At 40.1% G+C, this 144,179-nt stretch overlaps 1 protein-coding gene across 2 annotated transcripts; it reads right to left on the reverse strand.

Annotated features, from left to right (window-relative positions):
- Positions 1–19,309: 19,309 nt before the first annotated feature.
- Positions 19,310–121,033, reverse strand: fibcd1b (fibrinogen C domain containing 1b). Of its 2 annotated transcripts, XM_078271452.1 has the most exons (8): positions 120,962–121,033; positions 94,056–94,139; positions 88,687–89,166; positions 80,787–80,946; positions 74,904–75,040; positions 55,219–55,315; positions 24,855–25,034; positions 19,310–19,751 (listed from the first exon to the last, which is right to left on the reverse strand). In XM_078271452.1, the coding sequence occupies exons 1-8, from the start codon at positions 121,031–121,033 to the stop codon at positions 19,486–19,488; spliced, it is 1,476 nt and encodes a 491-aa protein (XP_078127578.1). In that variant the 3' UTR covers positions 19,310–19,485. The 2 variants fall into 2 exon arrangements, with proteins under 2 accessions (XP_078127578.1, XP_078127579.1); XM_078271453.1 differs by lacking the exon at positions 94,056–94,139.
- Between the last annotated feature and the right edge of the window lie 23,146 nt (positions 121,034–144,179).

Raw genomic sequence — 144,179 nt, forward strand, 5'->3', positions numbered from 1 at the left:
ATCAAATCAAGAAAACGTAATTATGTCGGGGAAACTGCAGCTATTTTATCAGAATGACAGTTTCGTTTCTAGATAGACATTTCTAAACGTAACAAGGATAAAACTGTAATGGATAAACCTATCCGTGAACAGATCTATTTTAATCGGAAATTGTATTAAACTACAACTCCCATAATGCCACTACACAACGTCGTCAAAAGTCTGTGTTTACATCCATTGTCTTGATTAAGAGACCCCTAGCGGCAGAAAATTACATATTGTACGTTTAAGCACTCTGTGCTGTACAGTGGACAGTATAGGATGATTTTATCACTATTAAATTTCCCTTACCAGTAAATATCACTCCTTATGGAAAGGACTTAGTCTTCTTCAAGAGTGCGGATTCATAACTTTAACAAAATATTTGCTCACATATGTATGTAGTGCCAAATAACCTGAAAAAACCGTTGGCATGGCAACTCATCTGGACTTTTCCAAACCCATGTAGGTCTTTGACAGTGGAAACTGTCGGAGATCTGACAGAGAACTGACTCACTTAAAGTATTATCACACTTAATTTAAATAAGCTTTGACTGCATGTCCTCCTGAAATCCAACAGAGAAAGGGTTTGAGAACAGGCTAATCTGTTGGACACAGCAAGTGTCAGAGACAGGCCGTCTCAGACTGTTGTTCTGAAGGTTCAGTTGGATGTTTAGTAGTCTCGCATTGCCAGACCTTCCTCCACAGCTCTGCGAAAGAGGGTCTGCCTAGTCCACACAGCATTCCGGGATGGGAAAGAAATGTGCTCTGGTTTATTGGCATGGCTTTAAACCAAACACAATCATCATGGGCGGTGCTAAGCGCTGGACGGAGCCCCAGTACAGCTGCACAACAGCCTTGGGAAGGAACTTGTGTTGGTGGAACATGTGTACGTTAAAAAATTGGTTTTAGTCATGCAAGAGAGAAAAGAGGGACATCCGGCGGAATTTCCGGCGGTAACGGAGCAATATATACTAGATAGACTAGATGTTTAGCAACTGGGTCAGGACCAATAGAATAGACACAGGTGTAATGCATTCTTTGCAGAAAAAAACTTTATAATTTGGTCTTTCACAGTGGCAACTACTGAACTTACTTTAGGATAACCTTAGCTTTGTGCAAAGAACCTACCAGCGCACAACCCAGTCATTACCTGAACATGTTATAATATGTCACAAATATGAAGCTGAATAAACTTCTGCCAGTTTTACATGTACCAGATTCTAAGACAATAAAAAACCCCACAAGAACACCTTATCGTGGTGGAGAGGTTTGTGTGTCCCTATGAACCTGAGGGCTGTGTTGTCTGGAGCTTTGTGCTCCTGGTAGGGTCTCCCAAGGCAAAGTGGTCTCAGGTGAGGGGCCAGACAAAGAATGGTTCAAAAATCCTGTGAAAAATCGAGGAAGGGATGAAGTGACCCTGCCCGGAGGAAGCCCGGGGCCCCCGTCTGGAGCCAGGCCCAGATGGAGGGCTCGTCAGCGAGCGTCTGGTGGCCGGGTTTGCCACGGAGCCCGGCCGGGCACAGCCCGAAAAAGCTACGTGGCGGACATCTCTCCATCCCATGGCCCACCACCTGTGGGAGGAACCGCTGGGGTCGGGTGTGCTGCCACATGGGTGGCAGTGAAGGTCAGGGGCCTCGACGGACCAGACCCGGGCAGCAGAGGCTGGCTCTGGGGACGTGGAATGTCACCTCTCTGTGAGGGAAGGAGCCGGAACTTGTGCGGGAGGTGGAGCGCTACCGGTTAGATCTGGTGGGGCTTACCTCTATGGTTCTGGAACCATACTCCTGGATAGGGGTTGGACTCTTTTCTTCTCTGGAGTTGCCCAGGGTGTGAGGCGCCGGGCGGGTGTGGGGATACTCACAAGCCCCCGGCTGGCGCCGCTACGTTGGAGTTTAACCCGGTGGGCGAGAGGGTCGCCTCCCTACGCCTGCGGGTTGTGGGGGAAAACTCTGACTGTTGTTTGTGCATATGCACCAAACAAGAGTTCAGAGTATTCGGCCTTCTTGGAGACCTTGAGTGGAGTCCTGCATGGGGCTCCAGTCGGGGACTCCATAGTTCTGCTGGGGGGACTTCAACGCGCACGTGGGTAATGATGGAGACACATGGAGAGGCGTGATTGGGAGGAACGGCCTCCCTGATCTAAACCAGAGTGGTTGTTTGTTGTTGGACTTCTGTGCTAGTCATGGATTGTCTATAACGAACACCATGTTCGAACATAGGGATGCTCATAAGTGTACTTGGTACCAGAGCACCCTAGGCCAAAGGTCAATGATCGATTTTATAATCGTTTCATCTGATCTGAGGCCATATGTTTTGGACACTCGGGTGAAGAGAGGGGCGGAGCTGTCAACCGATCACCATCTGGTGGTGAGTTGGGTCAGGGGGTGAGGGGAAGACTCTGGACAGACCTGGTAAGCCCAAGCGGGTGAGTGCGGGTAAATTGGGAACGTCTGGAGGAGGCCCCTGTCCGACAGACTTTCAACTCACACCTCCGGCGGAGCTTTTCGTGCATCCCTGTGGAGGCTGGGGGGCATTGAACCCGAGTGGACAATGTTCAAAGTTTCCATTGCTGAAGCTGCGGTGAGGAGCTGTGGTCTTAGGGTCTTAGGTGCCTCAAGGGGCGGTAACCCACGAACACCGTGGTGGACACCGGTGGTCAGGAAGCCGTCCGACTGAAGAAGAGTCTTTCGGGATATGTTATCCCAGGCGACTCCGGAGGCAGTTGCAAGGTACCGAAGGGCCCGAAGGGCTGCAGCCTCTGCCGTGAAAGAGGCAAAGCAGCGTGTGTGGGAGAAGTTCGGAGAAGACATGGAGAAGGACTTTCGGTCGGCACCAAGGTACTTCTGGAAAACCGTTCGCCACCTCAGGAGGGGGAAGCGGGGAACCATCAAGCTGTGTACAGTAAGGATGGGGACGCTGTTGACCTCAACTGAGGAGGTAATAGAGGCGGTGGAAGGAGCACTTTGAGGAACTCCTAAATCCGACTATCGCCCTCTATGGTAGAGGCAGAGCTGGAGGATGAGGGAGTTGGCATCAATTTCCCTGGTGGAGGTTGCTGAGGTAGTTAAACAACTCCACAGTGGCAAAGCCCCAGGAATTGATGAGATCCGTCCAGAAATGCTTAAAGCTCTGGGTGTGGAGGGGTTGTCTTGGTTGACACGCCTCTTCAACATTGCGTGGAAGTCTGGGGACGGTGCCTAAGGAGTGGCAGACCGGGGTGGTGGTTCCCCCTTTTTTTAAAAGGGGACCAGAGGGTGTGTGCCAATTACAGGGTATCACACTTCTCAGCCTCCCGGTAAAGTCTACTCCAGGTGCTGGAAAGGAGGGTTCGGTCGATAGTCGAATCTCAGGTTGAAGAGGAACAATGCGGATTCCGTCCTGGTCGTGGAACAACGGACCAGATCTTTACTCTCGCAAGGATCCTGGAGGGAGCCTGGGAGTATGCCCAACCAGTCTACATGTGTTTTGTGGATCTGGAGAAGGCGTATGACCGGGTGCCCCGGGAGATACTGTGGGAGGTGCTGCGGGAGTGCGAGGGTGAGGGGTCCCTTCTCAGGGCCATCCAATCTCTGTACGACCAAGCGAGCTGTGTCCGGGTTCTCGGCAGTAAGTCGGACTCGTTTCAGGTGAGAGTTGGCCTCCGCCAGGGCTGCAGCTTTGTCACCAATCCTGTTTGTAGTATTTATGGACAGGATATCGAGGCGTAGTCGGGGGTGGAGAGGGGTTGCAGTTCGGTGGGCTGGGGATCTCATCGCTGCTTTTTGCAGATGATGTGGTCCTGATGGCATCATCGGCCTGTGACCTTCAGCACTCACTGGATCGGTTTCGCAGCCGAGTGTGAAGCGGCTGGGATGAGGATCAGCACCTCTAAATCGGAGGCCATGGTTCTCAGCAGGAAACCGATGGAGTGCCTTCTCCAGGTAGGGAATGAGTCCTTACCCCAAGTGAAGGAGTTCAAGTACCTTGGGGTCTTGTTCGCGAGTGAGGGGACAATGGAGCGGGAGATTGGTCGGAGAATCGGCACAGCAGGTGCGGTATTACATTCAATTTATCGCACCGTTGTGACGAAAAGAGAGCTGAGCCAGAAGGCAAAGCTCTCCAATCTACCGGTCAGTTTTGTTCCTACCCTCACCTATGGTCATGAAGGCTGGGTCATGACCGAAAGAACAAGATCCAGGGTACAAGCAGCCGAAATGGGTTTCCTCAGGAGGGTAGCTGTCATCTCCCTTAGAGATAGGGTGAGAAGCTCAGTTATCCGTGAGGAGCTCAAAGTAGAGCCGCTGCTCCTTTGCGTCGAAAGGAGCCAGTTGAGGTGGTTCGGGCATCTGGTAAGGATGCCCCCTGGGCGCCTCCCTAGGGAGGTGTTCCAGGCACGTCCAGCTGGGAGGAGGCCTCGGGGGAGACCCAGGACTAGGTGGAGGGATTATATCTCTAACCTGGCCTGGGAACGCCTCGGGATCCCCCAGTCGGAGCTGGTTAATGTGGCCCGGGAAAGGGAAGTTTGGGGTCCCCTGCTGGAGCTGCTACCCCCGCGACCCGACCCCGGATAAGCGGATGAAGATGGATGGATGGACAAGAACATAAATAATATTTAAAAGAACAAAAATAAAGATTGACATACAGAGGGTCAAGACAACAATTATTTGAATTAGGCCAGTTAAACACTGTAGTGGTCCTGCTTACTGATTATAATCAATATGAATTTCAGTGATTTCCATTTTTTCAATTATATCTGCCTTCATTAATTCAACATAAAATTACAGATGTGAGGAAATTTCTGAAGTTCCAATTTTCTCACAAAAAAATTTGAAGCACTGCTTTAAAGTTGTCAAGAGATGATATAGGCAGTTAGAGCAAGACTTCACAGATCATGCTTTTATGATTCTGATTTATAAAGAAAGATGACTGTCAGGTAAGACTGAGTAAAACAGCCACCCTCACTATTGCCTCAGTATTTCCTCATCTATTCCTGTTCTTTCCCTGTATTTTTATTCTAATTAAGGTCTTGACGTGTCAGGAGCTGGCAACAGCCACAGTACAGTACAATACAAGGTGTAATACTATCTGTAAGCTTTCTCCCTGACATTTCTAGTCTGATATGACACCCCTGCAGGGTGTTAGAAGAAAAAAAAGCAAATTATTGTCTAAAAAAAATAAAATAAATAAAAGCCTTGCCAAAACACAAGGTAAATTCTGCAAAAGAAAAAAAAGAGCCCTATTTATAAACCTAAAAAGCTCAACAGAGCCAACCACAGGAACATCAAGGCAGTGTGAAGAGGGCAAGGAGCGGCTGCTGCTCTCAAGCTAATCAGGACAATGAGGCCCTTCGCTGCTCTAGCTATCACGCCCAGTACTGAGACTCTTCATGTGATAATAGGCTCAAAGGAACCGACCTGCAGCATGATGCAATATCTCTGCACTCACTAAGAAAGTTCTTGGATTTCTTGTTTATGCTCTGTGGGAATTTGAAAAAGATGTTGCTGTTTTACTTTTGTTTTACTTTTTACATTCAGATTCATGAATGTAAGAGGGTGAAATAATGAAACAGTGGTGCAACTACCCAGTGTCAGAGGGGTATGCAGCGATTTTGGCACCCCCCTCCCCAAAAAAAAGAAGAAAAAAAAGAAAGAAAAAGAAGTGCTGGACATCATCATGTATGGGCTTTAAATAATAAAGGTTTATTTTAAAGTATATCAGCGACGTTAACGGTTGCACGGTTGCCCTTGGCAACCAAATTGTGACAATTGGCAACCTGATCATCACCCCTGGTTGATGTGATTTGAGTGGTGGTGGCTTTCCATCCCTGTCTGCACTATTTCTTCCCCCAAAAAGGACACAGTGAATAGGTTGGTCAACAGAACTTCAAACCATACTGGACATTTAGTTTTGTGTGGTCTAATAGAACTCCTACCTGATGTCATCACTGGTCTCATCTCTACGTGATGCCATCGCCGACCTCATGTCTGTCTTATTCACTCCTTGCCTGTGTTCTTCTCCACTAAGACATTGTGTCAAACAAACATTATGTAATAGATTTTTCATTAGCTTTTCCATATTAATAATATTAAGAAATGAATCTGTTGGTATCAAGTGGCTTCCCCTACACTTCCACCTAATGTTAGACCTACCTGTTGCCTCCCCCTGTCTTTCCTGACCCACCATCCTCACACCTGAATGAAATGAACTCACTGTTAAATATAGCAGCCTAAATTCAATTCTTAAATCAGCCTAGTGATGGCATCAGATAAGACAGCTAGTATGCAGTAAGGTTGTGCTGCTGTTGAAATTACATTCACATTTTGTATTTTAAATATGTATATCTTTTTTTCATATTTTTTTTTTCTTCTTGTCATTTATTGTGCATGCTACCTTATATTTACCAGTTGTTATTTGACCTTAATAAAATTGAGATATGTCATGCATGGGATTGGTACCATGGTTTAACCAAAATCTAAATGTAGCTATCAGCAACATTGGTTTGCATTATTAGCAAACACTAGCCAGTCTGTTAACATAAATATTTGCAAGCCTCCAAGTTTGGTAGCAAATCTATGCATGATTCCATGGTAAAGAGTTATAGCATTAGTTATGTTTTCCAGATTATTGTCATTTATTGCACATGCTACCTTATATTTATCAGTTTTCAGCTCAGCAACCTTGGTTTTACATATTGTAAGCTAGCTGTAAACCCCCATTTGGCTGCTACATTCCCAGTGTTAGCAAACGCTAGCTAGTCTGTTAACATGAATATTTGCAAGCCTCCAAGCACAGACGTCACACTTTAAATCCTACCTGTTGCCTCTCACCATCCACTTATTTAACTGCTGTTGCATCCCTGGACATGCCATCTCCTTTTCCCTGTTTCTTTTTCTATTTTTAGCCCCAACAGCTGTTTTGCTTTGCTCTTTTTGCATAGACGGCAACTCACTACTAGTACGCTCGTACCTGCTCACTCAGCGCTCACGGCGCCCACCCGCTCCCTGCTCCCTCCTCTCCCCCTCCCTCTTCTATATCAACATTCTATGATGGAATCTTATGAGACAGAGTGCCTAATCTAGCCTTTTAGTCCTCTCAAATGTTATATAATAACATTGAGGAAATGCAGAAATGATTTAGAAATGCACAACAGCAGCTACATATTGAAAATAACCCAAAAAAATATTATTCTTTTTTTTTTTTTTTTTTAACCATCGCTTTGGCGCCCCCCATGGTGCTGCGCCCCTATGCGCCGCATATAGTGCATACCCACTTTTTGCGCCACTGTAATGAAATAACTTAAACTGTCCAACTTGCTTTACACATGCTCTGAGGTGTACATTTTGCTCTGGTAAACAAAAGATTCAGATGTATAAAAACGGATAAATCCCAATTTCTGTCGTGTTGTGTCATTGATTTCATAAAATTTTGTAATTAGTTGCTTCATAAATAAGGCCTGTTGAGTGAACGTTAGTTGGTGTTATTGCGACAGACTAGACATTTCTTCAGACAGCATCACTGCACCATAATTGTCAAGCCCTTTGAGGGGATCACAAATCCCTGTGTGTGCTCACGACAGATCCTATCTTTTCCTAACACTATCAGCTGTCCAAGCAACGGCAGTGACATGGAACAAAGGTGAATACTAAAGAGAGGTCTCTGTGGCTCGAACGGCAAAGAACTGTTATTCCATATAAAGTAGATATGCAATATTTAAAGAACAAAGATTACAAGGAAAGGTTCAAGTCTCGTAGACACATAGCTTTGTATGCAAATATGTAATGCATAAATGCATATGGGGTTAATGTAGATGGTGGGATGATCTGGTGGTAGGCAGGTTTGGAAATATTTGCACTGATATATTGTGGATAAGAACATACATAGAAAACGTTAGCTTGTGTAGTGTGTTTGGGTGCTCTCTGAGGACTGGGGTAAAATTCTCAACCAGACAGGAAGGTGTAAAGAAGGACAAGAACAGAAGTACGAAAGATGATGTGCATGGATCGATTCTCAGAGAAGAGAGAAATGGAAGATTAGGTCATTTGTTGCATTTGTTATCACAGGGGAAGTCACAGGTAAACCCTTACATATATGGGATTTATAGCAACAGTATACAGCTACCAGTACAGTTTGGCATATAAAGTATGAAATAGTCATCCACCGTAGGCTTGTGAAGTGTCTACAAAGATGTTGTACTTTATAGGGCTGCATCTGCAAACGATAATTTTCATTATTGATTATCAATTACTGTTCGGTCTATAAAATGGCAGAGAAAAGTTCAAGCCCAAACAAATATATTTAATTTACTATCATATGTTGTTGCAAAGTAAAACAGAAGATTTTCACATATAATTGGCTTGTGGTTAGCTTGAATTCAGGATGTGTACAATAAAACCCAATGGGGATGAAATTTCACAGCAGAAAAGTGTAACATTTAGAGAGCAATTTCTTAAACCACTCCTGCAGCATAATCCACTTCTTCGCTCTCCATCTGTACGCTCAATATGTTCCACTTCTGCTGAAACATGGCTAAATACACTTTTGTAGCTTGCATGTTAAACTGCCTACAGTGATGGTCGCTCGCAACAGTGTTTGCACACATTTGGCTGAAAGAAAAAAAGAGAAAGCAGAAAACTAGCAGAAGTTAGTAATGTAAGCTATGAGCACCACCACAGTGAAAACATAAAGACGTGACTTTAAAGGGACAAAAAAAACTAGTCGTTATCTTGCTTGAATATGACCGTACTGCTGCTGTCACCAACATGAAGGAAGCACTGATGCAGGTGGAAATGGATTACTTTCATGCATAAAGGAGAGTGTGATTAAATCAACTAATTTAATTAATGTCAAATTTACATTAAAGAACAGAGAAATGCAATTAATTGAGATTGGCCCAGACTGCAGGGAAAGCAGAAAGCTGTCAGGTCCACACAAAAATACACAAACACACACACAGAGCTTCTCTTCTCTGCTTCTGAAGTTCTCCACTAACCTATTAATTGTCGTTTGTCAAAAAATCTGCATGCTCTCTTTGCAAGGTCTTCCAATAGCACTAAGGCAGCCATTCATTACTCATTGTGTTGGCAATTCAGTGTCTGATCCCACATGAAGAAAATAATCAGAGCTGGCATAATTATCTGTTTACACTACAAACACATAGTAAAAGAACATTAGTTCACCAGACAGCGCAACAGCAATCACCTTTCTAATTCTAATAGCTAAAATAGTTGGCAAACAAAATAAGTAGGGCTGTCAATCGATTAAAAAATGTAATCTAATTAATTACATACTCTGTGATTAATTAATCGAAATTAATTGCATACATAATTAACGGTGCCTGAACCAATACTTTTTAAGAAAGTAAAAAAAGAAAAGAAAAAAAAAGGGTACTAAACAACAGTTGGTGACATTGAAGAACGGCTTGTTTATTGCTAAGGCCATATGGTCAAAATTAAATGATTTAATAATAATGTATAACAATAACAATAACTTATTTCACTAGTAAGTTGCTGTTGAACGACAAAAACAACAACCAGATAGGAAAAGGACATTTACAATAACTTCAAAGCACCACGAGGCTGTAGTTTATCATTGAACGCGCCGGCTGTGTTTTTTTTTTTTTTTTCACCGTCTGTGTTGTTTCTCCGACGGCAGCTGCAGATTGTTACATACCGGTGTTGAATCCTCTACAGTAAAACACAGTCAAACTTTACACTGTTTAGCGTTAGCTGTCAGCATTTTAACCGTGTTTAATCCAGCTACTAGCTAGCGGTAGGCTAACGTTAGCTGCTGTTGTAGTAAAGTGTTAACTAGCGTCACATGCAGCGGGGTTTGTGTTTCCTGTAACATCTGTTTCAAGGCATCAGAGAGAAGCGCAGACATATCAGTGGCACCAGATTTTCGTCTGTATGCAAACGTTAATATGGAATGGATTAATCTGCGTTAATTTCTTTAACGCGTTATTTTTTCTCAGATTAATTAATCGAAATTAACGCATTATTTTGACAGCCCTAAAAATAGGCATTTAATTCTGCCTGAAAATCTTATCGTTAATGGCACAATGAGAAGGATCTTTCCTAAAAACAATGTATAGACTAATAAAAAGATATTCCCTCTCAATCATCACTAATGACCCACTAGAAGTGCGACCTGTATTTTATTATTTTACTGTTTTTAAGGTTACGTTTATGACGTCAACCTTTATAAAACGTAGTGACCAGGTGCCACATCGCAAGCACATATTCCAAGAGGAAGCTACAAAAATGGCTGACGCAGTGCCGAAAAAATGCAAATATAGTGAAGTAAACAAAGCTCATTCCAAAACGAGAGTTAATCTGGGGTTGGCTTCACCGTATCCCTCGTTGAGCCTGGAAGGAGAAGCCAACTTTGAATATTGTCTTTACAAACTGCAACCAACAAATTCTCCTCATTCTGTCTTCAAGTATTGATGACCTCGCAGCTTTAAATATTTTTCATATAAGTGGAAGTGTGCAGTTATTTTCTAAAAAACCACTTGAAAATCACCTCCCTGGGCACCTGAGTAGCTCACCTGGTAGAGCGAGTGCCTATTTATAGAGGTGTACTCCTCGATGCTGCGGGTTCAACTCTGACCTGTGGCCCTTTGCTGCATGTCGTTCCCCCTCTCCTTCCCCCTTATATCTTCAGCTGTCCTACACAAATAAAGGCCTAAAATGCCCAAAAACAATCTTAAGAAAAGAGAATCACCTCCCTGTACGCACCAAGGGCTAATTATGTGTCTTTTTCACACGCATGTCTTACTTTTTAACATGCGTGCCAATTGCTGGGCCATTTGCAGACTGTGGGATCAACAGTGTTCGTGGTGAATAAATCAAAGTGCATCCAACGTTATACAAAACTGAGAGCAACATGGATTTAATCCAGTCGGAAACACACCAGTCAAAAGATAAAAATCCTCTACAGCAACAAACAGTAACACAGTTCCATTCGATATTTCATGTCTCTGCAGTAAGCTGCCCCCTGCCTTCCCAGCAAGCATGCTGGGGATATAGTCAGACTGTAATGCAAATCTCCCCATGGGTGTTCACAGAGTAAAGCCAGGGCAACAACAGTACTGTGTTATCGGTGTCAGAGCCACTGGATAGACTACTGTATATCAGATAGAAGGGTTGGGGATGTAGTGGCAAATCTTTACCTTGCAGCAAAATGGGGTTACAGCAGTTTATATAGCAACAATTAGTGTACAGCAAGTGGTATAAATAGACTGATGGAGATAGGTGTGTGTAGCGATAAGCTGATAGACTAGCAAAGCATGACATTTGTGCCCTGCCTGAACTAATTCAATGCTCTCTTTCAGGCAGGTGCTCATGTGTTTAGTTGGTTTTCACGGCTTGTGTACTATGTATGCGTACCCTGCTGGCATGCTGAAAAGAGATGCAGGAAAGGAATGCTTATACCCCCAAACCCAGAACTATGTGGCAAAGGTGGAGCAGGTGATTCTTAGTAAGCAACCAACAAGTCTTCATACCTAACGACAAAAAAGAGGCAAGCCTACAATCTCTTTGTACTTTCTTGTATTAAGGTTGGGGCTGCACACTTTTATTGATTCGTTCAGTTTCATTTTTTTGCTTATTGAATGCTCAATAAAATCTGACATTTTGGGGAAGGACACTTATTCACTTTCTTGCTGAGCGTTCGATGAGGAGATCCATAACCTTATGCCTGTGCATGGAGCTGGAGCTGAGAGTTGGTTAGCTTAGTATCTCAGGGAGTTAACAGGAAATTATCACGGATGAGTTAAAGGACAAATACGGCGCAAAATGAACCTAGGGGTTAATTACATATGTGTACCGAGTCGACCGTTCTCTGGGATATGTTTTCATGCTAATCGAATGTGACCAGTTTCATCCCAGACGAACGACGAACGCTGTGCAACCAGTAACTAGTAACATAGCTCAAGCACGGCGTTCGTCGTTCGACTGGTCGTGACTGCTTTCCCAAGATGGCGCCCGTCTGTATACATGAACGGTACTGTCTTTATAATCTATCTTTTTTATAAACTGTCTGTACACTTACAAAGTTGTCAATGCTTCAGTTTACATGTAGGGACCCTCATTATGCTACCGTGGAAGTGTGGTGCTATTTTGAGCCTTGTTAGTGGTATAGAAATAGCGATTTCTTTTTACTTTACCCACTGCCCCGACAACTAGCGTTATAAGCTAACAAGCGGTTTGCGATGAAACTGGACACATTCGATTAGCATGAAAACATATCCCAGAGAACAGTCGACTCAGTACACATATATAATTAACCCCTAGGTTCATTGTGAGCCAGATTTATCCTTTAAGAAGAAGATGATATGTTCCAAGATGGTGACCCATACATTTCTATAACAGTTGGTCACTGTCACAGTTACTACAGAAAAAAAATAGTTGTTCTGGCTGCGTTTTTGGGCCTATAGAGCTGAATCATTAAACAATTCCTCTGGCTGACACATAAATGGCATAAACTTTACAAACTTTATTGAACTAAATGGATCAAAATCTGATCATTATGGAGAATCATTTGAAGTGTTTGTGACACCTCACACAACATTTGATTCAGGATTTTACAACAGCTCCTTTTCTCATCATTGAGTATGTCATGTGTCCACTATGCCACAATCCCCTCACAGTCCGGCGCTGTTCCCGGGGGCTTGGGTGTTATGTGCTGGAACTATTTCTCTCCTCATGCAGTGCCTTCCTGTTGTCATTGTGTACAACTAGTCCTTTAATACTGATAGGGACAAACATATGCTCAGGAAAGCGTAACCTTGTTAAAGGACAATTCCATCGCAAAACGAACCTAGGGGTTAATAACAGATGTGTACCCACTTGATCGCTCTCTGGGACATGTTTTTATGTTAATCAAATGTGTTTGTAGTTTGAAACAAGCTAGCGCGGACCGCTGATTAGCTTACAACGCTAGTATTTGGGGCACAGGGAAAGTAAAAGCAAATTGCTTATTATACCACTAAAAAGGTTCAAAATATCACCACACTTCAACGGTAGCATAATGAGGGTCCCTAAATGTTAACCAAAGCATTGAGAACATTGTAAGTGTACAGACAGTTTATTAAAAAGATAGATTATAAAGACAGTCGCGTTCTCTTATACAGGCGACCGCCGTCTTGGGAGCTACTGTCTTTCTAAACTATCGTTTTAATAAACTGTCTGTACACTTACAATGTTCTCAATGCTTGGGTTAAAATTTAGGGACCCTCATTATGCTACCGTTGAAGTGTGGTGATATTTTGAACCTTTTTAGTGGTATAATAAGCTATTTGTTTTTACTTTCCCTGTGCCCCAAATACTAGCGTTGTAAGCTAATCAGCGGTCCGCACTAGCTTGTTTCAAGCTACAAACCCATTCGATTAGCATGAAAACATGTCCTGGGCTGAGTAGATGGCACTGCCAGGCTATACAGAGTGTCAAGACCAGACTTTAATGCTTAGTACATCTAGGAACTCACACGGATCACACGGCTGGTATCCCTCCTCGGCGCTACTGCTTCAACTTGCACCCTTTCTATCATGACTCACACTACTTCAAGGCAATTAGTAGATGCACCATATTGGCTTGGCTTTTGGCCCAATTAAAATTTGATCAGTGACAAGTTGAATTGTGTTGCCAGATTTCAAAACACCAGGGAGTCTTAGCAAGGATGTTCAGCATTCTGAATAATTTGAGTTACCCTTCCAGAGTGGACCTAACACTGATGACCCTGGATAGTCAATCATGAAGCATGCTCTGAGAACTCAACTGATAGCCAGACTGTCCAACAGACAGAAGTGCATTTTACATGAAATAAGATGGAACTGCTCATCCATGTTGATGTAATATGTTTCAAAACTAAAAATCTAACAACAGTACAACGAAATTATAAAAGACAAAAGTAAACATAGGCAAAGAAACAATAAAATCAGTCAAGCAAGACTGTCCTCCGAAAAACATTCCCATAAGTTGTTTGTTCAAGCAGCAATTACGACTCATCTCTACGTCTATTGTGTCGGCGCCCTCAAGTGGCCTTAGTAAATATGACGGGAGCAAAGCAGAAAGTAATGTGACAAAGTATAAGAGCGCCAAGTTCCACATAAGGACGGATGGGTCAAACAAACAAAGGATTTTCACCCAGGAGATCGAGGTGTGTGTCCCGTTTGAAAATAAAAGGAAACAAAAACTGTAGTTTCTTTTTAAACTTTACGGAACAAACTGAGTTATGTCAAGTCCAGCATCACATGTGTAACTGGAAGTGAAGCACCATGTTATTTTTACCCAAAACACAATGTTTTTCTGAACTGAAAAAAGTACTGTAGTCTTGGCACCTAAACATAACCAAGTAGTTTTTGTGCCTAAACATAACCAAACTGCGACCGTTTCAAAAGACGTGCTTAAAACTGCAACCGTTACATTCAAAACCACGACTGTTACATTCTCTGGTTTCAGATACGAGGACAGAAATCCATTAATGGCATGTTCAAGTGGCTACCTGCTATTTGTTAGGAACCCTGTTTTGACCCAGAATGCAGCAGAGAAAGAATTAAAATGTGTATTACCTTTTAGATGTCAAAATATGGAATAGAAAGAGCTTCAATCACTCTAAAAATGTCCCCCAGGCCTTCTTACGGTTATTTCAGTTGTAGATAATTGTTCTTAAATACCATGTATGCTACGAATCCTTTATTCTGATTGGCTGGTATATTATTGTAATGGACAAGGTAACCGGACACCTCCGACACAGATTTACTGGCCATTCTATTTTATAGCCCTAGCATTAAAGCTGTATTAACATATATCAAATTATGTTTAATGCGAGAGGGTTCGGTTGTAACGAAGAACCAAAAGAGAAATGCAATTACAGATGAATGCAATGTCATTTAATGTCTGCTTAGGTGTAATTAGGCAATTGTTTGCTAATATGTTAGCCATAAAATCTCAGTACATAATGTATGTTATTGTAGTGTTTACAGGTACACATTAGATCGGACCCTTTGATCTTGATCTGCTCTGAAACAGGTTATTCACATCCAGGATGTGTTATCAAAGTTCATTGTGGTCAAACCAAATTAAAGGTTGGCCAGCTGAGGCTGGTGGGAACTGGTGCAGCCATTCATTTTACTGACATCTTACTTGGATAGAACAATAATCAAATTACAAAAGCTGCAGCTTTCACAAGTTGTCGTTCTCTGCTTTCATACATTAAACATGTTACTCCTACCAAGGACTCCATTTTTAAATGTATCCCCTTAGATCTGCTTTTACCCAGATATTGAATATGCATGGGCTACTTTTTACACAAAAATTAAACTTACCCTGAACTGCCCTTAAAAAGCAGGACCAAAGAACACTCGTCGCAACGCATCAGCAGGGCCAAGGCAACTTATCTGTGGAAATTCAGAAAGTACATGATTTAAGAGAAATCTTCTTAAAAACTAATTAATTTCCACTGATATCTCTACTTACCCAGGTGTGCAATAGTGCTGTATAATCTTGTTCTTTGTGATAATAGTATCTAGGGTAGATAATGCAAAATGGGGTAAATTTTGGGGTAATTTGGGGTAAATAAGTGAACGCTTTTTTTTTTACAGTTCTGTGGGAGATTTAGAGTAACTGGGACATTGCTTATAGAAAGATATGTTGCTGCTGAGTTCATGTCTTTTAAAAGTCCATCTTTCGAAAAATAATAATCTTTGAGCACCACAAACAAAATTCAATTTTCCTGTATTGCATTGGAGAACTTTGAGATGTTATCTGAAAAACTTTGCAGATTAAGAAAAAAAAAAAAACTCTTAGCAGGGCTGCCTTTCACACCAAGCTGCATGTTCTATTGTCACTTTATACTGGTTGATGTTCCAAAGCATTAACTTTTAGTTTTCTTAAATCAGATTAAAAAACAAACACACAAATACCAACCACTCTGCTATAAGCCTGCATGAATGCACTGAGAAAACCCCACACACTTCAGGCTGTTCCCCATTTATAAAATGTGAATGTTTATTAAATGTTGACAAGAACATTAAAACACAGTATCAAGATTCAGCAAAACAATCTATAGTACGTCACCAATAAAGAAAAGAAAAAGAAAACAGAGTTAGTTCTGCGCTGGGACTGAAAGGAATGGGAGGACTGAGGGCTGGGGAGAGGAGAGTGGGGCAAAAAGCAGAGCAATACAGAGGCAGGGAGACGGGAGCTGTAAATGAGGAGAGGAGGACAATTTAGGAGCTATGGAGTGAGGGGGAATTGGCAGCAGAGGCTAAGGCAATTAAGGAGGTACACAGTAAGAAAGATTTGGGGACCTGGGGGATAGATCAGGGGGTGCTGATGCACCGTAATGAGGGGGATAACTTGGAATGATTAGAACCTCTGATTTCACTCTTATCAGCTCTTTAGTTGGTGACTTTTCAAGCTGCAGCAGAAAAAGTGACTATAACAAGCATTCACTCAAAATGAACAGAGAAAGGGGCATGGCAAATAAAACTTTACATTTAAATAACAAGGGGGCAACGTAGCATCAACATATACAGTGAGCACAACTTGGCGTGTGGAGGTGAATAAAGGTTTTGGGAATGGGTTGTCGGGGTTTTAGGGTACGAGCGCAGTTCAACACAGTACCAGAAGGTGGTGTCCACTCATGGGTTCACGATCACAATAAGTAATAGTTCATTATAATTATGTAAATCTCTCTGTTATCAACACAAATAGCAGGGGAGGCAAGTTGTACATAAGCATCACATTACTGCAAAATTCCACAGAGAGACGCACGCAGCCTCCCGCTCTGTCGTCTGGCTCATGCACATGGGCATGTACAAACCAAAGCATGTGCATATATGTGTACACACAGAGACACTGTAGACGTACACATGTGCACACACACACACACACACACACACACACACACACCCTCTGTCTAAGACACACACACACACACACACACACACACACACACACACACACACACACACACACACACACACACTCCTTCTTCTTTAGTGACCTTTATACATTTCCATCTTGTTTTTAAATTTTCGATTTCCTCTGACATTATCAAACCTCATACTCTGTTTCATAATAACATCAGCAAGTATTTGTAACATGTGTCTGTGCTTTTATGATGACGAAGAGGTGGCAGCAGTCCACCAAGACATGACGAGTAGCTGTATGCGCACAGCTGCGGTGCTGCAGAGATGGACGCAGCAATGGGAGATCCTTCCTAGCACCAGTGATGACAGACAAATTCACAGATGTTTTAAGTGCTATACACACACTGTTAGCTAGGGTAACACCCTTTAGCACACATTCAAAACTGTCTCCCAGTGCCACAGGACTTTCCAAAGCCAAGATGTCAGAAAGATCACATATGTCCAGCAAGGCAGCTAATGTGCCTAGAGGTTTAAAATCTCCATCATGTTGTGCTTCCGTTAAAGATTTATATTTGTGCTGCAAATTTGAATGGGCATGTGCTTTAGGGATCTCTCATTCCTCCTCTTCACTCACATCCAACCTTCAGAGCACGGGCCACTCCCGCTTGTTGTTTAGGTAGAGGAAGGGAAAAAGGTCTTTAAATACTTCTTGATTAACTTCATTTACTTCTTTTTTTTCTTCTTTTTTCCAGTGGATTTTGAAGAGTCCATGTGCTTGAGTACTCTTTGTGTTTTAGCATAGTAAGAAAACAGCGTCACATGCTCTAAAAGTCATACACACTGTACAATAAAATCTACAGATATTTTTAAAGCTTTTAGTACATCCAAATAAACTTGATGAAGTGAAAGAAACGTCGATTCACAGACTCAAAAAAAATAAGAGATGGAAAATGAGGATTGCACTATTTCCTGTCTTTGTGTTTTTTCTTCATTAATTTTTTTTTGCTTTTTCTGTACTTTTTTTATTTTTGCTTTAAGAAATTGTTTTTGCCATAATACCTACTCAGAAGACAGCAGTTGAAAGCGTCAAATCTTAATTTACAGCAACTTTCTCATCCTTTGCATGACAAGAGAAACTGTGTCATATAAATAAATCCTACAATCACCTGAAAAGGAGAAGAAATACAAAACAGAGGACAAACCAAAGAGGTGGGAATGGGGGCAAAAAAAAGTAATATTTCCTCAACAGGTCCAAGAAAAAAGATCGACTGGGGAAGGTATGATGCAGTCTTTGACTCCTCTTTCATTCTGTGATCACATTGGTCTCCTTCCAATAGTTGGCAACGTCTTTTCCTTCCTATTACATCAACATACATTACAGGCTTTGTTATTTCATGTTAACTACTTAAATGGAGAGTGTGAAGGTATGCCAGCCATGCATCATGTTTGGTCCATCTGTGCTAAACATTGTAGTCAGTCGAGACGCTCTACTGAACTCATGACAGGACATTGATAATGTTAGAGTACTCTGTCTGTCTGTCTCTCTTTGTAGACACACACACACACACACACACACACACACACACACACACACACACACACACACACACACACACACACACACACACACAAAGTGCTGGGTTACCATCTGTGAGTGCTGCATCAGTTGGCCAGTACTCAGCTGGCAGGCAGATCAGACAAAGTGCCCAATATGCTCCCTAATGGCCCAAGTCAGATGAATGAGATCCTCCATTGTCTCGTTCTTTTTCTCATTTTTCTTTTTCATCCTTTTTACACCTCTTTTTCCACTTCCTCACTTCCCCTTTGATTCACTCTGCCCTCCTTTCCTTCGACTAAATTAACTCTTGTCAAATTGTTTCCTTGTTTTCTCCATCTCTGTCTCCCTCTGATTATCTGAGGCCCCGCACTTTTTGCCACTACCCTGCTGGGTTCTCATTCACACAGATCAAGGATGTAAATGTGACGTAGTGTACCACTGCGCTGTCCCTTCTCACTGGTAAAACTCTGGACTTCCTTTGCAGAGAATTTCGTATCTCCTTTCTATATTTTGTGAAAGGTTTGTGTGTGTCTACTATATTTGGAGCAACCCTCTCTATTCACAGATTAAACAGCAATGGGCAGTGAGACTGAACCACAATTGAAGTGCCACGTCAGCACAGATGGGAGGTCAGAGTTACATGTCAGGAGTGAATTACTGGTGTGTTGTCCAGCAGGTGATGCTTGGACCACCATGTCAGACTGAGTAAAGCTAGCGCAGTGGACTGTGGGTTTGAAGCTATGGCTTGCGGTTTTTGTGAAGTGAATGATTAAAAAAAATGATAATGGTTGCATTATTTTTTTTCAAAAGAAAGGGACAAAGGGGGAAAGATAACGGTAGCTAGCATGACACTAGTAGCTGAGTGATGGGGGGGAAAAGGAGAAAAAAGGGAGCAAGACATCAGGAGGCAAACAGCAGAGTCAAATAAACTCAAAGGAGTTATGTTTTAGTGAATAAACAATATCAGGACAAGTAACTCCGCCTAGCTGTCAGAAATTGTGGTTTGAAATGTTTTAAAAAAGTCTTCTTTTTTTCTCCTTTCTCCTCGTCTATCTTATTTATTCTCTGGATCGCGGGTAGGTCGTATCTTCATCTCGGAGAACTTGAGGGAGTACTGCCAGCCAGTCCAGGAGGACCACTCGATGCCATCGGCGTAGGAGGTGTGCTGGCCGCGCAGGTACTGGCCGTTAAGGTTGGAGGTGTGGCAGTTGCGGTACCACCAGGCACCATGGTAGAAAGAGGCGCAGTTGTTCTCTGAGTGGTCGTTATCCCGGTCTTTGGTGGTGAACTTCATCCCATTGTGCTTCAGCAGAGAGTCACCTAGGGCGGGAAAAGATGTGCAACAAAATTGGAATGTGTCAGTACATATATTAAAAGTAGGAAGAATATGTAGGTTTATTCAAAATTAATAAAAACAAGTTCTCATTAACAAGTGCAGCTGGGAGAACTACTTTTAACAGCGATTGCATCTCCATAGTGCCTTTGAATTACAATTCAAAATGTATTTCGGTCTGCAAACAATAATTGAGAAAATAAGGCAAGAAACTATTTATATATTATATTATATATTTTTAACTATATATATATGTGTGTGTGTATATTTATATATATATATATATATATATATATATATATATATATATATATATATACACAAACAAACCCCAATTCGATGAAGTAGGTATTTTATTTTTACAGGCAAGTCATTAAGAACAGGTTCTTATTTATGTTGTGTAAAACGTAAATAAAAACAGAATTACAATGACTTGCAAATACTTTTCAACCTATATTCAATAGGAGAAGACCTATATTCAAGACAAGATATATAATGTTCATATCGTTCCAAAAAAGCAGGGACAGGGGCAACAGAAGACTGGGAAAATTGAGGACTGCTAAAAAAACACCTGTTTTGAACATTCCACAGATGAACAGGTTAAGTGGTCATGATTGGGTATAAAAATGAGTGAATATTTTCAAAAAAAACAATAAAGTTTTTCAGTTTGAACATAAAATATCTTGTCTTTGTAGTGTATTCAATTGAATATAGGTTGAAAAGGATTTGCAAATCATTGTATTCTGTTTTTATTTACGTTTTACATAACGTCCCAACTTCATTGGAATTGGGGTTTGTATGTATATATATATATATATATATATATATATATATATATTAGGGCTGTCAATCGATTAAAACATTTAATCTAATTAATTACATACTCTGCGAAATTAATTGCATACATAATTAACGGTGCCTGAACCGATTTTTAAGAAAGTAAAAAAAGAAAAGAAAAAAAAAACGGTACTAAATAACAGTCGGTGACATTAAAGAACGGCTTGTTTATTGCTAAGGCCATATGGTCAAAATTAAATGATTTAATAATAATGTATAACAATAACTTATTTCACTAGTAAATTGCTGTTGAATGACAAAAACAACCACCAGATGGGAAAAGGACATTTACAATAACTTCAAATGCACCACAAGGCTGTAGTTTACCAGTTTCATTGAACGCACCGGCTGTGTTGTTTCTCCGACGGCAGCTGCAGATTGTTACATACCGGTGCTGAATCCTCTACAGTAAAACCAAAGAATTTCTAATAAGGGAAGAAGTTCCACTCTCTCGTTACTTCTGGCTTCTGAACTGGTTGCAGTTCCACCAGAGTTCCATATAGGGGGCGCTCACAGGCCAGTGTAGAATGAATGGGACTCTATGGAGCTATACCCCTCAAAATCCACTTTTCTCAGGATATAATTTTTTGTCTAGTAATTTGAATGTTGCATTCGAAAGGGGAGGCTAAGAAAATACACACTGCTGGGTGTTAGATTTTTTTAAAGTGGCTTTTTTGTTCTAAAAAGCCTTTTAAAATGTCAATGACGTCATACACATATACGGCCAGAGATACTGCTTTACGGCAAGCTCTGAGTCACTTCCTTTGTTCTCTCGAAGCATCGACAACACAGCTGACAGGTTAGGCTCTCCCTGTTAATACAAGCGCTAGAAAGAGGTTTGCTAATGTTTTAAAGACCACGCCGAAATATTCACTCTGACATTCTGGTTCTGCTTTGGATGCCGTCAAGCGGGATCTCCGATCGTAATCAGTCCTTCACTGACCAATCAGTGAATTAGCAGAATGCTAGCGTGTTATGGGCAACAACGACTCAACCTGTAAGAAATCGAAAGGACACAAGTACTCGTTCATTCAACTTTTGACCTATAATCCATGTTGAACTTGCAAAAACTACAATCAAATCTGAGATTTCTCAACGACAATCAGGCGAAAGAGACAAATGTAGCCGTCTAGCTCCATAGAGTCCCATTCATTTAGCACTGGACCGTGATCACCCCCAGTGGAACTCTGGTGGAACTGCAACCAAATTTGGTACAACGGGGCTGAATAGGGAGTGGAACGGCTTTCCGTAGATGGGCTTTGGTAAAACACAGTCAAACTTTACACCGTTTAGCGTTAGCTGTCAGCATTTTAACCGTGTTTAATCCAGCTACTAGCTAGCGGTAGGCTAACGTTAGCTGCTGTCGAGTATAGTGTTAACTAGCGGCATGTGCAGCGGTGTTTGTGTTTCAGAGCATCAGAGAGAAGCGCAGTCATATCAGTGGCACCAGATTTCGGTAGCCAGGGTTGGCAGGAAGAAGATTTTTACAAGTAAATGTTCCAATTAATGATCCAGGCAGCACATTCTCGTCTCCCTCCTTCATTTTACAGTCGAATGGTGGCTAGAACGGTTGGAATGGAATGGAATGGATTAATCTGCGTTATTTTGACAGCCCTAATATATATATATAATTAAAAATAAAAGGCAGTTACTCAAATAGCACAGTTAACAATACGACATAATTTCCATAGAATCCTTTGTGTCTTTCACAACATATTCTTGGATCTGATACCAGAAACCAGTAATTAAGACATATCCACAAGTGATCGACTTAACAATAGCATAAGACCTTTCAATTAATAATTTCTAAAAACAGAGGGAGAAAAAAGCTCCACAGTTCTCCAGAGTACTGCTTCTCAGGAGGTCGGAAGGCTTTGTAGCCAATTTATCAAATGTTCTGCAGTGACCTTTTTGTCTTCCTTTTTTTAATTAATCCCCCCCCCCCCCAATGATTTCATCGGGACGTCTGTCAGTTAAAGGACAGAAAGGTTATAAGAGGTGAGAAACATAGTTAATGGACTTCATCACATATGTTGATTTCATTCCTTCTTGTTACATCAATGTTAATATTTTAGGTATTTTTATATCTGGTACTTGTGCTCATATTGTGCTTTTTGGCTTTTTCACTTTCCTTTATTGTGTTATATATCTTTGTGCACATTATAGGTTTACAAAGTGAAAAAGCCCAAAGTCCACACAAGTCCAAAGGCACTTATCATCTTCCAGAGAAAACACTGTTCCAAACAGCTCTATTGTAGTCCAGCTTTTACTTCCTTGACGAACGTGCGTCACTTTGTAACACACGTTATAATGCTCGCCTAGCTGCTAGCATGGCACTCCCTCATGCACCGCAACTGACTAGCTAGCAGTACTTACTGCGCATGTGCAACTCCCAACAAAGATGGTACAGAAGTGAGATGCCTCACTCTGTAGCTAAAACAGAGACCTGACACAGGTTGAAAAGAGGAGCTGCAGCAATGTGCAATACAACAAATATATGGTGTTTTCTGAAAATTAAACCACATAAACCTATTCTGGTACAACTAATATTCTGTGAATATGATAATGATGCAAGACCACTGCAGGGATGTGGCACCGGAAAGTAAAATCACCTAAAAATGCAGACCATGATTAAGGGAATCATGGTCTGCATTTGTTGTCTGATTGGCACAATCAAATTTCCCAAGCTGAAAATATCTCCTCACTATATAAAGATTTTTTTTCAATGGCAAATTATCTATATTGATAAATACTTTGCAAGCCATTGCTCTAAGAGGATTACAAGTAAGATGAAAGCAATGTCCTCGCAGATAGACCCGAAGTTTTTAACAAATGGATGTTCAAACAGCTCATAATGTTATATATATATATATATATATACATATATAATACATTCCCCATACCTCCCCTGCACTCACTGTCCTTTCTTTCCAAAGCAGGCTTCACACTGTGACCAGAAATGGATAGATGGATAAAGCTGAGAGCAGAATGAAAGACCGCTCACCAGCCATCAGGTGATGGCTAACAGCTCTTTAGGGCATCAAACAGCCCTTAATTGCTCAGGATGTGGCCACCCAGCTCCTTACCCTCTCACTCTGTCCTACTCTGCTCTCCATTTGCCATTACCATGGTAACCAGTCAGCCAGAAAAATAATTTGACAGGCATGTCTAATATTCACGTTGTGTGTTGCTCGACATTGGGAGAAAAGACCGTGAGGGGGGAAAAAAGAGAGGAAAAAGAAGCAGCTCAGTGGCGTCGACAATGGGATGATGTCCAGTGGATGTAGAAAATAGATAAGAGTAAAACACAAACAAAGCAAAAACACTTAAAAGGCTCATTTGCATGGCGCTGGTTGTCACCTTGGTAGGGCCAGCAGCCTCCTCTGATGCCCATTAAGAACCAGCTGCTCCCAGCCCAAATCAGCACCTGTCAGCTGATTGGAAAGCAGCCACAGCGGAGCAAAAATACTATACTACTGTACTAATAATAACAGTAGCACTGCCTAGAGGGAGGCAGAGGTAAGAGCGTGAGCATCCTGAGAGAGCTTGAGTACCATTAATTTGACTAGGTTCAAATGTCCAACAGGCAGAGGCAGGGTCAGGCCATGCTGGGGACAAGGCAGTGGCGTGCACACACACACACACACACACACACACACACACTTTTTTTTCCTTCCCCACTCCTCTGCTTCTCTGCCTCCTCTGCCTTTTTATTTACCTCTGTTTTGTGACTCACTTCTTCTTTTGCACCTGTCCCCTTAATTCCTCTATCCCAGTTCCTCCCAGCACTCCCTCCCTTCCGCTTCTTGCTCCATCTCTCATATCTGTCCCCATTCTCTCCGTGTTCATGGAGCAGCGTTTCCCAAAGGTTCTTTAAATTGCTTCTTCATTTCAACGGCTGGTTTTTGTTTAAGCTGCAGGTCAAGCAGTGCAATTAATTGGCAGTAATTTAATCAAGGTGACAGGTAGCTGGCTTGGATCTGATGGTCAGGGAGCAGAGACACAGACACGAGCAGTCCCTCTCCCTGTGCAACTGTCTACATGGTTTAACGAGTGGACGCACCTACTGTACTGTAAAAATATCACACTATTATTTTTATCATGAGGCAGCATACAGTGGTTTCACCCACTGCTGTGACTTCTGTGTTCGCAATTAGATTAAAAGGAAAAACATACAAAAATACTGTATACTAATCAAGCAAGCACAGGAAATCTTGCAAGCAAAGTCTAACTAGTTCCCTGAGCATACATACCTGCATTGCCAGAATAGTCTCCCACAGTCAAAGGATATCCATCATCATCAGGGTCTACTGAGAAGAGGCCCACTCCAAAGGTTCCATACTGGGCATAAGCGGTGCTATTTTCAAAGTCCTCCAAGTCAATACGTAGCTCATAGTTCCCCTGGATGGACAGGGCATGGATCTGCTTCAGCCCTGCAGGGAAAAAGAGTGAGACACAGACCAAAACAATCCATTACAAAGTACTATCGTTCTCAGCAAACAATTTAAAGCTATTTCAGCAGCCACTCAATGCCGGACATTTTCTGGAAATAAGATATAACATGGTTTTTGGCCCATTTAGAGTTTACACTGCATGTGTAGGGTTTCTTTCCAAAACAAGATTAGAGTTTTTTTCTTTTCAAAAGTGCGCATTGTCTACTGCTCAAAGAGAAGTCTGCCATGGAGGACGGCTGAGTGTGCTAAAAATACATATTTAAATATAATAATAATAATAATAATAATAATAATAATAATAATAATAATAATAATAAATATGTGATTTTAAATGAAGTAATAACACCAATTTCTTCACACTGACATGCAGTTGCAGAATTGCAACACACACACACACACACACACACACACACACACACACACACACACCCAGATTTAGGGAACATCGTTGGAAGTCGCCTACTGCAGGCATGTGGCTCTGTGTCTTTGTATTAGAAGATCTGCATCACATGTTTAGTATATTCTAAAGATGTATTTTCATCTGAATCTAGCAGGAATAACCTCATTCTGAAAAACTCTCTGTCGCTCACCTCAGCCTCACTGGGCTAGAGCTCATCCACTGCCTACCCTGTCTGTAAAGAATTGTGAACTTGTCTGTAATTGCTTTGAACTCTCCATGACAAGGTAGAGTGTCCTGGATAAAGGAGATACTGTAAAATTGAACCTGGCCATGTACTACAAGAGTGGCGAGAGTAAAAAAATTTAGAAGGTTATGTGTTTTTTAAAATGAAAGTAAGTATTTATTCAACTACAAAGGCTGAATCGAGGATTGTAGCATGGACCAACAGGGCTTCACAGACTTATCCAGGAAGGTGAATGGCTTTTTGAACCAACTGCTTATCATTCATTCAAATGAAAAACTATTTATAATTATAATGTAAAAACCACATTAATCAATGAATGAATTAATTAATTAATTTTCTGCTTTGTCTCAGAACATGAAAGGCAGTCCCCTACCACTTGATACAAGAGTTATCATTTTAACATTGAAGACAAAAATTTAACAGCAAGGTCAACAACTCAATGCACAGTATTTGAAAGTCAAATGTAGTCTGCGCTCACATTGTTGTGTGCCTTTAATGAATTTAAGCTTCAATATAAAAAGACTGATGAGTATTTCAGCTCTCACTATAGACAGAGCTAATGCCAGCTTCAAGCTGAAAAAAGCTGCTGTGCTCTGACATCGAAGATTCACTAAAACCAACCCATTCTCACTCCGAACTCGTAAAATACGGACGCTTGGGCAGTGTCTCTCAGCGTTAGTTACGACGCAAAAAGCACCCTTCAGCTTGTGTGTAGAGCCCACCGAGCAGAAATTCCGCATAGGGAGGCTGGTTGGGGTGGTGGATGGGTCAAACAACACAGGACTTTCACCCTGGAGACCGGGGTTTGTGTCCCACGTGTCACGTTTCCTAAACCCAACTGTAGCTTTCTTCTTTTCCTGAACCCAACTGTCCCATTCTTGTCCCGCATGTCATGGAAACGTACCTTTTATAAGCCTACCCATGATCTTTTCCTTAACCTAACTGCGTCAACAGTGACGCCAATAGTCCCGACCAAGCGTGTTTAGATAAAGTGCGTTTAGATATGATGCTAAAGGAGACTTTTAGCGTCAATAACAACGCCAAAGGCACCTAACCAAGCGTCCGTATTTGACAAGATGGGAGTGAGAATATGTTGCTAAAACAGTGAGATAAAGGCGTAATAGGCTAGTTTAATATACTGCTGGAGGAGGAATTACCTAAAAACTTAGTCTATATCCACGACGTTCCACTTCCGGGATTGCTCTCATTCTGTTCTCAGGTCAATTTATGAGGACTATGGTTAACTGCTCCTCACATCTCTGCAGGGTAGGATTGCACGACTAAAACAACTTTTGAACGTACACGTTCCACCAAAACAAGTTCCTCCCTAGGCTATTTTGCAGAGGCACCGGGGCTCCGTCCGGCGCTTAGCACCGCCCAAGACGATTGTGATTGGTTAAAAGAAATGCCAATAGACCAGAGCACGTTTTTCTCCCATCCCGGATTGCTGTGTGGATTAGCCAGACCGTCCTCCGCAGCGCTGTGGAGGAAGGTCTGGCAATGCGAGGCTACCAAAAACTAGGTGTAACATGTGGTAGGAGTCATCATTAGTGCAATTACTCTTTAGGAAGAATAGGTAGTTGTGTATAATTGTGCTAAAGAGTTTCCTGGTTTTTAATGTCAAACTAATTTGGTTTATAGAAAAAATTTGCTAAGTTAACCATCTATAACAATCCTCATTAACTTCTGATTTTGCACATAGGTGTCAGGTCCCAGCTCATTAATGCCCATAATTAGCCATGAATGGAAGAAACACCCTTACACTGATTTGAGTCATTACATTGGCACTCTATCTTAAATGCATTTTTTTTTGTCTCAGTCAAAGTATGCTTATTTTAAAGCCTCAATTGTGGGTCTATATGCTTATAGTCAAGTAATGACATCAAGCATAGTCCATGGAAGCTGAAGACGAAGCATTTTATAAAATCAAAGACACATGCTGTTCACATCCACCTGCTTCGGCTATTTCCGATTTAAGCTTGCCATCGCTTCTTTGAATGCCCCGAACCGATCTTTTAAATAATTGTTGCTCAATCCTTTGGAGAGAAGAGAAGACAGAAAGTGCCAAGAGGAAAAAGGGTTTCCATCCCTTCTTCCTTGGCCCCCTCCTGCTCTATGTTTCCCCCTGCCGTGTTGGAGTGATGGGGCGTCCCAGGGCAAGATTTTCTCTCCTGAGTTGATCAAAGGCACAAGAGGAATAGTGTGTCAGGCGGAGAGGAGCAGGAGGAACTCAACCTGGGTCCTGTGAACACAAAACTCAAGGCAGGAAGACAAACAAAAGTGAACTAAGCCTCAAGACTGTTAAACAGCCTTTCTCCATGCTTATAACTGCACTCTATACGGTGTTTATTTGGGAGACAATAAAAAGAAAAAGAAATAGCATTTAAAAGCGTGCACTGATGGAGGAGCTTCAAAGGCTTCATCGTTAAGACTGAAGGCAGGATTTAGAGCATGTAGAGGAAGCTATAGGCTGCAATAGCTGGTTAAAGGTTTGTTTTTACTGTCTGTCCTGTAACTTGACTCACCATAAAAGCATCTGCACCACAAGAAGGAAAGTGTTATTAGAAACCTGCAACACTGTCTTTTTACCTCCTACTGCAATCATCACCTTCACAAATGAAACTGTCTAATTTGAATTCCGTCGTTGTCGAGCATTGCACTCTGAGAGCGCCTCGTCTGAAGTAGAGGGCTAATTTGATGACAAACACAGCTGAAAGAATCCATTATTATTCAGAGACAGAAGCTTGCAGTCTGGGCCCAGGCACTTCGTTTGGATTTAATCTAGCCCAATGGGAGGTTGATCCCGCTCTTTTCATTTTCACAGTGGATCAGAAAATTGGAGGTGGAGAATCAGTCATTAATACATTCATAGGCAGGTAACTAAATGCATGTCAGTTTACGGTTAATTCGTATACAATTAAAAATAAATACTCAAGCATGTGTGTGTGTGTGTGTGTGTGTGAGTGTGAGAGAGAGAGAGAGAGAGAGAGAGAGAGAGAGAGAGATGCACACTGTTAGAGATCTAAAGCAGAGACAGATCCTGACTAAATACAGGCTCAGTGACCAACTGGCCGTAGAGACAGGAAGACTCAGACAGACATAGCTGCCCAGAGAGGAGCGTCTATGTGCTCACTGCTCAATAGGGGAGATAGAAACAGATATACGCTTCCTCCTCTACTGTGAAAAATTCTCTTCACTAAGAGATTTACACTTTGGAAAAAATAGCGAATTTCCCAATGTTAACATCAGAAAAGAAGCTGGTAGTTCTCCTAGGAGAAGGGACAGCAGCTCCACTGGCAGCTAAATATGTATCTGCCTGCCATAATCTGAGGGACTCACCACTATAAGATCCCATCATTACAGATTGGTTTAGGATTGTACAGTTATTATATTGTACACAATTGTTAAGTATTATATTGTGATATGTAATTGTTTTGTAATGTAGTGTGTTGTATAACTATCAGTGCAGTATATAATCTATGTGACACGTACTGTATGTATTTAATATGTGATATGTACTATATATGTATTTTCTGTAAACTGCTTTAGCCAACAACATGTTTTCTTTGTTCATGCCAATAAAGCAAATTGAATTGAGAGAGAGAGGGAGATAGACCGATAGAGACACACAGACAGAGAGAGAGAGAGAGAGAGAGAGAGAGAGAGAGAGAGAGAGAGAGAGAGAGAGAGTGAGTTTCAATATACCCTTTGAGGGACATGCACAGAATTTGTTTATTATCTGCAATTATATCATAATTATCCTGTTTACTTGTATTATTATCAGATGTATTTACTCCTTGTTGTTGTTTATATGTATGTTTGTTCTTTTGCTTTGGCAACACATATGTATTGAATTTGTCATACCAATACAGCAAACTGAAATTGAAAAAATAGAAAAATTGAGGGATAGCCAGACAGACAGCCAGACAGACAGACAGACAGACAGTTTTCGTGTCATAGCCCTTTGAGAAAAAATATCAATCCACACAAACACCTAAGGGAAAAGTACCCTGGAGTGATTTGTGTGAACTTCAAAAGAAAGACTTAGGATGTTTTCTCTTTCAGAAAAAATTAAATAAAATAAAACACCAGATGCAACACAACTCTATTTAAAGACTCTGCGGCTTCCATGTGTATTTACATAACTTTAATTCAGTCCCTAATTAAAGCCCCAGAGAATCTCAGCGAGACTCTAATTCAGAATAATTAAAGTGGAAGACAAGTAAAATAACAACAGAGACTTCTTTGGTTAAAATCTAAATGCTCAGGTGTAACTCCTTGTTAATTAAATGCTATTGTTAGGTTATTTAAAATGGGTTCAGATACGAGGGAGAATTTTGAGGTGTTTTGCTTCAGTATTAACATACTGATTGCTCCGTTGGGGGAGAGGCTCTTCTCTCTTCTCTCCAATTTTCCACTTATGGGAACCTTAGCAGAGTCAAAAAATGTCTGTCCTCCTGCACGCTTTGGATGGGCAATTAGGGTATGCTTTTGTTATTCCATCTATTCTGACTGGTTTTATATCTTGGCCATATTAAGGCATGTGTATTCATTTTTAACTGCTGTTGGTTTTGATTGAACTTTATACCTTGTTTTTAACTTCCAGAACAAAATAATAATAAGAAAAGTATTATTATTTACATTATATTTTCTGAAAGACAAAAATACAGTAGAAGGTCTTTCTTTTGAAGTTGGCAAATCACTCCAGGGTACTTTTCCCTTAGGTGTTTGTGTGGATTGATACTTTTTCTCAAAGGGCTACAACATGGAAACAAATGGCTCATTTGCTTCTCTGAATGCGTGTGAAAATGTATCTACAGCCATGCTCGCGGCTCTGCACAGTTGCCCTTTGAGCATGATAATAAATTTAGCATGCTAACATACCGACAATAGTCTATAACAACGGTGATTCATTTAGGGGATTGCTCTGGTGCCGCCGGAAGATCTGCCGGATGTCTCTCACCTTCCGCTTTTTTTATGTGGTTAATTGCCCCTCAGATCTCTGGAGTGGAAATAGACAGACTATTTTCTGAGTTTTCTTTTGCATGACTAAATCAACTTTTGAACATACCCATGTTCCACAAAAACAAGTTCCTTCCCGAGGCTATTTTACAGAGGCACTGTTGCTCCGTACAGCGCCTAGCCACGCCCAAGACGATTTTGATTGGTTTAAAGAAATTTGAACGTTTTTAATTCCATTCCGGAATGCTGTGTGGACCCGCAAGACCTTCCTCCGCGGCGCTTTGGAGGAAGGTCTGGCAATGCGAGACTATACTGACAACAACGGTGTTAACATGCGAATGTTCAGCAGGTATGTTTACCATTGTCACCATCTTAGTTTATCAGAAGTTTTGCACATATTGGGTCATTAATCAAAGTATTGGACAAATTACAAATTTGAACTGATGATGGCGCTAGATATAAAGACAGGGCCCACTATCCAACACATACAAATTATGATTGCAATCTTCTTTGAACTTCTTTCTACAAATAAATCTCCATATTACACAAGCAGCACTATACAGGAATAATTAATCAATGTCATTTAAAAAGAAAATAAATAATACTGGCAAAAATCTGCATCTGAACAATCAATGTGTTTACTGATAAGGAATCTCATTAAGAGTGTGCCTGATTAACAAACACGTCGATGGGACAAAAATCTTTAAGCATTCTTTGTCATTAAATCATCCATGTCATTACAATGTCTGTGACAGTAACAACACATCTGAGGGCTGCAAGGGTAAACAGTGCAGCACCTTCCATGGGGTCTACTGAAAGCTAAAGATTATCTTTATCGTGCCCACTGTTAAGAATATTAGCACACCAATACATTTGGGGGCCAAGTATTGGTCCTCGTTTGGAAATACATCTATTACAAATGGCAATAAAAATGATATATATCTGCAATTACCTCATTAAACTAGGCCATGGTAATCCATAACTCATTTTCGCAGCTCTGAGGTTTATGGGAAAGAGGACACATTTAGCTTGTTTAGAACATGAAGACAGTAATTTGTCATTTTTTTATCTTTTATTCATTCTGAGAGGGCATGTTGTGTTCTCCAAAACTAAAAAAGAAACAAAGATCACGTTCTTCCTGACATCGATTAAACCATTACCAGCAGAGATTCCTGCTCCTTAAACGTGATCTTACAGTTAATGAGACTGACATCAATGACTTGATTATAAATGTAGAAGACCCACTGTGTCGCTGTGATTCTGCTAAAAGGCCCAAACATTAATGATTTATTTGCTTTTATTTGAAAAGTATGTTGGAGAATGTATTGGATGCTTTTAGGGGACGGGTTACAGTCTCGGCGTAGTGCAGCACTACAGGGCATAAAGGAGAAGAATAAAAAAAAGAAGAAAAAGATCTCTAAACCCAACAGAGAAATGATTACACTTCTCCCGGCCGCTTGTGGCATTTCTCAAAGTTAATTATTCATTATGCTTTTCTCCCTCTGTTGCTGGGGGGCTGCTCCTGAGACTGTTTCATCCGAAAAGGAGAAAAAGGAGCCGCACTCTTCCGTCTCCTCCTCCTCGCTTCCTCCCACCATAACTCAGCCCCTCCCTCGTTTTGTCTTTCTATTTCTCCTTTTTCTCCATCCCTCCCTCTTGTTTAATCTTCCTGCCAAGCGGTTTTAACCTGAACATATCGTGGATGAGGAGGAGTTAGAAGGGGATGGGCTGTTTCCATAGCCACAAGGACAGTTCCATGCCCTGGGGGCTAGGCTGGTTGAGGGGGTCTGTGAACATGCGTCAACTGAAAGGCTTGCGGTCGTCCGCTGTTAGGGAATAGAAAAGGCTTGCTATAGCCGGCACTCCCTTTGTCACAAAAAGATAGGAGCGCAGGAAGAAAAACAGAGACAGGTGTGTGCTGAACTCTTGTTGCTCCCCCGGAGCCAACAGTGACATTTGGTGGGACAAAAACCTGAATAATTTTAAGATCAACTGTCACACTTCTGACATGTCTACACCAAGTTTCCTCATCCAATTCCCATTCAAGACCCTATTTTCATATGTTTTTGTGTCCAAGTGACTGATGGGAACACCAATCTTTGACATTGGTCCAGTATTAAGCGAGATTTATTATTATTTGTGATTATTAAGCTGCAGTCGACAGCGGAAAAACAAGCTACAATGTGAGTTAATAGGGCAATTGTCCAGTTTGTATTTACCTTCACAAAAGTGCTCGTTTTGCCACTGACAGGCTCAGATTAATATTCTGTCTGACAACATTATGAAAAGGATCCCTACAGAGATAGACCTTTAAAACCTCTTTGAGACCTTTCTGTTTAACCAGAAACAGCTCTGAGACTGGTTGTAGATCAAAAGAACGATGTGGCCAGTTATGAGCGCTAACATAGTCCACATTTTTTCATGCTTGTTGAGAAATAGAAAAAGAGTGTGTGGGGGCTGTGCTTTTTTGCTTGCTTGGTTGCACTCATGCACACACAAGCATCCTGCATTTGAATGGTAGAACAAGTGCATAAGAGGCTGATTCCACTACATTCAAAAGCATTTTCGAAATCGAATACAGAATATTTTTGAACTGAATGAACATTTTGCCAGTACTATTTGCTCAGCAGCAAACACATGCTGCGTTCCCCGGGCTGAGTCTAACTTGGGAGTAATGATCTTGGGAATGTTTGTTCACTTTGCCCACAGCGCCCTCATTACTGCTCTCAGGAGTCACTAGCTTCATCTTTGAAGATAGATACATTTAGCAATATATTATTAATACATATTGTTTCCTTTGAATCCTTATGGGTTTCTAAATAGACAAAAGCTCACTGAGCCGGACTTTTCAGACCTGCAGCATTTTCACTGAATTAAATCCAGCAGCTTTAAAGAGAGTTGTCTCGCGGTGCTATATAGATAAAGGTGGCTCAGCATGACTGCAGGTGGGAAGATGTGCCTCTGTAGATCTGATGAATGGTGTGTAGGATGAAGAAGAAAGTGCACAAGTAATCTCTGACTCTTTGATGTTGCAACCCCACTGAACTATAATCACAATAATCATGAGAGCAGTATGGTATATCTAAATCTAAGCTTCAGCTTCCGTTCATTATTATTTCACGGTGAAGGGTCATATTTAAGTGGGCAGTGTGTGCAAACAAAGATATACAGGATCACAAAAGCAGACAGCCACTGAAAGCAAAGTTTTTTTGTGGCAGTCCAGAGGAGCTTTTAAGTGACAGAGACACAAGTTGTTATGGTGGTGTTATAATGTAAGGTATAATTAAATGGTAATCCACCATAAAACACGTGTACGCTGTGCTTTAAAATTCTATTTCGCCATCAGGGACATCTCTGACTGCAATGCAATTATTTTAAGTGGCAGGAAGTATTTTGGCAGTTTTTATCTGCTTAAAGCAACAAAATACAATATGGTAGCTGCTTTGTTGCATTGAGCAAAGGCAATATAAATCAGCAGGTTTGGATCAATATCAGTTTTGCCACTATTACCCCAATGACTTTAAACATTTCAGTCTTCTTATATATCTAATGTGCTCTGTATTGGTAGGAATGCTCTTATACACTTCCTAACTCCCCTAACAATATTTTTTTGCAACGATTCAACCATCAATGTTTAATTGATTCGGTTAAGGTTGCATTTGTATTACTACCACTTATGTGAATTTAGATGTTTCAACCATTTTGTCCATTACTTACTCATTTTTAACAATTTATCCATTAGCTTTTTCACTATTTAGTCATTAAATCTATGCTGTCTAACTATTTCTACTGTTTATCCATCACTTTAAGCAATACTTTAACCATTTATTAAATACTTGTAACTATCTTTTCAACTGTTTATACATCAGTGTTACCCAACTATTTCAAACATTTACATGGCTTTTAATTCATTAGTTGTAGCTGTCATGGTGGTTAGCGCTGCCCATGACGATTGTGATTGGTTTAAAGGAATGCCAATAAACCAGCGCACGTTTCTCTCCCATCCCGGAATGTTGTGTGGACTAGCCAGACTCTCCTCCGCAGCGCGGTGAAGGAAGGTCTGGCAATGTGAGACTAGACCAGCAGTGACTTTGTTGGTGTGTATCGCCAAGAAGCAGCGGTCTCACTGGCCAGTGCTGTCCATATAGTGTGTAATATTTGCAGAAGTAATAATTTAAGGAACCACAGCAAGTAACAGTACTGTTAAATGTTGAGAATCCATACATGTGTTAATGTTATTCTCTATGATCTTTACAAATAATGAGGTGTCTGTGACTACACCTCATCTCTGCTCATTTAAAATTGAAGTCTGCTCGACTTTCTCCTGTTGCCGGATCGCTGATATCTCTCCGCCAGCTGTCACTCCTGTCTCTGTCGCACCACGTCTCCCAGTACTCATTTGAAATGAATGAGCGCCGGTCACTTTGTCTGTCGTTGCTGCTACCAGTGTTAGCTCACAGTAAAACATGGAGAAGGTGACAAGTTTGCTCATGTTACTTGTAATGCAGCTTGAACAATTCAATCTGACGTTCGTACTGTATGGCTCAACTACTGCTAGTGAGCTTGATTCGGAGCTTCCACGCAGACACAAAGCTCTTCATCCTCCCTCTTGCATTTTTCTGTCATGACTATTATTAATGAGCGGGTATTTTATTTTAAAAGATAGGCAGAGGTTGTTGTAACGTGCAAGATGCAAAGCTAATTGGCAGGTCATAACAATTTATAGTGATGAGCTTGATTAAAACTAATGCATTCACTTCTCCAACTAACAGTCCTACCACAGTTTAAGCAAGCAACCATGGCAGCTAATAATACATCAAGAACACACTTATTTTACTTCATCGCTGACTCACTCCATGTTTATTTCCTTCTCATCATCTCAGCATTTCACCGGTGAGATCCATGTGGAATTTCCTTGTGTATTGAGGTCCTGTTATGATATATTATGCATAACATTGCCTTTGCTCTAAGAATAATTCATGCAGACATAATTGAGCAAAGAAGAGGAATGTCAAAATGTCTGCTATGACTTGGCAGTTGACAGTGATTACGGAAGGTTATAATATTGCACATGCAGTTTGGTTCACATGTTGACAAATGTTTGGATAAGAAAGAGGGAATAGTGCCTTTGAAGGCATGTGTACAATAGTGATGGATACAAAAATCAACAGTAATTAGTTTTTCTAAATTTTTCTACATAAGTAGTTGTCTCTTTTCTACTGGTAGTATACAGAGTGGCTAATTTTGAAAAGAAAATAGTTAAAAAGTACACTGCACTTGTTTCCAATTGTGTTGTCTTCAGTCTGTCTTCAACTTTTTCCATCAGCTTGGATTTCTCAGAGCACCTCACTGCTGCACCTCATTATTACTGTCTTTTTGAGAGTATTTACATAACAGTTTGTGTGGCTAAGTGGGCTGGATGTCATCCTACTGGTCCACTCCAGATGCTCTTCAAAAGCAGCAATGTGCCAAAGTCAGAAATCATCAAAATTGCTGCCGAAGTCCCAGCCACAGCCCAGCGCGCTTATTTATCCCAGTCAAACTGGATTAATTTGTTAGCGAAAGGAAGGGCAGGTAAGACACGGGAGACACAACAAATTTAAATGAGGTCATGCAGATTTCACTGTTGGCTAACGTCACATGATTAATCTATGCGATGCTAGATAGCTCAGATTGATGTCAGTATTAGATTTCAGGTTTGGTTTCAACCTCTCGCCTTTGTGAAAGTAAATGTTTCCAAATGCCATCCACCAGGAAAAATAAAGGAGGGGATTTTGCTCAAGTGGCAGGATTTGAGTCATAAAATCGTAAGCGAGAAGAATGAGAGCCAACAACCCATCACATCTGATATCATCAGAAATTAACCTTCGGGGTGGAAAGACTGAGCCAAGAATGGTGAAGGGAGATCCAGTGGGAAAGTGGAGGAGAGAAAGAGAGGCAGGTAGACAAATGCTGAGAGAGTTGGCAGGCCTGTAAGGCTGCAATTCAGGGAGAAGACCACATTAATATTTAGAGGTGCTCTCAGGTAAAACAAAATGAGCAGAGCAGGCCCAGTTTGACAGGAAGGATTGGCCACAGTAAGGGCATAAATATCCACTGGGTATGCCACAGACACAAAGCAGTAGAAGACACAATTGTCTTAGGAGGGAAAATTCCTCATGGGTATACAACAACCTGATCTGTAACAGACCCCTGGAAAACCTACCTTAACCCAATGTGCATAAATACATTAAAAAAACAATCCAAAGTGAACCCAAAAACAGTAAGAACCGATCCAAAAAAGACCTACAGATAATCCAAAATATGGTTGATCCTAAAAGTCCAAAATAGAGAGAGAACCTACTTGTAGCAGCACAGTGAACCATTAATTAACACACAGATTTAGTTGAAAAAAGTAGCAATACATTTTTTATTAGAGGCTGGTCGGTCCACTACTTTGGTCGAGACTGAAATATCTCTGCATAGATGCATACATGGATTACCATTACATTTGGTGCGCAAATTCATGTTCCCCTCAGTATGAATTACAATAATTTTGGCGATCACTTAACTTTTCTTTTCTATCTACTTCCATCATTAGCTCCAAAAATAGTTTATGACCAAATACCTTCAAAACTAATGACTTTCTCACCAGCCCCCGCTGTATGTTGTGTTTTGTGCTAATACATACATGTTAGCAGGCTAACATGCTAAACTAAGATGGTGGGCATGGGAAACACTACATGCTGGGTGCCCTGGTAGCTTAAGATGCATAGTTTGATATCGGTGGGAAATCTTTGTTGCATGTCATACCCCTCTCTTGCTCTCTCCCCTCATTTCCTGTCTGCCTCTGTACTATCAGCTTTCCATAAAAGACAAAGATATCAAGCATGTTAGCATGCTGACTTTCCCGTTTAGCTACACTTCCTGGTTGACACAAATAGTGTTGCAAAAAAATTCACATGGACCCGTTGCAATGATTGTAACACACCACATAAACAGAGCAGATTGCAAATCCACTTAGGTATTAGACATATGTATACATGGACTCCCATGGCAATAGAACTGCACCTGACTAGACTGAATAGCATTTGGTACTTGGTTGGGTCTTGGTAGAAATCGAGACAACCTGTGAAGACCTCTACTGTACACTTCTTAATTTGCCGTGATGGGTTGAGTCGTTGGGCGAGGTAAAATACTAAAAATGTGAAATACATTAAAAGGATTGCTGAGCAGCAAATCTAACTGAGCAGAGATAATGTGTTGGATGAGAAGGAAAGCCACTGACAGAGGGGGGAAACCAGGAGGAGAGAGTTCACATGGAGCAAGGCATGATGACTACGGAGTAGAACATAGAAATGTCGTGAAGACTTTGATCGTGGCCACATGACAGCATTAAAGCTGGGCAAGGGCAGTGTGATGGACTTGCTAAGCCCCTCCTCCTATTCCAGGGTCAAAGTAATGAGGTCTTGAGAGAGAGTGTGTCCAAAGGGATACACATCTTCAGGCCCTTTAGCGCTGTTTGCATGTAATGAGGTTGCTAAGAGTTCAGTGCTAATTAAAAACCAGGCGTCATTACAATTCTATGATTCTTTTTTTTTTTTTTTTATCATGACACTCTCCTTCAAATAGTAATGTGGTCAACTGAAAGGCATTTTCCCAGACCATTTAGTCAAAGTGAGGCTGAAATAGAAGCCAGAGGGCAGTTTTTAAAAAGACGAAGAAAATATATTAAATAGTAGCATGGTCTACTAAAGTGCAATGAGCACACAAATGCTCCCAAGATTGAGCTCAAGAGTTGAATGAGGAGAACATGTCTATCAATAGCTTCCTAAAGATGTGGTTACAATTACAAACATTGTAAAGTAGCACTGGAGTGAGAGAAGTGTGATAAACACTCACCCACTAATCTCACCACTAATTTTCAGTCTTATTCACAATGCTGTAGAACACAACTGGGACGCCATCCTGCAGAAATATGTACTTATCTTAGTGCAGATATCGAGACAGTGTTAGAGGTTATGAATTGTTTATCTATGTTGTTCTGTTGTCTAACGTCTGATCAGGCATGAACAATGTGGCACTGTTATGTACAAAGTACTGAAAGAAATGTCCTGAAGAAAACCCCGTTGAATGATGAAATAAATTATTAGGAGAAACAAAATAGAAAGGGAATTATGTGGCACGAAGCTGGGTCTTAAGTCTTTTCTGCCACTGTCATTAGAAGATCCGTTCAATCATTCCTCAATCAAATTTTTAATCACTCCATCTGTGCTCGTTCAACATTCCTTTATGAGAAAATTCTGCTCATAATTTTTTACATCTTCAGGAAAATAAAATCCCTTACCCTTCTAAAGAGCCTTCTCTCTTGCATGAGCCAAACCAGACTTTGGTGCCAGCACAAGTAGAGAGGTGTTGGAATATACCTGTATGCTGGTGATGAGAGGCATCAAATAAAGCACCCGGACCTTGTGGAGAGAGCTACGAATTGCTCTGGTCCTCATACATATCGAAATTACTGGCAGAATTGCTGCAAATTGCAGCTATCTCCACTCCAGCAGTGCAATCTAGTGCAGATGGAGTGTCTGCCAGGGTACAGCCACACCAATCAGAGAAAGCATACCCTCCTGAAGGAAGCAGAGGCAGAGCTGGAGGCTGAGGCATCATTGTGTCAGCATTAGGGCTGATTGGCAAGACCTCAGCTGGCTGGCTGACTGGATCCCTGGACAGCCAGCATCAGTGTGTCGGACTGACTGAGGAGGAATCCCATTGTTGAATAATTGATTGGATATGAATGCAGTATTGGAGGAGCTGTAACTGAAAACACTTACGTGTGCTCTAAATAATAAATTGCAGGGGGATTCAAGTCCTGGGAGATATTGTAGTTTAGGTTTCTCTTTGTCATGCAGGATTTAGTATCATATTATATATTCTTGTAGTTCCTGACAGCTGGGTTTGAAATTCATCTCAATCGTTTCCCATGTTATGTTTTGATATGTACTATGTAGCTTGTGCTGGTACTTTAATAAACATATTAAGTACATTTAAAGCAAATTAAATGCCATGTACTAGTAGAGTTTGATAACATAATGTTTCCTTGTAGAGTAAGATATTTCTGGAGCTTTTGCTCTAGAGATGCAGTTAGAGAAGAATGCATACACTTGTGGTCACATTTAACACATAGTAATGCATATTTTAATTATAATTATCATTAATTTGTATATTAAAAGGGACCTTTTACACTCATTTTCAGGTTTATAGTTGTTTTTTTGGGCTTATGCTAGAACATGCTTACATACTATTTTTCTTCATACTGCCCATGGCTGCTGCACCTGTATTCACCCTCTGTCTGAGACGCTCCATTGTAGCACCCGTCTCTTTAAGCCCCCCTCCCGAAAAAGCCCAGTCTGCTCTGATTGGTCTGCGTTTCTTGGTCTCCGCATATGTGCTCTCTGTACCGTCCGTCAATGCACCCGGGAACTGACTATAACGGAGTGTAGCAACACTTTCTACCATGAACAATCTGATATATATGACAGAAATAAAAAAAAGCTTAATGGGTGCCCTTGAAATGTCCATCTGCATGAAGTGATTTGTAGGTATGAATCGTAGAGGGTGAACTTATGAAGAGAGCTATAAGGCTATTGATGTTGCTACAGAATAATTATTCTGAGGCGTAAAATCTTGTTTCAAAAATATCAAGTTAGTTCAATGAGCACACAGAAGGCTACATTTGGCATTGTATATCACCCACACAGCCACATTGAGAGCCACTTGTCAGTGAGTTAGAGAGACATCATTTATCTAGTATATGCAAAGTGCATGGTATTGTACCTTTCTGACAATTTTGTTCATCTTTCCAAGTATTAAGTGAATAGTCAGGGACCAATGTTATATATGAGCTATACTAACTTCATGCAGAGCCAATTATTATGGCAGCAATTGTGTTAAAACACTCTTGCTGAAACATTTGCAACTGCTGTGGTTGTACTAACCCATATGGTTTTATAGGTTGTAATTATTAGTGGGTACGGCTGGAGGGAAATCTGCAGGGTAGAAAGCCAACAGGCAGTATGAGCCACATGGGTAAACTGCGTGGGCAGCCACTGACTGTAAAGAGCTGCACAAGGCACTAAAAAAACAATTGTTTACCTGATGTTAGGGTCATCTCGAGGTGATCACAATAAGCATTGTCTAGCTTTAGTGCAATGTGTTGTAATTTGTGTTGTGAAAGATTTGACACAATATGTAATTATATTACAAATAAAATATTTACAGTAACTGTGCATTGTATTATTGATACAGTATAATTGCAGGGAAACTACAATGAATACATAATAGTCCTTTAGAATTGAGTGGCTCAAACACGTTAAACAGTTTAGTCAACTAAACACTAAGTCAGTGTGGACCAATTCATGACTGATTTGCAAATGTAAAAATTAAATCACTATAAAATATTGTATATTTTGGTAACATTTTGCTATTCTTTTTTAATCGCTAATGATGAAACAAGTTAGTGTTATAATTTTAAGGTGCTGTTGAAGCACTTGGCTACAGACTTTAATCAAAATGATCCATTATAATGAAAGATCACCATGCTTGTCGTTGTTTAACTACTGCATTTAAAACAGCAAAATGTCAAAATAAGGCCAAAACATGATGAAGAATAATTACGTTTCTGCATTGTATACTAAGAAATATACTGTAAAAATTAGAACCTTAAAAGATTTTTTCAAATTCTCAATTTTGAGTGTAAACCAGTTTGAGATGGTAGAAAAAAGTATCATCTACAGTGTCTTGTGATCCTATTTAGAAATCACATGAACAGACAGCTGGCTTCTTGTTCTATCAATGCTTTGTGAATACAGCGGTGATATGAAAAACATTGTGGCACAAGAGTGGTTAAAGAGTCGTAAAAAAAGAGTACCAACTAACCACCACATCATTGTGTTGAAAGCGTGCACTGATATGATGTAGGATATGTAAACTGACAACTTGTTTCTCTCGTTGAATCTGGAATGAATCTGAATCTAATATAACCTGCCGTAAACACCTCACAGGATTTAGAATTTAGTATTTGCTTTCTCAGTCAAAACAAAGCAGCATAAGGGTTGGTAGACAAACGGCAAATTATATTGTGATAATAATTTGAAATGTGATCCGATCACTCAGGATTTTAATACCAGGTCAAAATGGGGCCTCTCTCTCCATATGTATATGTTTATATGTCTCTCTGTCAATATGTCTGTCTGCTGTAAAAAAAATAGTGGTGCAAATAGGCAAAATATTTGAACCCCTATCATTTCTTATTGCATCCTTCATCCCTTTCCCACTTTAGCTATACTGATTCAGCTCCTTTTCCCTGCTTAATCAATTCTTACAATTGATTATGAGGATTGTTGTAAGAACAGACAGAATGAAGACTTTATGTTTAGTAACGTGAGTTGAGGAGAAACAATGGAAGCAGCACACAGGGATGGATGGTGAGCACCTGGCAGAATAATGAGGCTATTTATTCCCTCTAACGGGAACGGAGAGAGTTCAGGGGGAGACTTTGTAGAGCCTTGTGGAGAGGTTCTCTAAGCTGTGACCTTCCTGCAAGGTAGCAGCCTTTATTGACTCTGCACCAAATTTCAAATCAGCCTCTTATGCACATTGTGGCTGTGCATATATTTAAGATTGTGCATACTTAGGCTTGGTTTTTTTTTTTGCATTCATGCATGTGCATATATCTTATACAATACTCCAATATCAACTATATCGCTGCCATCTATGCTTCTCTTCCCTCCTAAGAACCTATTTGGAGTGCCTTCCCTTCATCCACTGCTTCCCATCTTCTCTTACTCCAATGTGCGCTGGCTTAATTGCTAACAAATCCTTGCTAAAGTTGCTCATCTATTTCCTCATCCAGCAACCTCACCAATTTTCCTGCACTGTCTAAGCTTCTTAATGTCTCAATTTATAACACATTTTCACAAACTGTATGGGCATGGACACTGGCAAGCTGTGCAGCTGCCTTTAAATGAGGCAGAAGCATCACCTATCTATTAAAGACTGGAGTAATAAATCTCCTAGAGAACAATCGATCAGCACTCTATCCTCCTCTCTTCACACACCTGTGAGTGGTGAGAGGTACTGACCCTTGACCTTGCTGCTGCCAGTGGTACTGCTGCCAAGCTGAGACAAGGCACTGCAACACATGATTGGAGTGTATGACAGGTTTTTAAAGATAAACCATCGACAGGGTCAAGGCATTGCGTTTTTTCATCTCTCTCTCTCTCTCACTCTCACGCTCACTCTCACTCTCTGAACAGATATGCTTTCAGAGTAATCAGTGCTGTCTTCTATGGGCATTTCTGCAGTGACGCAATTCCGTCTTGGACTTCAGGGTTATGGAAGGTATAGGTGGAGTAGAGGGGGAGGTTTATGAATAGTCCCCATGAGTAAGATTGAATGTTTGTTCAAACCCTTGGCCCTTGCATTCCTGCCCATGCTGACCTTCTCTGGCTTATTTCAATTGCACAAAACTAAGTGTCCACAGACAATAATAATGCAAATAAACCAACAAAAAAATACAAAAAGAAAGGCAAAATGGGCTGGCATCTTCACAGGAATTGTGATGTTCTTTGATTTGTGCTCTCTTTTGTAGATAGAGTCCGCTTTAGATTTCCCACTGCGTGACAAGAATACAAATACAAGCCTCAGGATGCTGCATTGTGGTAGAGGCAAGCTGCAGAGGATAAATGTGTGTAAGGATGTGTTTATGCACGGGTCCCTGGGAAAGAAAAAAGATTAGGAGGAATGAAATGATAATAAAAAAAAAAATAACAGAAAAATATTTGTATAAGGTAAACATGTGGAGCGACTCTGTAGAATATGGCTGCATTGCTGCATGTTGTGAATCAGAAGAGGGTTTTGCAGTTCTTAGATGCTAGTGAGCAGCACATCTATAAATGTCTAGTTCTAATTAAGTGGTGTATACCGTTTAGAGCCCTTCATAAACAGAGAATGTGGTTGTGCACATTGACACTGGTGGTTTGAAGACTCTAATCACTGAGTTATGTTCTTTTTTCTGTAGTCCATGTTCAACAACACCAGTGTTGCCCCTATAATTGTACAGGGAGTCTCAGTCAGGCCAGATATTTTTTTGTTCATGCCAAAAATAACACTAAACCCCTTATATTCATTCTGCAATGACTACTACCGGGGGTCCATAAACGAGGCAACTGTTAGTTCACAAAAGGACAGTTAAGTGTGTTAGCTACATTGTCGGTAGCCTAACGGTTACAAACAGGCTCAGTAGTGAACGACACCCTGACATGCTGACGGATTCAGTGTTTTTGTGTTTTTAGCTGAGTTGGACCAGATGTTCAGTTAAAACAGATCAGTGATGCCGTTTTGCCCTCATTGTCCTCTGTAAAGTTTGTTGGAAGTAATGTAATGTAGCGTTTTATGTGGAGGGAGCACTGCGCCGGACCCTGTTCAAACAATTATTTTTCAGTCTTCTTCAGTCTTTTAAATGCTACATTGCTTTTAAGGAAATAATCGGTGTAACAGGCTAATTAGCTTTAAAAGTTCTTTCAAAATAAGTGGTGTGTGGTGGCTCCAAATCATGCCGATGTGAAGAGCCGTTCATGTGGTTTTCGAAAAGTAACTGATAAATACTTATGTGCCAGGCTAAAACAGTCAACGTAGGGGAAACACGGAACACCAGGCTGCACCTTCTTCTTTTTCTCTCAAGACACCAACTATTCAACAAAATAACAAGTTACTCAACAGAGTTGGTTCACATATCACAAGCATACGTTATTTAACTGAAGTGAGTAAAAGCTCTCTTTAAGTATTTGTGGCTATTTTTCCTCACATCTATTTTTTCAGTCCCATTGTATGTGTCCTGTGTGTGTGTGTGTGTGTGTGTGTGTGTGTGTGTGTGTGTGTGTGTGAGTGAGTGAGTGAGTGAGTGAGTGAGTGAGTGAGTGAGTGAGTGAGTGGGTGATATGGACAGTATGTTCTCTCCAGACTGAAAATGAATGTGCTCCCTTGCTGTGTGTGGCTCCTCTGCTTCACTAAGCTCTTAGTAGTTCTACAGGCTGGGAGTTAATTGCTACAGAGTCTGTGCTGTTTCACATTGATCTAAGAAGGATTCCTTCCATAAAAAAGAGACAAAGATACTGGGTATAGTAGTGAGATGAAGGGAGTTAAAGAGCAAAAGAAAGAATTACACAATTACACACTATACCTACTGGTTTACCATGTGTATTAATGGGATTATACTTATGGTTAAGTGCAGATGGGTATAGGTGTGGGTGCGTTTGTTACCGCATTTCTTTCATCATTGTTACTTAGTAAGCTCCAGTAAAGTTACTAAAGATATGGTTAAATTGAACACTTTAACATTTTTCTGACTGTCACTATACACCATGTTCTCTCCTCATTCTTTTCAGGCTGCGCTTTTGATGTAATGCTCACTTATAGGACTGACACAGACAGCCAAGCCTGTCAAACGGCCATCTCCAAATTATAGTCATCCCCCTGCCTGGTCACCCATCTGCAACCTGACTTTTGCATAAAACCACACAAAAGACACAATTGTCTTATTCTTTGTCGCTCACTTTCCCTATAATCACATGAGCTCAGGTACGGCTAAGAGCTTGATTATAGCACTTGCGTATGCCCCACTTGTTAAAGGTGAGCAGTATGTAAAGTGGTTAAATAAGAACCCACGGTGACACAGGTGTCACACACTCTTTAAATGTTCTGGAAAGGTTCTCATTCAGCTTTATCCTTGATTTTAACTCATGAAGTCCCTGAGTAACACTGATGGAACATCCTGGTAGCGGTCATGTGACATGTCAATTTGTGTTTCCATGACAACATTTCCAAGATGGCTGTGTGCCTGGGTCAATACATATGACAGAACTAGCTCATTTTAAAAAGCTATTTTTTGTTTCTACGGTAAGATTCAAGTCATTTAACGATTCTAATGGTTACATAACAAGGCATATATTACATTTAACCTGTTCTGACCATTTTTTGTGTCACAATAAGAAAAATTATATTGATGTGCTCAGTTAATTTAGCTGATTCACTTATATTAAACTGATATATTTTATAGTGTACAGTTTAAAGCAGATTGAACCAAATGTGAACCACAAATCATGTCAAATTAATTATTTTTTGTAAACATGCATTAGGAAACCGCCAAAAACAAGACCTTGATGCATGCATAACAAGGTGAGGTCACTCTGGCGAGTGATTCCTCACAAGGTGAATGATAACTAAACTCAACTAACAACAAAATGGTAATTCATGTTGTAGTTTATTGTGGCCCAAATCCTAACATTTTATATATTATATGAACTATGATTAAGAAATTGTTTATAAACAGTCAATAAACATTATTTGGATGGCTATTATCAAGTTGCATCTGATGAATCTAACACCTTGTTAATAGTTAATTAAGACTTTATAAAAACATCTATAAACATTATTTAGATAGCTATTATCAGTTCACAAATAATCATTGATTGCCAAAAAAAGATGTAATGTGGCCAGACTCTTACTTGATGCTTTATAAACCAGTTATTATTCATTAACTAATTATTATTACAAGCATTAGTTTCAACTTCGTAATAGCCATCCAAATGTTTACAGATTGTCAGTGGTTAATTGTTTTGTAAACAAAGTATTAAGTATCTCAATTTATAAACTTATTTTATATAACACTAATGATAAAATAAATCATAACATTACTAATATTTATTTATTCAAAAACATAAATCATTTCATTGTTTGTCAACAGTAAAATAACTGTAAACTGAAGTTCAAATAATTATCAAATTACCATTTAATAACGATAGTTATTATAAAGTTTTACCCACACTGTATTATTTATTTTTATTCAGTTATTACATTTTTTTGTTGGATCTAAAATAAGATTTTGATGTCAAAGCTAAGAAGTAAAGTTCTAGTAAAGTAAAGTATTTTACATATGTTGTGAACCTACAAATGAAAAGACAAATCTGTGAAACTAAGCAAAAAGTGATGGATTATCAAATGGGGGAAAAAAATTACTTTAAATGTAACATATGTCACATTTCAGATCTCTGACACTACAGATGGTTATTTTAAAAAAAAATCTCGTAAATGTGTTCTATGTGGTCTATTTAGTCTGTGTTATGCCCCCCATAATTTTCCTTTAAGGGGAAATAGGTCTGGGTTCTTATGGGTTAACACTGCAATTATCTGCAGGATTTTGTGCAATTTTAGTGACAGGTAGCAGAAAAGATTTTGGAGGAGGAAAACATGAGTTTGTTTTGCTATTTCTTCTCAGCGGCAGCTGCAAGTGTATATTTAATGAGGCAGTCAGCCGAGCAATGTTAGATCACAACGAGGCACTCGTCAGATAGAGGACAACTTCCAGGCACAGCAGTCAAAACACATGGGTCTTCTTACATTGTTCCCCTTCTCGTACTGCTGGGGACCCTCAGAAAAAAGAGAATCACTAAACGACTGTTGTATGTTATTTGGAGTTGCGGAAAATGTAATAACAGAGAAATAATGTCAGTTGTTTTGCCTATTGGGCTATTGCTTTTCCTTTATAAAATCCATATGCTTATGACCAAAATGAATCAGAACTGTTTATAAAGTATGCATACGTGTAGTATATGCAGGCCAAGTACACTGTAAAGACGTGGTTCTGGTCCACTGTACAGTATATACAGAAAGTATGAGTGCGAAAGTGGTCTAAAATATTGTGTAATCCATATTATGACAGTGCTGTGTATTTTATGCAGCTGTAGGGTTATAACAATGACTTCTAGCTGCACAGCCAATTGAATGTTATGTCCAGGGTAGATGGCGAGTTATCTCTTCAATACTGTAAAGACAACTGGAAAGAAATTGTTTCTGTGCCTGCTTATTTTGGTGCACGGTGATCTGAATTATTGGGCTGCTACAGAAACATAAGCAGATTTACCCAGTCATCATCATCACAGGATGAGCACAGAATGAAAGTCCATACATGAAAATAAGACAGCCTCCAGATATGGCACCAAATTAAGTTATGTTTCTGTTTAGTTTCTCTGTTTACCTGTTTACTCTCCCTCCCTCTCTCAACATTTACATGTACATTGTTATTTAGACATCAGTAAGCCTAAGCCTGATCTGAAACAATAACACTACCACTGCTGCTCTGAAGTCTTACATTACAGCATCTGGTTTGTATCTTGCTATGGGAAATGACAAACTGTCAGAGAAACAAGGACACGATTCATAACATTTTCATCCACTTTTAGTCCGCAATGCCTCAGGCTGAAGTTGTTTTTAAAGAAAGAAATTTAATTAGAGACATATTTTCAGTTCACGTCTTCTACAGCTGGCCATGTAGACAGTTCAGTAATTGTATTAGCATTTTTGTTTTAGAGTTAACACAATGAGGGCTACAAATGTCTTATTTTCCCTGGAGGGATGGGGCAGGCAGATTTTAATCAGAAAACACACCAGAAGGGTGGAGTTGAATAATTCCAGGACAGGGTCAAAGGAGTCTGCAAAACATGTTTGTTGACTCAGGTGGTGTACAAGTCCTGAAAGGCTAGGCAGGTTGGTGCCAATGATATTTTCATCAATTTGTTACATCTGTTGTACCCTACTCTTTTCCTGTTTGCCAAACCAAAGCACACAACCAAAACAAATTGAAGTAACAGCTCATGTTGCAACTTCCTCAGCTGGCACAGGAAGAACACCCTCTGCTGGGCCTTTTTGCAAAACTTGGTGTAAACCTTCAATGGCATCCACAGTGTGGAGTATGGTGAGGGAGGTGGTCTCAAATAAGACTGGTGTCCATAGAACTCACTGAGGAGAGAAAAGAGTGGTGAGGAGAACACACACACATCCCTGGGGAATGCCAGAACTGGATGCAAGTTTAGCTTCTCCTGGTGCTTCTTTCAGGAAGATGGTGATTCACTGGTAGAAGTGGTTACTTTGTGTGTTTTCTGGCAGAGGAGTTCCAGGAGAAGAACAAAGATCCTTGCATACAGTAACTCTCCAATTAAGATATTGCAGGATATAGCGTGCAGTGCCATAATGACTTCAGCAGGGGGCCTGTGATGTGCTTTAGGTGAGCCAACACTTGTATTTCAAAGAACTTTGTGACCACAGATGTGAAGGAAACTGCCCGTAGTCATTGTTCTGTCATGCAAGCTTTACAGGGAACAGTATGGTTATTTAGCATTTGATGCAGGAGAAACACAAGTTGAGTGATCTGCTTAAGATCTGTGTGGAGACAGGAGCCAGTTGGTCACCACAGGCCTGCAGACATAAGTGTGAGACGCCATCTGGGCCTGGGGCTTTCCTGGTCTTTTATCTCTGTAAGATTCACAAGACATCCTCTTCACTGTTGCAGCACGCAGGTCGTAGCGGGAGTGGTGGGTGAAGCTTTGTTTTTGGCTTTTCAGTGTTGTTTCTTTTGTCTGTTCTAATTCATTTGCCACTGCTGTGGACCTCATCCTTGTCCTGAAGAAGCTGCCTGACTTTGGCTGTACAACTGTTTTCATTGCTGTATTTTAAACAAGTCTTAGCGGGAACACATCTGCAATAACACTGTGTTGCGGTATCAGTAAATTCAATCAGATCATTGGCTTATCTTCCCACAATGTTTACCACAGGCTTTCTGGATTTCAGTTTTTGTAAGTTAGAAGAAGATGAGTGATCAGAGGGTCCAAAAGCTGTATGGGGGAGCAGAGCAGTAAGCATCCTTTGATATGGTCTGACAGTGTGTCTACTTAATATACTGTCTGTATTTGTGCAGTTCAAGGCTGAGGTTTGCTCAAAATCCCCCTGAATAATGAGAAGAGAGTCTGGTGTTCTTGCTCCATACTGGTTATCTGGTTAGCCAAGCGTTGCAGCGCCTCGCTCACACAGGCTTGAGGCGGGATGTAAACACAGGCCAGAATAAAGGAGGAAAACTCCTGTGGTGAATAAAACGGCTTACTGTTAATGAAAAGAGTTGGAAGATGAGGGCAACTGATTCTCTGTTACACCGTGACATCGATACACCAACATTCACCGGTATAATAGCAGATTTTGCCTCCCCTAATTCCCCTGATACACCAGCTCTGATAGGCGGCCCAGTCTTCAGAGTAGAAAACCAGGCAGATATAATGCAATGTCCTGGGTGGTTTCACCTCGCCAGGTTTACGTGACTGCAAGTGCAACAGAGAGTGAGCAGTTCTTGCTGGTTCTGTTGAAGAGTAACAGTTGGTTTATGTGTTGCCCAAAGATCAAGTTTCATCAGGCGTATACTTGTAAGCAGACACTGAACCCCATCTGAATGGATGCAGTATATATAAAAAAGATGTAAAAACTGAATGAAAAGGGAGAACGGCATTTATTTCTCCTATTATAAATACACGGATGACAGATATCCAATCCAGCAATTGGTATGACACCAAATTAATATTAATTCCTATTACTCTGAGCAACCAAAAACTAGAATTCCATTTAGAGGTATTGATTAAGCTGCTAATTCTCCACTGAATAATAAAACTGAGTACTGCTCAAGCATGTTAAGTGTTTGTGTTTCTTTATATGGAAAATACAAAACCAAAACAAATCTTTGATTCAGTATAAATACAATACGAAAATACTGACTTGAAGACCTTTCGCTGGTTAATGAACTCAAAGACAAAGATGTTAGAATAATGTGTGTAATTTCAAATGTGCTTCTTCTAGGGGTTTTTGCTAATTATGGCTTCCTGACAGTGTGAGCTAAAATAGCAGCTAAACTAACAGCTATACTTTCTGACAACTAGCCATCAAAAAACACTACTTGTTAATGTAGCTCCCCTGTTGATAGGTTTAACAAAAAGAACAGAAACAAAATGATACAGGATATTGTGTGTGTCGTTAGACTTTAGACTGATATTTCATAATTCTATAATAAACACTAGCTAAAGTGACAGCTTTGTGTTTTTGTTATAATATTTTGTTTACACAAGTGTAGACAAGAATAAATTATAGCTGCAGTTTATGGAAGCAAAGCCAGGAGAGAGGCCATGAATATGACAATAGACAATTTGTCTATCCTTTTAAGTGCTACTTTCAACACTATATAGACCAAGGTATGTTAATGTAATAGGCCATCTGGAAAACTAGGTTAGTCTCAGTGGGACAATATTAAACTGTTTCAGGACCTACATTACAGGTAGACAAGTCTATATCAGCCTCAGAGACCTGGTGTCTAATAGATTTGATGGCAACAATGGAACTGCCTTGACCCAGTTTTATGCTCTTTGTACATGCCCCCTTGGGAGAGATTACTCAGAAAAAAACTCTGTTTTTACAGTTAAACACAGCATGCAGAAATGATATCTGAGCCACAGGAACCAAATGTGTTGTCTGCTTGCTTGACATAAACTGTCTTCAAATTACTGCAGATGTGTGACGACCTTCATTTAGAGAAGAAAAAGAAAAAGCAGGTCTCTAACCAAAGAACCCAAATCCAATCCAAATCATTATCATTGACTCCCTATTTGAATCACTGACTTACTATAAAACTATACCTTTATCATTGATGAACAACTTCAAGCTGTCTTACATTTTGAAAAATAGAACCCTCTCAAACAGTACTGTCATGAAAATACAGCAATGTTTCCAAGTGGGAAAGATTATTGCACTTATTTAACAACTATAATTGACACTCCAATTAAAAGGTATAAGCATTTCAACTAATACAAGACACCAATATGACACCTAAGCTGCCAAAGTGCTAAAAGACAGAACATTTTCCCAGAAATAATTGTGCTAAATTGAGTTTTGATAATTTGCCTTATAAATGTGGTACCAAATGTGTGAGAATTGTACTCACAAGTCTGATTGTGTTACCCTGCACACACATCTTTCAGAAACTATTAAACGCAGTAAAGGAAGCGACTTTCATAAAAAAACAAAAAATTGTTAACAGATTGGCTCTCTTCATTTTTTCATCTAATTTTTGTCATCGTGATCATCATTGCCATTTCTATCATACTATTAGAAGTTCAATACATGTAGCAAAAATCCTAAAGGAAATCAGAATCTAGCTGCATATTACGATCATGAGAAATGTACAGATCTTCAGAGATGGCGGGTGGCATCAGTGAGCAATATTTGTCTGGCAGAGATAACTGCAATGAATTTCTTTCTACCCATGCTGTAGGCAAGCATGGATCAATTTTTCATTTTTGCCCTGAGGGTAATCGATGATGGGGGTGACGAGACAACAGCACACCTTGAATGAGCAAGGGTACTCTGAAAGGTTCAAAGTAGCCTGCTGACTCATTGAAATTCAGTCTGCTAAATCCTAAGCTTTCCATATTCCCACCATGTTCCTACAGCATACCATAGGGGGATCTAGCTGGCACTCCAACCACGTTTTATATTATGCGCTGCACTCTGTATTGCCTCAGGTCAGCAAAGAGACCTAGATCTCCATTAATTCGCATAACCTCTGCAAAGGGTATATATAAGCATTGTTATGTCTAGCAAGGACACAGACCTGCAGTGCAACCTACTTACACATTGGGAATTATTAATTAGTGACACTCATGTCTGACAGTGCCTGACATAGTAAATTTTTGATCTAATAATGATTTCATTTGAACTGATTAAAAGTGTAAAATATTCAAATCTCAATAACAAACTCTTAAAACAGCAGTGACATAAAAGAAATAACTGCAGCTGCACCACTCTTTACCTTCTTTTTATTTATTTATCATTTATTTTTAAGTGTTAATCATTAAAAATTAAACATATGGAACATAATGGAAATATTGTTTAAATTTACATTGCGTTATATATATATAATATAATATGTATTGCATGCTACTTGCTATTGGATGGAATTTAGGGAGGAATTGATCAAGTTAGTTCAATTTTGTGAGAGGCAGAGAATTTAGACAACAAAATCACAGCATTAAAGACTTCAGGAACAAAAACAATGCACCATGTGATGGGGCAGTATTTATAATACCTGCAAACCGAGCTCCGCACAGACACCTATTAAGTGTTTGTTTATGTGTGTGAAAGTGTGCTTTACTCTAGTGCTGATGTGAGAGTATTTCAGCTGTGTTGGGGCACGTCCATAACCTTGACCATGACCAAGTGTGTGTTTATACAGAAATAGACTTCTTCAAGCTCCACTTACTCCACCAGTCTGATCTTGTGCAAACTGCGATGAGAGGTTTTAAAGACACACACAGACGAACCATGGTGATAGCTCATTAACACTGCCGCTCAATCCAAATTTCCTCAGGAAACATTTCTGCAAATGCTTAGCGTTAGTGATTTTGTGTAAGCAGACCAGATTTGGTGATCATTAATGCACTCATAAGAATATGAAACAACCCAATAGTTTCCCCACGGATGCTGATTGGGATATACACTTTCTTGTTTAATGACGGCTGATAAACCTAATAAAACCTAAGTTGTTATCACATTAACTTTGTTTGCTGCAATGGATCACCACTGGTGGGCATCTGGCCAGCTTCAGAGTGCTGGCACCATCACAATTTCACACAGTTTCAGTCAGGCATGAATCACATTGCAGTCATAGTATGTATGCTATGTGCTAAGTGGGAGAGCAGTACCACCGAAGGTTCTGGGGTCAGGACAAAAAAGAATGAGTGCTTGAATGGTGGCTAATGGTTCAGAAATGCATCAGAGTGCAAATTGCCTAAGGTCATGTTCTCAACAACAGTATTTAAAGAATGAAGGTCTCTCACCTATAAAAAAGAAAAAGAAAAACAAAGCCTCCTTTCGAGATTCTCGCTGGTTTTGTTTTCACAGTTCACCTCTGTATTCTGTGCGTGTAACTGTGGTGACATGATGGACTGAATGTTAAACATAAAAGAACAACACAACATCGAGGCATGCTTCTGGGGATGTTTGGATGGACAGGGAGATGAGGTGAGATGAAATGGTTGAGATTATGTAGCACTTAATCAATCAATCAATGGTTGATAGGGTAGACGCTCCTTCTGAGCCTCTCAGTGCTGGCCTGGTGTATCTGCTAACTTCTTCCCGACTTAAACAGGGAGAAAAGGCTATTACCCGGGTGTTTTGGATCTTGAATGATTCTCCTAGCCTTTTTCTTGCAGTGTCTGGTGTAAAAGTCCTTTAGGCAACGCCTATTAGGGGTGTGAATCCTCACTGGTCTCCAGATTCAATTACAATTATCCTGTCAACGATGCACATGGATTTCATCATCAAATTCAAGCGCTGACTATCACCTCTTTAGTTTTGCAGACACCCAGCGTTAGGTCCTCTACTTCCTTCAGGTAGGCCTTTTATCTGTGATCAGGCCCACCGCCAGCAAACTTCATGATGGTGTTGGAGTCGAAAGAGGCAACACAATCGTGTGTGAACAGGGAGTGCAAAAGCCCGATGGCACAGTCACACTCCTCAGCTGCAGTTGTTTAAAGTTAAGTCATATGTCTCACTTTACTCACTTTCATATTTTATTTCAGGCTCTGTCTCATGCTCCCCCGCCACCTGAACAAATGTCAGGCCAATTAAATAGAAGCTACAAAGGCCACTTTATGATGGACATGACTGGCTGTCTATTTCTATACCCTGTCAGCCCTCCATGACTTTTTTTTTTTTTAACATGTTAAAGTATGACTGTAAAAAATACAACATGTGATATGAATGTCTAAGCTGCAAATTTTAAGCCTAAAAAATGGCCATGATGGAGCTGAAGAGTATCCCTGCCAAGAAGAAATATTTTGGTACATTTCATTGTGAGAAGGCGTGTGAAGACGAGGAATTTGGCTTCGGAAAAGTTGATAATTTCACAGTTGAATTCATTCTTTGTTGGCATTCTTTTCCTGTCAAATTGAGAGGATGCAGGGACTAATGTGTCATGCTGCCAGCAAGAAATAAAAAGGATTTGGACAAGTACACTCTGAAAAATACAAATTATAAGCAGAAGGCGAGCGTTGAAAAGCGGTAAGGTTAAAACAAAGGGGAAAAAAGGAAACGATACTGTTGTTGCGTTTGTCATGTGAAAATAAAAATATTGTAATTGAATTGTTGGTCTTTTGGCTTGTGTTATTATATTGTGGTGCTGAACAGACCTCTCATGAAGTGCACTTTTCACACATCTTTTTATTTGCTGAAATAGTCTTTGTCGTTGAAATGGTTTTCATTACTGAATTATAGTTGAGGATATGAAGGGCCAAAGTTATCTAATCTCTCTCTGTCTGCCTCTCTGTGGGTGTCTCTTTATCTTGCTCCATCACTCACCATGACTGGTTATTTCACTCTCTGTGAGTGACTCTCTTTCTTCTCTCTGCTTTGAGTGCTGTACTTGTGACTTCATCTCATAGGGGCTGCCATTATGTTGTTGATAAGGCCTTTTATGAAGTCTCGTAATCAAGATATAACAACAGCTAGCTAATGGATCCATGTTGACTACTGTGTACAAAGCTACTTTCCAGGGTTTGGCCTGGCATGGCTTTGCAGGCCACAGTACACATATGCACAGGTTCATACATTGCCAAACACACTTGCACAGACAGTCACACACCTGAGCCACTTACCGAGCCAGTGTTCACCAGTGATCTTGCCAAATCCCTCACGATAGGACTCCCAGGCTCTGAAGAAGTTTACTGAGCCATCCTCCCTGCGCTGGATCACCTACACAACCAAGACAGCAAGACAAGAGGTCAAGGGTCATATGAGATTCATCATGAAGGTTCCATCTTCCTCTGTGATAAGTAATTCAAAGTCCCACTGTTGGTCGCTAAGCTCATCTAGAACTAAACTAGTAAATTAACTCAGAAATGCTTGCTCTTTCACTAATGAATAATGCAAATGCTCTTCCTTCTATAAAAGGCAATTTGTCTGAAGCTAATAAAAGAATCCATTAAATCTAATTGAAATTCCAGTAAAGAAATGATATTCATAAAACAATAATCCTAAATATACGGAGAGAGAAATTTCTCTTTTTCTTCTGTACCGTGAATCATGAAGTTCTATGAAGCAATAATGTGTGGAGAAATTGTGTGTTTTTTTTTTTTTATAGCAACCATGATAGAGAAACAAAGGAAATATTAGCAAATAGCAGATATTTAGCAATTAAGCTCAGCTGTGTGTGTGCCCATGTGTGATGGCGCAGTATCTGTGTCACCCAAAAACTTTAAAAGTGCTGACATTTCAAGTGCCAGGTTGAAGATTAAGGGAAATTGGAAATGTGCTCCTGAAAAGGAAATACATGCAGATGGAAAATAGCCTAGGACTTGCTGTTGGAAGGCTGTGTTAATGTTGAAATGACAAAGGAATTTCTCTGAGACAGTTTATGTTCAGTGTGACTAATCCCCTAACATACCATAAGGTACCAGATGGTACTAACAGCCATATTTGCTTTTAACATCAGCACAGACAAAGAACACAATCCTGCAGAGCAATGGCAAAAATTGTATCCTTATCATTTTCATCCTCATAATTGTCTTCACTGTGATCATCTTAATCATCATTAACGGATCATCATCACTTATCACCATCAAGGGATTGTAGGGAATTTCCGTCGCATCCTCAAAGAAGCTAGTTTTGTCTGAGCTCTCGGAATTCCTCCCACATAAATCTAAAGATTGATCTCCTCCCTTATTACAGAGATAGGATCGTCTTTTAGCTTAAATTCTGTTTTGTATGTGTCAAGGCCCTCCTGAAGGACATTTTATTTTTTTTAGTAAATAACCTCAACCCAATTTGGCATTTCTGTACTGCAATTTCTTGTCCTTTATATATCAAGATGAAAATCTTTCACACAATAATAATAATAACAATAATAATAATAATAATAATAATAATAATAACAATAATAATAGTTTTATTTGATATAGAACCTCTTACAGACAGAGTCACAAAGTACGTCACACAATAAACAGAGAAGGCTAAATGGTTGCCAAAACAGCTGGGTACTGCAGTTTCTTGCAAACATTACTCAAACAGGATTAAATGCATTTGGGATGGCTGTGGCTCAGGTGGTAGAGCGGTCGCCTACCAATCGGAAGGGGGTTCGATCACTGGCCCTGCAGTCCTACGTCCAAGTGTCTTTGGGCAAGACACTGAACCCCAAATTGCTCCTGATGCCGTGCCATTGGAGTGTAAATGTGTGTGAATGTTTATCTGATGAGCAGGTGGCACCTTGTACGGCAGCCTCGGCCACAGTGTATGAATGTGTGTGAATGGGGAATGGTTCCTGTACTCTGTAAAAGTGCTATGAGTAGTCGTTAATACTAGAAAAGCGCTATATAAATACAGTCCATTTACATTTGTTTGAAACTATTTTCAGCTATGAATTAATATGCATTTGGTGCGTTTGTTTTGCTTCAATCCCATACACTTAGTCCTACCGTAAATATTCACTTAAGTGGCCTTGTCCATGGTAATGACGGAACATGCCAGCCAGTTTAACGGTGTGGCTCAATGTTGTGTTTTGGACGACAAGGTGGCCAATGGCACAAAGGGATGACATATACTGTATATGTATCCATACACAGCATTGGCTACAAAGGTTATACTTTTGATTGATTTGAAAAAGTTGATTTGCTGAAAAAAAAAAAATAATAATATATATAATAATATGTATTGTCACCATTCACCACACTTGCCTGCTTAGCCCATTACAGTTTCTTTTTAGTGCAACTGATACATCAAATAGTTTTGTCCGTTTCTGAACCCCCAATGCATATACTGTAACCCTATGACATTTTTATTGCAGTGAGGCCCAGAGGTCATAGTTTGCATAGTGCTGCATGAAGCTGTCAGCTAAACATAAAGAGACAAAGGGATTTGTATCAGCTGTTGCATAAGACTTGCTAAGAGGCTTTGCCCCAGTCATGGTGCATTAGACCATCAGACAAGTCTCCTAGTTACCTGTATCGATGTCAGTGATTATACTTCTTAATTTCCTTAAGCTGGCACGGAAATCTCAAAGGTTCTACAGAATTTGACAGTATATTAAATCTGAAACTGAGGTCAAAGGACGGTGTGACTGACTGTTATTGACAAATATCACAAAACATGTCCATCATAAGATTAACAGGAACCTGTGGTTAACTGTCTTTTCGGAGTTAAACTCCACAAGCGTGTCCTGCGGCTCGCCGGCCGTCACACACACACACACACACACACACACACACACACACATAGTCACACACACACACACACATACGTCCACAGCGTAGCAGGCAGAGGCGGGGTCTGTGTTGAGCAAAACATTACGTGAATTACTGCGAGAATGGACGTACATTTAATATAGGAAAAGTGCACAAGTATTAGCATCATTTGTTGTTGTTGTATGTGGTGCTAAGGTCTAGTGACGATGCTATAAAGACCGTTGCCGTGCTTGCGTCACTCCCTTATCCCTCCTACCAGTCCCTATGGCCACTTGGCCAGTGGGAATGCAAACGGAAAAAAGATTTTGGGGGAGAGTAGTTCTTAGAACTGCTTAGAAGTGTACTTTTCCTCTAAAAAGTACAAGTACTATCCGGTCGGAAAGCACCTATTAATAATACTTTACTGTAGTCCTGTGTTACTCATTTACCAATTATTTTATATAACAAACGCTATCCCCTGACTAATAAGAAACCACTTTGTGGTTTCAGATTTGACACAGTAATATCTATGTTTTTCTGTATCTATCTACTGGATAGGTATATCTTATTTCTGCAGATTTTAATACTAATGTATGGTATAGAGTGTATATGAATAATGTTATCAATCATTCATACACAGGGCTGGAGGGTAGCTCATTTTCATATTCCAAGTGTAATGCTGCAGAATAATGAACAGATGGAGTTGTGTTAACTGAACATCAGTTAATTTAACAATATTAATGTTGTATACTCATATTGTAATGTATGTGTCAAGGTGTTATTATAATTAACACATGGCATCAAGTGTGCTATGGGATTCCAGGGATATTCTAGACTTCCATATTGTTAATTTGCTTGAAAATACACATCAATAATAAAACAATATAACGTTTTACAGTAATTCCCCAATACAGCACAGTTATGAATACATAGTATGAGTCATCTCAGTTCAGTGGCAACAACATCTGAAAGACACTGCTTTAATATTTGGAAGAGTAAACATCTTTACTTTTTGGTTGATACGTTTAATTCCTCTCTGTTTCCAGTGTATTCACTGATGCTTGAGTCAGTTTACATTTTGACCCCACAGTTGATACACTAGCTTATAATTAAAGCAGTCTGTAAAAAATGTATTTATATAAAACATGTTTACATCAATGAAATCTCTTTTCATGGTGAGATTAAACAATATTATGTTTGACTCTCTGGGGCCAATAACTGGTTAATAAGGTTATTACTGCAATGATGTCCTGATTAGACTAATCAAAAGACCTTGGGGAAAAAAGGCTGCGGCATTTGACAGTGCAAACAATGCACCGTCATCATGTTACTAATATGTCAGCAGGGCACTCAAGGACTGCGAGGGAGCCGGCCCTTGTTGTGTTTTCTACTGATTGCCTGGGTTAACTGGTGGGATTTATGTCAAATTCTCTGGTAAAGGGCAAGGCACTGCAGTGAAGCATGACCGTCTTGAATGTAGAGGCGAGTGCTGGTTGAAAAAATGACAACATTCATGTCCCTAAATTCTCTTTGAAATAATGCCCTTCCAGCCTCCTTATCTTACTCCTTCCTCTTACCCCTCCTGGTCCCTTACATTCAAATTAGCTGAAATAGAGAACACTGCAAATTGATAACGCTATGTTAAAAATGAAGTAGAGGTTTCCTTTTTATTCTTCACTAATTGTTTTTCTCTCCCTCCCCTGGCACTCACTGTATTAGCAGTAGTTTAGGAGGAAAGCAAATTGCAAAAAGTGCCCTCGCAACGCAATTAAATACAAGAAACTTCTTTTACCTTTTTTTCCGCACATTTACACCAAAAGGAAGTCTAACTGAAGTGCCAGACTACAGCCAGTCTCTATGAAAAGACGTTAGACAATGATAACTCAACCCATTAATGTCTATTCAAATCGTCTGTGGCCTTTCAGAACAATGTATCGCTCACATTATCACAGCTCTAAAAAAATTAAATAAAACATCAAAGCCTGTCTGGCATACCGCATAGCCAACTGACATATGACAAAGATATGTGCTAGATGGCGATAAGTACCACAATTAGGAGACAATCCCTTTATGTTAAATTTAGATATAGTCTTCAATTTGGTAGCTGTGGTATTAAATGGCAACAGACATCCTTTGAAGCTGGCTTTTGTGCGTCAGCTAACAACTTTCCCTAGCGTTGCTCTGATTGAATACCTGAGACACCAGAGTACTAGTGGTACCTGCTACTATGTATCACTGTGGCAGAAATTGACCAGTGGTCACATGAAGCGGTACTCTACAGCAGCAGGTTAACTACCATGCAGTTCAGTTCAGATTAGGGTGAACACGCTTGTCTTTCTGGCCCTGCCTCCTTCAGTGTCTAGCATCCTTGTAAGACTGGAGAACTCCTCACGTTTAATTACATGTTGACCCTGGAGGTCAGTATCTGTGTGTGTGTGTTCCCTAGAGACATGGAGCTCACAGAGACTCAAATCATTTTCTTTCACATGTTTCAAGGATATAAGGCAGCCTTCAAAATTGGAAGGTGGTGGGTGCTATTGGAGGGACAGTATATGTGTGATGCATACAAGTGTGCCTGTGCATTGTTTGTATGTGTTTGGTTTAGTTTAGTTTATTACAGGACCCCCATTAGCTGTGGCCTTAAGCACATCTACTCTTCCTTGGGTCCAGGTTGTATGTGTGTCAATGTAGGCATCCACATGTGTACTTGTAGTGATGCTGCATGTGTTTGTATGGAAAATTGAAAGGGTCACATTTACCTGAATTTCTGTATGTGAGTTTTTAAACCTGTTTAATACATTTGTGTTTTACATGTTAGCACATGCACAGTTGCTTTTGTTTGTGTGTGTTTCTGTCTGTAATTGCATGTCTGCACTGTACATGCAGGGTTTTATAAGTGTGTGGGTGCTAATATTAATGTTGACGTTTGTGTGCACCATGAAAATATTCTGTTGCTTCTGGCTGATAACACTGATAACATGTGAGTGAAGAACATGGAGAAAAAGGCAGCCCAGAGGCACATAAGCACACAGTACAATCTGCTCTGACTCTTATATTATGGTTGCTCATAGATAACTTTCTCCCCAACACTGGGCAACACAGTGGCAATAAGGAAAAGGGCAAAAGGTGATTTTAAAGCCTGTTAGCACCACAGAACAGCTTTTCAATTTCACCTTAAAAAACAAAAGTCAGCGCCCCATTTCAGAGTGTATCTGTCTATAAATGTGCATGAGTGCACTTTTACAGTTGCACGTTTATACTGTGGCTCAAATGCTTGTGTTTTATACAGCCTTGGCTACGATTGTCACTTCAGCACCCCACACACAGACACAAACACAGTTTCCCCTGGGACGCAGCTTAACGTCCCAACTGACAAATCCTCACACACAATGTGTGGTTAGAGGGCAGTGCCTGACATCAACGTTGTTTCTGTCAAGGTCAGTGGCTGACAGAATTGTTCTATTTGGGTGTTGGGTAGGTGATGTTCTAGCCATACACATACTGAGAACTGCACTACTGAGACACAGCAGACATTTTATGAAAGGGTTGAGCAAGGTCTCAGTGCTCTCACACAACATAAAGTACAGAACCATCCAAATCTGACCTCCGAAATCAATAGTGACTGCAGGCTGTATTTAGTATGCTGGTAGGAAACACAATACTAACAGCTAATGGAACCCCAGGCAGTCACACTTATTGGGCTATAAATATTGCAAATGTAAAAAAAAACTAAATGCTTGGACTCTTTCATTACGTATGTTGTGTCTGCATTCCACTGTACAGTACATGCTAGTAGCAATTCACTAGCACAAAGAGGATTTGCTAAACTATGACGCTAATGAGCTTAAACAAAGAGCAGTGTACAAAACATTCAGGTTACAGCTTCTCATTTTAGCTGGGAAAAAACACCACTTTTACTGGTTCAAACGCTTCAAATTAAATCAGTAAAATAGTACATTTAAGTATTGGATCAGACTTGGTCTCGGCAGATATCCAATATTAAAACTTTAGTGTGTAACCTTTTCATATTAATGAACGTCCGTTACATTCAAGCCATTGCCAAATTTGTTGATACAAAGCTAATTAAGACTATCAGCTCCACACCGCTCTCTCTGTATTTCTCAGTATGGCTGTGTCAGAAATTGTTGTCGTCCGGCGACTTTCGTGCGCAGAAACTCGAGTGAAGATAATTACCTCTCCATTTTTTTAATCCTCCCGTGTCCTCCTTGGCTAATAGCAACTGCGTGGAGGAGAAGTGGGGGCGTGTGCGCGATTACGGAAGGCTTGTGTCATGTGGATGCAACAACAGTGGTGTTGTCATTACTAAGAATTCCTCATGGGGGCGACAGAAACTACGCACTATATAGCTTTAAAGAACTCAGTTCAGGTTTAAGGCCAAAAAAACCTGATGACCTAGTACAATCACCATTTTGAATTAACACCTTTACTGACAGATTTAAAGCTCCATTTTGTTGTTTTTATTGCTATCGTATTGCAAAAATATTTTGTGTGTTTTTACCATCTGTACAGTGAAAGCACTGGGACTATACTGTTATACTATACTTTCAGCTTCCCCTCATCTTGTAGCTCTGGTATTCTCCATAAGCCTTTCTCCATATTGCAGTGTTTTTACTTTATCCTTTTTCCTTGCAGCTCTGAGGTAATTAATTCTTCATTCACACGGTTCTACATGCTCCACAAAGCCTAAATAACCCATTTCTGAGAGGCAACTTTTTCAGAATTACCTCCACCTTTTCTGCTGCAGAACATATTTAATGTAAAAAAACACAACATAAAGAAGACTGTCGATATAAGGAATTTCTTTTAATTGCGGTAGCTCACCATATGGTGGCTGCTGTTTATGAGTTAGTCTGCAGAAGAAGCAGCTGATAAACCAGGAAAACTACAAATACTGTATATTCTATAATCTTTCCTCAGTTCATTACCTCTATTTTCTTCCGCCTTTAAAAAAAAGAGGAGAAGTAAGGGAGAGAGAGGGGATGACATGCAGCAAAGGGCCGCTGCGGTAAGGACTTAGCTACCGGGGCGCCCCCATTAACTCCATATTCTTTACCCAAACATTTAAGCTTATGCACAAACAATATACTGGGTAACATACCAACATTGATTATGCTTTATGAAAATGTTAAAGCGATGCACCAAATTATCTCCTGTCAGAAATATAAAACCTGACATAAAACTGTATACACCATTCTCTGTCCCAACTGAATCTGAAAGTTGCCAAGTTGAATATAGCAAATGTTGAAAAATCACATCTTTTGCCCCAGCATACTTCCTGCACTAGCTTTTGTTTTGTATTGATGCACGGTGACATAGTACAGAAGAAAGGCAGACAGGCCATACAGATGAAGAAAAGTACCTTTGAGGGGGAGAGTGGTTGCTGTATCAGGTTTTGTCAGAGTTTCTGTGTCAGCAAGGCACCATTAACTAAGTATTGACAGTTAAAAGTCTCATGTACTCTTCCTCCCCAGTCAAGGGAACTCTGTGACAGCTTGTCACACAAGTGAGACCTGTGTTCCAGAAAAAACATATATATGCAGAAAAAAAAGTTTTGAGTTAAATTATTTCAACCTACAAACAATTGCGTCAAGTAAAATGGCCAAATAGTGTTAAATCTATCCTCAACCATCTCACCCAACACTTGCTAAAGGGCTGTTGCATTGGCATGATCGCATTACGATTCCTGTAATCTCTGCAGTAGATGAAGGCTACTTAACAAGCTGCCTTAAGCTCTTCAGCAGGCTTTCTGTCAACTACTGGGAGCCCACAGCGTGCACAGACGGACACCCTGACTGACAGACCAGAACACAGGGAACAATCAAGACAAGCACTCTGAAGCTGATAGGGGGAATTTAAAATGTGACATGTGACTGGGTGCAAAATAGGAAATGTGCCAATAGCTTGTTAGCTCCTGGCATGTACACACTGTGCAAACACTATATTTATATGTTTGGTGCTTTGGCAGCAGATGTCACTTGATACCACTGCTCTATACTGACAAACTGAAGATAATTTGAGTGTGATTAATACGCCAGCCATGAGAGACAGAATTACAGATAGTCATGGAAAAATTAAGAAAAACATGTGTGTTAAGGTTAATAGAATCAGCTCCAAAAGCTGCCTTAGTTCACAGATGTAAGATAAATCAAAACTGACAGGCAGATGAATTGCTAACAATTTGATTACACTGTTAAGAATATTGATGTTATAGTGACAAATTCAACACTGTCTGATGAAAGCACTCATAAATCCACAGCAGTCTGCAGAATTGCTATCTTCAAAGCGGACTGCAAACATCTGTTGGTGAATGTTTTATAATCCTATCAGGAAGACAGATGTGTTCTGAACACAGCAGCAGCAAACAACAGAAAGAGAAAGACTAACACTTTCTCTCTCTTTGACTCCCTCACACACATGTAAACACAATTTCTGCATTTACATGTACTTAAGTAAAAAAGGTTGTTCCTGGCTTTCAGCAGTAACCTGATTTCCACCATATAAACAACAAACCAGGTTTTACTTATTGGGTTAAGGGATTAAGAGAAGCTAGATTTACACAGGTAGATTTCTTTTTTTTTTTTGTTACTGCAATGGGCATGACAAAGACCCAGTGCAGGGGAAGACTTAGTATCCCATCACACTAGTAGCAGTGTAGCAGGAAAAACAGGAAGATCACAACTGATCACAACTGGCATAATCAGGGTGCAATCTGACTGTTATAGCATATATACTGTATTGTACAACAGTACTGTAGTACAATAGTAATGTAATATAGTGAATCAGACTGCTAAAGCTTTTATGGGGAAAATTATAATGAGATATAAAAAACATCCAAACATATACAGTATAGGTACAACAGCAGCGGTATTACTGGGAGTCCTTGTTGTGTACCTGCGCATGTAGGAAAAATGAAATATAAAATCAGTGAATGTTCCTGAAGCAGCTTTCACACAACTATAGTCTCTCCACACATAACCTCCAGCTAATGGCCTTAATATCCTCAAGGACAAGTCTGACACTACCTGTGATGATGCTACTGGTAGACAGCTCATGCTTTCCCTCAGCACCACAATAAACTTTCTCCTCATGCCAGTAAATGAGGGCACAAATAGACAATCACGTACAGAAAAGTACATTTTTAAAAAGTCTTTAAAAAAAATGAATCAACTCACAGCCCACACAGTACACGGAATCAAAACATTAGGAAAACAATTATGTTCTGTTCAATTGCACTCTGAAGTTTTCAATTTCCCTGCCTTACAAAACATTTACAGATAAGACACAACAGGCAAAAACATCCATCATGGATTTTTTTTCTTGCCCAAACCAATAAACTAACAGAGATGAAATATTGAAGAGCCTGTGAGCCAGATAGAGATACTGAAAAGCCTACATCGTACACTCTGAAATGCTCAAAAGGCACTCCAAGGCTCTAAAGGAGTGATACAACATGCACACAATCGTACATTCAATCTAAAACTTTTACATTTCAGTTCTTAACTGAATTGAATATTTGAGAGTGATTGCAGTACTTCTGATAAAAGCACCATTTGATAATGCAGCCCGACTGCACTTTGATATATCTACTCTCATTCATTATTTATGCCATGGTCATTTTTAGTCCCTTCCTTTTAACAAATAAAATAGTAATAATAGAAGACATTACCCTGAGCCGCGAGGCTGTGTTTAAATGGCATTCAAAATCTCCCTTTGCCGAAACAGGTAGACCACATGCCCAAAGGATTACTTTATCAGAGTGAGGGGCTTGTGTGTATACATATTTTAGTATGTGTGTGTGTGACAGCCTGGGTCTGTAAACACACATTTACTGTACGTAGACAGTAAATTTATATAGATGTTTTTTGGTAAAGTCCAATATACTCTATTCTGTTTGTTTGTACGTGTGTTTTGAAAGGGGCCTAGGCTTGTAATGACAGTTTTTTTCTTTTATTATACCTGCCATCATCCCTCCTTCCTCTGTGGTCAGTCTCCAGGGCGTAAGTTATGGCAGTGGAGAAATACTGACCCAATTCCCTCTGACAACCATCCACATCAACCTTTAGTAATGTCTCTTCTCTCCCTATTAGTTCTTCAAATAGACACTAAAGGACATAGTAGTCTAGTGACTTGAACTGTATTAAAGTGAAAAGAATGCCCTCATCCTCTCTCCTGGGTTTCTGCAGGTTTCGACAAATGAAATTTAAGACTTTGTAAGACATTTTTAAGACTTTTATGAATGAAATGTAAGACCTATATCACAGCACAAAAGCACAACGAAATGCAGAGTCACAAAAGTACTTGCAAAGTAAATAAAATGATTAAAATTGAAAAAGCGACATGAAGTAATAACAATCTGTACATATACAGCAAATCATATATTTGGACTAGCGAAAGAAAGAACTACAACACCACAGAATAAAAAAAAAAATACATTTCAATGAGCATTAGAGGTAGTGCTACATGGACGTAGGGAAATTCATGACCTATTTGAAATGATTTAAGACCTAGAACACAATTCTTTTGCGAATTTAAGACTTTTTAACACCTCCATTTTGATTTTGAAATTTTAGACTTTTTAAGACCCCGCGGAAACCCGGACTCTCACAAATGCACAGAGAACAGCTGAACTGTGGACACAAGTGGTAATTACACTTGCTTTAAAGACATCAGGTTTTCTGTAGGGCTGAACGATTTTGGAAAATAAGGTAATTGCGATTTTTTTTCACCAATATTGCGATTGCAATACTACATTATTTGATATGTGTCAGGTCTGCCCTTATACAGTAATAATAGACAGCAGTATATTGTATTGATCATAGATTGTGTTTTACACTGCAGTTTCTCTTGAAGCCTCTCTACATTTTTTTTTTTTTAAGCTTTTCTGCCTTTATTTGACAGGACAGCTAGTTGAGAGAGAGGGGGAACACATGCAGGAAATTGTCACAAGTCGGATTTGAACCCTGGACCTCTGCATCGAGGTATAAACCTCCAAGTATATGTACGCCTGCTCTACCCACTGATCCAACCCAGCCACCATTTTGTTTTTGCTGCAGAGATTCAATTCAAAAAATGAATGACATGACCCATCTCAGAGTAGTTTTATAGAATGTGCAGTTTATGAAAAAAAGGAGACAGAGACACAATTGTCCTGGTACTCCTCTTCCTCTCCCTCGTGAAGGCATTTTTCTTATTTTCTGTGTTCATCTACAGTATATTGTTCAAAGGTCCTCTTTTATGTCCTACCATATGATCATGTGATTGAAAGAACCTCAACACCTGAGTGTGTTTCCTAGATGGGAATCAGCTGTGATTGATCTATTTGCTTAACTTCAATCAGCTGTTTCTCAATAAATGTATATTATATACTATATATATGACTGACTGACTGACTATATATAAATATATATATACATATACATATATATATATATATATATATATATATATATATATATATATATAGTCAGTAACAAAACAAAAATGGAGAAAATAAAAGGAGAGAAATATCTGCCTGTACCTCTTTGAAAATATTTAGGTAACTCAAAGTTAAATGTAATCACTGTTTGAACATTAATATCTAAATATTAATCGTATTTATCTCTAGTCAGTAAAAGTAACACACAACGCAGACTAAAGTGCAGTGAGTATGGCACTACCAGCCATAGTGATCCTGATCACACAGGAAGCAATTTTTCACCATTAGCAACTCCCGCTCCGATCCAGCTCCGGTCAGTGTACTTCATACTTGCATCAAATCTATCACCAAATCCGCCTTTTTTCATCTTAAAAACATGTCCAGACACTCCGGCCATCACTCTCTGACTCTGTGGCAGAAACCATCATATGGTTTCATGAAAGGGGCATTATGTCTTTGTCGATAAACTCCGTTACTGCTTGAGTAATTTCCTCGTTCCGTTTTAAAGTACGTTCATATGGAGTTAACGTTACGCTTTCAAACATTTCGGTGAGTGATGCCTGTCGGGTGGTATTTTGCTTGCTTGACAAACTGGTGTTCGGCATTTTAGCCATGCAACTGTCGTAGATGGCTTTGTATTGTTGTTTTTAAGTGCTGATACAGGTTCGTAGTGTTACCCCGTGAAGTAGCAACGTTGGCAAGACAGATTTTGCACAATTCCTGAAGCTGCTATTTTTAAACCAAAATAGTCCCACACAAGTGACATACTGTTCCTATTTGGGACTAAAGGCCATTGTTGAGCCTGAGGCCATTGTACAACGGGTCATGGTACGGCGTAGTGTTACCGTGCCAAGTTGATGCTTTCTCTGCGGAGTGCAGACTGCTTTGTTCTCGCAAGTCAAGTGACCAAATCGCAGCCTTTGCGATTAGGAAATCGCGTTTAAACATATCGCAATATCATTGCAATTGCGATTAATCGTTCAGTCCTAGTTTTCTGTGACATGCTAAAATGTAGTGTAACCGGATGACAAGTAGCAAAAGAGTCATGAAGTCAGCAAATGTACTCACTAATGTCAGTTAAGCAGCGTCTGATTGAGAGACTGATAGCTGCATATATTACTGTTCACTTCACACACCACATGTTTACTCGGGATGCCAAGCTGTGCCCAAATCTGAATTTCCTGACTCCCACAGCTGATAAAATGACTGTAAGCTTAAACTTAATCTCCATATTTCACTACATACTATGGTATTTATTGTCTCTGTGTTGATATAATGGCCAGCTCCAATAAAGCAAAACAAAATAGGTGATCCAGCACACTTTATGGGTCTATAATGAACACCTGGCATTGTGTCTGAAGTAGCTATAGCTATCCAAAGATAACCAGAGTTTCTCAGCCAACTTCCATTGCTTCCCCTCATTTATCTTTACATTAAAAAAAAAATAGAAAAAATAGACATACATTTATATGCGATGTATGAGTCATTATGCCCTAGAGGATATTCTTCCCTGTGTAAGGATGATTTCAGTGGTGTCAGCGGCACCTCTTATTCTAGGTAGCAGGCTATACTCATTACTGTAGATTTGTCTTTTGTATTCCCTGGCTCTACAACATGCAACCATGCATTTTCCTCTTATATTTCTTCCTTGACTCTTTCTTTCTCTCTTTGCAAGAACCTGACAGACATGGTACACTTGGTCATCTCTTAGTTTTCTGAAGCTGGCGGGAAACTATTATCATTTATGCACAAATATGGCATTGACTAATTTACGTAAGGGGTAAAGAAACAACTACTTTATTATTCAGTACCAAAAAAGGTCATACCAAAATTGCTGGGTTTTAAAAGCTAATTTCTCATTCATACAGTTGGAAACTGTACCATTTGTGGGGTTGGTTTGAACTGTTGGGTTATGGAAAATAGTTTCTTTGATAACAGAAAACGTTTGCCTTTTGCAATAGCTGATGGCCTCTGATGGATTTTTTGGGAGATTTTCTTAGAACTAAAGCAAACATCGTCGGGCATCGTGAAAATGAACCACAAACCCTACATGTGCACCCACACATTAACATAACCACACATGCAAAACAAGTGTATAAAGATCTAGACATGAGAACATTTGAACAGATATCATCCCAAAGGTAATCCCTGACTGATGCTACAGTTCTGCTGATCATCTATCTCGAGGGTATCTTCCTGTCACCCTTACTTAAAACTGCTGCATATCCCAGAGGCTTCCTAAGGGCTACCTTTTTTACTGCAAATAAAATTTAACAGAAAGATTCTATTGCAGACTACATCTAAATTAATGCATTTCAGAGTATAGGGGAAAAGAATAAAATAGCTGTTCCCTTATTCTGTTTTTTATATCTGTATGTTTCACTTTCTCTCTCTCCACATCAGATTCTGATGCTTTTATTGGGCCCGCTCTTCTTTATGTATTCTAAGTCGGACTCTTTCCTCCCCTCTTTTCCCTCCCTCTTCTATGTAACCTGCTCATCTCTCAGTCTGTCCGCAGCAGCCTCTGAAACAGTGCTACGGTATGTCAAAGTATGCTAATGAGGTGGCAGCATATGGCTCATTCTTTATTTATGCTCAGCCGCCAGACAGACAGTAAGCCACTCAACTCACCAAGCATCTCGTCTCACTACACTACCTGCCCCTGTTGGATCACACCACGCCGATCTCTTAATGAGCCTCAAGCGTTATCACAATCAGATCAACACACAAGGCAGGACCAGTAACTGCAATGTTATCACTTCAATCTGATCAATGTAAATCCTGTTATGGACAATATGCAAAGAGCCGTTGTTTAACACTTGTACATTGTGTGAAAAGGGAGAGAAGCCGAAATCATGATCGCACTCACAAGCTATTTCACACACACACTTTGGCGCAAGTACACACATTTGACACACACACACACACACACACACACACACACACACACACACACACACACACACACACACACACACACAGAGTCTGGTATGTAGCTCTATTCCATCATGCTGTGCTAAGCACTCTGTCACTCTGACAGTCTCGTTTTATTTAATGATAGGAAGGTACGACCTTGCCTATCTCACACTGTTAGTCACCGATCTACAAGCGCACACACATACACAAACAATTTACAGTCATGACTTGAGCTGAAGTTTGATATGTGGTTGTAGTGGCAGCAGGGGCGTAGAACAAGGCCCTGTAGAAAGGCATTCTCTATGGGCCCCTCCCCGCATCTACAGCAATTCATTCTACCATTGTTATGGGCCTTCCTCACATAAGAGCCCTGTGTACCATTTCCACCCCAAGTCCGACACGGCCCGAATGGCAGTGCAATATAAAGTGAGCATAATTGGATGAGTGCATATTAACTTTTCTATGCTTCTTCTTAGTACAAGCATCATTTTTACACTTTTACAATTCTTATTTTGTAGAAGCATTAAAGGTAGCACTAGAGTTAAAAGTTCAGAATAGTAGAAATCGCAGACAAATACATTTGCATGTGTATGAGGCCAAAGATTGCTACATTAGCAGAGCTGTTTATCATTATCATCATCAAAATTTAGAGATTTTTACACCTTTATAACATTTTCACACATTCAAGGGAGGAAGCCTTAAAATGTCCATCCTAAGTATTCAACGATTCATCCTAGTTTTAAAATATCCATGAAAATGATGTCAACAACACATGCTGAAAGAAGATGGTAGATTTTACAAAAAAAAAACAACTAAATGCACTTCACCTTGCCTGACATGAAAGAGACAGACATTACTTCCATAACAGTTCATTGTACAGATCAATTCCTGAAAACTTTTGGACAGATTCCAAAATCAGCACCTGGATGCATCATAACCTGTTAAAACATGAGTTGTGATGGATTTATGTAGCTGAAATTTCAAACTGTTTAAATGTTATAAGGCCTTAGTTCTCTATTAAGAACGGCTCCTCTTTCCCAGAGGACTGCTACAGTATACTTCAGAACAAAGAGAAATAAATGGCTCTAACGTGTAAGATGGTGTGTGTGTGTGTGTGTGTGTGTGTGTGTGTGTGTGTGTGTGTGTGTGTGTGTGTGTGTGTGTGTGCGTATGTGTGTGTGTTCACAGTAAAACACATCTAAACCACACTTCCAAATATAACTTCAAACAGCTCAGTGTCAATGTTTGTTCACCTCATCTCATTCCCAAAAGCGCTTCCAGTATACAGTCTCACTTAAACAACTATGATTACTTTAGCAAGGCCAGACAACAAGGCCAGACAAATGTTTGATCAAGGAAAGAAACACACACTTAAAGAAACTCTCTGTATCCTTTGTCTGGCTAGCTTTTGAGGATCCAAAATAAAAAAAATAGTATTACACAGAGACAAGAATGCATGATTTACAAAACCGAAACATACAGGTCAGACATGCGCTACATGTAATGGAAAGAGTTTCTTGTTTTTGAGTTTGAAGCTAGGGCTGCACAATTATTTGAATTTTAATCATGATCACGATTTTGGCTTCCCACGATCAAATTCATGTGATCGAGCGATATTTAAAATGCTTCATTCCGTTCATAGAACGCTCTGTATCAAAGTTTTTTTTTTTCCCAAGCTCCGTAAACCACTCTCTGATCACGTGCCTCCATGAGCCAATCAGAGTGGTTCCCTGCACCGCGCAGTTTAGTCCGTCTGTGTTGTTTTTCAGACAACAGCAGTGACCAGTGCTAGTTTGAGTTTTTTAGCTCATAGCTTTGGAGACCACTGTGGTCTGAAGGGCTAATCCTCGCTAGATCACTAGCTAGTCGGGAAGTTGACAGCTAACGTTAGCCAGCTGAAGCTAACAGTCGATCGATGGTAAGTAACGTACGTTACACAGGCTGGCAGCAGCACAGAGTCCAGAGTTGATAAGTGGTGGTGGGGGGGGGTAGAAAGGTGTTGAGAATGACCAACACCTAATCTTAAACTTAGGGTACTTAATTTACTACGACCCGATCAGAGGTTACTTAAATTGGGACGTTCAGTCAAAATCAAGCATGTCACCTTCAAACAGGATCTCTGTTTGCAGGGTTCAGGCTGGACCCTCCCGGTGATCATGCTGCTCTGGGGGACCGGCTGCACAGCGAGAAGCCGCTGCTGACGGGCGCAGAGCTCTGCCGGAATTCCGACTGCTGTCTGTCCGCACGGCCGTCTGACGGCATCAGTATTAAATTTCATTAGCGGTTAAAAACGTCTCGTTATCGCGTTAAATAGTAGTTTAATTCGGTACAGTTGGTTTTAACACCTGATACGAAGTGTAGGCCTATAGGAGTACACATGAAAACCCTGAACAAGCAGCGTCGCTCTGCTCTGTCTTTCTGCTGTGCCCCATTCACGTAGAAATTTTACACTATGTAGGTTAAACTCTGCAATTAATCCGCGGTTCACATGTATGTATGAACTGTGGTGGTCTGTTACACTGTAGGCTATATTCAACATCACTGATTGAGTAGCCTAAGTCAATCCTACAAACAACTGGACTTTAGGGTCAAGTGTTGTTGTATCCGGCCCATGTCCCGGATGTGAAAGCCCCCTTACTGGACTACTGAATATAATAATATTCCATTATATTTTGTATTTTGAATTGTTACCTGCCACCAGAATTTTGTGATTTCCTTGCAATAAATATTTACATTTTTACCATAAATTGGTGCCTAAAAATGTATCAGAACGCAGGAATTGAAGTCTTTTACCCTCAAAATGTCCTGGGGGAGGACCCCCAGGCCATCTCCCCCCCTGCTTTGTGTGTTCCCGCAAAGACAAATTCTGAGCAAGGAAAAACCCTGAAGTATAATCACAGACAGCCATAAAAAACATTTAAATTGCAGAGTTAGAGTTAAAACGGATGAAAAGATGGAGAACCAGACAGACAATATGTACAGAGTCAACAGAGAGAAACACGGACAATCGAACAGACAGTGACAACATACATACTACATACCTACATACTGTAGAGAATGACAGTAACAGCATACAAACGGCATAAATAAAAATTTGTTATAAATGTGTGCTCTTTAAAAAGTAGAAAACATTGTTTGCCAGTTACATTAAATGTTTAAAAATCCGTAAATGTCCGTGGGTCGGGCTGCATGGGCGTGGTAATGTGGGCTGGTGTGGCTACAGTGCCAGGGCTGTGTGGGTGTGGGTGTGGTATTAAGGAGAGAGAATGGGAGAAGGAAGTTTGTGTGAGGTGGACCTGGTCACCACAGACCCAAATGTTCTCAGCTGTTTTATAGCTCATTTATATTATAACAAGGTAATGCAATGTGTAATCAAGTGATGACTGATTAACAGTAATGTGAATGCTAAATGCCCTAATACCTGTTGATACTACAACAATGCAAAGTATATGCTCTTAACCTTGCAATTTTGCACATATCATGTAAGACTTCATTTCTCCATTTCTTTGCACAAAACTCTCCAGAAAGTGCCATTTAATGGTTTATTTTTTTTTTTTAATTCCCGGGGCGGCATACCCCCGGACCCCCCTAGGGTGAGCCCCCCCACATGCTGTCGCAGCGTCATGGGTGCGGCGTATATTTTCCTGCTTTTTTGTCCATTGCCAATCACACCTATGAATCCTCTAACAGTGAAATACAGTCACACTACACCGTTTAGCTGTCAGCATTTTAGCCGTGTTTAATCCAGTTACTACTGTAGCTAACGGTAGGGTAACGTTAGCTGCTGTGTAACATGTTATTAGTGTTAACTAGCGTGACATGCAGCGATGTTTCTGTTGCCTGTAACGTCTGTTTTGGAGCATCAGAGCGCAACGCAGACATTTATGTGGGACCGTAATCCGTGTTGCTATTTCGTCCGGTAGATACCGGGCACCGGTGCCCTATTGGCACCAGATTTTAACATGCACCGTTAACGTGAACAGAAAATTGCGTTGCCTGTATCTTTTCACAGCAAACACACATGTTTGGAAAGCGGCCGCACAACAGCTGAAATGGCATACTCCTTCATAGTATCCTTCAACAAAGGAGGAATGTAGCACAATATGGATGTATTGGCAGGAATGTAGCACAATATGGATGTGAAAGCAGTTATAATTAGCCTATTTGACAATAAAATATGTTTTGGTTAAAATCAACAAATAATCGTGATAATTAATCATGATAAATATATTGATCAAAATAATTGTGATTATCATTTTGGCCATAATCGTGCAGCCATATTTGAAGCACAATGACACTTGGTTTGCACATACAAAATGAGCTGGCTGTACATTTCTATATTTTAAGCCGTCCCATCGAAACCACATGAAACCTGTGCTTAAGATCTCCTCGCTCTTCTGTGATAAAACTTTGATGAGACTTTTTTGGATTGATACATGAGATTCCTAAGGCAGTACAACTGTAATCACAGCAGGTGCCCAGAAAACACTGTATAGGACCTCTTGTACGGCATGACTTTGATTTGAATGGAACCGATGTTGCAGTTAGAAAGATTCATGCTCAGTGAGTTATTGAGTACATTTCTAAAAGCAGACATAGTGAAAAGGCCTTCAGTTCCCTTCTGTTCCCATTTTCATTTTCATCTCGATTATAACCGTGGTGAAAACGTAGCGACTGAGTGAATGCTTTTATTTTAGGTAGAGAGACATACAGCATATGAGCTTTATGTGTGTGTGTCAACTGTAAAACGTGTATGTGTTTTCCTCTGACTCACCGTCCATCCTCCTCCGTCTGTGGTCATGTCACAGTAGACCTGGAAGCCTGCCGGGTGGTGAACAGGAAACACAGAGTAGATGCCGTCCTCTCTTTGACCACCGTTGTACAGATCACCGCAGTCACGGGGACGCGAGCCTAGGGAGAGGTGAAAGTAGGGAGACATGAAGTAAATTAGGTCCGATATGGCTTGCAAAAGGGAAAGATTGCTTGGAGCGTAAAGTGAACTCAGTAATAAAGAGAAGATGAGGATACATGACGAGGATAAGATGAGATAACACTTGAGATGAGGGTCACACTGTCCTCTGTCTACAGCCAGGCAAAGAGAGGCACACAAGTACAGTAAACATGGAGGAGCAGCGCAGTTCTGGTTCTATGTTGTGAAGTCATCCTGTCAAAATGAGGCCTCACAGTGTTGGCTTACTCAATTATTTTCTTTAAAAGGATAGAAAGAGCAAGGTGAAAGCAGACAATGACTGTGTGGAGAGGGAAGACACACAGAAAAGATGGTGGGATTGATGGGGAGAGGTGAGAGATAACACAACGAAGTCTATGTGCGGCGAAGATAAAAACTTAGAAAAACACGAGGCGCAAGTAGGTCAAAATGAAGACAGAAAGGCACGAGAGTGGAGCGCGGACCTGATGCCATATAGAAGACGCAGATATATAGCACAGCAATAGATTTGAGATAAGCCGTGGACACACATGAAAAACAAAAAAAAGTCATTATGGAATTCGGAGAGGAAGAAGTATGGCTTAGTGATTAGATATATACATTTGAGTGATACGACACAGATAAAGAGACAGGAAGAGTGGAGAGTATATAACAGACAGAAATGGAATTCAGGAAAAGTTAGTGCAGAGAAAAAGAGACAGCGACAGGGAGCATGTAATGTATACAGCAGAACAGAACTGCAGCACCCTTGTCTGTGACTGAGAAACCCGTTTTACACAGCGGGTACAAAATCTATTCCCCAGAAAGCAGGAGAGGAATTCTGTGATGAGGACAATGTCATAGATTATGCATGCCAGCCTCCACAGGGTCAAACCCCGTAGTTAAAAACAGCGAGGAGAGCTCTTGAAAAGGCCATACAAGGGTTTTTTTTACAGTCCCTACATGATATGGAATGTTTGGTCTCCCCGAAGATTTTCCATTTCTCCGTGTAAGCCTTGACTACTGAGCTCCGACTTTCATCATCATCATCACACATGAATGGTAACATTTCCTAGTTCTTCTTTTCGTTACAGGGAACTGAAGCTGTCTGGGTTTCATGGGACATTAAAAAAAGAGACTATCATCATTATTTAAGAATTTGGTCCTCTACCGTATAACAATGGCTTTCAAAGTTTTTCAGTTTAATGATCCCTTACTGCAGAGACTTTTTTTTCTTCCAAGGATCCCCCTCATGATCATACTAATACTCCAGGTCCACTTTAGCCTTGCAACTTTGTTCACACATAATTTAACATAGATTTTTGGGCTGTTGTGGGCTAAAATATATTCACATTCCAAACCTTTCTATTCCAGTGACAACATGTTACCTAGCTATCTAAAGTCTTAACAGTTTCTGGTCATCGTCCACCCTTCCTGTTGTCTGTTTTAACCATTGTTGACTTTATGGTGAAATATTTTTTTTCTTACTGTCAACAAAACCCATGAACAGAGCAAAGACAACAATGTGCGTCTCTCAATACGTTCTAAAAGTCTGAACTGCCTTCCTAAAGCACAGTAGTTTTGTAGCAAATGTGACTCAAACAGGAGGATCATTTTTTGGGCATACGAGCCTGCAAACTTTAGACAGGACAGCTGTAGAGAGAGGGGGAAGACATGCAGCAAATGGCCGCAGGTCAGACTAGAACCCTGAGCCGCTGCGTCAAGGACTGAGCCTCTGCATATGGGCACCTGCCCTACCAGGTGAGCTACTTATGCGCCCCTAGACATTACTTTCTAATGATGTGTGTGTTTGCAACAAAATACTTTGCATAAGCCCTTCAAAGTTAAGTTGCTCCGACATCGCAGGCGCTGCATAGTAGGAACTGAACTCATTTAAATGCACCCTGCCCTCACATTTCCAGCCATTATAGTTGTTCCCAACCATGCATATGTCCTGGAACTAACTTTCTATTTATGTTTTGTCTTTCTTTTGTTTTAAAAAAGCAATTCTCGTAAAACTGAATAATTAATGTGGCAGCAAAAAAATAATAATAAATCTACCAAATGTCAAGCCAATACTTTCAATTGTATGCTTACTGCTGACAACAGAAATAGGCTTTAACTTGTTAACCTTTTCAGTAGTGAAAGCCACTGTGCAACATTACAGCAAAGTCAGGCAGCCCATGAACTGAAAAGTAGGACTTCTACGGTGGTTTTGTACAACTCAGAAACCCTGCTACAGTCAGAGCTGAGAAGGGCTTTACTGCTGTCAGGTTTGGATTCATATAACTTAGAAAATCTGATATGCTCTTATGGGAATCCAATGCAAACAGTACAGAGATGAGTACTTCAAATACCCACAGGCACAGTGGGACAGACAGGCAGTCAAAGATATTCATGGTTGTGCCCCAATCCTAAACACATACTGTATGCACACAGCCGTAAAGAGACATAAAATATTTTAAAAAATGTGCTGTTGAGTATATGTGCATAGTTTTTTTATATTTATTCCTCTATTGTGCCTTATAAGAATTTGGTAGACTTAATCTCAAAGAAAAGGTTAACATGCTTACAAAGAATCTTGCACAGTAAACCTTACACAGAGAATTTGTGAAGCGCTATCCATGGTGCTGAACCTTGGTGCTGGTTGGTCAATTATTCTGAATGTTGTGCAGCTTTACTCCTGACATTTACATAGCTTTAGGACATCTATTTTTCAAATAGGTCAATGTGAAGCTCTTTGTGGACATTTACATGGAACATACCAGAATTTCAAGTGGCGATCAATTATAAATGAAAATATTCCATTATACCCTATTGGTATTGTCATGGCAAAATAGTTATTATAGGCTACATGGGCTCCAATTTCTTAAGTATTTATTTTAATTAGCTCCTGGCTCTATATAAAAGGCAAAATCTACAAATTGAGCCACAAAGGGGAGAATAACACCTATTTTCCCTTAATATTAGGCTGTTAATTTCGCCTCTCTTGCCTGTACAGAATACAGTATAATGTAAAGTACAGGAGTGGGTATATTTGCTTTCAAATGAAATGCTTCTTTCTGTATGCTGTCATCCCTTGCAGACAGCATACAAAAATGCACGCAATTCTTACATAAAAAGATAGATAAAGTAAACAAGGATATATTTATTCTCCCAAATTCTCTCTTATCAATGTCACAAATAATAGTATTTCCAAGCCTTCAGCAAAAGTATCCCACAGTCCAGTGTGCTGTCGCAAAATCTGCTTTTTACGATAGGTAATGAATAGGTCTGCATATTTCAGTAACCCCATATCCCCAAAAAGACAAAATAGTTTTTTTTCATCCCAATAATTTATGCACATTTTATTTAGTTTTAAGAGTAAAAATGTATAACTCATTGGTTGGTTTTAGTAAACTTCTTTCATATACATTTGTTAAAAATGGGCTCATGTAGGAAAAATATTAATAATGAACTGTCAGAAATACCTGACAGAAAGCTGACTGAACTGGACACTTCTTTCCTGGAGTGTCGGTATGAAATGAGCCGTACTCTAGCAGTGACAACGGGGCTCATTACAACCTTATACTGGCTGCTGACTTTACCCTGTAAGTTTTACAGGAATAAATTTTGACACACATAGCTCATACATAAGCATCCCTTATTATGAACACTTCACCAGACTTTTTCCCTATTAACATAATAAGACAAACGCATGTATAATCTAATACAAACAAAACAAAACAGTGATGTTACAGTATGTGATGCTGGGGCCGAGGAAACCAGAGGGTCCTTGGTTCAAGTCCCCAAGAACAGAGTGTGGACTAGTAGCTGGAAAGGTGCCATTTTACCTCCTGGGAGTTGATGAAGTGCCCTTAAGCAAGGTACCAAACTACCCGACTGCTCGGGACATCTTTGCATACATAACGTATAGTTCCTGTTTGTGCATGTGTGTATTTGGGCCTGTGTGTGTGAATATACGTATATAACGACAGAGTGAACAACCCTTGCAGGATTAATTAAGAACCTAACGTAGAATAGCTACCTGCTGTTTCATCATATTGTGAGTTGTTCTTGTATTTGTGTTCTCCTCATACAATGTGCATACAGCTCATAAATGCAGCTCATTAATTAACTAATGATTGCCTTTGCAATGGGAAACAATGTTTCCGTCTGTCGCTGTTATCATTAATATAGAGCCAGAAGACAACAAATTATAATAAAGCTCGAAGAAATTACTCCACAATTGAGTTTTAATACCTGCTGTGAAATAACAATTCTGCTAACATCTAAGGAGCAATCGCTCTACCAATTAATTTATAATCTATTGCCACCCACGATTCTGGTATATTTCAAGTAATGTTTACTGATTGCTTCAGAAAATCTGGTTAAGGCATTACAATTCTGATAGGCGATATCAGGCGTAGAACTGTGTGAAACAGATGGCTGAACCACCAGTGAAAAAGTTCAGCACCATGGACAGAGCTTCAACCTGTCAATCCACACTGGCCTGTGAAAACCACGCATCTCAGCCAGTTTTTTTTAGCTTTTTAAAATAATTTAGTAGTTTTATCTTAAGGAGATTTTCCAACCCATAAAGGACCACTTAATTGGTCAGTTTATCTAAAAAAAAATCTAAATTGGAGAGATGTGGTTTCCATTGGACAGAAACGCTATGTTCATTTTTTATGTAACGGTTTGGTTGGTCTTTATCTGACTTTAGGTAGACTTGAGATAAAATTGTGCATTATTAAAGTAGTACAACTATAATAATTTATTTAATATAGAATACAATATTAGAAAAATCATAGTTCCATTTGAAAACGTGTCTATTGTCACACTTCTTAACCCAGAAGATCCACTGATATTTAAAAGACAAGTGTAAAGTTACTCAAAAAAACTAAAACATTTCAGATTAATGTTAAAATGCATCAACATCATCAGGCACGGGTAAGAATTTTAGAACACAACAGCTGATATCAGGTGTGCAAGCTAATTGCTCAGTTGCACCAATTAGGCTGATGATGTCACCGGCTAACAGTTTGTAAAATAGGATATTAATAAAACACCCAATGCGTCATGTGAAGCACTTCTGTTCCTTAGAGCAAAAGTAAAAGTGCATGCCTGTTCCCTCGTGTTTGCAGATTTACGAGACATTGTTCACATTCTCCCGTTGTGAACACTCTCTCGTACTGTGCTATTATATGCTGAATACATGAGCAACCTTCGCTCTGTGCTCCTAGGCTACCTATGCACGGGAAATCCAACAGGGGAATGCAATCGGGTATACTGTGCCGGGTTAAAAGCCTTCCAATGGGATGATGCCTCTGGCCATTCTCTGCCTCTCAGCAACACGGCCCAGTGGACATGCAAGTCATTTCTCATGTACAGTAAAAAATTCCACAACTCTACCAAGGCCAGTGGATAGTGTGGATGAGATGTGGCCCAGGGAAACATACTGATATCCCCAGGAGAGGTTGAGTTGAATGAATATGTGGCAAGATGGATGACAGCCCACACTGGAATATAATTTTATAGAATAGTGCAGTCGGGCTGACAGAGGATGGGATCACAACACGGAGCAGAATACAGTGGAACAAGGTCACACATTTAGGTAGCCAGTGAAGTCTGAATAATATATACAGAGACAGAGGGACAAATTGAATACCAGACAGACAAATCTACAAAGAAAGAATCCAATCTTGCTAGACAGGTACAGACAGTCAAGCCACGCCTCATTTCTCTTACCATTGGCGCAGCCCTTGAAACGAGCCCCTCTGACTGGTGCCCTCTGCAAGTCGGCCTTGACACGCGCCTTCAGGCCCACATTCTCCTTCTGCATGGCATTAAGAGCATCACTCACTGAGTTCACTACCTTCACCATGTTGATTTGACTGTCTGACAGGAGCTGTAAAACACAAACATAGACACATTAGTTACATTTATTAAAACAAAATAATATCACAAAGAACTACAAGCTGTGCATGCTTTAATCTTACTTCCGACCATTTCCCAAAGTGTTTTTACAACCGTCCAGAGAGTGTCAGTGATTTCCTTTTATTTCACTACATTATAAAAAATCAGACGTGTTTCTTAGAGTTAGAATCCTTAAGATTTTGATTATATCAAACCCAATTTTTGATGCTATTTATGGCTGGTATTTATTAGACTGTAGCCATTAGATCCATAGTCCACAATTTCTGCGCTTGATTAAAATGGAAAACAATGCATGCACATAAAATGTAATTTCTGTATAACTTATGTAATGACATAATTTGAAAGAACAGAAAAGCCAGTTCCTAGGCATTTCAAAGAGAAACATATTTGCATCGGTACTGATAAAGTCATAAAAAGAAGACATATAAAGACATTTTCATCATGGCCGAACATCTAAGGAAATACATGGGCTGCTAGTCTTCTTCAGTTGTATTTCTGACAGTGTAGCTTCTCAAAGTATGTTTCTTGCCCCCAGTCATTTTGAACGGAAATCTGAGACTTGTATTGTTAAGAACTTCTTAACGCTATCACCAGTAAGCACAGGTGTCGCCAAATCAACCAGAACAGAGAGCTTACGGATTATAGCTTTAAGATAAGTAATCCAAAACATTCTTTTCCTTTGATTTTGTCAGAGTTACATCACAATCGCATAGTTGCACCTGCAAAGAGGGACTTAAGAAATTCGTCCTTTAGAGTGCTCAGGGATGATCCACCATCTGACATTCTAGAGTGCAGCGCCAAATCTTTATAATGTGAGAAGTGAACAAGTCCATTCGATCTATCTCATTATGTCCATGTTTACGTAATGTATGTCTTCTGGATTGTGGTGGTAGCGCTTTTCAGCAACAAACTCAGATGTCGAAGCATCCTTGAACACACCAGCAAGGACAGTTTTCAAAGTAGTTTCAACTGCATGACCATGAGATGACAATTTGACTTTGAAAAAACAAGTTGAGGGGGGGAAAAAGTTGTGCATATTGAAAATGAAAACCAAAGGCTGACTCTAGGGAGAGTAAGTCTATCGAAAAAGTTTTGGTTTGGTAGGCTACTTAATTTGTAGTTAATGGGCTAAATCATACAGTATATCACCACTGGAACAGTAAAATCCTTTAGGGACCTTTAGAAAAACAAAAGTGCAAAGACTGCCCTGTGTAGCAAAGACGCCACATGGTACCCTATCCCATAATGCACCCTGGTGAATGCTGTAAAATAGAAAGGGCCCTATGGGAAAGATGGTGATGAATGTATGTGCTAGGCCTTGCAGAGAGCAGAGTAACCTCCCTGATCTGCTGTGATCACTTTCTTACCTGCAGCCCTTTATACGCTCATTGCCAAAAGGTCGTTTTCACATATTGCCCTAGTTGGCCAACACCTACAGTATGCGCAGCCAGATGTTGTGCCCCATATGTATACACACACACTGTACCTTTGCAGGTATGGAACTTCCTTATGCACACACACACTCTCTCTCTCTCTTCTTTCGTCTTCCTCCACTCTCTCTCTCATCCACATACACACATGCACATTCAAACACACACAGACCTGCAGTGCTGAAAGTCATATATGCTGTACAGGGTTCAGGGTCTTCTATCAAAAAAAACCTTGTTGCCTTTCCCTGGTCTCAATAACTACTGTATGCAACACACCTCTGAGGCACAACAAGCTGCACTGCAATCATATTACATGGGCACTGGGGCTTAACCCACACACAGTCATAAACAACACCACCACATTTTAGGCACCCACATGCAAGTGCAAAGACCACACACACACACACACACACACACACACACACACACACACACACACACACACCTCAGCAGCTAGCCAAGATACAGCTGAGAAAACTGGGCTAACTGCTTTGTCTTTGTGTGGAGGGGTAAAGCAAAGTGGCTTTATTTTACAGAAGATTTAAAAAAGGCTATAACATGTTTGATAGATGAGTTTGCCTCCAAGTGTTGTGTACTTCCAGTGTTGTATTTTCTTCATTGTGTACACGGCATGTTTGTTTTTTGTGTGTGTGTTCGAAGAGAGAGACAAAAGCAGACAAGTGTCTGCAGTCTTAATTTTAAGACTTGACTGACACATCAATTAGGATCCTGATGTAATTAGCTCTCATTAGGCAGCCTTTCCATTGGCTCACAAAATCAGTCACCCCACATCACTTAACACAGGGAGCTTTGTTTGTGAGTCAAGCTTTAAACACAATATGTGGCAGACTCATGAAAGGCGTCCTTTTTAAATCTCAACATGAGTCACACAATAATGTGTGATGCACCAGCACTAAAAACAAAATCAAGCTTTACTACAGCGTTACTGTAGTTTAAATCCAGTTTTGTTCAATGCATCTAAATTTACATTAATCATGATTGAATTATTTGGTCAAAATACACAACAGGTGGGCTTTTGTTGGCCTCAATCAGATGTCCCATACGGCAGAGAAAATTACCTGTGGGGTAAAGTCACAGAACAGATAGGAGTTGCAAAAAACATAATTCAGCCACCATCTGCCAAATACCACATCTTCACCTCACAGACAGCGGCTGTCCAGTCAACTGGAGCCTGGATGTGCAAATGGGAGAAGTGAAGTGGAGCCCATCAAGAAGTCGCCCACGCTTTCCTCCTAACTGGTGTAGCTCTTAAAGTTGAAAATAATGCAAACCCTCGAGCACATTTGAATGATTCGTGCCTTCACTTATAAATCAAGGTAACCAATATGTTTAAAAATGTACTGAGAAAACTTCTAACAACTATACTTTGCTGGACATCTATCAATCAGTGCTGTGAGAGGACTGCTAAGTTCCCAAGAATCTTACAGCACTGAGTATAAGAACTTGTTTCTTAGTCACAATCTGAATATTGTAAAAAAATTACTTCTCAGAGGTTCAAAGGCATCCTACTAAAGCTGGAACAATTAATCAAGTTTATTGTTCGATTAGACCATCGACAAATAATGAATCTACAACTAACTTTAGAATTGTATATAATTCATGTATTGTTTCAGTCATTTTCAAGCAAAATTATCCTGTTTCAACTGTGAAGATTTCTTATTTTCTCTGTGTTATATCATTGTAAAGTGAATGTCATTGGGTTTTGGACTTTTCGTAGGCAAAGCAACCAAATGAGTCATCTTGCGCTCTGAGAACTAGTGATGGGTATTTTTTGTTCACTATTTTTTGACAAAACGAATAATTTATGAATCAAGAAAATATCCAGCAGATTAATCGATAATGAAAATCTTCATAAAAAATTCTGCCAAATGCTAAGATACGAAAAATATATTATTATATAAGATGATATCAACATCAGATGTCCACAGGGTACAGCCACACTGATTGTTTACCCCATCCTTTGTTACAGTTTGGCAGCCATGTAGCTCCCAGCCACCTTTTCCTCCCACGTCAGGCATTTCAGAGAAATCTGGATATTTTTCATCTTTTGGCAGCTTTGTTCATCTGACTCCATCTCCTCCTCAAGACCAACTGTATGGCTAATTATTTTCCCTTTGTGTTGTTTGACTGATGTCAATAAGCTACAGCTGGAGCTTTTTTTTTCAAAGAAAAATGCACATTTAGAATCCAGAAAGTACACTAAAGATACCTAGTACTTTCATGTAAATACTTGTCTTAAGTTACTGTATGAAAGTGTCACAGAATGCTAATCCAACCTCTGTCTCACTGACTGTATTTATCTTGTTAAACAGAAACCATAAATCATAGACATATGAGGCCTCTGAAGCAAAGAAACATATCCCGATGATGGACAGAACATTAAAGGGAATGTTTTCATAGAAATCTGATTGATATCACACAGAGAGCCTCTGGTCTTTGATAAGGCTTTTGGTGAAAGTCCACTAGCCGTGCAATTAAATCAGTATTAATGTAACAAAGTGGTGGGATAGCCCTTTAATGTCTGTGTGCACTAGGCCAGAAGTCTCTCTAAAGCGAGAGTCCTTCATCAATATGTACTGTTTTCCATTTTTGTCTCCTATGTGCGGTCACAGTTTTGGCATATATATATATATGTATAATAAAAAAATTGTACCACTTGATATTACGCATCTTGTTTAGTTTCCATAATACCATTATATTTAAGAAAAACATTTCCAGAAATGTATATTGCAGTGAATAATAAGCAATCTCTAAAATATATTGTTAATGGTCTAGGCAAATAGCATTTTGTTTTTATATTTTTTTTCTGTACATTCTGTGATAACATATATTTTTAAGTGCCCTTGTACTAAAAATAGAACTATATTTACATTGTTCTGCGTTGTTCTGATGACAGTGGTTTGGACCCTCTAAAAACACTGATTTGTATTGCTTTGAAGCTGTATCTTTAGAGTTTCCTATTTGCTTAATTGAATTAGGTTTCCACATGTTATGACTTGTGAATGTGACTTTTTATCATTATCCACTCTTATTGAGGTTGTGAAGTTATTTGTATCACATCCCTGGTTGACATACTGCAACAAGCACTCTGAATTTTACTTTTCCAACTCCTCAAACGACTTTGTGTTGACCAGAATGAACATCTTGAGGCAATATGGTTTTCTATTATAGAGCAGCAGAGGCTCGCCCCTAGATCTTTAGCAGAGGTTGTGGGTGTCACTTGCCCAAAACATTAATATTCCACAGGCACATCATTCGGTTTAAACTGTAACCTGTGGTTCAAGGAAATCAGTAAGTCATGCTCTTCCTTGCAGCCTTGCAGTTTTTTTGCAGTTAGACGTCTGAACGTCAAGTCAGTCAATATGTGAACTAGATTTTATATCCGTAGGACTTCTGCTTTCGGTATTCTAGCACTTCTAATTATTTATTTTTTATGCTGAAGGGGTGCATTTGTGCAGGTCACAAAACCGCCAGGTAATGGGCATTATACGTGGTTGCCTACATTGCATGTGCAGGGCTGCCAATGCTGGTCACAGTAAAAAAATAAAAATAAATTAACAACTTGAATGTAATTCATTCCCCTGACAAAAGTTTGCACTTGTTACAATGAGAAGGATCGGTGGAGACATTAACCTGAGTGACATCCAGGAGACTGTAATGAGAACACTTCTTAAGATTTGAAGGTATGCACCACAGAAATGTGAGAAGAATGTTGGAGTGGAAGTACTTTGGGACTTGGGTAATTTGGATTTTGTGTTTAAAATTCTATTGAATTTACATAAACTGTGATCCTGAAGTTGGGCTCCCTTCGCTTCATTAGTTTTTCTACAAGTGATGACTACAGAGAGGTGGTTTGGCAGGATAGCTGTGTGTGTGTGTGTGTGTGTGTGTGTGTGTTTATTCCTTTATTGATTTTTCTTTTTAGAGAATTGCTTTTATTCATATTAACTACATGAAAACACATTTTCTGACAGTATTCAATCCGGCCCATGAAATCATAGCACAGACAGCACTAATGAAAGTACTCAATAATGCTGATTAAAGAAAAATATCAGGCTGATACGGTGCTTAGTCACTTCAGATTGTATCTAGAAATCATGGGCTATGTTGTTGCCATTTAGCAATCGTGAATCTGAAGGGGTCAAGCCACGAAGAGCCCCCGAATGTTCAACTCCCAGGCCTCCAATATTCAGGGGTAACTTAAGGAGGAAGACATATACTTCCAGTATCATGAGTTTTGCACCTTGTTCATCACTCTGAAACCTAACCATCAGTTAAATGTTTTGTTAGCTTCAAGGTTCAAAATTAACTTCTTGTCCACCAGCCAAATAGCTAGTGAATGTTCAAATGGTACCAGCCACTCAATAGATCACCATTGTTTTTGGCTGGTGAATGAAGCAAATCTACCAGCCACTTGCATATTTTGCCAGCATTTAGCTGGTAAATGTTACAAATTTTGAACCCTGGTTAGTTTTCTAAATTGTACTGACCCCATCAGTGTGGTTTATTTGAATGCAAATGTCTACCTTTTTTCTATCTAAGGCTGCAAGCAGACAGTGTGAAAAATGAATAGGTCGGTTTGTGAAAAATCAAAACACATCGCTCCTGAACCAACTGCAATCAGATTCTCCTGCTTATCTCCTCAGATGCATGTGAAAGGGTTTCTCTCTATATGGCAGGGTGAAACTGTTCTACAGGGGGCTGTGGTGCACTGCACACAGAGCCAATACTAACACTGGCACAGTCAGCTCTGTGTCATCGTATAAATCAGAAGTCCTGGCTACAGGTGGTCCATAGATAACACAGTCACACCATGGTGTCAGGCAGAAACTGCGGATGTGCACACCACATGCCTTGACTCAAAAGAGAAAATCAATCACCCAGTGTCGGGGCTGCCAGCACCACCTCCACTTAGCCCTTGTGCTCACTACGCTGTGCCACCTACACCACATTAACAGCAGTAGGGACAGGCCCTCTTTCTGCCTCCACTGCACTGCCAATCAGCACCCATGGTTCCTTAGCCCACAGGGGCAGCACAAATCAATCCAGTGAGTTTTTGAGTGATATCTAAACAATGTTGAACCCTGAGCTAAAGAGATCTGGCTTAAAGAAAGGATTGGCCAAAGCAGAATGCATTCAGTTGTTTGAGATGTATGGCTGGGAGCTATGAAATCAATTTACTGCAGAACAGAGAGAATGAGCCTGATGGGCCACAATTAAAAGAGCATGTAGTGTGAAGATTTTCCACACACATTTAAGAAAATACATCGTCAATAAATCAATGCAGACAGAGCGAAACTAAAGGGAAACTAATCATGTTTCCGTCCAATGTGGAGTCTGTCTTGGACATCTAGGGAAACGTTATGCTTTCTTATTGACTTAATGTGTAAGTTGTTCTGTTTCTTGAATCGTGATGGACATTTCTTCCCCTGTGACCTCATCTTCAAACACTAGACTGAGTGAGTTCTACTCAGTTGAACATGAAGCCCATTTGCACTTTAATCTAGCCGTTATTGAGCTTGTACAGTGTAAAAAGAAAAGAGAAAGTTGACATTGGATTAATGAATAATAGTGTTTTGATTTTGCAGTCAGCAAAAGGAAGGAACTTGTCTTCAAGTCTAATGAGCGGTCACACATCTCAAGGTGGTTTCACAATCAATACATATTGATAAGTGTTTCACAATCCAGTCCTTGAGCACCTCTGTACAGTACTTAACGTCATGAGAAGTGAGTCTTGCACACTGGATTCAGTTCATCTGTTTTTACTGCGCAACCAATTACCCTTATGTTCAATCATTAAAAGAAAGAAAGAAAAACATGTTGCAGTTTTTCTTCACAAAATATTTAGTTATGGCAAAAGACTATTCTGCAAATTATTGGTACATGACTTTTTTCTATCTCAAGCCACAGTTCAGCATCTAAATAGCATATCATAATCATGTGAGCACCATTCATGGTTATGTGCCAGAATGGGACAAAATTGGGAAATAATTCATGCTCAACGTACCAGATCATTTAAGGCGCATGGATTTTTTAAACACTTGACACATTTTGTGTGTACACTCATAATTGAAGTAGTACATTACACTACTTTATCAGGACAAGGATGCTAGGGCTTCTGTAAATTCAATAATTAACGTATAGAATCTTAAAAAAAACACCACCTTTATCTTTTGTATTATATTGTGCCTTAATTACCACTCTAACCTTGGCGATTCTCTATGACCTTACGATAACATTGCATGTCCACTGTGTCTCACCTGTATGAGGCGTCCCTGCTCCGTCTGCAGTGTGTTGAGGTCTTGCCCCAGGCTGCCCTGCCCCCTGCGTAAGGATTCATAGTCCATTTTCAGTTGCCCCGCGTGGGCTGACAGCTTAGCAACCTCCTCAGCCAGACTGACAAGAAGAGCTCGATCCTGGCCTTTCACGGACTTCAGGTCAGAGTCGTGGTCAGTTAATGAGTGGAGCAGTGACGTCTGCACACCCTCCAGGCGCAAAAAGTTACTGTTGTAGTCGGGACAGTTTGGGTCGATGAAGATGTTGATACGAGAGCCATCACCTCTCTCAACGGTGACCAGGGCATTGGCTTCATCCTGATTGGTCGAGATGTGGGGTAGGCCATCAGACATGGGTGGGGCTTGGTAGTGATTCATAAAAAGGATGGTGCCAGTTACAGTGACAGCCAGCAAAACAGCCACGAAGAGCAGGATAGTGCAGAGCAGGTAGCTGCAGCTCATCCTCTGTAAGTAGGAAGAAAGAGGTAAGGAAGAAGGAAGGGAAGAAAATAAGGAAGGAAAAAAGAAAAAAGGTAGGTGTTAGAACACAGTTGCTAGAACACCAAACGCAAAAACCCTGCCTTATTCAAAAAGAAATGAGTTTCATCCATCATTGGGGATATTTTGAATGACAGGTGGTCAGTACTCGGCAATATAAACATATTCACATCTGTCCAAATGTAGTTTCGAATGATTTATGTGGCAACATAATGTGGATTCCTGCCAGTGCTCTCTCAAAATTCTCTAAAACTCCCTGTATGCCATCAGAGTGGTGCAGCAGAGGGAGGAGACACCTCTAGTCAAGGCACTGATGTTCCATCTTTCCATGTCAGAGACAGTAAAGAAAACAATATAAACCTGAAACAATAGTAGCCAGAAAGAGAAAGTAAAACAAAAGAGACTCAGACAGCCTATATAGTTTAAATTAATGAACAGAGAATTCTTCATTCGAATCCTTTTAGAGGAAAAAAAAAAGGCAGACCTCTACCAGTAACACGGTCTCCATTAACTGGACAATACTGTAAAGACCTTTACAACTTTTATGATCTGGCTCCCTTTTCCCACTCAGATCAAAAGAACTAGCAATGGAAAGGAGAGCGCATTATGGTCCACCTATGCATGATTAACAATGCCTGGCTCCCCCATATCTTCCTCCAAATGAATCAGCAACTGATCTCTTACTGATCTTTTTTTCTTTACTGGAGGATGTTTTTCTGTGAGAATATGTGGGCAGGTGTGTGGAAGTGTGTGCGTTTGTTGCTGTATGTGGAACTGTGAGTGAGTGCAAGCTCATTAATATGTAAATTGGCTGCACAAGCACACTGAAGCCCACTAATAGACAGCTAATGGTCTGCTTTACGATAGAGGTTTATGGTTTCTTTAATGTGGAGAAAATCAATTGTGTTGTCCAGGAAAAACTGCTAGCCACTGTGTTTGCCTACAGTAAAGAAGTTGTAACTCCCCCCCCAACAACTTATCCATGTGGGGGCCAACATATGGGATCACTGTGTGGTTCCCAATTATTAGCCCACATAGTATTGAGGTCTGAGGATGATTTATTACATGGGCCTTAATTGTAACCTTCCTTTGTCCAATCATGAGCCAACATAAATGTACAGAAAAGGGGTTTATATGTAGCCTGAGGATGGTTTTCTCACATGGGCCCCATTTGTAACCCCCTGGGCTTTATTAACAACTCACATGGGCAGATCCATATGGGGCCTGGAGCCAGCGAGCACATTTTTCAAGGCCTGGTGAGTCCCTGCTGGAATCTTATGCTTCACAAAAGATTTTAGCTGTAATTTAAAAAATCTAACCCACAACACAAACAAAAAGCAAGCATGGACTCTGTAAATTATGCAATATATGCATTTGGTAGATTATTGCATTTAAAAAAAAATTATCTGGGTAATACCTGAGAAGACAAGCTGCTTTACCAATCTACACAAAAATACATGATTCCTTTATTCTGTAGGGGAACAAACCCATTTTTGAGAGGGTGATTGGAAACTGACTACGTTCATCACATATTACATGTATTGTTGATTTTTTCTGTTTTTACTCCTGTAATTTAAAAATATATTTGGTTGGATCTACTAAGTACATTGATTAAACTAATGCATTATTGTTTTTCTGCAGGGGCAAACTTTACTGTGGCCGCTGTTTTCTATGGAAGCACTGTCACTGAAATGTGCCCATAGGCTCTATTTGTCCAAATGGGTTGGAAACTGTGCATGCATACACACATTATTTTCACACAGCCCTTTCTGCCAAAAACTTTTAACAGACAAGCAAGCACCATGCACATATTGCAAATGGAAAAATTGGATTACTTTGTCAGAACCTTCCCACTTCTTCCTGTTTTTTCCCCACCACAAATACATCATCACAGAAAAGAGCTCCAGGGAAGTATTGCCAAATGTAAAAAATACATTTTTAACATCTAACTTAAGATGTAGACCCAGACTGCATGATGAAATTTCTCTCTGCATGTCAAAAAGTGTTTTTAGTTTTCCCCCCTCTGTTTGTTTGGGTGTACGTGCAGTTAAGTGATTACTCTATGACTGGGCTTGGCTGTGGCAGGGTGTCTGTGTTGTACATAATGTGTATAATGGCCTTTCGCTACACAATAGCTGCAATGTAACATCAGAACAGTTTCACTGAGCTCTATCGCCAGCGGGCCAAGACATCAGTGGAAACCATCATGGGCACTGCACTAAATATTCATTGCTAGCATACTGATTGTTAACTTAACATAGAGAAGATATACGGTGGCACCTGTTATGCCGAGAGCGACACACACACACACACACACACAGAGCTGACGGATACCTACATGCATACACATACAGCAGCAGTGAATGTAATGAAACCTTTCGCAGATGTACCGTGTACAGGCACATAATGATGTCCCTAGATGTGAACCTCTTAAGGCACCACGTATTAGTAGTTTCTGATAGTTTAAGGCAGTGGTCTTCAACGTTTTTTAAGCCAAGGACCCCTTAACTGAAAGAGAGACGGATCAGGGACTCTCTACTACATATATTGTATAACATGAAGTTGCATATTAATCTGGTCCTACAATAACTTTTAGCGCAGTCTAAATCATTTATAGATATAAATATTTTGCATAGAATACTAAGCTATATAAATAGCCTAATAATTGTTGGCATACTTTTATAAATCCTGTTTTAATGTTAAATATGTGGAACAGTCAATCCTTTGAGATGAACTGTATCTGTGGATGGCTACCTTAGTGACTACATTACCTATTGGCCAGTAAGCCTATCATCAGTGGGGATTTATATTTGCTAATAATATGTTGGAATCATGTTAAAGACTTTTTAATTTTTGAAAAAACTTTCAAAAATTAACAATAATTTGGAGGCCCCCCTGCAGTGTCTCTGATGACCCCCTAGGGGTCCCGGACCCCCTGTTGAAGATCCCTGGTTTAAGGTACAAATTTGTACCAATAACGTAGCCTAAAATGAACTAAACTAACTAAAGTCAGTCAAGGTAGCTCATTGATTGTGGGGGCACTGGGGAAAATGCACACAGCTAAAATGATTGTTTAATTTATGGGTAGGGGCACTAAAAATGGACTTGCAAGAAAAGGTCCCACTGACCCAGCGACAAGCTTGGTTCAATTTGTTTTTGAGGTCAGGCTGACATCAGAGGGAATGACTTGAAGAAAAAAAATGGCAATGACAATGATAAGTGGAGTTTTAACTGCTACCATATTTGTTTTTTCAATGGTCAAAAAAAAAAAAGAAGGGCAACCTGCTTCAACGGAATACACAATCTTTCAATTCAGTTCAAGAGTCACAGTCGGGTAATGACAGTGAGAATGGTGTGCAGGCAGCCTCTAAACACTGGAAAAAAAAATTTTTTTGTAAATGAGTCTCTCAATCTCACAGCAGGAGCCCTTTCTGTAATGAGTGGCTGACTTTCAGATCCTCTCCTGCCTCTACTCATGCCACACCATGTGATTTGAGAGGACAACAGGGGAATGCTGATGGATAGATAGAAAAGGAGAGGCAATGAATGAATTCTTCTCTATTTAAATGATGTCCTCCCACGCAGGAACATTGGCAGACTTGGACGATAGGATGTGTCTGCTCATTAGATAAGCAGGAAACCAGCAGTCTTGCAAGATCTCTCCCTTGCCGTCTTTCTTCCCCTCAAACACAAATATATACACACACACACACATATAATGTATGCTGTCACTGATGTATACACAGGAAGCATTTCACATTGTTTTATACCAATTCCATTTCCATTTCATTCACCTGCAGCTTGAATAACACTTTCAAATCACTATTCAATGCACACTGTAGCTCCTTTTCCTGTTTCAGCCATGATCACTCGCCGAGTTGAAAGAATCTGCAGAGCCTAATCCTGTCTAATGCTTGTGCATTTTGTGTACTTGAGCTGAGGTTGTGCCATCGCTGCTGCACGGTGGCAAAATGTAATGTGTAATAATCCCTGCGCTGCCATCACCAAAGCAGGGAGAAAGCGGATTGTGATGAAAATCGTCGTCAATGATACCAAATCTCCTCCACAGGTGAGCAAATTACTATTCATAGTGTGCCAAGGTTTTTACTGGAAGGTGGTGAAATATGTAATTACAAAAAGACAAACGGTATATAACTGAAGCAAAGGAGGGATTTTGTATACAGGACACTGCTTTTTATCAATTTCACTCTTCTACTTTTGTTCAATGTTTGCTGGAACCTATACCAACCTACAACATCCAGTATGACAGTTTTTAAAAAAAAAAAAAAAAAAAAGTAGATTCATCGAATAGATGATCGACAGAAAAATGATCAGTGACAATTTGTATAATCAATTAATCGTCAAGCGAAAATGCCAAAAAAGCCATGGTTCTAGCTTCTCAGATCTCACATCTATGTGAATATTTGTTGGGTGTCTCAGTCGTCTATGATATTAAATTGACTATCTTTGGGCTTTGGGCTGTTGGTCAGATCAAATAAGCCATTAGAAGATGTCACCTTGGGCTCTGGACTATTATGATATCATACAATTAAATGCACAAATAATCAGCAGATTAAATAAATAGTAAAAATAGTTGTTAGTTGCAAATGGTGAATAAGTTGATTCACAGTATTCTCAGTCATAGAAAACAATATTTAAAATGATCATCTATATTTCAAAATAAACTGTAGAAATAGTTTTCAACAGTATGACGTATTAATTACACTAAAGCCCCTAATCACTAATTATGTAACTCTGATATAACCCATAACACAAAAGCGTGTGTTGATGTTTGCGTGCATGCATATCTGCCTGCGTGTGCATGTACACAGCACGTTGTAGTGACAGGGTCTTACCTTGGCCGGGGTCTCCCTGTCAGTTTCTGAGTCTGACCAGCGATGTTTGAGCTGGGAGGAGCTGGGCACACACTCACAGAACGTCTGCATGAGACAAACAAACAGGGCCACCAGTGTTGACGTTTGTTCATGTCACATGTGCAATCAAGCATGCAAGCACATGCGCACAAACACACACACACACACACACACACACACACACATATGCATGCACAAATACACGGTTTTGTATCTGTATTTAAATAACATAAAAATCTAAATAGTGGGCGCAGCCCATTTTCAATGCCAAAGCCCTCAAATCTAATATTTAATCATTGTTAAGAGATAAATGGTACTGGTTCTGATAAACTACCACCTACACACATAACTTCCCACTCCCACAGACAGATCTGAACATGCATGTGTACATCTCAAAGGTATCACTGAATTCAAGTTTATGACAGGCTCAATGAGTCTTCTGAGAGATGGCTTTGCAAGATCCTCAGAACACAGAGGTTCCTCCTACACCAAATACAAGAGAGAAAAAAAAGGAAAAGGAAATGTTCATTGCATGTGAGTGGGTCCTGCATATGTGTAGAAGCAAGCATTCACATATGGTGGTGAAGGTGAATGTAGGAGTGTGTATACAATATCTGTAATAATTACATGCTTTAGTATATGTGCCTTTTGTGCTTGTATGCATCTGGGAGTAGTTCTAGCCACTGCACAGATAAAAGCGGAGTAATTATGAAAGTGGAGGCTTTCTAACTGCTCCATGAGAGCACGTCGTTCCGTGACCGTAAAGCCCGCTGCTTCCACTGTGGAATTGTTCAATTAGCCTGGGACAATAACGCCGACACAAACACACACACACACATACGTGGGCACACATGCAGACACAAATGCCTACTTAAGAACGGATGCAGCAAACATTAGCAATTAATGTATCAGAATGTGTTCTCTATCCAAGCATGGTGTTATAAAATTGTCTGTGTGTGAATGTACATGACTGAGACTAAATCTGCTCTTTATCCTGTTACAACACTGTATGTTTTAATACCATCAACAGGAGTGTCTTATCATGCTCATTTTCAGGTTCATATTTGTATTTTGGGTTTTTAATAGACCATGTATTACAGTTATCATGTTAAAAAAACACATCTTTCTCATACTGTCTGTCTGAATATACCCATATTCTTCACCCTCCATTTTAGCGCCTGTCTCTTTAAGTCACCCTCCCGAAAAGTCCTCTCTGAGCCTGCATGTGACATAAAAAGTGGAGCCAAATCTGAATGGCTTGTTGAATCACATGCTTTCTGATCTAGACAGCCCACAAAAAAATGACCGGCTTGTCTTATTTCACAGTTTGTGGTTTGGTCGGCACTCCAGATACGCAAATGTATCAAATGTATGCACAAGCACTGAAAAAGTGATTTTTTTCAAATGTCGCCTTTAAAGCTGCATAAATAGATTTTAACGACTAGGGGGCAGAAAAACATTTAAAAAAACAAGCTCAATTTGGCAGCGATCTAGACTAGTACTCAAGATCGGTCTTGGTCTTACGACCGGTATCAAGACCACTTTTTGAATGTCTTAGTCTTGTCTCGGAATCAACGGCATTTTTTACTCAGTCTCGTCTCGGTCTCGCATAGAGAAGACTCAGGATTTTATTTCAAGACCACAACTGCAGGGATATCACTAAATTGCCTGTGCATTGTCTAATTTTATGTGTTAACGTGATTACTGTGATTGAATGTAAAACGTCCTGCTTCAAATGCAACCAATAACTTGACTCATTTCCAATTTGAAATTTGTAACCTTTTCTCGCCGCCCCCTTAACATGCACTCCCAAGAAAGTGAATGTGGGAGACAGGAGAAGCTCTGGCTGTCTGACACTGGTCTGGTCTTTCTCGCCCTGCCTTGGTCTTGGTCTTGACTTGAGATGCATTTTTAAACCAAGTTTAAACAGGGTCTAACAATGGCTTGGTTAACAATTCAGCAAACCTTGCCTACTTTCACATTGAGCAGACATAGAGTAGCGTTCATTTGGGGTCATGTTTATGTCTACCTGACACAATGAAGGTTCAATATTCACTCTCCTTTTACCGCTGTTTCAGTCTCTAACAACGCTTAAGAAAAATATCTGGCTTTTTAGCCGTAATCGCTCAGCTTTCTTCAGTAGCCACTTTTGTCTGATAGCCATTTGTTGCTGGCAGGTGAGTTTATCAGAGCTTTTTTATGTGGAAACAACTGCCTACGGGGGGCTAATGAGAGCAGCTTAGACACAGCTACACAATAATTGCGTAGGCCTTGACAAAACATGTGAGTTTAAAGAGGCTTAAAAGCTCCTTGGAGCTGTAGAGTTGGGTGGTAATTCTCTCTGATTTCAGCAGTTGTGAGTGACCCTTTTCACACTGGAGTCATGTGAATCAATGTTAATATCAAAAATATAGCAGGTTTAACTGCAGACGTGCACGTGTGTGTATGTGTGTGTACATGCATGCAGTTGTGTAGCAGTGTTTGTCTTTGTGTACGTTTTGGCAGTTGTCAATGACTGGGAATTGCTGTGTACGAAGCTCACACAGACATTGTTATGATGGCTGACCAATAGTTCACCTCTTTGCTCTAAGCATTCTTTTCCAATGTGTATGACAGCAAGAGAGGGGGAAAAATGAAGGCAGCAATAGAGAAACAAGTAAAGGCGGGAATGAGAAAGAGATGGAGGGAGATTTGGGAGAGATGTGCTGAATTCTAATGAGCAGCCTTAGGGTCAACGATAGAAATCGGTCTGTTCTGCCAAAAACATCGCAGTGGTCTGTGCTTGCAGTATACAGAGGAGCTACAGAGCTCCCATTACTAAATAAACACAGACTCTACAGTGATATGGCTTACAAACTAACAAGGCAGCTACACAGTCAAGTAAATTAGAATGAATTTGTATGTTACCACAAATAAAAATAGGTGTGTGCATTTTATGCTGTTGCCAAATTCACAGGTGCGCGTGTGCACCAATACAGATGTTGACACAAAGGTATACTTCAGCTTCGTTGCAGGAGATAGAAAAACATGCACTCACGTATGAACCTGTGCACAGAACAGAACAAAGGTTGTGTGTTGCAGCTGCAACCCACTCAGATCACTGACTGTCTTCCCATTACACTGAGCAGCACGTATCAGTTCCCCCTTGCCTGCTAATGCTCACATTGGGGTTCTTTGCTGCCTTTGCACTAAACGTGCACACAGACACACACACACACACAGTGACACGGCAATATCTGTGGGGCTTCTTATTGGCAGTGGTCCCGGTGTGGGCATGACTGCTTGGCAGTGTTTGTCTAGTCCTAATCTGACTCCACAAGCTCCACCAACAGAAAGGATTTACACTTAATAGAATATTTGGGCTTTTTATTGGTTGGACCTTACACGGAAAATCCTATCTGATGGGCCACGTTTTAGATGACAGGAAGGGCTCAGACTTAATCTCGGTGTGACTGAACGTGTACGTGCACTCTTTTAGAATGAGTGTGCCTTCTTGTTTGCATGAATGTAGGCGAGGACATATATCTTCAAGGCAAGAATCCCAGCAGTTGTCTAAGAATGTTTGGATTGTTTGAACGTGTTGTTCTTGGAATATACTAGCTCACTTTGCTGAATACCTTTGTGTGTGTGTGTGTGTGTGTGTGTGTGTGTGTGTGTGTGTGTGTGTGTGTGTGTGTGTGTGTGTGTGTGTGTGTGTGTGTGTGTGTGTGTGTTAGCAAGGTGCGTTTAAACCTCACTGCTCACTAAGCCGATGAAGTGGAAGAGGCTTTGCATATAACTTGTGGGCTTACTAATCATTTAACGGGACTTGCATACTGATAAATGAAGGGACTGAGACTGACAGAATAATGGAAAAAAGGGGGAGCAGAATAAATAGCAAGGACATTATGTGCACAGTTCAGGAGATTATCTTTCTAAGTATATATTGTCTGATATGAACTGTATATATTGCGATGCCTTCTCAAAGGCACTAAGAAGAAGGGTTAACAGTGAATGAATGAATAGAACTGTGACATCCTGACAGAATAAATGCTGAGGATTTCCCGCCTGCCATTGGAAATCAAGAAGCCATTCAGATAAACGATGAAACATCTTTAAATTCACAGCAAGTCGCAACAAGGCTTCATGTTCCTCTGACATTGAAATTACTCAACACTTAGTATTGAATTTACTCAACACAGACCAGAGGTGCTTTGTATAAAAAATCCAACCCATCTCTTTGAAATCCATTTATGTAATACAATACAATGATTCTAAGTTGTTGGATAACTCCAATCAAGGACTGCAGAGCAAATAAAGATGCAGCTTTTTAGAAGTTAAGTGTTAATATTCATTGAATTTCACAGTTCAAGTTCATTTTTTTTATTTTTTTTTGAGGATTCTGTCTCTGGTACATTATTCATGAACTAATGAACTAATATATAATGACCAATAAATCTTAAACTAATGACGCATTGCGTCATTAGTTTTTTTAGTCAGTGCCTACTTGTAAGTTGAGTTGGATGGTGTGCTATTTTACTTGAGGGGACACAAAGATAGTTCCCAATATGAAGTGTATGCCATCAGGAAGTAATAATTAGTTATTGGTAATGTGCTATTTAAGCAGCTGATCTGGAATGATTAGACTCAAAAGATATTTAGAAATGAGATCAAGAAATTCATTAGATACTGGATCATTGACATAAAGCTCAAGTAACGTGTCATTATCATTATCTACAATCCTTAATTCAGAGTTATTCAAGAGCTACTTGTTTGCTGCATATTGATTTGCAGTTAGTCCCTGCTGTGTCCTTTCACTTGAAAATGACCCAAGATGTTGTGTAACTCATTGGAAAGTTACTACACAACCATTGTGTGTGTTTGTCACACACAAACATATAAACTCACACACACACACACACACACACACACACACACACACACACACTCCCTGAAGAGGAAGGAGGATAAAGGACTTTGGAGACCTTCATGGCGTCCAATATAATCTATGAAACCCAACACATTTTCACAAGTTGTTAGAAATAAAAATCGTCTAAAAATCATCTTTGTACGTCCGATGTACAATTGAGCGACCTCAGTCTCAAGCACTGAAACCATAGCTGTTGTGTTTCAGGAAATATATTAATAATGAACTATGTTGCAAAAGAGCAGTTATATGGTAAGGTGTGGAGGTTGGGTGGTCAATGGGATTGGTGGATGGTTGCTTTCAACACTAATAGTCCAGGTTTGTCATTTACCCATCATCATAACCTTCTCCTAACCTTTAGTAAAAACAGCTACGAACTTTACAGATGAATGTAATTTGCAGTAGATATGGTTTGAAAAAATCTGCATTAAACTGATGAAAAATTTAGGACCACAAAATAATAATATCACCTTCCCCACCTCCTTCATAAAAGCTAAATGCAATTCAACCGCCAACAGAAGACTGTTGCATGGACTGCTGAATATGATAAGAGAGGTGTTTACCTTGCCAGCACCTATATTCTATTCTGCAAACTACAGAGATTTGGGTCTGGATATTTTAGAGGACACTGCCATAGTGGATGTGATGGGTGGCATAGCAGCTTTTACAGACTTCAAAGTGACTATTCCCTGTACAGCTGATGGCTGATGACAGTGCTGGACACTTTTCCGCATTACTTTGCCACTGGCACATAAATAATGGTTATACCGGGTACCAGGAGCGAACCTGCTGTGATTTGGTAGCATTACAAAGTATATGAGGCAATATGAGGCACCCTATAATGACAGATCAGTCATTGGTGTATGTTTCAAGCCTTCGGTCCAAATGATATTTATACTTACTGCTGTCCATGAGTGTTTTTATAAAGCTTTTTTTTATCCATTTCTACATTCATTAAATATCTTCTTCTTTGCTGATTGGCTGCATCTGCTCAGTCATTAGCTGTTTCTATAAACAAACTATTCTTTCAACACACTTTATCAAGACTGCCCTCTGGCCAAAAGGAAACAACCACATCTAAACATGCCACAGTTGGAAACAGACAGTCAATTAAGAGACCTACATTGAAGAGAAATGCACTAAGTGGGCTGATGCTTAATGTTTGTCTTGTACAATTAAGGATCCTATTGTTATAAATACAGACTTCTGTGTTAAATAATCTAAACCTCCAAGTATACATGCAGGATGTGGCTCTGTTCCTGCTATGACCTCAGCTCCATTGGCTGAAATAGCTCAAGGAAAAAGATTTTGTGCGTTTTTTGGCATATATGAATCTGCTTTGTCCTCGAGTAAAACATAAACTGAGTAAATTCACAAAACACAATCAACTGCATCAGCTAAAACGGATGCATGCAAACGCAGAGAGAAATGCTCTTCACCTTCAAAATAAGACAGCATGCAGGGAAAGAAGAGGGAGGAGAGGCCTGCGGGAGACCAGGGAGATGAGTTCAATCCTAAGAGACAAATCACCCGCTCTACCCTCCACTGCTTGTCCTTGGCGCTCGCACTGCAATCGGCCACACACAGGGAGTGAGTCTGTCACCCACTGTCCCTGAGGCACACGCACACACCAGAATGCAAAAACATATCACCGCAGACTCTATTATAAAGCACACAATCACTGGGAGGTCAGAATGGCTGCTTTGTGAGCGTGAAGTGAAACGGCAAGATTGAAAAAGGGCTTTCAATTTCGTATGGGTGTTGTGGCTTACATTGTTACCTCTCTTCTCTCAGGACACAGATGATCTGAGACTTATGCTCCCTTATCTGCTAGTTCATTTAATAAGAGCCTAAATACATGTTTGGATAGGGCTCCACACATGTAAAAGTTCAACAATGCCACCATCTACGTATTTCTAGTAATTGTTACAACTATATTTTTCTTTTTCTTTAATTGCCTTTTCCTTTCCTTCCCCAGCCACGGTGAAGGCAGAGGATCTCTCTTTGAATTCCCTGTCCTGTGAGAATTTCTTTTTCATTTTCTCTTATTCCTATTCCTTATTTCTTGTGGAGTTTTTCTCTGTCTTCATAGAGAGCTTGGGGTTGAACTGTTGCTTCTGTGGGCTTGTATGGCTCATTGAGATATTGAATGTGAAATTTTGGGCTGTACAAAATTGTGAAGATGCAGGATTTGGGTATGACTGCATAAATGTGTTCTAATGTGGGTATAAAAATGCAAAAGCAGCACTTGTGTGACAGTAAAATCATTCTTATTGCACAGCAAGGGTCCTTAACAGAATGGCCAACTTGCCGCTAATGCTGCTTCAACACACAAATACAGAGAAATCTTTGTTAAAGGAAAACGCTCAATCTTACATGAAATAGAAAGGAGGTAATTATCATGCAATACGCTTTACCTTTGTCAGGAATAATCAAAACGATTCTCATCAAGGACACCTCACATTTTAGCTTCACAGGCTTTCCAGTCCCCACTTCAATTTCTCTTTTTGAAATTGCAGGCCACTTACAGTCCTGATTGCAGTTGCAAGCACAGTTGAGTGCACCAGCACAATCACACATGCACAAGATCCACACGCATGCACGCACAGACACACACACACACACACACACACACACACACACACACACACCATTAAAAGACAAGATGGATCTCTGCCCCACAGCCGTACTATTTTAATAGCAGCGGTGATAAGAAGGCAGACACTTCTTCTAACAGGGAGGAATGAAAAGCCTCCTCTCCTTAATGTATACATTTGCATATATCGCTATGTGCAAAACGTACATGCACTCATAAATAATACATGCATGTTATGGATACTGGTGTCTACACTTCATGGTAACGCTACTTTTGCAGATGCAGAATGACACGTGTGCGCCTTTATCTGTCTGTCTCTTTGTTTCAATCTATCTCTTTGTGTATGTCTATGTCTGTGACTGTGTGTCGTACGCATGGGATACCCTGAATCTTGAGATTTTGACCTTGGCAAAGAGATCATATTTTTATGCTGATGGTGCGAGACAAATCATGGTTTTTGCTCCTTTACGCACACAGTTTGTGGATATGTGTGGTACTTCATTAATGTGAAAAACTGCAGGTATTTGTATTTGTGTGTGTGTGTGTGTGTGTGTGTGTGTGTGTGTGTGTGTGTGTGTGTGTGGTTGAGTGTTATCGGGTGATAAGTGCTGCGTGTTCATTCTCTCCCTGAGGGGAGGTCGTGCTGCAGTGGATATTGGTCTTCTAAGGTCATGGGTTTCTATATGAAATCAACTTTCCTATAGTGCACCCAAGTTATGGTATTGGGACTCTAAAAAGGTCCTGTTTATCTAGTTAATGGAATCGGTCCTCCCCCAAAAAACGCCCACATACATTGTTTGTTCATGCAGCAATTACCAGTCATATTTCCGTTTATAGTGGCGCCGCCCTCTAGAAGAGCTACAAGAGCGCCGAATTCTGCATGAGGAGGCAGGTTGGGGTGGTGGATGGGTCAAACAAACACAGGACTTTCACCCAGGAGAATGGGGTTTGTGTCCTGTTTGACAGTAAAATTAAACTGGAAGGTTTTTATAACTTTACGAAACAGAGCTACGTCAAGTGCGTAACCAGAAGTGAAGTAACGTCTGAATTTAACCAAAACCACAACCTTTTTTTATAAACTTAGCTATAGTGTGTAGTTCCTGTCGCCCCCATGAGGAATTCTAAGTAATGACAACAACACTGTCGGCCGTTCCACACTATACAAGCCTTCCGTGATCGTGCACACGCCCCCACCCCTCCTCCACGCAGTTGCTAGTAGCCAAAGACAATATGGAGGATTAAAAAAACATGATGGACTCTTCAGAAGAGGTAATTATCTTCACTCGAGCTTCTGCCCAGGAAAGTCAACGGACGACACAATCTTCTGAACACAGCCATACTGAGAAATACAGAGAGAGTGGTGTGGAGCTCATACTCTTAATTAGCTTTGTAACAACTCATTTGGCAATCGCTTGAATTTAACGGACGTTCAATAATATAAAAAAGTTAACTAAGTAGTTTTGGTGGGTCATATTTCCTGCCACCGCTAGGGGCGCTAATTCATGAAACGCTCTTGTGGGTCTTATTAGAGAGTAGAATTACACTACCTATGATGTGGTATGGTTTGGAGGACTTGTTGGGTCAACGGGGAACCAATGTTTTCCCTTTAAGTCCTAAACCTGACTTCCTATCCTTAAAAGTGAATGTGGGAGTATTTTATTAATACTTTATACAGCAAAATTGTAACCTTGCATGAAGCATCATACTTTAACACTATCGCCCAAATAAGAAAAGAACTGTGACAGCTTTAGTGAAATACAAGGAGGAGTGTAAGACGAAGATTTAAAACGGAGGTACACTTTATTCTAAAAAAGCTTAGATCTTAAGTCAACAGCCTGAATCCTCAGGACTCGGGAGCTGACATACTGTATATGAGAGCAGAAGCAGTGGCTTGCTCGCTGGCTGTTTGTAAAAGGAACTGCCACAGTTGTCATTTTTCCCCATGAATGCAGTAAAGCAATGTCAAAGAAAATGTAATCCGAATGAACACTGTGAAGAAGGCAAGAACTAAATCAAGTAGAGTGACTGCATAAATAGACCAGTTGAGTGTGGTTAGCTGGTGCTAAACATCAGTCACACTCTGGAAGTAACAGAAACGCTTTTATTAGGTTTACCCAACTGGAACGATACAATAACTCAAACTCACTTCCTTCATGTCTGACAGGTTATCATACCAACTTGCCACAATGTGTAGATTAATAAATAATACAGATGTAGGTGTCTTGTATGTTTATGTGCTGTATGTATTTCAATTGTGGCAATGTTTGTTTTCATGACTGTTTAAAAGCCCTTCTAGGGACGGACATTGGAAATTAGCAATAGCTATAAATACTGTGATGCTGCACATTGGAGATTTGTTGCTCAAATGTCTACGGCTAAGCATCTATCCCTATTCAAATACACATGAAATGAAATGAATGAAACGAGTCGGTGTGTGTTATAGAAATCATACAATAATAGATTCAAGACGGTGACAGATTTGATTTGTGTGGATTCACAGAGTTGAGTAAAGTAGCAAATGGGAAATCAACGTGCCATCAAACTTTTCAGAGCGACAAACGGTTTGTTTCATTTGGACTAATCAACACATTTCCCCAAAATGCATGTAAATCCTAACACTATGCCAATTCTACATGAGTCACAAAGCAACAGTAAGTGATGATGGCAAACATGATTATATGGTAGGGCCATTCAGAAAACGTGGAAGCTTTAAAATGAATACACACAACAACTTAATTAATGCAGTCCTGTGCAGACAGTTGCTCTGGAGTTACGCAATTAATCCACTTCATTAGTGTCTAGAGAGACAACAGACAAGAGAGCCAGAGCATGGGGAGAGAGGAATGGGGAGACAGAGAAAGAGTAAGAGCCTGCTTTGTTAGTGTTCGAAAGAGACACTTTTCAAGGCAGTAATTATGACACAGAAAGAATGTAATTATTTTCCCAGAATGCCGAGGGCTCCGAGTGTCGCCTAATAGTGATGGGTGACAATCTAATAGACCATAGATGTAAGTAGTGCATTGGGCTTAATTGGTATTTAAACGCAAGTAGCTTGTCTGAACACATCCAGGCTATTTCCTAAACATGTCGGCAGTGCCTCCACCCTGTGATCCCGCCTGGCATGATGTGACAAATTTGATCAGAGAGAAGTAGTATCACTGTGCATCTCACACAATCTGACAGCTTGCAGTAATAAGCCTGAGGTATCGTGAGTATTTTAAAACTGTCACGTTTCACACTTCCCCAGGGATCCTCAAAATGCTTCATACCAAATCCACAATTAAAAGGCAGAGACTAAATCTGTATAGAGATTGCCACAGGTGACTTGAGGATGTTTTGTTTCAGATTGCACCATGTGTCTACACTGTGGGAATGAGTACAAAGTAAGAAAACAGTAGATGGCAAGAATCACAGCTGTTTAACTTGACGTTATTCGAGTGAATAACTTTTCCAAATGAAGTAACAGTGATTTTTGAAAGATGGTTTTGGCATCTTTGCTTTACAAGATGGTAAATAGTGTAGAGAGGTATCTCAACCTCACATGAGCAAAAGTGACAGAATAAATTATCCCCTGTAATGGGTGAACCACTTTGCACCTTGTTGCTGCTTTTTCCAGGGTGTGAACACAGCTTTTTATGTGAAATGAAACAGTCTCTGTATAACTCCTGCGGGAGAGCCACAGTGATGAGTTAAAACGTCTGGACTCCTAATGGAAGGCTTGGTCGTGAGAACAAAACACAGAGGTTTTTCTTTTCCTTTTCCCCCGAGCCTCTGTCAGCTCACATTTGCGCACTCTGCTCACACAGTCATTTACTTTCCTCGCTACTCAGCCAAAAAGTCGATTCAAGAAGCTTAGTATTCTGATTGAAATCATAAATCCATTTTATTCACTTCCTGATTTTCTATTATTGAAGGAAGGGATATTGAAAGCTCAAAACGCACAGTATGCAGTGACATTTAAAGTAAGCAGGTTGTGTGACTGTGGCTCATGTTGACAGATGTGATAAGCAAGCTGAACTTTATTCTAATAAACCGTGTAGGGGGGTTACGCTCGCCACCACCCCCAATACTCTGATCAGCGTTTGACCTGTGACCCAGCTCAAAGCCAACTTCTAATTGTGACAAGGCACATATGGCAGATAATTATTCTGAATAATCTGTTGCCATGGTGATTGTTGACCCTGATAGCCAGTGATGCACCCTCTTCATGTCCAGCTCTGTTGTTGGAGGCAGTTTTTGCCTCTTTGCCCGCTTAAAGTGCTGGGGATTAGAGATGTACATTATCACTTTAATCTCCTCTTTAACCCCTTCAATCAGCCTCGCAGCCCCCGCAGAGCCACTCTGCTGAGCTGCATATGGCCACGGAAGTGGACGTATGTTTTACCGCTTGTGTATTTTATGAAAGCCTAATATAAATAAGATTTTATTCTCTCAGTGGAGCTGTCCCATCTCAGTAATCCACTTCAATCCTCATCTCCATCAGCCCCTTTCAGTGTCTCTAAGTGTATACCCATGATATAAATACACCCAGCTACTATTGAGGTCTTACTTACTCGGTCTCCCCCTCCGACAGTCATATTCTCCAAACCGGATAAACAAGCCTTTCACTCTTGAGATATATAAAATAGAAAAGAAAATGTACTGGTGAGGCATTCCTCCAGATATCCCCCCCTGAGCTGTAAGAGCATGAAATATGAAATTGCCCTGAGTCATAATTGAGTGGCAACGGAAAGATAATTTGTTTTGAGTTTAAAAAAAATGTTGGGATTGAAAGAGACTCAAATAAATAACAGTCAAAAAGCCATTACAAAAAAATGCATTAGGTACAAATTACCACTTTAATATGGTAATAATTTAGTTCAGAAAACAGCAGCCATTTTTTTAAAAGATGCCACATTTTAACAGTGATACCCATGAATTACAGGCACATTTAAAAAGTTTTAAGTGGATTATGACACGAAGGTGACTCACACACTTATAAAACAAATACTATTAGCAGTAGTATCAACACACAATATGGGAAAGTTACAATGCAAAATATATGGAAAGAGTTGTCCGTTTGTCAGGTAGTTTGCTGATAGCGTCTAATGGGAATCCAAGCCACCGTCATTTCTGTGACCCCTGACCCATCCCGCTACAGGGCTGACAGCAGCTGTCATGCTCCGCATACTGGAAAACCACAGCACACAGCAAACACACCACAGCCATCTAAAATATAAAACACATTATCATCATTTTCTCTGCCCGGCTGGCTGATGACAGACAGCGCCATGACCCTGAAGTGCACAATGTCAGCCTATCAAGACAAAGGTCAGCAGACCAGGAACCCTCCTCCTTCCTTGCTCCTCCCCCATGCCTCTCATCCCAAACCTGTCATCGTTCCCCTCACATCCTTCTCCCCTACATCCACTCCCCTTGACCACCCTGTCCCACAGTGCTAAAGAGGTTCTCTCTTCATCTTCAACACATTTGCAATAAATCAATGTGAGCTGAGGGGCTGTAGAAATACTGCGAGTCTGATTGATTTGTTGTGTTAGCACATTACAGAAGCCTGTGAGGAGCCCGCCACATTCCATTCCCGAAGTGAGAAAAGCAGAGAGAGAGAGAGAGAGCAAGAGAGAGAGAGAGAGAGAGAGAGAGAGAGAGAGAGAGAGAGAGCGAGCATGCGTTTAACATGCAGGGAGGATTAAAGAAAGACTGTATGAACCAAAACAATGTTTATGATGCGTCGGTGATTATGTGATAATTACTTTTTCTGTCTAGTCACAAATTCAATGTTGGAAAAAAAGCTAACTCAAGACAGCTCAGTTTTATTTTTATACCTTTTACACCACCTGGTTTCTGGACATCACACTTTTTTTTTAAATAAGTTCTTTCACACTCGCTGTAGTCCATCCCCATCCCTTGCAAACTCCATCTATTACTCATTGCATCTGTAAGGAAGATTTGACTAAAGGTGGCGGACAAACGGCTGAGGCTGTGCTGACAGGTGTATAAGGGCTTTTATATTACCAGAGTTACTTAGACTGAATCAACAAGTACCATATTATCTTACAGCGTAGCCACAAATTCCCATTTGAGATTTTTGATAGAAAAAGATGAAAGTGAGGTAGTGTATCGCGTAGAAAGAAAAAGGTTTTTAACTTTTGCTCTCAGTGTGCATCCACAAGATTTTACATAATATATAGCCAACTAAAAAGGATTCCAAAAACACAGATGGAGGAAACATAACTCTGGTTGCAACAGCATGATTAAATACTGGCAAGGAATGGGAGCTCCCATTGACATGCCATGATTTAATTATCTTCCCATGATCAAGGTGGAACTGTATATATATATATATATATGATGATATCAATATATGATGATAGCAATAAATTTGAATGTGACAGTTATGACTGTATGGAATTTTATCCATACTACTGTCAAATTGCATTCCCCTCAAATGCATGGAACATAACTGGGTTGCTCTCTGGGGGGTATTAACTGTGTTCCCTATCCTCCAAACCTGTTTATAATGTTCATTTTTTATGCTTATGTATACTCCATTGTATATTGAAACTTGGCAATCTACTTACAATATTGCAAGTCATCGTTTCACACACTTCTTTTGAACAGAATCTTTGCCAATATTTAATGGAACTTGTACATTTCTAGACTTCTCCAAATCTAATCTGATACCTCAATGTTTTGACACGTTTGTCCAAAACAAGTACACGAGTGAACAGGAAATACTGGAACTGGACAGGCTGTACCCTGCTTTTGATAAATGATACAGACACTACATATGATCTTCTTGGTTTTATTTCACCACTAACACACACACACACATCAGATACAGCATAGGCTTGGAGAACACAGAAGTTAGACATAATGTTTGGGAATGTTGGCAGCTAGATGCTTACAAAAGAGAGCACAACGCTGGTCAGCCTGACTTTCATTATCGGCCAAGTTTTCTAACATTCAGAAAGAGCTTCTGTTTTGGACCAGTTGTAATTTATTGGATTCCATTGCATTGCACAGATCAAAGTAAGCAAGTTAGGCGAATGACTGAACACTGCAGGGTTTGACAGAATATGTTGGCCAAGTCCTTGGGTAAAATAAAACAAACATCTGCAGTCAATCACAACAACAAAATTATATACTAGAGTTTAATAAGCACCTTCCGCTAATACAATCTCAACAAAACATTAAAAGCCTGACAACTACTGACACTATTAACTACAGGGGTATTGTGTTAGATTGAATAGTCTTGCACAGGTGGTCATTATGCCTACTGCCTGCATCGATTTACAGATAAATTAGACAAGATGTCAGTAAAGAAACATATGCCGGCATTTTTACTTACCAAAACTGCCAACTGCCTTATCGATCGTGCTTGTGCACTCACATTATCCAGGGTTTCCCGTTTTTCTGTGTTTCCTGTTTTGCACTTTCTTATTTATTATAATATATTATTATTTACATTTTATATTTAGTGTTTAATAAATAATTATTAAATGTAGTACAGAGACTGCTTTTTTAACCACACCACAGCTCTAGGGATGGCAATGTCCATCTGTTGGTCAGTCTACCACTTCAATATCTCAACGAAATGGATTGCAATTAAATTTAGTTCAGACATTTGTGTTCTCCACAGGATGTATGGTTATAACTTTGGTGATCCTTTAACTTTTCATCTAGCGCCTTCATCAAGTCAAAATATTAAATTGTTTAAATTGTGTAATACTTGTGTATTATGACCAAATACAGTCAAAACTAATGCTATTCCAATCAGTTGACATGCCAATGATATACAGTATACATGTATTAAGGAGATTAAGATAAAGAACTAGGCTCATCTAAAGTGAAAGAGGTAAAGTTAGAGTTGTAACAATCCAAATTTTGCTTAACAATTAATTGTCTCAGAAATATCTGGCATTAACAATATAATTGTCTCTTTCAATCAATTTAAACCAAAAAAAAGCATTTATTTATTACTTTTATATACAAATGAAAGTTTTGAATGAATCCCAGGCTACATCTTTCAACAGTTTGACCAATAACCACTTATATAATTACAATTTGGCACATCTAAACAAAATCAACAATTGCCATCAACAGCCATACCTTAGTTAATGTTAGTAATTAATTGCGGTTAAACAAAGAAACGATTAACGATTACATAAAAATACTGTGATTAGCCAACTATGTTAATAATTGTTACAGGCCTAGGTAAAATGCATCCATTAAGTTAAATTGTTGCCTGTATATTTTCCCCATTCAGCGAACACTTTTAACACACTTTAAATATGTACCGTTTTAATGTGCTTGCTTTTTCTGTAATGTACTCCATTACATGAACGGTATGTGTGTGTGTGTGTGTGTGTGTGTGTGTGTGTGTGTGTGTGTGTGTGTGTGTGTGTGTGTGTGTGTGCATGTGTTTCAGGTTTCATGTGTCTGCTTGCACAGAGGAGTCTGTGTGTGTGCTCGAGTGTTTGGTTCTCTGAGGAATATGTCCTGTTCTCCATACTGCCAAGTTCCACAACATCAGCAGAAAGTACCGGTCTGCAGTGCTCTACATTTCCATATCCAATCTCATTCAGACTTAGGTATTGCAGAGAGATGCAGAATTTCACCAGAGGAAACAAGGCAAACCAAATATAGTAAATATGAGCTTGTCATGAGCAGGGGGCCAGAAACTGTCCTAAATGAGATGCAAGTTGAAATGTGCAGAAAACATCGTGTTTTCCTCTCCTGCTAATAAAAAACGCAATCCAGATGGTGTGCGATAGTCACTTCCAACAGTTTGATAACTCTGAAGTCAAGAACAATAAAATGTTTCTTCCCAATGATATAATAGATTCATCTATGAGAGGTAAAGAGGGATTTATTTTCAATATCAATCCATCTCCTGAATTTTTTTGATTGATTTCACCTTTGAATAATTTAAAGGGTGGGTTTTGGAACAGCAACAAGCCATGGGAGTGAGTCCTACAATCCCTCATTTATTCAAATGCGCCACTTTCCCCCAAGCACATCTGAATAATGGCACACAGTCTGCCAGATTGAATTTTTGATGATGAATAAATAATGGATGTTGGTGGATAAGTCTGTTAATATATTAGCCATGAGTTTGTCATAACTGTTTAATAGGAAAGCTGCAATAAATACATCCGTGTCTCTCTGTGCCTCCTTCTATCAGTCTAGTTCTAAATATTTTTTATGCATCATTCAATTTTTATCGCTCTCCTGAAACTATCCTTATTCCAAATTTGCTTTTATTATCCTCATATGAGCCACCTAACCTCTTTCATGAAGTTTTCTTCTTACTCCGCATATCACAGACGTAAAATCACATTTTCGTTTCAGTTATGTGAACGTACTTTATCTGTCAGTGGGAACTGTTTTGCTATACACGGATGATATTGAAGATGATACTGACAACGAGCCATATCTCATGTGGTCAGTATTATCCTAGTCTATATTCACGACTTTCGACTTCTGGGATTGCTCCGATGCCGCCGGAAATTCCGCCGGATGTCCTTCTTTTCAGCCGGATGTCTGTTACGTTACGCTTTCTTTGTGTTGGAATTTTAAACTCCGGTTGGTTTATGAGGACTTCGGTTAACTGCTCCTCACATCTCTGCAGGGTAAATCCAGACAACTAGCTAGACTATCTGTCTAATCTGAGTTTTCTGTTGCACGACTAAAACAACCTTTGAACGTACACGTTTCACTAAAAACAAGTTCCTTTCCGAGGCTATTTTGCAGCGGAACAGGGGCTCCGGACGGCGCTTTGCGCCACACATGACCATTGTGATTGGTTTAAAGAAATGCCAATAAACCAGAGCATGTTTTTCTCCCATCCCGGAATGCTGTGTGGACTAGCCAGACCCTCCTCCGCAGCATTGTGGAGGAAGGTCTGGCAAAGCAAAACTAGTATTATCCTTACAGACAATGTGACATACATTTAAAAGAAAGAATTGTGCTTGTTGTTTTGGTGCAGCATCTCATCATTTCACAATTCATGTGTAGCTTGTTAAAAACCAAAGCACCTATCCCTGACGCTAAGTATATAAATTATGTGGCTGTTGAGGTTTTTCCTGGCCATCGATAACGAGGCAGTCTTCCAATTTTTTGCATCCAATTTACAGATCAAGAATACTACTTAATAGCGACAACAAGGATGTCTCAGCCTTCATCCTTCTAGTCAATTAATGCTATTAACCTTGAGACACCTGATGGTGCCTGGCCCATAATGATGCTATTATGTTTTCAACAGTAGCTTAAGCAAGTCATTAGTAGGAAAATATATGAAGTCAGTTTGCTAAGGAAATGACTCCATTTGGCTCAGAGGAGAACCAATAATGTGATTTCGGAAAGACTACCACGTATGAGAGAGCTAGAGAGCAATGCAGCTCAATAATGGGCACATTGGCAGTTTAACACCAAGATAAACAAAAAAGGCCCTCTGTATGATAGCAGGGAAACAGATCTGATCTCTATGATCACTATTTTAACAATCAGCTGTGGCAAGCTGCCAGGTATTCTCTGCATTCCAGCAGTTTTCACTGATTGTGTGTTTATGTTGAGTTAAAACTGCATTTTCATCCTCGTCCCTCTCTCCAGTAATATTCTTCTGCTCCAGATGCGGTGGCCAGAGTAGATTGATTGCTTGATTAAACTTCTCCATTTAGCATCAATTATTCACTGGATTTTCAGAGTCTAATTAATTCCCTTATTATTTACTGTTCCGTCCACATTCTTAGTCAGACACGTAACCCATCACAAAAGGGAACTGCGCTCACGTGCGGATGTGATTTGTTGTGCATGCACGCTCGTATGCATGAGCGTTGATTAATAATGCACAGAGGGAATAAAAAGAAGAAAGGCCATTATGTTGTGGGAAGTAAGTTCCCTTAAAAGCAGCCCCCTAATCTCACATCTCTATTTGATCAAGACTCTAGCGTCACATGGGCGGGGCTCTTTAACTCTGCGATTGAGATCGCCAGGAGGAAATTAGACACTTCTCACTGCAACTATGGAGATAGAGCCCTATCTGTCAGTGGAATGGGCCTGGCTAGTTGTCCATCAAGACTCTAACACGTGCACACATTGTGTCTCTCTCATCCCTCACTCCACCACTCTGCCTCATTTCCAGCCAACTATTTTCCCTCTACCTGCAAGCCTCTCATCTGCCTCTCACTGCTGATGTCCAATGCATTTTTAATGATGATTTAGCAAGGAAGGGGGGGGGGGGGGTGAATGATAAATTTCAGATTGGTGATACTACTTCCAGGGTAAAATATAATATAATAATATTATTAATTAATAATATTCAGGTTAATACAGTATATTAATATGTACCTTTCCTTTAGAGCGTTTTTTGACCCCCACCTTAATGACCCTTAATGACACACAAATAAGCATGCCCAAGAGGCTGAATCCTGCTGATGGAAATCTAATACCTCAGCCTGTCTTGTCTTCCTCTCTCCCTCACTCTCTCCCACACTTTTAGCTCTTCTTCTGTGAAACCCTGCCCATCAGGTCAGCTTGCTGACACATCTGTCAATACATGCTCTGGGAGGTAGAGTATAACCTTGCTTTCCGGTACCTTCCTAATGTTTTCTATTCAGCATTGCTTTCTTCACATCCATTCAAAAGGCACAAAGACATGGAAGGAAACCAACAGAGTGACCATGTAAATTATGCGCGCACATACATAAATACCGACAATGGACAGCATGTGTGCATACCGACACATATTCTCACACACAAAGCATGTGCAGCATACAAAATCAACACAATTACCAAGAATCACAAATGAATTAGGTACAATTACTTTCTATTGCAGCTGTTATGTTGGATGCGAGTGAGCCCTTGGTAATGCTTTGGGGCTTCCACGATGAGCCTTGTAACTGATCCAAGAGCCTACTGGAAAAAGGCTGTCTCTCCTCCAACAGCAACATGTGGTATATCTGATAACAATCCTTTGTTGGAGGTATGTAGGATTTGGAGCAGCTGGAATATTTCTGCGTCATCTTGCAAAAAAGGTACATGTGCCCCCAGCTAGCCTGCTGAACACTGATCTGGGACCTACTGTGATTCATGCTTTCCAACCCTCCCTTGTCCTTTCTACTCTACACTGCATTACTCTTTGTTGCTCTACTCCGACTCTTATTTTTATTCTTGTGTATAATCGACTCCTGTTTTCATTCTTGTTCCTGTCCTTCCTTGCCCCATGCTTTTTTTTCTCTCAAGGCCTCCTGGCCACCTTGTAGCATTAGAAATCTGATATTAAAATGTCCTGTCACTTCGTATCAGCAAGAGATATTGAAAGGAAGCAAATGAGAAAAAGAAATAGAAGAGCGTTCGGGTCAGATAAGAAAGGCGGATAGAGGAAGAGCAAGGCCTTAAGCACATGGGACAGCTGCTGTCATTTGTAACCCTCAGACTAGTAATACTCCTGGTTTCACAGGGATACTGTACATGCATGTTGCGCAAAATGGCTCCTATCTGGCTGCAGCAGAAACCTAAACAAATGAACACGCTGCTCCATTAAGGCACTAAATAACTTCCTATACAAAAAGCACTCTTCACTTATGAAACGACTTGACAGTAATGGCTCATTACCACTTTGATCCACCAACACACACACTCCTCTCACACATTCATTCCTTTATTCTAACAATAGGCCTACACTCCTGCGAAACCACTTAGGTTTTGATCGCACAATTCAACAATGGGCTTCAACAATACAACGCTTATATAATACATAGATGTGACCAAAGCTGAAAAGAAGATAATGTTGTAACAATGAAAAATGATGAAAAGAGAGGCGATAGGAAAATGATTTGGGTGTGAGGAGAACATGCCCACTGCAAGATGAAAAACACACTAAAACATTAAGGCTTTGAGATGTATTATAGTGACACCAAGGTATTGCTTTTGTTCTTGATGAATTGAATAACTCGCCCTCTACTCCCACCCCCAAATTCAAGGGATTGATGCAAGCACAGACCCACACTGAGACAATTAACTTCTTTAACAATCTATGTATGCATGATAGAAAAAAATATGTATACACACACACACACACACACCTTTCAATCCTGTCAAACCCTCAAATTACACGTGAAAAAACATCTCACACTACAAGTCTTTTTGAGAGAGTTTGTATCTGTACAGACACAGTGAGAAAGACACACTACAAAGAGTTGAAATGCTGCAATTTTTACATGCTGAACCTGTCTGAGTGGCAGGATTTGTACATATCAAGGCACCTGCCAGCTATGTGTTCTGGTATGTGATCTGATAAATGGATGAAGCACTTTTTGGGCCTTGAAAAGCTCTTATCTGGCGGGTGTTTTTCTCAAAGCCACCCTGAGCAGGGCAGGACAAGACAGAAGCTGAGGTTGTTAAGAGTTGCACTGCTGCCATAGCAGGACCCACCACAGGGAAATCACAGGCCCACTGAACCAGGGAACTCTCTCCGCTCTGCTCCAGTCTACACTGCTTCCTATACCTCCAGCCAGCTCAGCAGGTTCATTAGTTTGACAAGAATACCCACAAAACCAGCCAGCCCATCATCTCGCACATACAGTACAAAGCTACAGTCTTCCCCTCTTTAATGAATAACTGTGATTGAAAGGTCACAAGCTTATATCAGCGATTTGAAAGGTTGCAATTTTCAAATCGCAAAAGCTGCCATATTATTTCAGAATTTACACCATGTCTCCACAAGCTGTAGCAAGTGAAAGTTGACCCAGGCAGCTGTTGCTTTCATCAGCTATAATGACAACATGCAAATTTAGTCCGTTGTAATTAATTAACGTTAATTCTTTGAGTTGGTAAAACAATAACAAAAAGCAATCTTGGCTGTTGTGTGGTAAATATGCTCACTCTTGGCATGCTGGCATCTGTAAATTTAAACTTGACCAGACATTAGTTTAAGGAAGAAGAAACACCACTCTGTATCATTTTTTTTTTTTTTTCTTTGAAAAAGTAAAGGAGTTGGCTGTGTGTTTATACTGCCGATTAAAATATCTATAAAATCAGGACCTCCAGGATTCAGACCTCTTCATCTCTTCAGTCTGTGTAGCTAACGTTAGCTTAAGCAGAGCGCAATGCTGCAACATTTTGTGTCTTCACTCTGATATAAAAAAACAGCATCAGTCGCAACTTACCAGCAGTTTCTCATTATCATATCAGTCCAACTATGCAGCCGTTACTAATATATAAAATATGTATATATAAAGCCACTTTGAACATCATGATTATATTTAAATACTATTGAGCAATATCAAGTATACCACTAATGTAATATCTTACTTAATAAAGTGAGATACATTGCTCAATTCTTCTATAGAAAACTAGGCAATTTACTTTTCTGACTGGTTAAACAATGGCATGATTATATTACAGTTTTTTACGATCGCTATGACACTTTTTTCAATACTTTTAACAACTTTCCTAAACTCTTACCACAGTTAGCACAACATCTGCCTGTGTAGGCTATACAAATAACACATTTCTTGTTGCTTTGACACAAAATGCATACAGTTAACACAAATTTAAAATGCTTGAACTTCTTTTACACACAAGCTCAACCAAGACCAAAACAATGGATTTTTACTGACCAATTTGCAAATGCTTTCACTCTGTATGTCAGAACAGATAACATCATGTTCTAAACCTAACTTATAGGCTAAAGTCAAAGTGAACAGCTGTTCATATTGTAAATTGAAACACAAATATATCCCCTGCATTTTATACATGCATTTATTGAGAAACAGCTGATTGAAGTTAAGCAAATAGATCAATCACAGCTGATTCCCATCTAGGAAACACACTCAGGTGTTGAGGTTCTTTCAATCACATGATCATATGGTAGGACATAAAAGAGGACCTTTGAACAATATACTGTAGATGAACACAGAAAATAAGAAAAATGCCTTCACGAGGGAGAGGAAGAGGAGTACCAGGACAATTGTGTCTCTGTCTCCTTTTTTTCATAAACTGCACATTCTATAAAACTACTCTGAGATGGGTCATGTCATTCATTTTTTGAATTGAATCTCTGCAGCAAAAGAAACAAAATGGTGGCTGGGTTGGATCAGTGGGTAGAGCAGGTGTACACACACTTGGAGGGTTATTCCTCAACACAGAGGTCAAGGGTTCAAATCCAACTTGTGACAATTTCCTGCATGTGTTCCCCCTCTCTCTCAACTAGCTGTCCTGTCAAATAAAGGCAGAAAAGCTTAAAAAAAAATAATGTAGAGAGGCTTCAAGAGAAACTGCAGTGTAAAACACAATCTATGATCAATACAATATACTATTGCCTATTATTACTGTATAAGGGCAGACCTGACACATATCAAATAATGTAGTTTCTGTAATTCCATCTGATGTTAGTGTTTTGTATGACATTGGGCAGTGATTGACTAAATGTTCCTGTTGGAAGAGAACATGTTTTAGTGTTTTGGAAGAATTATTAGATTTTGAGACATGTTTGCATTGTTTTGGTGGACATAGTGTATTGTGTTAGTGAATTATTGTATTTTGAAAATCAGTGTTGGAGTTTAGTTTTCAATGTGTGATTTTGAGCATGAAATTAACTGTTTTGTTAATTGTGTGTTGTAGGTGTGTTGGTGCGTTAAGAGTTTAGGAAAGTTGTTAAAAGTATTGAAAAAATTGTCATAGCGATCGTAAAAAACTGTAATGTAGAAACAAGATAAGTTTGTGATTATGCTTGGTCCAAATTGTTCAAACGTATTGCAAATGCAATAGTGGTCAGAAAAACTGCAATTAGATATTTTCCATAAATTATTCAGCCAAAATCATAAAGATATGTAGAAAGATGTGCAGTATGCATGAAGGATGGTCAAGCCCTCTCAGGGCTGCCGATGTGCCACAGTAACCACATGTGGGGGTGAGGAGTATTAAAGTGAGATAGTGCAAATTGATAAATCCTGGCAGAGATGTTTGTGTGTGTGTGCGCCATGGCTGTCATGCAAGCCGGATATAATTTCTGAGCTGGGTCGCTGCGGAGTGTGTTTTTGATAGATGTGGGCCTGCAGTGTGTATGCTGTCAAGGCAAACCTTCCTCCTTTTTACAGCTTGTGTTGGGGGATACATAAACATCCTGACTATAAGGTGATTTGCTAACTTATTGATGTGGTTTTGTGACTTTGATCCGTTTGTGTCAGCTCATGGTTTAAAATTGAAGCTTCGGCTATAAAAATCCAACACATTGTCAAATATACACCTGTGTGTGTATGTGTGTGTGTATGTGTGTGTGTGTGTACGTGCATGGACCATGTGTGGTAAAGAAGAGAAAGAATTGAGTGTGTGTGTGTGTGTGTGTGTGTGTGTGTGTGTGTGTGTGTGTGTGTGTGTGTGTGTACGTGCATGGACCATGTGTGGTAAAGAAGAGAAAGAATTGAGTGTGTGTGTGTGTGTGTATGTGTGTGTGTGTGTGTGTGTGTGTGTGTGTGTGTATGCATGGACCATGTGTGGTAAAGAAGAGAAAGAATCTGACTGTATAACTATGGGGTGTGTGTGTGTGTGTGTGTGTGTGTGTGTGTGTGTGTGTGTGTGTATGCGTGCATGGACCATGTGTGGTAAAGAAGAGAAAGAATTGTGTGTGTGTGTGTGTGTGTGTGTGTGTGTGTGTGTGTGTATGCATGGACCATGTGTGGTAAAGAAGAGAAAGAATCTGACTGTATAACTATGGGATGTGTGTGTGTGTGTGTGTGTGTGTGTGTGTGTGTGTGTGTGTGTGTGTGTGTGTGTGTGTGTGTGTGTGTGTGTGCCGAGACATAACTCACAGTGCTCATGGCTGATTTAACAATGATGCCATGGAAACAGCTATAGCACAACCCTATAAGAAATCTAGCTACCCCCTCAAAAAAAATAAATAAAAGAATTGGTGTTTTTTAAAGCACAATATTGCATCCCTTGATGTTTTCTTTTTCTTGTGTGGAGTTAAAAAAATGCCCATGAGCAATCTTGGATAAAATTAGCAAAATGTATCAAGCATCTTTATAAGAACTTAACTACTTAAACTGAATTTCCCTTATGTTACTGTGGTGATATTGGAAAGCAGCAACCTTGACTTATTTAAAGAAAATTCCATTTCATTTAAACGTTACACTGGTGTATTAACTCATGAAAGTCATCTTTCTTTTAAAGTGTTTTAAAAACACAAGTTAAAAGTATACTCCTAATTCCCTGCTATTATCCAGTGAATTATGTTTAAAGGTTGATTTTAAGTTGCACTTGAATCTCCATTTCACTCTAACAGCCCTCCCCATCTGTTATAAAAGTACAGTGGTGGCAGCACACCTACTGAACAGTACAGAAACAAATAAAATATGTAGTTACCAAAGAAATACTGCGCTATGTTTTGTAATAGCAAAACAAACGGACAATGAGAGATCTCTATTACCCTATCCCTCCCATCTGGGTCTGAAATGAGTGTGTCAATAGCACCAAGCCTGGAGATAAATGTTTGGTGTTACTGCTTAAGATTACAGAGAGAGACAAGCTGACACACATACAGAGAGAACGAGTATTTATGTGCATCTGTGTGTGATAGCAAAATAACAAGTGCAGAAGAAGGAGATGGATAGATGTAGGGAGGAGAGGGACAGATAGCAGTATTAGCCATCCCCATTTCCCACAACCTCTCATCTCATCCAACATCCCCGATGCTGTCTGATCCGGAGCAGGTTGTGGGACATGCTTTACCTTTTCATCCTCTAGGCTTTTACCACTCAGCATATTAGCTTCATTTAGTCATTCAGATTTTTTTCTCTTCAAGAACACATAAAGTAATAAGAATCTAAATCACATCGGGTATCATTTTCCTTGCACAGATTTGTGTTTTTTCTGGCCAGTTCCCTGATCTGAGCGCTATTAGAGTATTATAGGACACACTGATCAAATTAAAACCCAGGAAGGCCATATTTGATATTTTAATGACCTTTAAGAGGCAAAGCAGCTTAGTAGGAAAAACTGCTTGTATCCTCTCAGTCATTGATCAGCCCCACATCAGCAGTATAGAGCTTCCATCCGCCAACTGCAATGTATGAGAATTAATTACAGCCTTGTATTAATGGTTACTAATGTAACTTTACCTTATAGAGGACTCAAGCACAGGCCCAGTACAGAGTGCCACCATGCATATGACTCCCAACTGAGCTATGAAATGAAGCACAAGACAAGAATCCACATATTGTCTGACACCTGTCAAGCTTTGTAAACTTATAATAAGCCATAAGCATGTTTCCTTCCAACATATACCTTCTGATAGCCACATAAGTAATTAGTTTGAAGTAAAAGAACAACTGAGGGCAAAAAAATATATATTTGAGTGATCTATTTTGCTGTAGTGAAAGAGGTGGTGATGGGTGGAGGCGCAAGCTGTTAATTATTTTTTTTATATTAGGATTAAGCAATTTACATCCCATGTTGCTCCCCTTTTGCCATAATAAATTAATTTGAACAATACAGCAACCTGGGTTGCCCAGTTACTAAAAAAGTGCAAGGTTCCTATATGCCAAAACATGTAACACTCGTAATACCCTTTACATAGATGTCAAAACATTTTTGCAATGGCTCTGAGGAAGTTTTCATATGAGCACCTTTCATTTGTCAGTGATGTCGCACAATTACTATATCCATCCTCATAGGTAAGAAGATAGGAGGGGTAAATCATTCTGTGTGCTTCCCAAAGGCGCCAACCCTTCTCACTGCCCCGAAATCCGATTCTCTGTTCCAGGGGAGCCCTCTCCCTCATGGGCTGTCAACAGCCCTCCACTGACCTTGTGAAACATTGACTATTCCCCAAAGTAAGCTTCCCTGACTGCAACAAAACGCACGTCCGCTCCTGTCTCAAGTCATCCGAGCCGGGAGACCGGCCTAAAGAGCTCTGGAGCGTCGATATCTACCGGAGGATGTCTGTGTGCCATGTTGCAACACATGCAACACCATAAACAACACAAATGCAGTCCAAGCTTACAGGGGAGGGGGAATTTAAGAATATTTAGCTACTGAAGATGCAGCTGAGATGCGCAAAACAACTATCTGCCTGTTCACACACATGCATCTCCTGCCGTGCTTTATCCCAAGTAGCCTAACTAACACAATGAAGCGTCGAGTCACGCTAAACACAAGTAGCCATGGGGTCTGCGTGATCTGCGGGTGGGTTTGAACATTATGACAGTAACAGAAGTGCCAGTGGCCAGGGAGTCGGGAAAAAGCTCATGGGCAGCTCCTGTCTCTCTACAGTGCAGAGATTCGCCCGAGAGCCACATTATCAAACTCGGCGTGTTAACACTGCGCCAAGCAGATGCACCACTCCTCTTCCACCTACAGCGCCACTAGGTTTTGCGAACATACCTGGTTTTTATGCCGAGTCCCATCTTCGAGTTCAGAAGAGCTGTTCATGATTCCCCATTGGTCATTTACCATCCTACGGAGAATCTGCGCATCAGATCCGCCTGTTTGTTCCAGGCGACAGAGAATAAGTCTGTACCTGTGCTTAAGCCTATTCCATGTAAATTGGGGTATTAAATGTTAAAAAAAAAAAAAAAAAAGAAAAGAAGGGAGGCGCAACTACTTTTGCGACTCAACAAACGCACACACCGCACAAATTACGCACCAAAATTCCTCACGAGAGTCTCCTGATCTGGCCGTTATTCCAATTTGAAAGAATGAAAAGGTGTGTTTACAGGCTCCAGTGTGTGTAACTTGACTCGCACACGCATCGCAATTGTGTAGAATTTAACAGAAAAACAAAAATGTACCCCCAAAAAGATCCCGAAAGCAAGTCGCAGTCCTTTTTACTCCATTAAAAAAAAGAACCGACAAAATCTTCTTTTGGCACAGATTGCAAAGTGCAACCTGACACTCTTGTCCATCCACTCCCGTTTCCAGGATACTTTAAGACGCCAGGTTAGCCCAGAAAACTGTGACCAGTTATGACTGAACAGGTAAAGAGGATGGAATAGGGTCGCAGAGCTGCCGCTTTCCTTTTTCTCGTTCATTCGGCAAGAAGACTCCAAATACCGAGTTCAATGGATGGATGAAGCCTTCTTTATTTGCGCCAGGCTGATCTGGCAGAGATGCCTTTGACAAGACGAGTACGCGAGATTAGCGTGCTCCGTTTGTGTGCCGCACGGGGCGCTCCGTGCCTCGTACTGTCAATCACCGCGTCCCTTCGGTAGGCACGCCGCGCTCCAAAGCAGCGTTCCTTCCCTGTGCCGCCCTGCTTTCAACTGCTGTGCCACTGCCACCCCGCCTGCTACTTCACTTCCACCGCACCGTAGACCCTCCTATTCCACTGCAACCCAAACAGCAGCAGATTGTGGGAGATATATGCTTGATATGTACACCACAGACTGTGTAATGGGTAAATGCAACATAATCCCAGATACCAGATTGCTGATAGAAATACTCCTGCAGGAAGAAAAAAGGACGGTTGAAACCAATTATAAAGATCAGGTCGCCACAGTGTGTAGCCTACATCATTATATCCGGATACCTGATTAGGTTTAGTAATGATCTCAAAGTCTTTAAAAGTAGCCTTTAAAAGTAGGGCTGCTTGTTTGTGAGTTTAAAGCTGAGGAAACTCATGATAGCAGAAAAAAGATTGAACTGAATATTTAACTTATTTATCTATATTTTATAATTCATTGCACAGAAATCAAATTTAAAACCACCAATTTCCTTCCCTTGAAGTTTCTCGGATGTGAGCCGAGATCATTGGACATTGTATATGTGACAAGCCTAGGTCCAGGCCCAGCACAGTAGCACATACATTAAAAATGAGGAATAATATTGAAGGAAATGCACCGGGCTATGGTATGTCTTTTAGAGGTTTGTGACTCAGAAGCAGGCTTTTTAAACAGGAATTGCTCTCACCCATTGATTGTAATAAAGGGTGATCACAAGGCACATGAATAACTCAGCTGGATTAACAGGAGCACTTTTGAACTCCAGGTATGAATTAATCAACACGTTCCTACAGAAATCCATTTCCACAATTTTCAGTGTACTCAGTTCCTGTTGAAAGGCAGCACACAAATAGCCCCTCTCTCTTATACACAGAGTCATTAGCGTTAATAATGTGGTCCACAAGAGTGGTCATGTTTTTGCTCAGGTGGTTTGATAAAATAGAATATTAGAGGTCTAATCGTTGGTGCAAGAACAAGGCATGATTACTTATCCCTGTGATGAACCTGCGCTCAAAGGAGGGAGGGGTAAAGGGGATAATGCAAAATAGGGTCAGTGTGTGTGCATCGTCAGCAGGTCTGACATCAACCAGTGGATTGTCAAAGTGAAATATATTTTTGTCATGGGAAGGTTATTTTGGAAATGTCAGCATTCCGGGATGGGAGAAAACGTGCTCTGGTTTATTGGCATTTCTTTAAACCAATCCCAATCGTCTTGGGCGGTGCTAAGCGCGGAAGGAGCCACGGTGCAGCTGCAAAACTCAGCCTCAGGAAGGAATTTGTTTTGGTGGAACATATGTATGTTCAAAGGTTGTTTTAGTCGTGCAACAGAAAACTCAGATTGGACAGATTCTAGAGTCTAGCTAGCTGTCTGGATTTACGCTGCAGAGATCTGAAGAGCAGTTAACCATAGTCCTCATAAATCGACCAGAGTTTAAAATTAAAACGCAAAGAAAGTGGAAGGTAACAGGACAAAAGAGGGACATCCGGCAGAATTTCCTGTGGCAACGGAGCAATCCCGGAAGTGGATTGTCGTGGATATAGACTACAAGTTACCCGATTTAAACTGTAATAGTAGTGTAACTATTTCAATTACAAAGTAATGTAACTTATTACATTGTATTACTTTTCTAAATTGTTTTCAACTGTTCTAAAGGTTTACACCTGGCAGTGTTAACCTTACAGCAGCACTCAACACTGACTACTTTACTTTTAAAATCCTTCATCACATGAATTAAGATTGTTAATAATTTAATTTTGAAGAACAGCCACCAAAGTCAGACCTAAGCAGCTCTTTTTAAAAGCAGATCATTCTGAGGTCACTGATTTAAAATCATAACAAAACAAAAATATCACGGCAATGTGTGCATTACCAGTCGGTATTATGTACAAGAATATGTAAATGTGTAAATGCAGCATCTATAGTACTAATTTCTGTGTACACGTGCATATTCACGTTTTGTTCTTTCGCTTTCCTTATCCATGTAAATGTTCCCATTGACTGCTCTTTAAAACACCAAGATCAGGAAAAACTTTTCATGACATTGTAAATAGAAAGACACTTGACATGTTTGCATAAATCACCTATTTTAGAAATTTATATTTGCATGAATTATACAGTATGTGCTGTGAATCAGAGTAAGGTGACGTGTATTCCTTTGTAGGAGTTGATAAAAATGTCTAAATGGGTATGTCATACATTATATGTAAAAACCAGACACATTACACGTCAATGTGTCTGGTTTTTACATATAAATATAAATATATCACTGGGACAAAAGGCAGTTAACACCAAATGTCTTTACAGCCTGAGGTCATGATTCCTATTTGATGAAAAAAGAGAAATGTGCAAACATTGCACATTTGCTGACAAATTGCAGGGGTATTGAATTTAGACCATATCCTTCCGGGCTTTTGACAAATATTGTAATAATATAGTGAGTTCCTTTATGATGAATGAGCCATGACTTTAAGGTCAAAGAGGAAGGTGTAAAGAGAGGACTGCCAAATATACAGCAGGGCAAACAATTGTAGGTAAAACATTGGTCACACCAGCTGGTGGTCATGGCTTTGTCTGAGAATGTGTGTGCTTGCAGGTGGGTGTGTGTTTATGTGTGTGTTCAGTCCTGGCCCCATGTTTGAATGTCACTGAAACCTGATTAGCCAAAGACATTGAGAGAAACAGGAGAAGTCTCCCAGGAAGAGCTGTTTATCTCTACAATTAGACCAAACAATACAGCCTTTTATTGGCTTTGCTGTTTTTTTGTGTCCTGATATCCAAACAAGCATGTGTGTTTGTATTGTGTGTGATGCTCTTGATTCAGTGTTGCTGTCTGAGAGATCCCCCCCCCCCCGTGGCTGTGTTTTTTTTGGAATTGTCATGCATGGAGTGGCAGCAGGACAAATGCACAGAACTGTGAAGAACCAACAGGGTGAACTGCCCTTCCCAAAATGCCAAGCCTATAATTTGCAAAACGTCGGAGTTACAAAAAAAATTGTTGTTTGTGGAGGAATTTTTTTTTTAAAGAATATGAGTAATGCCATTGAATTGGTTAGGGAATAATTGCGAGATGTGTTTTAAACAAGTGCAGGAAACCAACAGCTGTTTAAATCTAGTGAGAAGTTACAGTTAATGCACATATAGATACACACTTTGCACAAGGTAACTCATTGTACATTGGCAAACATTTACAAGTGCGCATCCACACACACAAGTGCACACACCAAACACACACAGAAAATAACGGTAAACGTAATCAAAGTGTCAGTCCCTCTACTCTCATCAAAAGAATACAGTGAAAAATCAATAGGGGACACAAACAGAGGCTGTGCAGGCTGAGGAAGAAGTCTGCTGATATTAATGTATAATGATGGTCTTTCGCCAGAGGAGGGGCAAAGTGCTCGCACCTCTGAAGTGCAAAGTCAAAGGCAGTGTTGCATCTCTCCCTGGCTGCTCTGTTAATTCCCTAACTTAGCCCAAGGTTAACCATTAGGTGTGGGACATGATTGAGGTTACTGATACATCAGATTCTTTGCAGCTCTTTGCTCTGCACGCTCCCTTTTTCAGTTAGAATATTAACCCTGTGGGGCAAAGCCATTTCATCAAACACTGCACATATATTCACACTTGCAAACACACATTCTTGAGGAGAGGGTCCAGTGAGTACACTGAGTCTAGCTGCACACTCAGAGGTGGCATTTACTAATGAGGGTAATTAGACGTAAATCTGGGAGATGGAATTCAATAAGTGATGGTGGGGCCTGATGCTGCTCACAAAAGTGATTGTAATGATTATGAAAAAAAAATGGTGGGTGTTTCAAACACTTTATGACCAGCATACCCTCTTCTTTTTAGTCTTCATTGCTGTCTTCAAGCTACTGAGTATCCTCTCTATCTGTGATAGTTTACAGCATTTACATAGGATGGATCATATTCTGAGCTCTGCGGTTGTCATCTCCTTCTCGGCTTCCATCCTCCTCAGTGAGTCAGGTGTTCCTTTGTTTTGTTTTTTTTCAATTTCGATCCATGTTTCTGATCGGGTAGCTGATGTTGTATGACTCACGTACTCCATGTGTCTTCATCTCTGTCTCGTTAGGAGTTTGGTTTGCCTTTTGTCTCACCATCAGGATGCCTCTGTGAGCCGCCAAGCTGTGTTTGTTGAATGGTTTGTAATTATCCTCGGGGCCTCCTTTGGGCAATGCTCCCGGGCTCCTCTGCAAGTTTACTGTATAGTGCTATACCCCACCAATGAACCATTTCTTTTGGAGCTAGGAGAGCAGCAGGAGCATTGGGAACACATGCATCATAAAAGAAAGGTGCAAGTAAGTATGAGGCTTATAAAACCATGCAAGCCAAATAAATAAACCTGAACCCTTATCTTGCTCTGCAATCAACACTCACCTGTCACTCTTTTTCACTTATTTCCAGTTGCTTCCTCAGCCTCTCTTCCCATTGTACTGTATGGCATCCAACAAGCTTACCTACCAATAACTCACAAGTATGTGATCCTATTGCCCTCTCAAGGAACGTAAGGTCTTTAATGCAGTATTTCATGAAGGGCTGAACTCCCACAATGGTTTAAATCCAATCTGTACCTCTTTCGGGGATTGGGAATTATGTAGGCAGGCGGTAATCCAAAAATACTTGTTCTTGTAATGTTTTATAAATTCCATTAAGACTCTTTACCCCCTACTGGGACATCCCTGTACCTGTGGTGTGGTCCAACCCTTTCCATTAAGTCTCTCTGCAGATTCAAACCACGTGCATGGCTGTTCTCTTGTCTCCGTGACTACAAAACTATCACTTTATTAATCAGGAAAGCCTTGTAAACAAGGCTCCTTCTTCCTTCTTATAGTGACATCCTGCAATTGCAGCTTGATGTTAATTTACATCTTGCAAAGGTGGGAGGATACCTCATCTTACACTGCAAACAAGGCACGTCATTATTCCCAAGATGTAGGTAGCTCTTAGGTAGAAGAGCACGCATCACTGTTTACATCCTCTGACTACTACAGAGTGTAACCTGTCCAAATTCAAAGATGCACTAAATAGCACCAGTGTTTCCTCAAAACTAAAGGGTCATGCTCTAAAAGAAAATGAATCCTTTTTTAAAATTATACTTCATTTCTATCACACACACATACACACACAAGTAATCTACAGACAAACTTACCAACATACACGACCCACATTAAAAACAGCACAAAAACTAAAAAGACAACAACCACAAAAAGCCAGACTAGACAGATAAAACATTTCAGCCTATATCATTGAATGCACCCCTTTTAAATAAGAAACATGTCAAAGTGTTTTACAAAAAGAGGAATGTGCCTGTTTGGTACGGTGGGTTCAAATACAATTTTTTTTTGTATGTGGTCTTGGTACCCAACAACACTTCAGTGATGTTTATAACTAGCAATACTAAAACACCAGCCAGTGACAGTCCTGTCATCACATTATTGGTACCTGTGGACCACATACACTGTATTCTGTGTGATGGTCTCGAAATGATATTCTGTGGTCTGCCTTCTGCTTGGTCATAATCAGCCTTTAAATCACGGAGGACGAATGTAATGTGTACATAATGTGCGTCTCAAGCATGTAATCTGCATTAGAAAGTATGTGATCATTTCACAGAATTTCTCTCCGGTAGTGCTATGCAGTAAAAATACCAAAGACGGGAGCTGAAATGCTACTCCTTTGCTCAGCCCATTTCTGTGCACTTTCAGGTAAAACCGAAGCGACGGAACCAAAGAGAAGAACGAAAATGACATGTAATAATCATAGTCTTGCTGCTTGAAATAATGCAGCTATTGGGAGTTGATGGCATATATGCAGGACAGATGTCAACCCACTGAATGCATTCCTGGCTAGAGAGCAAGGTAAAAGGTATCTTGATAGAAGAGGGATGTGGAGGTCTAGTGGACGTGGATGAAAGAGAACTCTTGCATCCTTGTGTCTAGTAAAAAGAAAAAGAAGAAAAAAATCAGTGTACAAATACTGTAAATAACTGAGTTAAGGAGCAAGCCAAAGGTGAAAGGATCTGCTCTCCAAAAAGCATTGGCTGCCCTCAATATATTTGGCTTTCTTGAATTTCCATCTATCTACCAATTTACAATGCCAACAAAGAATACATCAACTGTTTTAATAATTGAAACTTAGCTAAACAGACCCAGATGATGTTAATATTTCTTTTTAGCTAAACCCTGCCATCAGTCAGAGACGTCTTTCAAAATATGGAGTGATTGTTTCTCTCAAGAATTATTCAAATGTGACTAAATACTTTTTTTTTAAATCAACCATACATATCTGCAAAATGATGACCACAGACATTTGGGTGCTGGCAAAATGGAGGGAAGTTAATGATAATTTGTTTACACAAGGCCTTGGCCTATTCAAGAAAGAAACAAAGGATATAAACAAGGATCAATACAAGGGCATCACAGCAAGGAAACTCAGATTGCAAAAATGAACCCTAGCCTTAAACTAAATAAACTCAATAATTACACCCTACAATATAAAGAGACTAACAATAACCTAGCCATAGACTTGTAAACAAAAGAAACATTTACAGTAATCGATCGCTATACTGACTTTACAGCTTAACTGAATAACTTTATTATACCAATATTTTGACCGCATTTGGTCTTTCTCAAGATACCTTACGATAGCAGGACTGTGGCATAATTTAGAGTTTTCAATTGATTTATACAAACAAAGATGGGAGTTATATGTTAAAAAATCATAACCAAAAAAGCAATATAAAAAATAAATCTTTTTAATTAGGCCAAAGAAAGTATTTCCTACATAAAATTTGTCTCATGAGGAATGTACATGTGAAAGGCACAATGAAGATACAAGGATTCAACACTGGCTATGTGCCAGCTCTTGGCAGTCATCCAATTAACTCCATAGTCTGGGTTAATGTATTGCCATGCTCTTTTGATAGTCTGCAACTGAGGATTCTTGTTACAATGACTAAACCAATTAACACAACATTACTTTGAACAAAATAAAAAAAACACTCCTTTCTTTTCTGAAGCTGATATCATGTGCTGTTTGGATGTAATGACAATACTTGAGTGCACCTGTTGTAAAAGTATATTCTTCTGCACTTCATGCTTTGAAGTGTAAGCATATGACATAATTAGAAAGACACAGCAAACGGTGGGAATAGATTGGGTTGGTAAACTGAAATCATGCCCTGTATTTTCTGCTACGCTACACCACTCTCCCCTGGGTCCTTTTAAAATTCCACAACCTCCACTGCCTCTCAAAAGGCTGGGTCACAGCATGTAAAATAGTGAAGATTTACAGCAAAATAAATTCATTCCAATGAAATTACTGTGATGGATTAGATTGCAGGGGGTGAATAATTCCACGCACATTTTTCAAGTCAAGTTCAACTTTGGTGAACTTTGACCTGTGAATTTGCACCATTGACCAATTAGCAAACCATCTGGACAGTGCTGACATTTATTGAGGGAACAGAGTCCAAAATGGAAGACCATATCTTAGCGTGTTTGCTCCGTTTCCATCATCCACTATTATTTATTTCCAAAGCGATTTACAATAAGTGCATTTAAAGGTACAATATGTAACTTTTCTGCATTAAAATGTCTAAAAACGACCATACCTATGTTATATATTTTTTTGAGTTGTGTAGTTACACTATCCCAAATGTTTCCATCAAATGGCAAACCCAGAGAAATCTGTTATTTTATTTTCAGACACGTCACGTGTCACATCCCCCACTCCCATAATTCCACGCAACTTCCCAAAGTCATCAAACGTCTGTGTTTACAATCCATTGTTTTGGTTGAGAGACCCCTAGCGACAAAAAGTTACATATTGTATGTTTAAATCATGTAGGAACAAGAGCATATAATCCAATTTAATGTCCATAATAAAAGAGTTACCTATTCTACACATCAAATATACAACAAAATAAAATATTCTCAATGTTAAAAGATGACTGGAGCCAGAACATATGGCACACTGTTTAAGATCAATTAAAGATTAGCAAATTAATCCTCAAATTGTTTTAAAAAGGACCCAATTAGCTTGATGAGGAGTATTTTAGCTTAATAACAGCATATCACCCTGAATTAGTTAAACCACATTTGAAGAACAGTGCCCAGGCATTAAGAATGAAGACATTTATAGGGACATAGTTCTCCCTGCCACTATCTTCTTTGTCTTTTTCACAATTATCTGTCTATGGTTTACATTACATCACTCAAACAAGCTGTCCACAAGGTCACTGAACTCAAGACTTCTGCTCTGCTTTGACACAAACAGAGTCATCCAAAGCATTCTGCAGGAGACATGATGACTCCTGGTTGCATTTGAAGTCTGCCGTGCACAGCGCGAACATGAAAGGAGACAGGACTATTCCCCTGTGGGGCTGCAGAGCTACTTACCAGCTGTTCAGGCACACAGTGCCACAGCCACAGAAACCAGGATCTGTCAGGTAGTCAGGTATTGTTATTATTATTGTGTTGTGTGGTGGGACCTATGGGGTTAAAAGCATTGTAATGCAAACTGAATAATATCTATAAACCCATAAAGAAAGTGAGTATAACTTTACATGATGCAAGATATTTGTTTCAGCAGCTTAAATAAGTTGCATCTTGATATTGCAATGTGAATTTGTAACAAGAGTGGTCAGTCAACAGGCAATCTGACCATCGAAAACTGCCTCTCCCCCTAATTCTAGGGGAGGCTTTAACATGTAAATGAAAATGCTGTGAGCTATACAAATGCAAATCAGGGTAGCAGCAGGGGGAGTTTTACCCCAGGTGACATTTTTCTAAAAGGTATTAACTTCATTTTAAGAAAATCTCTGGTATAAATAGATCAGGCTCAGTATAGCCTAATTGTAGACTCTTACATTTTAGCTTGACTTGATTTATTTAATGAAAGTATGCTAGATTAATTACTGTGTATGTCATTAGCAATGACCAATGTTATGTAAAAAAGATAAACAAAACAATTTATTTCAACAATTAGCAGTTCTTATCAGGCTTTGCCATAACGGTAAAATTTGCATTCCATGCAAACAACGTCACAGTCTCCTAGAGCTCAACCACTGTGCATAGTAGCATGACTACAGTGACCTTTCTTTGGTCTTGCTCATTCAAGATTGTCTGGTGGAATGGAGACAGAGGCACCACTGTACAGTTTTCTAAGAGAAGTCTTTCTGCTGACACCAAAACACTGTGCTTCACATAAAGCATATCAGCTTCGTCCCAACCATTTGTCTTCTTAAAATACTGGCAAATTCAGCACCATATGCACATGTCCATGGCATATGAAGCTGTTGGCTCTGCTGAAATGGCCTTATAATCTGGACTTCAATTGTCCTATTGTTATTAAACTTTCCCAGTATTCCATTAAAACTCACTGTAATTCACCTCCACACCAGTCTGTGTGCTGTTTGCACTCTGCTGGTTAATCTGCCTCCTTTTTGTCTTTCTCTATCACTCTGCCCCTACCCCCGCCATCACTGCTTTGATTTGAAAAATAGCGGAGGGATGACTCCTCCGAGAGTTAGAGCAAAAGCTTCCAAAGTATGGGAGTATTTCAGGCCAACTGGTAAAAGAGTTGTCTGTACACTCTGTCAAACTTCACTTGCTTATCACAGAATTACAACCACGCACCTAAAAAGGAAACACACATGAGTTGTTCAAGATGTACATGTCACCTCCGGGGCTCCGTAAAGATGCGCCCACAGAAAAGGAAAAAAAAACCCGGAAGTATATGATTATTAATGAAACGGTGAGCTAGTCTGTACTGTTTATTAACTCTTGAGAAGTACAATGACTGTCTTTTGATGTTAAACAGGCTACTTAGACTTTGGCAGTAATGTTTTAAACCCCACCATGCACGCAAGTTTAAACGCGAGCAGCACAGAGCTGTGTGCCTGCTTTCAGCGCGATTCATTATTAGGCATTATTAAGTTGCTTCATAAAAGTGGATTTTTTTGGTCTTGTAATTTACAGGAAGCAGTACCCGTCTTCACAACTTGGAGACAAATTGTAGGCGCTACGAACCAGAGCAAGGGTAAGATTTAAAGAATATGCTTTCATTCTGCTGTATAAGGAAATAGATACGTTAGTAGACCGGTCTTAACCGTACATTTTGTTTTCACAGACTAACCTCGCCTTATAACGTGACCTATATTTGCTTGGAGCAAGTCCAGATTTACATGATGTTGACAATGACGGCATTGTGTGTAAGTAACTTTTCCTGTTTTCTCATTCCTTGTTTAATTTTACTGTGACTTATGTTTGTTACCATACCACTCTCATTTAATTGTTTTCCAGCTGCCTGTAATTACGAGACAGTAAGCAGGAGCTTCAGGTAGAAACAACCAGATCTTGCATCGCAGGCGTAAGCTGTGAAGAGTTCAGCTCAGAGTCCAACGAGAAGAAAGAGGGTAAGATAGATCCGTTTTGGTCAATGTGACTTTTTTTAATGAATTAATAGATGTGTTGTGTCCATACGCAGTGCATCGCGAAGTACTGATTGCCTTTATTGATTGTTTTTACAGCTGCTGGAAGCAAGAGAGTGCTGGATGGATTGTGCGTCATTTTCGCAGCCAGCAGAAGTACAGGGCAACGCACCACAGATGTCTGCAAAACGGACCGAATTAAGACAGAATGCCACCAGTTACATTTTTTTTACCAGTTTACCATTTGTTGTGTAGGCTGTGTTTGTTGTGTGCTTATATATGTATATATATATATATATGCATATGATTTAGGAGTGATTTTTGTTGTTTAAAAATAGTGGCTTCAGCCAATACTGAGGCCACATCCACACGTACCAAAACAATCTTTTTTTTTACCCGTCTTCCCTGGATTTCGATTTCGTCCATACGGATCCGGTTTTAAATGACTCAACGCGCTACTTCATATTCCAGGCCTATAGGTGGCACTGTTATTGCAGAAATTCACCCAAAAGCGGAGAGAAAAGGAAGTGACGCGCTGTATACAGAGAGGAAGAGGAAGTGGCACGCTGTATACAAAGCAGACAAGTAGAAGACGAGACCATAACACAAGACGAAGACGACGAAAATGGCTAGTTTAAGGAAACCAGAATCCTTTGTGTGGACTGATAGTGAAGTCGAACTGCTGCTGCAACTCACACTTGACTACAAGGCAAGTCAATTACAAGAAAATGTAGCAAGCAACAGCGGACTTCCCTCACGAGGCCACGGCACTTTCCAAAGCCCAGGTGACCACGAAGCTTTTATAATATTCGTCCTGCAGTTTTAAAACAGTGCCCGGATTTGATCCAGGTATGCTCATGATTTCAAGCTTAGCTAGCTAGCCAGCTATCTATATGTTACAGTGCCGTGCCGTTGTGGGCATTAGGACGGATGCATGTTTATGTATGGGTGTTGCTTCAGTACGTAATTTACAACATAATGTTGTCCTTAACTTTTGCTAATGCTCTGCTCTGCTTAATTCTAAGCCAAGCTGGACAGCCACCGAGGGGATTGATTGAAGAGGAAAGCACAGGCTGACCCAGCAGAGGAGGACCTTAAAATCAAGAGGAGGATGTTGGAGTTAACGGAGGAGTCGGCAAGAAGCCATGCCGAAAACATGGCGCAAATAAACACCAACATTGCTAATATAACTAGCACAATACAGGATGGCTTTTCCCTGATGAGGGAATTGCTTATCAGACCCCAGTTTGTACCCCCCCACAGCAGCAGCGGACAATATCATGAGTACCCGCCATCATACATACATTCCACGCCACACCAGGTCTTTCGGCAGACAGCTACACCCAATCAACCTGGACAATACACACCTACACCTACACGCAGCCCAGAGAATGAACGGTATTCATTCAGAAGAGCACTACTGCAAGACCATTTGGACTGACCTTTGTTGTATTTTTTTTAAAGATGTTTTGTTGCACATTTTAAAAACTGTACTTTTTAATAAAAGAAAGATTTCTGGAAGTGATTGCAGTCATTTGTTTATTTTCACTAGACACACTTAATCAGGTTATGACCTACTGGAGTTTAGAAAAGAGCAGCAGGTAGGAACTGATGACATTTTTGTGGAAAGACAAAAAATGTTTCTTACTGTATCTGGTATATTGAAGTATATATATATATATATATATATATATATATATATATATATATATATATATATATATATATATATAATGTGGAGTCAATGATCAACAATTTGTATTTTGTAGCGACAGTTAAGTGTGACTTAGTTTTGTATTTTTTTTTCATTCATTACAATCTTGAAAACAGTCATGAGCAGTCGAACGACGTACGCCGTGCTACCAGTAACCAGTAACATAGGTCAAACACAGCGTTCGTGGTTCGATTGCTCATGACTGTTTTCAAGATGGCGCACCGCTTGTAAACATGAATGAAACTGTCTTCAGAATCTCTTTTTAAATAAACAGTCTGTACACTTGCACATGTCTCAATGCTTTGATTTACATGTAGGGACCCTCATTATGCTACCCTTAAAGTGTGGGGCTATTTTTGAGCCTTGTTAGTATATATATTAGTACATACGTTATTAACCACCAGGTTCATTTTGCGTTATAAGACCAAGAGCTTACTTATATTTAAGTAGCAAGATGAAACTTCAGTCTTTTGTTAAGGGTCAAGGTACTTTATGAGTACTCTTCTCACTCTCTTTCCTTCCCCCTCATTACAGTCTGTCATGTAGTTGTTGCGTTGTAGTGGTGGCTGCAAGTCGTTATCACATTGTATTGTTCCCGACACAGAATGACCAGCCACAGTCTCCTTACTGTCCTCACAAAAGTTATGGAGAACAAAGCAAGCGTAAATTACATGGGGCAGGTCTTGCAAATTGATATCCATAGGCCTTCTCAGTGCAGCAAATCTGGCTTTAAGGCGACCAAAAGCACACTCGATAACCATGCGTGCCCTACACAAACATAGGCCAAAGTATTGTTCTTGTGGTGTGGAGCCACCACTGGACTATTCCTTCATCAAGTAAGGCAGCAGAGGGTAGGCTGGGTCACCAAGAAGGAAAATGGGTATGTCCTCCTTATCGTCCACAATCTGCTTTTTCAGAGCAGGGATCTTGCCAGTCTCTGTAAAAGGCTCGTACAGTTTAGAATATGTATCTTCTACAGGGACAAATCAAAGAAGGCTTACATGGAGAAATCTGGGGTTTTCCTGGCTCAGAATGGGTCCTTTTTTTTGGGGGGGGTGTACAGTAAATTAGTCTATTTTACCTTATTTGACAGAAATCTATGCAGTTACCTGTTATTTTGGACAATTTGATGAACCAAAATGTATACCAATTAAACAAAACTGGTCAAAAAATATTTATATTTAAGAGAGTCCGGTACAGCCTGACTCTGGAGATAAAACTGAGATTAGCTCTCATATTCAAGTTTATGTTCTGCTTGTTTAACAGCTGTTTGGTAATTGCTCTTAAAACACATTTAGAGATGATTATATTTGCTATTTTTATTATCAATTCTTATTTTGGTGCTGGTCATTTTCCTTTGGGGCTGGCTAAAACCTCTTTGGGTACAGCAGTTTGATATGAGAGGCTTTGTAAGCAATCTACCCACCAATGTAATTGTACGTTTGAAAAAAAGTTACAGGACCTGTTTGAAACTTAAGTAACAAAAACCACCCACGTCCAGGCTATTTTTGCACAACCACCAACAAGGCCTGAATGGCATCATCAAATCAAAGGGGCAAGAAATCAGGCAAAAAAACTAAATCTAGCACCCAAACAATCAGTCCAGTAAATAACATAGTCTGACGCACGGAATGAGCTGCCTTGGGACGGTGAAAATCAATTAGGTCGGGGGTCCGTTGGGTGTTTGGGGGGGTTGTCTGCTGTTCCTTCCTGATAAGAACATTTCTGTGCTTGATTTGGTTATGCCAAGAGAAGATTATAGCCTGGCAGGAGCAGCAGTAGGCCTTACTCATTAAGTGGTGGGTTTCTGCCAGTCCTCAACACCAGAGCCAAGGTTTTAGTACATTGTGGGGCCTGGGTAAACACTCAAACACGCTGAGAATCTTGTCCTGCTTTAGTTTTGCTAAACTAAATTGCCCGTTTCATAATATTAACCTTGATCCTATTTTAATGGCAGAGGGTACTTTATTAAAGGTTTAGTGCAGGGTCATGTGGTGATGCTGCAGTGAAGGCATGGATTTTACAAAAGAATGAAAGGAGGCATCGGTTTATAGTTTAAAAGAAGGAGACCGGGGTCATTACATTGGCTTCCTTGCTGCGGTTAGCGATTGTTTCCTTTTAAAATGATTTGTGGGATTTGGGGATTGTTTTTTTTTCCTGCAGCAGGGTTTGTTTGAACCAACAGAGAACGCATGGATGTATTGCACCGCCAAACAAGTTGTCCATTTGTGGTTCAAGATGATAATTGGTCTCCCATGAGGCAACAGTAGCTTAGTGATACCTTCTGTCAATTATATCATTTCACATCAACACATTTTGGCCTAAGTGTGCTGTAAAAATATACTCTGAGGGACATAGTGAGGAAAGACTGGCTGTGAAACGGAGTTTGAAAACTTCCACGAAAGCCCAAAAACTAAAGCTCAGCTCTAAACTCCACTGTAATCAAGTTTTTTGTAAAAACAACAACTCTCTTCATTAGTGGAGTATTTACCCTTAACCCCCATAGGTATGTTCCTGGTTTGCCCTTGAAAATGTTTGGTAGAAATGTTTCAATAATGACACTGCACCACCCCAGGTCCCAGAGACGAAAAAAGCCTGCCATGTGTAATTGGTGTGTGTGGCATTGTGCTGAGCCACTGGGACCCAGAGTAAATATAACCTGACAGTGTGAAAAAAGAGAAAGAAAAGGCTCAGGCTTTGATCCGTTATTCATCTCTCCCCTGTCATTGATAAGGCTGGCAGGGTTGGACGATGGAAGGATGATTTTCCCTGAATAGAGTGAGAGGCTACACTACAATGTCACAATACAGACTTGGAGAGGCAGACACAGACGCACTTGTGGTGGGGGTTGAGATCGAGCAATGGTTCTAAATATGAGCGATTATAAAATCATTTTCTTGTGTAAACGGAGTGGCATGGTAAGAGAGAATGAACTCTCTTTCCTATTGAATCGAGTGTTTCACACGCTGGATATATGAGGAGCTTCTGCAGTGTTTGTTCTCTTCCCTTTTCTGACTTAGGCATATCAAATAAATTATCTAAATTTAAAAATTTGACAGTAATATTTCCGAAAGTAAACTTTCCCTCCTGTTTCATATGTGCCCCAATGGTGTTGAATACATTGCATTTAATGTGCAAACAGCTTTCTGTACATGAAAATTGAAAGGAGTGAGTGTGTGTGTGTGTGTGTGTGTGTGTGTGTGTGTGTGTGTGTGTGTGGAAAGGGAAAGAAGACAGGAGGTGAGAAAGAGAGAGAAGTGGAGAGACACGGCTGCTCATTCAAGCATAATTCCATTACAGTTGGTGGCTGCTGTGAAGAGGAACCATTAAAGGTGTAATCAGGATGGATGGATGGGGATGACGACAGAGACAACGAACAAGGAGAGATATGCTGCTGATACTATGTGATTGAGCCATAGCCTATGACCCATAACCCCCCAGTTGGGGAGGACTGTAAGAGAACGAAATGACACCTGTCAGTGGCGGTAATAATAATCTTGCTCATGCTTTCTTTTCCTCACTGCCTCTCTCCTGTCTTCCTGTCTCTCACATTCTTCCATCCTCCTTTTTTCTCTTTTTTTTCCCTCCCTCCCCTGTCATTTGGTTCTCTTCTCCGAGGCAATGAGCAATTCAAGCTCCATCCTTAAAAAAGCAGAAAGCAGACTCCAAAGGAAGAGTCAATAGTTCAAGTAGTAAAACGTTAACGTACGTGGTATTACCAGCAAAGAGGTACTTCAAACCCAAGTCAAATCTGTCAAAATTATTTCAACCTGGTTTAAATTTGAACCAATGTTGAAACAATAAATTCAAAACTTGGTTACATTAAACAACATACCACCACCACTCCAGGGTTTCCCGCCGAAAATGTCTTAGTTAAGGTGGTAGGTTTGCCATCTGACTGGGGGGGGTGGGATATTTAGTGTACTACACACTACTACTACTAAATATCAAATCTCTGTAGTGCAGACTCTGTACTACACACTACACTAAATATTAAATTTAAATAATAATAAATAATTAATAAATAACCAGCTTTTCAAAATAACAGTTGCAATGTGCAATTTTAAGCTCATTAAACTATTTTCAAAAAAAGTGCTATAACAATTTTACTGGCATTGCTCCCATTATCCTCCGTGACATGCACTCTTCCACTTTGCCTGACAACTCTTCTCCAAAACAAACTGCTCTGAGATAACAGAGCTCAGCCCATAGCTTCACACACTCCAGCAGATAGTATGCATGAAATAGAAACAGGACACGTAATTTCACTGTGTGTAACTGTGCTAACTAACCGTGTATTGTGAACCGCGTGTAGTGAAAAAAAAACAGACAACAGCTGTGTCTCAAAGACCGGGCAACAGCCTGGACATTGAGAATCCACGTGCGAGAGGTGATGGATATTTCCAGTCACTTCGTCATGTATTCACTTCGTTGAAACAAAAGAAGAAAGCCTCACTGATGTGAAGAATAGGACAGAGAAACATACAGTGGGGAGAACAAGTATTTGATACACTGCCGATTTTGCAGGTTTTCCTACTTACAAAGCATGTAGAGGTCTGTAATTTTTATCATAGGTACACTTCAACTGTGAGAGACGGAATCTAAAACAAAAATCCAGAAAATCACATTGTATGATTTTTAAATAATTAATTTGCATTTTATTGCATGAAATAAGTATTTGATCACCTACCAACCAATAAGAATTCCGGCTCTCACAAACCTGTTAGTTTTTCTCTAAGAAGCCCTCCTGTTCTCCACTCATTACCTGTATTAACTGCACCTGTTTGAACTCGTTACCTGTATAAAAGACACCAGTCCACACACTCAATCAAACAGACTCCAACCTCTCCACAATGGCCAAGACCAGAGAGCTGTGTAAGGACATCAGGGATAAAATTGTAGACCTGCGCAAGGCTGGGATGGGCTACAGGACAACAGGCAAGCAGCTTGGTGAGAAGGCAACAACTGTTGGCCCAATTATTAGAAAATGGAAGAAGTTCAACATGACGGTCAATCTACCTCGGTCTGGGGCTCCATGCAAGATCTCACCTCGTGGGGCATCAATGATCATGAGGAAGGTGAGGGATCAGCCCAGAACTACACGGCAGGACCTGGTCAATGACCTGAAGAGAGCTGGGACCACAGTCTCAAAGAAAACCATTAGTAACACACTACCCCGTCATGGATTAAAATCCTGCAGCGCACGCAAGGTCCCCCTGCTCAAGCCAGCGCATGTCCAGGCCCGTCTGAAGTTTGCCAATGACCATCTGGATGATCCAGAGGAGGAATGGGAGAAGATCATGTGGTCTGATGAGACAAAAATAGAGCTTTTTGGTCTAAACTCCACTCGCTGTGTTTGGAGGAAGAAGAAGGATGAGTACAACCCCAAGAACACCACCCCAACCGTGAAGCATGGAGGTGGAAACATCATTCTTTGCAAAGGGGACAGGATGACTGCACCGTTTCGAGGGGAGGATGGATTGGGCCATGTATCGCGAGAGCTTGGCCAACAACCTCCTTCCCTCAGTAAGAGCATTGAAGATGGGTCGTGGCTGGGTCTTCCAGCTTGACAACGACCTGAAACACACAACCAGGGCAACTAAGGAGTGGCTCCGTAAGAAGCATCTCAAGGTCCTGGAGTGGCCTAGCCAGTCTCCAGACCTGAATCCAATAGAAAATCTTTGGAGGGAGCTGAAAGTCCGTATTGCCCAGCGACAGCCTCGAAACCTGAAGGATCTGGAGAAGGTCTGTATGGAGGAGTGGGCCAAAATCCCTGCTACAGTGTGTGCAAACCTGGTCAAGAACTACAGGAAACGTATGATCTCTGTAATTGCAAACAAAGGTTTCTGTACCAAATATTAAGTTCTGCTTTTCTGATGTATCAAATACTTTTGTCATGCAATAAAATGCTAATTAATTACTTAAAAATCATACATTCTGGATTTCTGTTTTAGATTCCATCACTCACAGTTGAAGAGTACCTATGATAAAAATTACAGACCTCTACATGCTTTGTAAGTGGGAAAACCTGCAAAATCGGCAGTTTATCAAATACTTGTTCTCCCTACTGTATATAAATGTTCTCTGCCTGCCGTATGCCAACGCTCCAGTAAGTCCACTCACCCCGTCTCTGCCCGGGCATGCCCCAGCTGCCGCACATTTGTTGACAAACTCCGACGCACACGCGACGGTGAAATGGTGATTTATCCCTTTAAATATGAATAAATGACAGTTACACTCACCGCCAGCAAATGCTCTTTCCGTTGTGATTGGTGGTATCTTTACAACTCGCCACTACCTCGTTTCCTACAGACTGTGTTGATGTGACTTGCGGTTATATATATATATATATATATATATATATATATATATATATATATATATATATATATATATATATATATATTTATTTATTTATTTATTTTTTTTTTTTTTGAAACACTTAGCTAGCGCGTGTTGTTAAGGCGGGCCGCCTAAACTGCAAAGTGCTGCGGGAAACCCTGCACTCCGTAATACATTACATCAATGCAGCAGAAGCAGACCTATCCTGTCTTTTTCAAAAACACTGCCTGATGCAACTCAAAAGGATATTTTCATTAGACTCTGCCTGTACGCAAAACACCCATGTCTTTCAAACTCCATGCCCCTAGTAGCCTATTCTGTTAAAAATGTATAGCCTCGAACTCAATGTGAGCACTGCCATCATCAGGATTATTTTTACCTGAATTTACATAGCGTTTCACAGACGGAGTACTACTTCTCATAAAGAGTAAACTGATGTGTAAAATTGGTGTGATGCCCTTTAAAGTGCAGTGCTGGAGTAAATGTAAGCCTTCATAGTTTCGCTCCTCTACTGTTAAAAGGGGAGTCTGTCCTATTGTAAAAGCCATTCAGCATTCATCAGCACATATTTACTAGTAGGGGGGAAAAGAAGCTAAAAATAATACCAGTAATATTTTTTTCTTCCTATCACTAAAAACCAGGGAACTGCAAACCTACACTCGGCATCATCATTTTCCAAAGTTGTCCGCTTCAAAAAGGAGGCGTTTTTATGAACAACTTTACATCATCAGGAGAAAGTGTAAAACATTGAAAACTAAATTTTGTCTGTAAATCTATTTGACACATGGAAAGTCCTTGACTTTCCCTAACATTGCGGAGAGAGTAAAACATTGTGTTAAGCAATCAATCCACACTATGTAGACCCCTTGGGTTCCACGCCTGTGCTCTTTTTTCTTCCCAATACATGGTGCTGAATCTTAACTAAAGCCAGGGTTATTTGATGCAAGAAGAGTAGTTGCTTGGTAGCCCATAGTGCTAGAAAGCCAGCCCTTTAAAAGACCCAGCCAGCTTAGACATTCTATTCATGATTAAAATGATACCTTACTCAGGGAATCAGAGGATTGCATTCCCTAGGTGTGTTTACGCGAGTTGGTATGAAAACTGGTAGATAAGTTCTACGCATGTATTGGTTTTTCCTGCCTCAAGGTGAAACAGATGGTTTGGAGGAAAATAATAACATAAAACCTTTATTTATACAGCACTTTTCACACAGGGTAATAGCTCAAAGTGCTTTGCAACATTGAAAATAGTGGAAAGTGACTGTAAGGCCAAACAAATACAATAAACCAAGTAGCTGGGTCCTGTTATGCAGGGCGTTGCTAAACAACGTTCAATTTTTACAAGAAAGTCAATGTTGGTTGATTCTTCAAAATCCCAGATTACATCCAACGCAAACGTCTTTTATTGCTTTTTACAATTTTTGTGGTACGGTTAAGGTTGGGAAAGATTGTGGTTATGGCAACTGAATTCTGTAAACAGAAACTTACATTTAGTGTGATTCACTAAAAACACATTGTGTATCCTCAAAGCTTTGAAAAATTGTAAAACAGATTTTTTAAACCTGCATCGTTCCATTTAACTTGCTGGCAGTCTTCTTCTCCCTGCCTTGCTGATGCATTGATCAGTTGAATAGTAAAACCATTTGCAGGAATGTGTATGTATTACCAGTGTGCTGACAAACAACAACGGGGACAGACTCAACAACAAAGATCCATAGTGACACTATGATCAAAAACATGGTACCAAGGCAGAAAGAGAATGTTTAAAAAAAAAAAATTAAAAAAAATCCAAACCAATACGTTAAATTTCTATAGACCGCACTTTGCAGCCTGTAGGCTTCATGCTGATACAACTGCCAATGTACAACAGCCTTTACCAGCGTTGCCGTAGTAGAGTTAACCAGAAAAGACAACAAACAACAAACATGACAACATAAAAGGATGGACACTAACAAGTATTTTTAAGCCACATCATTTACATAACCTGACACTTCTTATACAATTACCAGCAGAATAAAAACCCTGCAGCCTAGTTTGAGTGTGTAAATTCTGTTATTTAATGTTTAGGAGCAGAGGTGCAGATAAAAGGAAACAGTAGACCAGAAGCCAAATAATGTAATATTGTCTTCTGCAGGTATGTGTATGTCTTTGTTAGACATTATACTCTTTTTGTTATCTGTGCAGTCACCCAAACCCACAGACTGTTTTACTTTGTCCACTGAAACCGAAATTGTGTATGTATGGTAGAAAATGAGATCACCCTCACAATACCGTATTGTATTGCTGAGAAGCAGCTTTGAATTTTCCATTTCCAATTAAATACAATTTCATGACCAGGAACTTGAGAGTAACTTAACTTTTTTGTTGTTGTAAACAGTAGAACTCATCACACAGGAGATGGAAATGAGAGGTAAGAAGACTCACTTAAGTTGTTCACATATGCAAATATATAATGTATAACAACTAAAACTAACACCATTAATTTTTCCATAGCCATGAGGACAACCATTACCCGCATGGCACAGCGGATGGATGCATTTGAGGAGAAGATGGATGAGCTGCTCATGCTCTTAAGGAGCTCCCAGTCACCTCCCTCTGCTCCAGTTGATGACATGTTGCTGTCGCCCTGCTCGACAGTCACCGAGCTGCATGAGTTCAACATGAGCCTCGGTCAACAAAATGGTAATTAAGTGGCCATAGTCCTACCCTACCCTGCCCTAAGATTAACACTATATAATTGCATGAATTCAGATATCATTATAACTTAACTGACTTGTCTTACAAAATGAGATTGTACAAGCTCTCCACTTTGTTCTACATGTATAATTTGTATTTCTATATGTTTTACAGCAAATTTTCTTGACAACCCTTGGAGGTTCGACCAGAGGTACTGCCATCCGTCGCGTGCTACGGCGAGTGGGAACCAATGACGTTCTAAAACCGTATAGCCTGCGGGGCAGAAAGGCAAAGAAGGCCTTCCAGGACCTGACAATCTGCAGGGTTATAACAGGCAGGTGTTATTTTATTGTTCACATCATTATTATGCTTAGCTTGGCTGATAAGAGGTTTTAATTTGACTTGTAACTTTGCTTCATTTTGACTTCTACTCTAGCGGCCGCCCAGACAAACTTCCCCGTGCTGACTGCAGCAGACACGGAGGACCCCATTGTTGTCTCTATTGTACAGTATGTGTCTATATGGCCAATAAAACTGATTCTGATTATTATATACATTTTTTATTTTTTGGTACCATGGTTGTTATAGTTAAGTTACAACACTAGGGGAACGTTAGGGGAACATTCCATAAAGGTTACAACGTTAGGGGACCGTTCCATAAAGGTTACAACGTTAGGGGAACGTTCCCTAAAGGTTGCAATGTTCCGGAAACGTTAAGAAAACTTTCCATGGGAACCAAAACCTAACCAAACCATAACCATAACCATAACCTATGGTTCCTGGGCAGGCTCAGTTACCATAGTAACTGACTCTGAGGTTAAGTTACCTCTCTTTCTGAAACAGAAAACCCAGAGTTTCCCTCATCTCAGGGTTAACAAACTCAGAGTTTTCACTAAACCTGTTTTCTGAAACGGACCCCAGATCTAGGCCTAATATAACAAGACTCCGCAGCGGTTGCTTGCAGCAAAGTCCTCCTCATTCTGCTCCAGGTTCAACTTCTCTGCTCGTTTCTCAGAGCAGCATTAGATAACGAGTCCACTCAGCCTCTCTGTCACAGATTAACAGTCGCAAACAGCGAAGTGTCCTCTTTGAAAGCAGAAATAACCTCTGGAGGGTCCCCCATGCACATCATTTTAATTGACACAGCTAGCACCTGTTGGTGACGCAAAAAGTGGGTGTGTTTGATTTGCGTCACTT

The sequence above is a fragment of the Sander vitreus genome, chromosome 16 (assembly GCF_031162955.1).
Source record: "Sander vitreus isolate 19-12246 chromosome 16, sanVit1, whole genome shotgun sequence".
NCBI classification, from domain to species: Eukaryota; Metazoa; Chordata; class Actinopteri; order Perciformes; family Percidae; genus Sander; species Sander vitreus.

Bases quoted from the DNA above. Each gene is read 5' to 3' on its own strand.
- fibcd1b (XM_078271452.1), bottom strand. From the start codon at position 121,033: ATGGTAAATGACCAATGGGGAATCATGAACAGCTCTTCTGAACTCGAA. The intron at 80,947-88,686 runs GTGAGACACAGT...TGTGTTTTACAG, and splicing joins AGCAGGGACGCCTCATACAG to CTCCTGTCAGACAGTCAAAT. The intron at 55,316-74,903 runs GTGAGTCAGAGG...TTGGTTGTGTAG, and splicing joins CAGACGGAGGAGGATGGACG to GTGATCCAGCGCAGGGAGGA.